The 143,247-nt window shown below is 51.9% G+C and overlaps 1 protein-coding gene across 1 annotated transcript; it reads right to left on the bottom strand.

The window, feature by feature from the left end:
• Positions 1 to 46,824: 46,824 nt before the first annotated feature.
• On the bottom strand, positions 46,825 to 136,637 carry BMP7 (bone morphogenetic protein 7). Its single transcript, XM_068566084.1, has 7 exons — positions 136,220 to 136,637; positions 104,305 to 104,497; positions 74,916 to 75,064; positions 56,746 to 56,943; positions 51,884 to 51,960; positions 50,343 to 50,453; positions 46,825 to 47,309 (listed from the first exon to the last, which is right to left on the bottom strand). The coding sequence occupies exons 1-7, from the start codon at positions 136,635 to 136,637 to the stop codon at positions 47,160 to 47,162; spliced, it is 1,296 nt and encodes a 431-aa protein (XP_068422185.1). The 3' UTR covers positions 46,825 to 47,159.
• Between the last annotated feature and the right edge of the window lie 6,610 nt (positions 136,638 to 143,247).

Genomic DNA, 143,247 nt, shown 5'->3' with positions numbered 1-143,247 from the left:
TAGATGGTGCTGTCTCACGCCGCTGTTTGTGGCCATTTGTTATGCGGCACTGAAAGCTGATACAAAAGCGGGTCCTTTCACATATCCACTGGGCTGGGAGGAAGCTCAATGAAGCCCCAGCTTCTCCCACTGTCCTCGGGGTCCCTTCGCCCAGCACATCCCAAGACCCCTCCAACCTCCCCTCCTCTTCTTCCTGCCACTGTCCTAATTCCCCTGTTACCCCCTTCAATACCTGCTGGACAAATGTGTCATGTGACTTGGGGCTCTCCTCGCAAGGGGTGAAAAAAAAAAAAAACTTAAGCTCTCAAATGCAGGCTCCCAGTCAGAGCTGGACATACCAGGCCGACTTGGCACAAGGAATGCCAGCTCCTTGCCAACGTAGTTGAAAGAGGTTTTTTAGTCTCAAACAAAGCTCTGCCCTTGAGGATTAACTGCCAACAGGGAGTTCTTTGTTTTGAGTAGAATTTAAGATGATTGCTGAGATAGGAAAGGGGAGAAAGGTGACACCGCCAAGATTGCAGCGTGTAAATCCTGGATTATACAAAACATCATTTTTTTTTAACTTGTTGGCAAATATGGACGCATATCACGCCGACACTCTGAAACATCCATTTGATTTGGGGCCCTGTCCCTGGTCTCACGTTTCACGGCAGGTGATCCCTTCAAAGATATGCACGGACATATGTGGGTCCTCGCAGAGAGGAAAGGCCTCTTCTCACTTGTCAGCTTTTTATGTTGTTAGAAAAAAAGGAAAGCCATCCTCAAGATACAGCCCCGGTGTTGTTTCCCAAGGTGGAAAACTTTGCAGATGGGAAGGAGGGATGTGTAACTCTGACACGGGGCTAAAAGCCTTTGTTTAGAAACAATCCCTGGCCTGGTGTTCACGGACGTTCAGAACACGCTGCCCTGCGCTTTCTGCTCTCTGAATGGAGCCTGCTGGGGTGAAGGGCCCTGCCTCCGCACGGCACTCTCACACCTCAAGGCTTGGCCCCCATCTTGCTCTGCATAAACTTCAACGTCCTACTCTGGGGCCAATGTCCTCATGACCTGGCTTTCCTGCTGCATCTCTGACCTGTCTCCCGGCTCTCTGTTCCACCCAGCCATCGCTGTGCCTGGAACACTGCCAGCACATTCCTGCCCCAGGGCCTTTGCACAGCTGCTCACTCCACCTGGGCTTTTGTTTTCCCAAATATCCACCTGACTGACTCCGTCTCTTCTAGTTTGTGCTCAAGAATGTCATCTCCCTGGAGAGGCCTCCCTGGCGCCCCCATCTCTCTTCTCTACTCACCGGCTTCAGATCACAGGTTTCATTTTTAATTGTCTCTCCACCCCCTCCAGAGTGTGAGCTCCATGCTTTGATTCACACCGCGCCTGGCTTCATTGTAGGATGTGGGCCAGAAGAGGGACAATTACAATACACTGTGGACACAGCCAGAGTCTCTGTCCTCCAGGGGCTCCTGCTCTGGGACACGTCCTGGACCCTGGGCTTTGGGAGAGGGTGTGAGTGTCACAGGCGAGGATGGGGAGCTGGCCGTTTTCCCCACCTCCAGTTTGCATTTGCCAAGAGCCCCAGACCCTGCTGACACCCCTCTGTTAATGATTTGAGGGCCGCTCCATTTGTCAGCTGTGCGTTTTGAAGCTTGCGGGCATGGGCTCCAAGCTGTGGTCGCCCCTCCGTGATCTCAGGTCAGGGAAGAAAGTCAGGACACAGATAATCCGAAGCAGCTGAAAACCCCAGCGGCAACGCTGGTAACACTGGCTCGTGCAGGCAACTGTGCTGGGTCCCACCACGGGGCGCCGTCCCAGCCTGGACAGCCGCGGCAGAGCATTGGACACCTGCTCTATCCTCATATCTAAACGAACTTTTTGTTTTACTGAATGAATCCATCTTTCATTGTATGTAAAGCTTTTCTCCTTTACTTGCAAAATAAGCCTAACTACTATAGTGGGAAGAAAAGATGTTCTCTATTTTTTTTTTTATGAAATTGCATATCGTTTATTTACTAAGCTAGAACTTACATTTAGTAAATGTGGTTCTGTGAGTTCTGACAAACATCTACAGCCATGTAACCACTCCCACAATTAAGATGCAGAGTTCCACCCCCGCAGAAACTCCCTCTGTTGTGTGTCGTCTTCATTTAATCCTACATCAACCCTGAGAGGCCGCCGGGCTGTGAGGACAGGGCAGGGGTTCTGCCCTCTTGCACACCCTGAATTCCACTGCTCAAAACAATGCCTGGCATATAGTAGCTGCTCGATACACGTTAGCCGAATGACTCAGTGAATGACTTTGGTGTTATTGTTATGATCAGTTCACAAAAGAGGAAAGGAGGATTAGAAAGCGTAAGCACCGTGACAAATAAGAGACAGATCCAGGATGTAACCACAGGTCTATTGTTGTTTACATCTCCAGCCCCAGTCAGTGGCTCTCAGAACCAGAATCCCCTTGGGTGGGACTCCAAGGCCCACCTGGGCCAGACCTCTCGGCACGGCCTCATGCGAATCCAGCCTAATTACTTTGAAACACTGACTTCTGTCTCCTTTTGCTTCTCAGGTTCACGGGCATTCATGTAAAGAATGCTTGGGAGTGGGAAGGAGGCCAATTGACCCTCCTCACCACAGGGAAGAGAAAGGAGTCCTAAACTGGCATTCTGCATCCTCAGGTCCAGCCCTGACTCTGGCACAACTTGCTATGTGACCTCATGCAAGTATCTTGGCCTCTCTGGGCCAATGACAAAAAACTCTGCTCACGCTGGGTTAGGGAAGGAAAAGGGAGATGTTTCCCTGGCTAATCGAGGTGTCGGGGAGAATACTGATTTAGATATAGCTTGACCCAGGGGCTCTGACTATGTCATCCAGACTCAAGCCCCCCACCCTTCCCCTGGATGGGTGGCTTGGGTAAGGGGGGTGCCGGGGGCCCCGCGTCTCTCATCCTCCAGCTTGGCCTTGTTTACCAGCAGAGGCAGGGGCCCAAGAGCCGGAGTGGAAGTGTGCAAGGCCTCTCATGGCCTAGGGCTGGAACCGCATGCAGACTTGTCCAAAGCGAGTCACAGGTCAGCCCAGATTCCAGGAGGTGGGACAGACCTCACCTGTTAGCGGGAGGTACCACACAGTCCCCAGTCGCAGTGCAAGCAGTGAGGCTACAGGGAGTGATGGGGAATGTGGCCGCTTACAAAGTCTACTGCAAGGAGGAGGGATGCGAGAACCCGCGCAGGGATTCCTATTTCTCTCAGCGCCCCTGAGGGCAGGAGAACCTCCAACGTCACTCATGTTCCAGGTCCAGCTGCAGTGGGAGCTTCTCCCTCTGGCGACGTCTCCCTGCCCCTGCCTCTGCTGCATCCCCTCATTTCTTTGCTGGGCAAACCTGCCTTCGTGCAGCTGAGGAAAGACCCACAGGGGCCCTGCCGGGCTCGTGCAATCCCAGCGCCTGAGGTTTCTGGCCGCAGGTGCCAGCACGCTGCCGACTCACGGGTAGCCAGAGTATCCCTCAGCTTGGCTCTTACTCTCTCAGCCACCAAGTTGTAAAAGCTTCCGTGGCAACGGCCAGGAGAGCCCTCTTGCCCTTTCACAGAGCTGGTGTCTGGGTTGGCCTGGCCAGCGAGGATCCTTCTGGATGTGCAGTAAATTCTGACCTTTGGTTCAACCCAGCTTAACGAGCGTGTGAGGCTGACAAAGGCCTGGCCGGGTCCCCAGAGCTGCTTTGGGGTGAGGCCTCTGGTCGCGGGGCCAGCACTTCCCCGTGATCTCAGCGCCCCTCCCACTCCCCACAGAGCAGGGGGCGGGCGCAGCTGTGGGGCGGCAGTTTGGGAAAGAGACTGCAGCTCTTCTGGAAGTGGGAGTGGAAATGCCGAGGGCTGGGGAGCCCGTGTGAGGTCAGCCAGCGTCTGGGGGTCCTGCAGAGGCCTCGGCGGGGCTGGGCGTCTCGGAGCCACTCCCACGGGTGCATACACTGCGGCTGTTCACGGGGCAGCTCTAGGTCACCTGGCTTCCCCACCTGCCACTCACCTGTTCCGTGACGTGAGCAGGATGGCTTAACCTCTCTGAGCGCACAGGGGTCATCGGCAGGAAGGGGTTAAGACCACTCACTGCCCGGGTCACTGTGGGGAGGAAGAAGAGGCACGTAGAAGCACTCAATAAATATTACATCTAATTGTTCTTGGGGCTTCCACCTTGGGAGCTTGGAAGGTGCACACGCCCAGCCCAGCAATGAGGGAGCTGTATTCTCGCTCCACTTGGATGCCGAGAGGCTCCGAAGACAAGCCTGGAAAGGAGGACGTAGCCCCTTTATCAACAAGGAGAGCGGCCAAGTGAAGGCAGGGCCGTGCCCAGGGCCACCCAGCTAGAGGGTGGGGCTCGATCTCACGACACAAACAGCACCCACCGACCGACTGCCCACCCGCCCACCACTCCAGGACATGGGCTGGAACTTCACCCCGTCCTCCCAGCTCATTGTCACCACGCCGTTCCCCTCTCATAGATGAGGAGCTGCGGTCCCACAAGGCACAGCCCCGACCCGGCTTCTAAAAGTCTGTAAGTACGTGACTAGGTGTGGAGCACTTGCTTAGATGAGGCTGCAGATGGGGGCAGGGCTTTGGGGGTCAAGACTGCTCTGCTCCTGCAAACGGGCTCTGTCCTCCCCCCACCACCCCGATCTAGAAAAAGTCTTCAGAAAAGGGCAGCTCCCACTTAGGGGACCCAAGGCGGCTCCTGAAGACAGCTTTCAGCTGACCCCCATTTCATCTTCCATGCCCGCGTAATGATAGTGATAATAATAACAACAGAAACAACAAAAACAGCTATGATTTGCTGAGACTTGACAGTGTGTGCCAGGCATTAAGTATTCTAGCTGCACCAGCCCAGTTTCTCCCCACCTCAGCCATAGCAATGAGGTACTGCCTTTAACTCCCATTTCACAGAAGGGAACACTGAGGCCGAGACAATAGGTCGCTGGCTCCAGGTCCTCAGCCAGGAAGTAGCAGAGCCGGACTCACACCTAAGCCGCCCCCGCCAAGGCCCTCCCACCCCTCCCACTGCGAGGAGGTGCTGATGAGAACGCCTTCCAAGGTGCAGTGCTGCAGTTCACTTGGCTCCTCTCTCGGAGCTGGAGATGTAGCTGTAGAGAGTCACGGGTGGGCTCTAAGGTGGGGTGGTGCCGTGGCTGGGAGCACAGGTTCTGGAGCCAGGCTGCCTGGGTTCCCATCAGCTGCACTCAGGAGCCACTCTGATCCTCTGTTTTCTGAAACAGGCAGCAGAGATGATGGAGACGTTCTGGGGATTTGACGAGATGATAAATGTAAAGTGCTTAGAATTGTGCTTGGCACAGGGTAAATGCTCAACAAATGATTATTACCTGGTCTGGTCTGTACTCCTCGCACAGGGACAGTGTGTGGAAAATCCTGGAGGCAAAACAGAACACAACATCCTCGGGGCAGGACAAGCAGCTGGAGACGGGGTAGCCAGATTGCGGACAGCCTCAGGCTGTGCCATGGACACTATCTCAGGGCAAAGATGAGCCCTCGGGGGGTTTGTGCAGAGCCTTGATGGGGGCACCTGTGTATCTTTAAAAGTCCATCTGGCAAGGCTGGGGGCAGGGAGAGGAGGGGAGGGAGGGGAGACTGCTGGGTCATCCAGGAGAGGAAGGATGGTGGCCGGGACCAGACTAGTACAGGGGACTTGGAGATGGGTGGCCAAGATGTATGTTAGACGGGGAGTCAAGAGCCCTCGTTGATCATACTTTGCTTATTGTTTAATAACCTGCATTTTCACTCTATTAGGGTTGACCTCTATATAAATACAGACCTACTTTTGAACTGCATGACGTCACCAGTATTCAGCTGTTCTGATCTACAAAAACAGGAATGCCATATTGTTTGAGCAAACACATCACTGGTTTCCAAGGACTGGCTAGTATTCCATTTCGTGACTGTGCTTTTTTTTTAATGTCCCGTCTTGCTGAACATCTCTGGTATTTTCAGTTTGGACCTATTCTGAGCCCCACTACACTGAATGGTATTTTTTATACTACCTTTGTGTGCCGGTCCTGTTATTTCCAGAGCTTTCTTTACCATGTGTGCTTCGCTGGGCCTGCTGAAAGCCAAGGAAGAGCAGAGGGGCACACGTTGATTCTAGCACTTACCGAGCTGCTTGCTCCTGGCAAGGAGAGTTTGGCGTTTCTGACCCCTTCACTCCCAGCCAGGAATCCCACCCTGCCTGACCCGGGGGCTTCAGGAAGCTGAATGCTCATCCCAGCCTGGGAAGGGACCGTCCCACATGGGAAGGGGAAAGGCAGGCGCTGGCAGCCCTGAAGGTTAAATTCCAAGTCTCCCGGGTTGATGGCTCCCTCCCAGGCCTCCTCCCTTTGCTGAGTGTAAATTGGGGCTCTCTTCAGGCGGAACCTCCCCGACCTCTGCCCTTACGCTGCCCGCTCCTGCTTTGCTTCCCTGAACCCCCAGCACCTGCAGTCACGGTGTAGATGTGATCTGGCCTGGAGGAGGGGCCTGAGGATGCAGCGAGGCACAGCTGTCAGGATGGAGGATGCTGGTGGAAAGGTGGCCCAGCAGCCCGCGGTCCCTGCCTTCGGTCCAGCTGGGCTCCATCACCGCCTGGGGGCGAGAGGTTCCCACACACATACACGTCTTTCACCCTGAGTTATGGGGAACTGGGAGGGCAATTTGGTTGGGAACTAAACAAAAGGGGGCGGACGCAGGGCAGCCAGCGGAGCAGCGGGTAGTCGCTGAGCACCTGCTCTGTGGGAGGCTCGGCTTGCTGCCTCAGGGGAAGTCTTTATAATTCCAGAGGCTTCTGAGAGGGGACTCCTGTTAAATGGAGGGCTTTCGGTTCTGAGTGCCTTAGGGGCTTTGGGCGAGAGATTATAGGGACTCGGGGAGAGCCCTGCAGAATTTATGGAGAAGAATTTGGAGCTGTGAGTTGGGGGGTGACAGGGCAGGAATGGGGAGGCTGAGAAGGGAGGGGATGGGGGGGAGGAGGAGCTGACAGTCAAACTGCAGTACCTGACATCCTCTGCAGCTGAAGCCCAAAGGTGGGCCAGACCCTGCAATTGCTGGGCAGTACCTGGAGGGGGGCATCCTGGGAATCCCAAATGGGCTTTTATTAGAGACATGTGTGTATATTCAAAATGAATGAAATTGACATTCTCATAGAAACTCATGCACACCTCTTAACCATCCTGGACGAGCCCCACCCTGAGTCAGGCACAAACGTCACACCCCAGAAGGAAGTGCCACGCTCCTTTTCCAAGGAAGGCAGGAATTTACTCTCCATCGGTCCAGGGGCTCCCCGTCCACCCTGGGTGCTCGTGTTGAGGTCAAGCCTGCAATTCTGGAGGCCCCCGCACGCTGCAGTGCTGGAGATGGGGGCAGGTGGGTTGCTGGTCATCGTCTCTGCAGGTCAGTATCTGCTTACTTCACAGGACCCTACCTGCCTCAAAATAAGAAACAAGAGGCTACATCATCCCTAGAGGCCCTCTCAGTGCAAAACTGGAAGCATTCCTAAGAAAACTGCTTTTTCCGAGATTCAGAGATTATTCTGGTGCCTATCACCTGCCAAGGAATACTGCTTTCCAGCAAAGGTGCCTGTAATTTCAGCCTTTAAAGAATGTCTCCTGATAAGCAGGAGACAAAAACAGTGACCATGACAAAGAGCTAAAATATTTGTCCCCAAACCATCCCATACATCTACCCAATAGGAAAACGATTCTCTTGGAACCTGCTTCTGAAATGATTGTCTCGCATATATTAGAGCTGTACTAAAAGCTACCTTAAACCAGCAACAGCTTCCCCTTCCAAAGGGATGCCAGAGGACTTCCCTGGTGGCGCAGTGGTTAAGAATCCACCTGCCAATGCAGGGGACACGGGTTCAAGCCCTGGTCCGGGAAGATCCCACGTGCCGCGGAGCCACTAAGCCCGTGCACTACAACTACGGAGCCTGTGCTCTAGAGCCCGAGAGCCACAACTACTGAGCCCGTGTGCCACAACTACTGAGCCCGTGAGCCACAACTACTGAAGCCCCCGCGCCTAGAGCCCGTGCTCCACAACAAGAGAAGCGACCGCAATGAGAAGCCCGCGCACCACAAGGAAGAGTAGCCGCCGCTCGCCGCCACTAGAGAAAGCCCGTGCACAGCAACAAAGACCCAACACAGCCAAAAATAAATAAATAAATAAAAATTTGAAAACCAAAGGGATGCCAGAATATGGTCAGGATTTGGGGGAGGGTTTTTTTTGTTGTGTTGTTTGTTTGTTTGGGGTTCCATGGTGCAGTGTAGCCAAAGAGAGAAAGAAAGATGGGGTACTTAAAGGCTTAACAGGCAGGGCAGAAGAATCACCTGCAAATTCATAATCCCAGGGGTTTCGTTTGTTTCTTAGAGACGCATAGAGTGGGGTGGACTTTAGGGTTTGGCACACCTGGGTTTCTATACGGTTATTCTCTGCAAATCAGGGATTTGACAAGAAGACTAAATGGAAAATACTTAGGTCAGTGCCTGACACATAGTATTTGCTCAAGAAATGAATTTTTTTTTAAAAATCATCCCTGTGATGAGAGTAAGATTTATTGATCTGGAAATGTTTCTGCCCCAGCTGCACCCTGACCTCCCCAAATTGATTCAAAGTGATGTATTTGCCAGATGTTTTAGAATGAAAAATTGAAGAATGGAGCAAGAGACAGGATCAAAAGGTGGGACAAAAGTGGCTATAATCTACCTAGAAAAGCCATCAATTTATATAATGAAGAGCCACCAACGAGGAAGGTGGGGGAGATGTATGATCCTGGCACGTTTGGAAGCGGGGAGGTGAGAGGCTCCGGAACAGCTGGCTGGGGGGCCGGCAGGCTGGGAGGGGAGAAACGAGAATCTGAGAAATGAGGCGGAGGGCTGTGAACTGGATCCTTATGGATGTACTTTTTGAGATGCCGATGAATGGCAATTCCCTTTTAATAACTTCTGGCCCCTGGACTGTGCTTCTTCGTATGAGACTCTGTTCTGAGACTGGGCCATGGGGGGGCCCAGCTGTTATTAGGGCTACATGGCTGATTCCTTTTAGGGTACAGAGGTCACCGCAGATGATAGGGGTCTGTTTTCTGGGTACTCACGGAAGGGAGAAGGGAAGAGAACAGTCTTAAGAGCCCAGTATCACAGAGTAAGAAGCTTATTAGGGATTCCAGGTAACTCTAGGGTCCTAGTTATACTGGTTCCCACATAGAAACGGGCTTGTTGCGTCCTCACCCTAAGTAGTCACCATTGTGAGTCAGCCACAGACTCCTTTTTTGAAGGCTCCTTGTTTGAACTCCCTGAAATGACCTGGTTTTTTGGCCATCACCAACAGCACTGCATGTCCCTGGAGGGCGTAGCTGTCCTGCCACCGACAGCTTCTGTTGAGATAATTGTCTAGGCCTGTAGTGGATGCCAGGATGTGCCACTGAGAGCCTCCCTTTAGGGCTGTTGGGGGTATCGCTGGCTGATTATTCTTAGCTGAGTCCCAATCCAGGAACTGCTTTCAGCCTCTGACAGCCACAGACCCCCAAGGTCAGGCCCCTTCTTGGGTTGCCTGCATCCAATGACTGGCCGAAGAGAAAGAATGAAATTCCAGACCCCTTGTCCATGTCCTTGACCATTCTATAGGGCATCCCAACTCCAGAGCTCCCCGGGGGGTCAGTGGGGCCTTCGTTGTGACCACACCACCACCGAACTTCTCCCACACAAGTGTCCATCCCCAAAGCTCCCCCAGCGAACTTCCTGCACATGAATGCTGTTTCAGGGTCTGCTCCTTGGGACCCCGACCTGTAACAATCCCTACTCGGGCTACCGAGAGAGGATTGGGCTCTAAGGTTGCCAGATTTAGTAAATAAAAATTCAGGATTCCCAGTTAAATGTGAATTTCAGATCAACAGCGAGTAATGTTTTAGTATAAATATGTCCCATGTGACATTTGGGACGTTATTTGTTGTTGATCTGAAGTTCAAATCTAACTGGGAGTTCTGCATTTTATCTGGCAACCCTAGCAGGATCATGGAGTATAGAATATGGGGTCAAGGTCCGAATGGGTTGGGGGCCACGGCACATTAAGAGCATCACACACTCACATCCTACATGCAGATCAGCTTGGGTTTCTCTTGTAAGAAATGTAACAACTCATATGTGACCCTGTTTTTGCTTAAAAGAATAATAAGAGTAGTAACTACCATATATTGAGGGCTAACTTTGTCCTGGACCATGTACTATGCATTTTAAAGCTATTAACCCATCTCTTAACCTATTTAATTTCCCAAACAACCTTTTGAGGTAAATGTATTTGTTAAGATCAAGTCCAATATAAGTGACAGAAAATCCAAACTATCAGTGGTTTGAAGTAAATTCAAAAATTCAGAAGTAAGCAAGGCAAGGCTGGGATTGGCGGACCCCTCACCCCTTCCCTCTTGTTCTACCTTGTGTGACCTCCATTCCTCAGGTCACCCCCACCATGGTCCAAGATGGCTGCTGGAGATCCAGCCATTACATAAAATTCCAGCCAGCAAAGAGGAAGAAGCCACAAAGAAGGGCACACTCCCTCCATAAGAACACTTTCTAGAAGTTGCACAAACGTATCAGTTTATGCCCCTTTTAGCCTAACTCAGTCACGTGACTTTGGTGTAAGAAAAGATGCAATAGATAGTTTTTATTCCAGCTGGTTACAGGACCAGGTAATAATCAGGGTTTTTCTTGCTAAGGGAGAAGGGGAGAAGCATAGTGAGAAATAATTAGCAGATTTTGCCACAAATAAATACTATTATTATCCTCATTTTTGGATGAAATTGAGGCTCAGGAAGATTAAGTAACTTACCCAAGATTAAGTAACTTACCCAAGGTCACTCAACTTACAGCCTGCCCCTGAGCCTGTGTCTGTAATAACCACTATCATGTAATTCAACTTAATTAGGCTTCATAAATGCCAAATTATGTAAGTAGGATCTGATGATTGTCAAACCCTGTTTTTAAAAAATATAACATTCAGACAAATCACGGACATTCAAATATCAGCACTTCATAAAACACTAATGATTATAGCAAATACAGAAAAACTTAGGCAAAAAAAAAAAATGTTTAAATGACACACACAGAGATATGAAAGAGAAAAGACCAGTTTTCACACAGATCAGCAGTCCTGCCAGGGAAGAGAGGCCCATCCCATGTCCCAGAAGTCAGTTTAACTGGTATCATCCAAAAGAAGAAACAAATGTATAAAGCGTAAAGTGTCTGTGGGGGAGGGGAGGGAATGCTTGAAATCAGCGAGGATACAAGTTTGAGCACGTGGGTGTGAATGAATATGCAGTGGGCTCTGTGGGTTTAAGAAATGCAGCTGAACAACACCCTGCAATGTCTTTGAACTCCTGGAGCCCAGCAAAATGGCCATGGAAATGAGAAAATTCTCCAAGAGAAATATTATTTGTATTCCATGGTTGAAAAGTGAATAGCCCTCCCCCACCCGAAACCAGAGGAAGGGAAATTTGAAACATGAAATTGAGAAGCTGGGCTGGGAGCTGCGCGGCCTGTCTCCCAGGTAAAGTTGCCTGGGGCCTTCTTCAGGCGGGTCTAGAGGCTGAGCCACTCTACCTGTTGGGAGAAACTTTCTGCTATTGCACAGCTTGGTTGACCTCCTTCCTGCTAAGATTAGTTCCTCTCAAAATCATGGTTTCATAGAAAGCAAAAAATAAAATAGAGCTTCAAGGCCATCTAGGCCTCTGAATTCAGCTGGGTCTCACCTTGGGGGCCGATATGGCTGCCTGGAGCGCTGCTCTGAGCAAGTGTGTGAGCTGAACTGAATTCAATGAGATGGAGTGCTTTGCTGTGATTGACTGGTTATGTCTGCTGTAGGCACAGAAGGGTACAGGGGAAGTCCGTGTGCCATGTTTTCTGACTCTGAACTTGGGGAAGCCCTTCATCTTATAGAGGAGGTAAATGAGGCTCTCTGAGGGAAAGTAAATTGCTCTGAGCCTTTTGGTAGCTGAGTGGGAATAGGAGGTCAGTCCCCCTGAATTTTAGTCCTGTCTTCCTTTTACCATTAACATCGAGGTTGGCAACTGGAATTTCTCCAGAGCAATTCCTAATGGGCATCCTCATTCCACTCAAAGAGGAATCTCTGTCCTTCCAAGGAAATCCATTTCACTTTTCCTTGCTTTGCGTTCAGGTCTGAGCATGGCACAATTGGAAGATGGAGATGTTTGATGTTGGTAGTCAGCCTTCCCTCCTGGGCAATAGTGAGAGTAACCCTGTGTGCTGCTGTAACAAACAATCCCTAAACCACGGTGGCTTAACAAAGAGTGGCAGGCTGAATGAGGGCCCCTCAAAGATCACCATGCCCTAATTTCCAGAACCTGTGAGTAAAGATACTTTACATGGCAAAAGGGACCTTATAGATGTGATAAAATTAAAGATCTTGAGATGGGGAGATTACCCTAGATTATCTAGGTGCGTCCGAGGGTCCTTATAAGAGGGAGGCAGCAAGGTCAGAGTCAATAAAGAGGTGTGACGATGAAAGACATGAGAGAGATTTGAAGATGTTACGTTCCTGGCTTTGCAAACGGAGGAAGGAGCCAAGCAATCCAGGCACCTCTAGAAGCTGGCAAGAGAAGGAAAAAGATTCTCCTCTAGAGCCTCTAGGAGGCATGCAGGCCAAAAAGCACCGTGCTATTCAGACTTGTGACCTCCAGAACTGTAGCATAGTGAATTTGTGTTAACTGGGGCCCTTGAGGTTTGGGTAGTTTGTTGCTGCAGCCATCGGAATCTAATACACACAGGGAAAGTTTACTTCTTGTTCTTATCTCGGTCTATGAGGGGAGGCTTTCCTCCAAGCCGTGATCAGGACTTTCCTATCGTGAGGCTCCGTGGCCCCTGGGTCTCCAGCCGGCCATGCACCAGCCAAGAGAGAGGGTGAGGGCAGGCGACCTACAGGAGGTCAAGGCTTCCCATTTTCATAGCCTCTTCACCCTGCAGTTCAAGGCTTCCCATCACCTGGCTTTTGCCCACCATTTGGCCTCATTTCTTGTCATTCTTCTCCTTGCCCACAATCTTACAGCCTTATTGGTCTTCTCAGTCCTCAGATATGCTGAGCGCACCCAGCACCTGAAGGGCATCGAGTGTGTAATCCCCCAGCTTCTCGCAGGAAGGCTCCTTCCCCAACGAACCACCCCCCTAAGATAAAACCTGTCCCCCTCCTGGTTACTCCTGCCGCCACCGCTCTATTTACTTGCTGCATGGCCCTTCCTACCCTGCAGAAGTCCCTTCTTTGCTTGTTTGCTTATTCTGTTTGTTCTCTGTCTCATCCCCGGGGGAGTCACCACCACGATGCAGAGTTTGTCTCTGCTTCATTCTGAGCCCCCAGCTTGCCAGAGGTCAGCACACAGTAGATACTCCATCAATAATAGTCTGTGGATCCAATGAATAAATGGGCCAGCAGGACAGCTTCTACACTGGACTTGGGATGCCCAGGACCACCGGTGAACTTGACATCACAGAAGTTCAAGACTAATGGAAGGAAGGAAGGATCTGCCTGCTGGACGCCATTGGTAACAAGAGCTCGTGTAGGTAATCTTGTGGGGGGCTCATCCGCACATCCTCTGGAGCTGTAAGGGGAGCCGGCCCCTCTGAGCTGTGCAGAGGGGTGGAAAGAGGGAAGGCGGGAAGACAGAGGTAGGACCGGGATTTTGCCCAGGAAGGTTCAAGGCGGAGTACATGCAGGCTGTGTTTTCGCAGCGAGATGTCAGCTCCACCTCCCCCCTCCACCCCCCTCCCCAACCCCGTGTCAAAGGCCTCTTGATTCCATGGCCAAAAACAAGGCTCCTGCTAGCCTGTGACCCCAAAGGCGTTTATACTTCCCTCAAACACTCTCTTTTGATCATCCCCCTAGGGTCACAGGTCTTCCAAGGCCTGAAGATAAACTGTTAGTTTTATGGGGTCAGTTTTACTCCCACCAGAAAACAAAACAAATGCATGACACTGTGCTTTGGGAAATCTGCTTGCATTTCTCATAGATGTGCCTCCCTTCTGCCTGGAGCTGAGGCGCCCCGTGAGGATCTGCCCGCCACTTCCTCCCGGAGCAGAGGCTTCCACTCCCACCCGCACGAGCCGCCTGAGCTGCCTTGCTCGCCGCTGCACTGCTTCTCCTCCAGGATTCACTCGGGGGCCAGAAGAAGCAGGGCGGGACGTGTGTGCACACGCACCCCCACCCGCGCGCGTGCCGGGCAGAGAACACTGCTTTTTGAACTGACGTGGAACTTTCAGAAATCTGTAAGACACGGCTCTCAAAAAAGCTATTACTGGGAATCTCTTCATCACAGAGAGAAAACTGAGTCAGTCAAATGTTGAACGGCGTGGGACTGCAGCCTTCCTGAGGCCACTCTCTGCAGCCCTGAAATAGATGTTAATTATATTCACTGACCTGGAAAGACATGTGTTTTGTGTCCATAGGGAGGTGGTAGAGGGATTAATGACGACCCTCGCAAATGCTGCCGTGGCCCCGCCCATATGCCCTTGGCTTTCATGCTTCCTGGGCAGGTGACCCCTACAGCTTCTGACGCCAGCACCTGCAGGCACCCCCCTGATGTGCCAGGGTGACACCCCGGGGGCGACCCTCAGGCAGCGATTGAGGGGAGCAGCTGGGTGAAGAGTTGGGCTCCCTCGCTGCAGGACCCTAAGGCATGTCTGACGCTGCCTCCTGGGGGCCCCCAGCGGGAAGGACCCCCCACGTGCCCACCGCAGGAACCTACTCTCTTCCGTCTACCCAGCTGCTCTGGCCTGGGATCGACTCCCAAGTCAGTCACTTGCCAGGCCGGGCCCAGCAGCTGGAGAAAGCAGGGTTTGCAGCTGAAAGCTGAGGGGTCCGCTGGCACGGGGGGAGAGCCCAGAGGGGCAGTGGGACACGTGCCTGTCTGCTGTGGGCACATGTCGGAAGGCAGGACCCTGTGCCCAGGAATCTGAATTTCAGCGCTTCATCCCTGCCTCCGGGGGATTCAGAGCTCAGCTGCGGTGGAGCCCCCGCCTACCAAGGCCGCGGGGCTCGGCTGCAGTCGGCCCCAGAGTCTGGGGAGCTGGAGGCTTGCACACGGCCCCACCCGGAGAGTTGGGCTGGCAGGTGTGCGGTGGGCCCAGAAGTGAGCACGTCACACGATCATCCCAAGCGGCTCTGAGTTAAGGGTGCAGAGACCACATCCTGAAAAATGCTGGGCCACAGAGCAGACAGAGCCACTGGACAGAGGCCACTCTCTAAAGAGAACGTGAGCTGCGTCCCTCCTCACAGTGGCCCTGGGTCACACCTGTACTCTCCCCTTGGCCGCCCTGGACGTGGGAAGGAGACATGCCATTTGTATTCTTTTGCTACGGCTCCCCAAACAAATCTACACGAACGGAACGGCTACAGCAACAATCACTTGTTGCTGGCAAGCTGCTCCTCCAGCAGGTCGGGGTCAGGCAGGCGCCGCTCCTCCACTCAGGTCTCAAAAGGCTGAAATCCAGGTGTCAGCTGGGCCGGGCTGCGCTCCGTCCTAGAGGCTCTGGGGAAGCATCTGCGTCCAGCCCATCAGGCTGCGGCCCGGATTCAGCTTCTGGTGGCCGTCAGGCTGAAGTCCCCGTTCCCTCATGGCTGACAGTGGGGGGCAGGTGTCTGCTCCTCAAGGCTGCCCACGTTCCTTCTCTTGCTTTCCCGGTGGCCCCTCCAGCGACGGTGGGTCAAGTTCCTCTCCTGCTTCAAATCTCTGGCTTCCCACCTGCCACGCCTCTGACTCCAGCCAGAGAAAGTTCTCTGCTTTTAAGGGCTCATGGGATTAGAGTGAGCCTACCAGAGAAGCCAGGATAATCCCTCTGTCTTAACGTCCGTAACCTTAAGCAGGTCTGCAGAGTGCCGTTTGCCACGGAGCATACCAACTCACAGGTTCTGGGGACTGGGTGTTGGCATCAACAATGCTGTGTGACAAACAAAAGCTGATGCCATTCCTGGTCTCCTTTCTCATCTCAAATGATTCTCTACTCAGAGACTCTGTAATTGCAGACCTGAGACAAAGGCATCAGGAGGCAGGGGAGTCGGGACTGCATGGAATTGAGAGCAAAGGTTTTCCTCCCTGACAAGAGCAAGGTGTGAGGGAGAAGAGCTTGCCTTGTTTTCCTGCTCGGAGTGCCATCCTGTAAGGATACTTGACTCGGAAGCTTGGCAGCCACCTTGCCACCATGAGACAGCACCAAGCACAGGGACGGCAGGCCCAGGCGGAGGCTACTGCTAATGTTAAGGCATCAAACCGATCCTGGAAACTTCTATCTCCAGACGACTGGTGGGATTACTAAATCTATTATTTAAGCTACGTTGAGATGTGTTCTGTGCTTTGCTGATGAAGACATTTCTAGCAGATATGCACGATGGCTGTGATCATTTGGATTATTGTTCAGCCTCAATCACTCCCCTCTCCTTCACACTATGGGCAGAGCATCCCTCCCCACCCAGCTGACCGTGGACTTCACCACGTGACTTGCTTTAGCCAGTGAACGTTAGCGGATGTGTCACAAGCAACAGCCTTCAAAGCGCGTGCATGCTTTGGCTTGGCTCTTGTGTCCCAGTGACCCACCAGAAGACCATCCCCAGGATCGGCTGCCGCCCCTTCAGTCTGGGCCCCAGAGCAAACACACGTGGAGCTTAGTGAGCCCGGCCTGAGTCCTGTAACCCAGCCCAGCAGACCCTCAGCCTGAAGCAGACCCCAGCAGATCCCAGCCAAGGTCAGCTGAGCCGCATTCAACCAGCTATGAGCCACTGAGTTTAGGGATGGTGTGTTATGTGGTGTTCTTGTGTCAGTAGCTGACTGACACAAAGACGAGTGTGTGACACACAGGTCTGCACCCTCCCCTTCCCCAGGACTCCTGAAGTTAGGTAGAGGTGAGCGATAGAACCTTCCGTTACTTTGAGGGTCCAAGAGCACAGGAAACCTCTGCCACCCATTTGCAGAAGAGGATCCAGGGAACGGGCCAGCTTCTGGCGTTCACCTGAGACACACAAAGGGGCAGCTGCACAGGCAACATCCGTCGGCGTGCTTGGCAGCCTCAGAGAGTCTCCTCAGCTCCGAACCCCGCAGCATCCGAAGAAAGCTTGCTGTGGGCCCTCGGGCCGCCCTGCTAGACGTGGCCCAGGGACCCAGGACCCTTGGAGAGGCTTCACTCTCAAGATGCAGAGGGCACAGGTGCAGCTGGTGAGAACTGAGGAAGGGGGCTGGCTCAGCAGGTGCCCAGGGCACTTGGGACAGCCCGCGCCAGATACCACTCACTCACCTGGGGCTAGACAGGCCCCGTAAGCTATGCTGCAGGGAAAGGAGGACCCCATATCCCTCGAATTAAGTTTCTGCCCCCGGCACAAGGGGCTTGAGAGAGAAATTAAGTTAGACTTACAGTCCTTGCACATCATAGACTGTAGACTCAAATTCACGTTCATTATAGACAGAGAATTTATTTAGTCTCTGGGTGAAGCAGTCAGCTTGCTTCAATTTTATGCATCTCACTTCTCATGGGGCTAAACCACGCTTGACAAACTAGGGCTTGTGGGCCGAATCCAACCCACCACCTGCTTTTTTAAATAAAGTTTCATTGGAACAGCCTTACCCATTTGTTTACATAGTTTCCAGGGCTGCAAAGGCAGGTTGAGTAGATGCAAGAGGGTCTGGCCTGCAAAGCTGAAAATGTTTATTATCTGGCCCTTTGCAGAAAAAGCTTATCAACCCCCACACCAAACTGTCGCTGACTTTCTTACCAGCTCCAAATTCTAAATCCCCACCTACTGAACTCTGCTTCCATTAAAGGAATTCAACAAACGCTTGAGAACAGTGCATTAGCAGGAATAAAATTGGCTTTATAAAAGCATTTATTGACAGCATTAACAGGAATAAAATTGGCTTTATAAAAGGAAACCAAACCCTTGAGTGCGCCAGGGAGCTATTTCCCACATACCACAAAATTCTTCAGACTTCCCCCTCCAATTAGCCAACGGGATGTGTCAGGGACCTGCCTGGATCACATGGCTTTGGTACCCACTCCTGTCCAAGAAAAATGACTTTTGCTCTTAGAGTTCGCATCCCCTGCTGCCCAGCACTTCTTACGATCCTCCCTCAGCCCTGGGGTTTGCAGGAGAGGCAGCAATGAGAAGGGAAATCTGCTCCGGCCAGACTCCACCCAGCACCGCGGATGCCAGCAGAAATCCGATGTTTGTGTCTATTAATCACAGGCGGAATCTGCAACTCGAGCCCGTGTACCAGAAATGAATGGAAAAAGTGCAACCTGACCACAAAAGTATTATTTTATAAATAAGGGCCTTCAATAGTCGTTAATTGGATACACATTTTGCAAGATTTGGGGAACATTAAAACTATCATACTCAAATTGACAGGCTAGGTTCGTGTTACCGCAGTGGCCATTTTCTAGACCTTGTCAGGCCCCAGGTTGCAAATCCTAGCTCCGAGACTTTACTTTTCCCTGAAAGATGTCACTTCTCCACCTCTACCCTTAAAAAAAAGATCAAGATTAATTTAGTGTATGTTTAACAGCTCCATAAATCACTCAACATACTCGAATCTCAGCAAAATTCTGCCAGAAATGATTTTCACTAAAGCAGATGGCCTGATTGGGAAACTAATTTGGCATATGCTTTACTTTCCACCAAATCTCAGTGAGTTCCTACTGTGTGTCAGCCCACACCGAGCATTGGACACAACCAAGGGAAGTTGTGTCTAATACCTGGCTCTGCAGCCAAGAGAAAGAGAAAATTGCAGGAGCTGGAAGTAGGAGGGGCTGTTCAGGTATACGGGAAACCTGTTACGAAGATCGTGAGATGCGGTCGTGCCCCTGTTTGTTCTGAGGCGGTTTAAAATTCACAAATTTCTCACGGAGACAGAAGATCAAATCCAAGGTAAGCTTCGAGTGCCGTCTCCTGCTCTGCTTGTCCTCTGTGGTTGCTGTGGGGACAGTGAAGGGACTCAGTCACGCCTAGAGGGACAGCTAGAAGGTAGGTGACAACTTGGGAGGCCAGAAGCTTCATATGCTTTATTGCTGATTCCTCAACGTGACCCCAAAAGGCAGGTCCAGTTATCAGACCCAGCCCTCAGATGAGCCAACCAAGCTTCTTGAGTTTCTCCATGTTTCCATCAAAATGCTCCTGACAGTAGAAGAAAATAGCATGTAAGGTGGGGACTCGGAGGGGCTTCCCAAATCTACCTGCCGCAAAAGCAAAATTTCTTTGACGTTCTGGTTTTTAATGTTGAGTTGTTTTTTTATATTCTACTCTATAACATTTCTCAGTCTGTTCTCATATAAAAATAATGTTCCTAATTGTCTATCAGTAATTCCACAAATCGCCCCCCCCAAAAAAAAAAACTTCTAATAAAATTCAGTTTGCCAGAGGATGTACCTCATTTCTCTGGGGGCTTTTCCAAATCCTTCACCACTGACTTGTACCTGGAGAGCAAACACGCTCACGCCTAAGAAGTTTGGTCAGAGAGTGAGCAGGGCTTGTAAACTGGTGGCCTTTGGCCCTCTGGTTTTGTTTGGCCTGTGTAGTATTTTTAAGTTTTCACACACACACACACACACACACACACACACACACGCAAATCCAGATTTCCAGGTTCTCTTAAAAAACGGTCTCAAAATAGCCCTTGTGTGTCTCTGAGTAGTGGCAGCCCCTTCAGGCTGGGCGTGGGATCTGCACTTTTCCCCAGTCCCCACCACTCCCTAGTGTCTTATACCTAGACAATGTCACTGACTTATATACTCATTTGGACTCTGGGGGCATTGAGTATGGGTTCTTGTCTTGAAACTATTGGTATTTGGAGTTCAAAGCGCTGAAAAGCCACGGGTCCTCCTTGGGAAGACAGAGGGCCACAAGAGAAAGAAAGAAAAGTCCATTCACGAAAGAGCCCTGCAGGGCCTTGTCAACATGGAGGGGGGGAAAAAAGCCTCAATGATGCTCAAAGAAGCTGTTTTATTTTCCACTCTACCTCTGATGCTGCTCAGGGTGATGGATTAAAGAAGCTCATTTCCTTTGGTTGGAAAAGCAAAAAAAAAAAAAAAAAGAAAAACAGAACGCAAAAGAAAAAGCCAGTGTTCAATAAAATGTGGAGGAATGACGCAATGGTGCTTGGAACCCGCGGAATGGAGCTGTTAATTGCTTCCTTCCCCGGGGCCAGGACGCTGGTTCCCCCTCTCCTGCGGACTGGGATGTGTTTGTCAAAGAAAGTATCGACCTCCCATAACTCTCGGAAATGATACAATACATCACTTGAAAGTAAGCTAGGATCAACACGTTGTTAACCGTTTGATCTCACAAGTCAGAATTAATGACAGGTATTTTGCACAAAGAGAAAAAAATGAATGTTAAAAGCCTATTTACGTTAACGAAAGACATCCCTGCAGCATCAGGGTTGAGTTGGAGGCGATTTCCTGCGGCACAGCTGTTCCACGTTTGTTAGTCTGCGGGTGGGTGGCAGCAACCGGTAATCAGAGCCAGACAGAGGGTGCGGGAGCTGGAATGATGCGGGGGACACGAATCTTCAAATGGAAAATCCCAGGGACTCCCTGGAAAAAGGGGGTCCCAGGTTAGAGCTCAGAGCAAACTCCTTCAGAGCTCTGGGGAGAGTCAGGAATCAGTTTCTTCATCCGAAAAATGGACTCCATTCATTCGTTCTGAAAATACTCAAAGAGGTTGGGCTGGGCACAAGGGATACAGTGGGGAACAGACCAGGTCCCTGCCTTTGTGGATCTTACATTCTGGACAAATCTACTTTAACCAATAAGGAAACAAGTAGATTTAGAAATAATAATAATAATAAAACCTCTAGGGGGCAGGAAGGATAAATTGGGTGATTGGGATTGACATATACACACTACTATATATAAAATAGGTAACTAATAAGGACCTACTGTGTAGCACAGGGAATTCTACTCAGTACTCTGTAATGACCTATATGGGAATAGAATTTAAAAAAGAGTGGCTATATGTACATGTATAACTGATACACTTTGCTGTTCAGACAAAACGAACACAACACTGTAAATCAACTCTACGCCAATAAAAATTAATTATTTAAAACAACCCTCTAGGTCATGCCGATACTATGAGAGAACAAGCAGGGTGAGATGAGCCCTAAAGGGATCAAGATTGATGGGCAGGGAAGGCCGCTCTGAGGAGCTGATACTGGAGCTGAGCCCTGAATGATGTGAGGATGGAATGAGCCAAGCAAACACTCAGGGGCGGAATGTTCCAGCAGAGGCCGAAGCCCGTGCAAAGGCCCTGAGGCCGGACTAGGCTTGGGGGTCTGTTCAAGCTACAGCAAGACGCTGGAAGGTGCTGGAAGCAAGCGAGGGAGCAGGGTGGTGGAAGAAGAGGCTGCAGAAACAAGGACAGCAATGTGGAAGGCTCTGGAGGCCAAGAGCCCGGCTGCGGTTCTGGAGTGTGGAATGTGGAGGCTCCATTAGAGGAGTCTAAATGGAGAGTAGTGAGATTTGATTTTCGTTTCGAAAAGCTCTCCGGCTCTGGTTGGAGACGAGATTGTGGGCCCCAGTGGGGGCAGTGGAATCGGGGAGACCAGGTCCAGGCCATTGGAGGGGCACTCCCCATGTCTGCTTTGTACGACAGCATTCCCTGCTTCTGGGGAGTTGGAGGTTAGGATTTAGGGAAGGCTGGGGAAGTTTAGAAAAAGCCGTAGCTGTGGGGCGGAGGAGGATGCAGAGAGGCTCTGAGCACACACGGAGCTGCCTTGCTGGACAAGGATGCAGAGAGGCTCTGAGCACACACGGAGCTGCCTTGCTGGACAAGCAAGCCCGCTTCTCGTGCTCCTTCCTCCCTCCGAGCACGAGGGAGCTTGCTTGGAGACCCTTTAATTTCTCGGATTCATCAAATTTGCTGTCCTCGTCCAGACAAATGAGAGGTTTTCTGGAGAGGATCAGGGACCGTCAGAGAGGGTTTCAAAGCTGGCTCAGCTCCCCTGTGTGGGGTGAGTCTCTTGTCCACCGGATAGCTTCTGGGGTGTGAAGCCTGGGAAAGGTGGGTCACGGCGGTCCCAGCGCCGGACAGACACCCTATCAGAGCTCCACGTCCTGGTGGGAGCTAGGAATGGCCGCAAAGCAGAACAGGAAGCAACCAGTCTCATTTCAAATGTTCCAAGTCAATTCTGTTAGCAAATATTGGTTTGAATTAAGTCATACCTTCCATTTAAAATAATATTTTTATTATTTTTATTTATTTATTTATTTTTAAAAGTCTTTATTGAGTTTGTTACAATATCGCTTCTGTTTTATGTTTTGGTTTTTTGGCCAGGAGGCATGTGGGATCTTAGCTCCCCGACCAGGGATCGAACCCGCACCCCCCTGCACTGGAAGGCGAAGTCTTAACCACTGGACCACCAGGGAAGTCCCATAAAATAATATTTTTATATTGCAAAGAATTTTCACCTGTACAAGTTTATGTCCAGGTTTCACAAAGGTTGTTCTGAACACCCCTGGTGGTGAGATGGTTTTCGGTAGGACAAAGACTTTTAAAATTTTACGTATTTGCTTTTAACTGTATTGGAAAAAATATAACAAGTACATCAAATCCGTGAATTGCTTAAGTCAAGACTAAAGTGGGTACTTAAATGATAAAAATAAAAGAGAGGGTGCAGTTGATTTATATAAAATGCTGAATAATAATTTGGTTATTTTATGGGTACAGGTAAAAATCGTGACGTGACTGAGTTTGGGGAGCACTTGCTCACGGATGGCTACAAATCCAGAGAAAGCACTTGACGTGTGCTATTGTCTCCAGGTGACAGGTGACGAAACAGAGGGAGGGCAGTAAGACATACACACCTCAAGTCACACACCTGGTGATGAGGAGCCAGGACCCAGATGCTGGATTTTTTAACTCTCGGTTCAACAGTCTGTCACCTCCACTGGGCTAAGAAGTCTCTATCGCTAAAATGTGATTTTTGCAAACTTGCCCCAATATAGCGCTTCTCAAGACTTCTCTAGAAGCAGAGAAAACATGATAAAATGTGATCATCATCACTTTGTTCTTATTTTTCCTTCTCTAGCAGTGGTTCTCAACCAGGGTGACTTGGCCCCCAGGGGACACGTGGCAATGTCTGGAGACATTTTGGGTGTCACGGATGGGGGTGGGGGGGGTGGGCGTGCAGGGGGTGGAGGCCAGGGGTGCTGCTTAGCACTCTGCCAGGCACAGTCAGCCCCACAGCAAAGAACGATTCAGCCCCAAACGTCAATAGTGCCCGGGCCGAGAACCCTGCTCGATCCTAGTGATACCCCATTTCACGTCGCGAAATCAAGTCTCAGACTGAAGGATTGGAAAACTGTCTCTCTCTTGTATTCCTGAAGATTCCCCAGAAATTAACACTTTGTTGGCTGAAACATGGGGACTGTTTTCTCATGAAGAGCCAGCGTATCATAACATCGTTAATAAGAACAAACGTTTATACAGCCTTCATGTCGTGCCAGACATAGGCCTGACGACTTCGCCTGTAATCCTCACCACCACCTGATCAGGTAGGTACAGAAGAGGACTCTGAGGCACAGAGAGGTTAAGCCACTCGCCTGAGGCTTCACAGCCTCTGCCTTGGAGGCAGGATTTGACCCCAGGCATTCTGGTTCCCGAGCCTGTGCTCTTGACTACAATGTTGTTCAAAACAGTATATAGCCCAAGTTGTCAGAGTATATATTTTCCATGGGACACAGTTTAACGATGTTGATTATTAGATGGGGGAAAATGCCACGCACGAGACTTTTATTTTCCCTGAGCTGGTCTTCATGAAGAAAAGGACGCACCACTGGTCCAGGTTGTCCGCCTTTATTGCGGTTACTTCCCCTGCAGTTGCCCTGTTTGGCCTTAATTTCCTTTTAGTCCTCGGGTGCCATGTGAACTGGATTGGAGGGGTTCACGGAGTGGGCTTTTGTTCCGCTTCCCAGGACAGATCGTTGGCTTGTTTGAGCAGGATTTTCAGGCTGGGTGGTGAGAATGGAAGGTTCTAGAACTGTACGAGTCTTACCATTTACTTCCAGCGAGCTAAGTTCAGCTAGTTCTGGATATATGGCAGGCACTGTGCAAATGCTTCAGGGGTGCTATTTCATGCCAGTTCCAGCCCTTTGGGGGTAGATATTGTTTGTTTTTTTTTTTATTGAGGTAAAGTTCATTTAACAAAATTCAGCAGTTTAACCATTTTAAAATGTGTAATTCAGTGGCTTTTCATGATTCACGATTTTGTGCAACCCTCACCACTATCTAATGCCAGACATCTTCATCTCTCCAAAAAGAGACCTCATACCCATTAACAAGTTATTCCTCATTTCCCCTCCCCCAGCCCCTGACAACCACTAATCTACTTTCTGTCTCTATGGATTCGCCGGTTTTGGACAATTCCTATAAATGGGATCATACAATATGTGGCCTTTTGTGTCTAGCTTCTTTCACTTAGCATCTTAGCTTCAAGGTTCACCCATGTTGTAGCAGGTGTCAATACTTCCCTCATTTTTACAACTGAATAATATTCCACTGTACGGATATACCACATTTTGTTTATCCATTCATCAGTTGACGGGTGCTTGGGTTGTTTCTCCTTTTTGGCTCTTGTGAATAATGCTGCTATGAACACTCATATACATGCTTTTGTTTGAACACCTGCTTTCAATTCTCTTGGTTATATTATCTAGGAGTGGAATTTCTGGGTCGTATGGTAACACTATGTTAGATACAGTTTTTTTTTTTTTTTAATAAATTTACCTATTTTATTTATTTATTTTTGGCTGCATTGGGTCTTCGTTGCTGCTCACGGGCTTTCTCTAGTTGCAGCGAGGGGGGGACTACTATTCATTGCGGCGCGCGAGCTTCTCATTGCGGTGGCTTCTCTCGTTGCGGAGCACAGGCTCTAGGCACGCGGGCTTCAGTAGTTGCGGCTTGTGGGCTCAGTAGTGGCGCATGGGCTTAGCTGCTCCGTGGCATGTGGGATTTTCCCGGACCAGGGCTCGAACCCGTGTCCCCTGCATTGACAGGCGGATTCTTAATCACTGCGCCACCAGGGAAGCCCTGTTAGATACAGTTTTAAGCTCACTTGACAAATGAGGAATCTGAGTCACGGTGTAAACTTGCCCAAGATCACTCAGTAGTAAGTGTTAGGGCTGGGATTTGAATCCAGGCCACGAGGCCATAACCACTGGTGTCCCCTGCTGGTCATAAAGGAGGCTTGGGAGAAATTGCAGACAGATCATATGACACAAACCCTCATTTATTTATGTTTACTTTTATATTCTCTTTGTTTAATTTTATTTCATTATAAAAGTAATGTGTGTTCTTTGTGACATGCCAAATGATTTTTAAAAGCAAGTATATTTTAAAAAACCCACACGATTAATGGTTCACATGCTTTAAGCAGCTCTTACTTTCCAGGTTATTTTTAACATCAGTGAACACAGTGATGGCATGACACCCCAACAGAGCAGCGCTCAGCTTTAATCAGTTTAACCCTGGGGGCAGGGGCTGAGCCTCGGCGGCCAAGGGCTGTGCCGTCCCAGGGACCCGGAGTGATGCGGACTCTGAGGGCCTCAGCTGAGCCATCCTGGGAAGCTTTCATGCCCTCCGCAGCCCCTGAGGTCTGGCCGACAGTGACAGTGACCCTCAGCCAACAGCATCAGCTACCAGGTTAGCACGACATCATCTGGCCTACGTTTGATTCTCAGGAAAACCGCTGTTTTCCCTCGCATTTTTTAGGTAAGGGAACTGAGGCTTGGACAGGTGGGCTGACTTGGTAAGTAGCAAGGAAGAGGCTGGTCTGGGAGCCAATCCAGCTCTTTGTGACCTTAAAGCCAGAGAGGTTTATTTACTCTCTGCCTTTATATCCATTATTGCATTTGATTCACAGGTTCATAGGTTTATGAGTAGATACTTTCATTATCTCCATCTTGTAGAGAGGGAAGTTGAGGCTCAGAGAAAGGGCATGATTTTTTTTTTTTTAATTTTATTGAAGGGCATGATTTAACTGAGATCATTTGGCTAAAGGTAGAGCCAGGCTTGAACTCAGATGCCAAGTCTGACGCTCTTTCTATAACAAGAAACCATTTTCTTGCAATTCAGGTGTCTATGCACTGTGTTTGGCTTTCCTTCCCAGTGTTAAAAGCGTCTAGGCTTCCACCTTGATTAGCTCGATGGGCTTTGGTATCATAAGACAGGTCTTGGTTTCAAATCCCAGCTCTGGGCAAGTTGCTTAATGAGAAGTCAAACTAAATACATGAAAGGCATATCTGTTCCATGGAGAAATAATTTTAAAAAATCCAACTGGTCCAAAGAGCTGATTTCATGCCAGAAACTGGGCAAAGCATTTTCTATGTATTAATTTAATTCTCACAACAATCCTTTGATCTGGGTGGTGTTTTTATTCCCATTTCAATAGAATTCATAGATGTGGAAACTGAGGCACAGAGAGGTTAAGTGACTTGTCCAAGGTCACCCAGCTCCCATCTGCCAAGGCTGGAATTTGCAATCACACAGCTTGGTCGCGCAGCCTGTGCTCTCAGCCACCACGGCTTAAAATCATGCTGTGGAACTACATCCACTAGCATGGAAAACTCCATGAGCTCAGTTTACAAAGTAGGTTACAAATCAGCACAGATGTCCCTATTTATCTGAAGTTCGTATGTAACGCTACAGTTTTTGAGTGCTGACTATATGCTGGGCGCTACTGGAGTATACTGTTTAACTTAATCTTTCGAGCAGCCCTGCTAGGAGAGCGCTACCATGAACAGATTTAGATGCATAATTGAAGACTCAGAGGGGTTCTGTCACCGGCTATGGTCACAGAGCCCTGAGAGTAGGAACTGGATTCAAACCCAGACACTCAGCCCCAGAATGCATCCACGTGGAGGCCACCACTGACTGACGGCCACAGAGCTCCGAGCTCCTTCACCATGGCCCGTGGCTGATGGCTGTGGTCTGTGGGTGCACGGTGCGGCTCTGTATTGTCCCTAGACTCATGCCCCCCCCACCCTGCTCCCACTTTTGCAAAATGCTTTTCAAAATATTTAGCAACACACAGTAGGAAGATGGTGCTGGCCGCCCCACTGGGCTGATGTTGCCACTTTAGATGCCGGGCTGGGGGCAGCGAGGGAGGATCTGGGGCAACGGGAGGGATGCTCGGAGGGTTCAAAGCAACGCTTTTTGCCCACCTGCAGCTTTTCACGGCAGCCATAGTTCTTCTCCCCTGAAAGCAGGCAGGTGCCAGGGTTTCCTGTATCTCCCCAGGAGCTGCCTCCAAGCTCTGATTCCCAAGCCCCTCCAGATGCAAAGCCCCAGGTGGGAAGACAGAATCTGGAAGATGCTGGGATCATGAACAGCTTCGGAGAAGCAGCAGAGGGGACATGGGGTGGGGGGCGTGGGCCGGCTCAGATGCCCGGCCCTCCATGTGCAGGCCAGATGCAGGACGGGAAACAGGAACCACATCAAAGTGGCAGGAGCCCCAGCCAGAGTGGGAGGGGGCCAAGGAAGTGTACAGCACGGCGATAAAAACCCAGGCCCTACAGAGCCACCACCGTCTGCGGGCACGGAGCCCAGGCCAGCAACAGGACAGCAGTGATGTTGGCAGGTCCAGGACGGCACTGAGAACCCGGGCTCGTTGGTCAGCGGGTTCACCACTGCAGCAAAGGGGCCTGAGGGGCCATGCCCTGCAGAGGTTAGGAGCACGGGCTCTGGACCCAGAGGGCCTGGATGCAAATCACAGGTTGACCAGTCTCTAGGATTGTGGTGGCGATTGCACAACTCTGTGAATATATCAATACTAAAAATATTAAATTGTGTACTTTAAGTGGGTGAGTTGTATGGACGTTATATTTAAAAGCTGCTTCATAAATTCCAAAGGGCTGGACAATGGCTGTTACGATGACGATCACAGCACAGTGTGCACACGCATGTGCACACACACTCACACCCACACGGACACACGGGTCCTGGCTGCCTGTGTGCCAGACCTGCACTACTCCCCTGCTGGATTCTCCCTATTTATCCTTCACCTTTAGGAAAACACATTTGCTGCCAGGTCCTCCAGGGAGAGGTCCCGAATAAATACACCAACCAGGAGGAATCCCTCCTTCCCACTGAGGCTCCCGTGGGTCATGTGATGTGGACTCTCTGGACCCTCCCCAGGGCAGGGGTGGCTTTCCGACCTTATCAGGAGGTGAACAGCTTTCTCGCCTTGGTTCAGGCTGCAGACGACAGAGGGCTGAGGACAGTGGTGCCCAGATGGGGGGCTCCCCAGAGCAGTCAACATTCAAATAACATTGTGGTGACTTAGGTGGGGCCATCTCCTCCTCTCTCTCTCTTTCTCCCTCTTTCTTCCCCAGTTTTTGTGTATGTCCATCTCTGACCCTCTGATTCTCTCCCTATCTCTCCCCGGTTCTCCCTTCATTAGCATGTTGATCGCCTCATAGCTGTAAGATGGCAGCTGTGCATCCAGACATCACATCCACATTCCAGGCAGGAAGGAAAGGCAGAAGGAACATTAAGCAATGCCTCAAAATATTTTCCAGGTGTTTGTGACAGAGGCACAAATCAATAAATATTTGAGCGCTCCTTCTTTTACCAAAGAATCCCAGAACCACCACAACTAAAGAGGATTATATATTTTGCTTGCTCAATTTTCTCCTTTTTTTCCTGCTCTAAATGGAGCCCAGCCTGTTCCTGGGCTTCTGTGAAATAGAAGTGGGAGAATAGATAGAGGCAGAGGGACTGGTGAGGCACAGGAAGGGGAGAGGGAGGGACTAATTCAACTTGGGAAGTCTTGGCAGTTGTGACACAGTTCTGGTCCTTCAGCCCTGCGTGTTTCCACCAAACCTGCACTTATGCCACCCACAACTAGCGTTTTAGTTCATTCATTCATTCATTCTCTCACTCCCCCATTGATTCCCTCCATCATTTCAGCAAGAGCTAAGGGGCTCCTCAGATGGTGATGTGACTGCCTTGGACTTGTCAGCCTCCCTGTGAGACTGTGGGCTCTTTGAGTTTCTTTAAGACTGGGGGGGTCCAGGGGACTTCCCTGGCGGTCCGGTGGTTAAGACTCCGCGCTTCCAATGCAGGGGGCACGGGTTCGACTCCTGGTCAGGGAACTAAGATCCCACGTGCTGCACGGTGTGGCCTAAAAAAAAAACCAAAACTGGGAGTCTAGCGTGCTGCCTGTTCGTTAGACAAATGAAAGAATGCAGGGATGTGCCATGATGCTTTCCAGAGAAGGATCCTGGGTAAGAAAAGCTCAAATAATCAGAAATCTCTGGGCCAGAGGAGATGGAGATAATGAACATTGCTTTCTCCATGACCCCTTGATGTTGGAATCTTGCTGCGATACCCTGGTCTGGTTCTCCTCCACGGTCAGGACCCATGAAGCCTGACTGGACCCCCCCCCATAACACCTGTGCTGTTACAGAGTCTGGAGCCTCACCTTGAGTGATGGAGGCTGGTGGGCATGCTTCCACATTGGCCGGGCTCTGCCCTCCCCCAGGATCTGCTGAGCAAGTCCTTGCTTGTTCCCCATTTGTTAATTCCCACCTTCAGAGTCAGGTCGGTCCCTCGAGAATGGCAAAATAAGCCTGATAATTACAATAACAGCAATAATAACACCAGTCATTATGCACTTATCATGTTCCATACCATCATAACGTGCTAAGCACATGGTATTTATTTTTCTTTTTAATCTTCACACCAGCGCTATGCAGTACATGCTATAATTATACCCATTTTGCAGATAAGGAAACCGAGGCTCAGGGAGGCCAGATAATACAGCCAATAAGTGGGTGGCACTGGGACTTAGCCACAGTGGTATCCACCATCAAGACACACACCTTGGTCCGCACTCTCCACCAGCCACCCTCCTGCCTGCCCTCTAGCGTCTGCCTTGTGCTGGGCTTCCCTCCCTCTTTGTGTAAATTAACTTACTCTAATGTGTGGATGACTGCTAAGCTCAACTCATCATAAAAATATTTGCCTTTTAATTTTAAATGCTAGTTCATCCAAATGCTTAGTTGGTGGAGTATAGCGTAGCACCGACCAAACAAAAAGGCACCTCCCGTATGCCTGTTCCCAGGGGACAGACTGGGGGTGCTGAGGAAGATCCGCCGACTCCCCTTCCATCTACAACCCCTGTTGCTGTAGAGACAGTGAGAACATCACCTCCAGCCCTGCCCTGTGTTGTAAGCCCTTCCAGGCTCTTCCATGGAGACTGCTCCTCTCCAGCCCTAACGACCAGCCTGCTCTCTGCATTTCCAGGTCTTGTTTGGACTGGAACAATTTAAAATGCTCTCTCATAATTACAGAGGTTGCGCAGGCGGGGGCTGCACCTCCGGGCGGCCACCAGACCTGCACGTCTCCACTGCAGCCGGCAATTTCAGTAATGATAGTCATGCCTGCCGTTTATCTTTGGGGTTTCCAGAAATACAGGGACTTTTCCAGACACTTGTGAGTGTCTGTAACATGAGTGATTCGGTCCGTGTCATTCTCTGAGGCTGTGAGGACCACCGCCTGGATGAGCCAGGGCACTTTCAGTGGCTGTTCAGGGAATACCAAACTCAGATGGGTTCAGACAATCGATGGGGTAAAGGAGACTCAGAAGTTACAGCTGGAGAAATTAGTTTTCCCAGGACTCAGGAATTTCCTGAGATGCAGGACTTTCAGTTTTATTTATTGATATTTATTTTTAAATTTTTATTATTGAAGTATGGTTGATTTACAATGTTGATTCACAATCTCTGCTGTACAGCAAGGTGACTCAGTAGGACTTTCAGTTTTAAAACCAAGAAATTCCTGGACAAACCAGGATAAGTTGGTTACCCTATTCCTGGTGAACCCAGGGAATTGAACATGTGTGTTTGTCTTTGCTCCACCCAGAGACCATGCTAAAAAGGTTAACAAATGAAGTTTTTAAAAAAGTTTTTATTTATTTATTTTTGGCTGCATTGGGTCTTCGTTGCTGCACGTAGGCTTTCTCTAGTTGTGGTGAGCGGGGGCTACTCTACATTACGGTGCGCAGGCTTCTCTTGCTGCGGAGCACGGGCTCTAGGCACGCGGGCTTCAGTAGTTGTGGCTCTCGGGCTCTAGAGCGCAGGCTCAGTAGTTGTGGCACGTGGGCTGCTTAGTTGCTCTGCAGCATGTGGGATCTTCCCGGACCAGGGCTTGAACCCATGTCCCCTGCATTGGCAGGTGGATTCTAAACCACTGTGCCACCAGGGAAGCCCACAGGTGAAGTTTTAAATAAAGGCATAAACCTAATAAAGGACAATATGAATAGACGAGAGGACAACAGCAGTTGAAGGACACCCACAAGATATTTGAAAGTGGAAGTCAAATGCATGGGGACGACCCACATAGGCCAGCAGAAAAGCTGAACTCTAAGAAGCATGGCCCAGAAAATTAGGCTCCCTAATTCTAGCCCCTCTCTGGAAGGAGATGGGAGATCAACCCTACAGAGATTAAACCTGAGACTCCAAAACCAGGGATGCCAACACAGAGAAAGACGGGCAACCCTGTGGTGAAAACGGTAAACTTAAGTGCAAGTCAGTGTGGGAAATGGTGAGCCTCACCTTCCTCCCATCACGGGGCCCACCTCCACATCAAAACCAGAAACCGAAACACACAAGCAGAAAACAGCAGAACATAAGGATACAAAGACAATGCAGAGAGAAGAAACATGCCTAAGAAAAAAACAAAACACATGGCTAATATTATCACAGAGATAAAAGACTGAATGGGTGAAGCAAGAGGAAAATGCTATCTAAAGATTTTTTTTCAGAGAAGCAAGAATGTACTCTTGTAAAGCTGTTAAAAAGAGCGTCAATAGAATAATTGAGAAATAAAGGTGAAGAAATACCCCCAAAACTTGGCATAAAAATATGGAAATGGAAAACTAGAAGTAAGAGATAAGAAAATTAGAGGTTCCATCCTGGGACCCAAATTCCAACTATACTTCAATAAAAGGAAATTATCATAGCATGAAAATTTTTCAGAAAATTGGAGATTAAAAAAGACACTTCAAGTTTTCAAAAATAAAGAAGGGGGAAAATGTCATATACAAATGAACAGGAATCAGAATAGCCCTGAACTTCTTAACAGTAACACTGGAAGTATTGCAACTATGAAGTGCGTGGAGCCAAGCCTTATTAGCCTTCAAATACCGGGAGGAAAATTATTCTCAAACTAGAATTTTATATTGGGTTAAACAATCAAAGTGTGAGTTAGAATGATGATGTTTTCAGATATTAGATGTTTCAAAAAGTTGCCTCCCTTGTATCTCATACCAGGCAGCTCCTAGAGAACCTGTTCCAATCACACAGTAGTGTAAACCATGAAGGAGGAAAGCACAGGATCCAGGAACTGGCGGCCCATCGCAGAAGGGAGGTGAGGGCAAGTCCCAGGATGGTGTGAGGGGAAGTCCCAGTGCTGCAGCAGGCCTGGAAGCCATTGACTGGGAACCAGGAGGAATCACTGAAAAATAACGAACAAACAAAAATCACCCAATAGGGGCTTTCCTGGTGGCGCAGTGGTTGAGAATCTACCTGCCAATGCAGGGGACACGGGTTCGAGCCCTGGTCTGGGAAGATCCCACATGCCGCGGAGCAACTGGGCCCGTGAGCCAGAACTACTGAGCCTGCGCGTCTGGAGCCTGTGCTCCGCAAGGGGAGAGGCCGCAACAGTGAGAGGCCCGCGCACCGCGATGAAGAGTGGCCCCCGCTCGCCGCAACTAGAGAAAGCCCTCGCACGAAACAAAGACCCAACACAGCTAAATAAATAAATAAATAAATAAATAAATAAAGTAGCTATTAATTAAAAAAAAAAAAATCACTCAATAGATTACCTGATATGTTTGTGCTGAGAAAAGTTTTAGAATTCTTTTGGAGGTTTGGAGAAAGACACATGATGCATGCAAAGAAAACTAAGCAGATTATTTTCTTAAGGCAATTATAAACTCCAGGAAAAACAAAAGGTTGTGTCAGAAAGGAAATGATGTCATAAGACTACACTGGGTAGAGGTAAACAGTATTTACAAGGCCAGAATTACATAAACACTAAATGTTCATTTTGCCAAACATTTGGATCAACAGATCAAGAGGATGTGGGAAGTCTATATATGGAAGTGGTGTTAGGTTTTCAATTCTCATTTTCCATATGAGAGGTCAATGGTTAATGTCTAAAATAGGAAATCAAGAAAGAACAGGGTGAGCATATTATTGAGAAAGACAGAGGTTTATATGAGAAGAAAGAGCTAAAAGAGTAGAAAGAAAAGGTGGTTTCTTCTAGAAGGCACTAATGTTCAGATTTAAGGTGCCCATCAAGTACCCAGGACAATAAATTTCAAAATGATGAATATTGATCTGAATCCCCCTGGGAGTAGGAGCCAGTGCTGAAGAGGGGGGTAGAGCACAGCTGCTCTTTATTATAAACCTTGTATTAGAGTTTAACTTTTTATTGACCTCTGCACAAATAGAAATTAAACTTAATGAGTAACAAAAGGATAGTTTTCTATGGGTAAAAAGAGGAATAAGAGGAATTGACTGGTATATACATCGGCAAAGCAAGGGGTGGTGGTGGGGTGGTCTGCTTTCAAGCACAGCTGGATTTAGCAGCTCAAGTGACGTCACCAAGGGTTAGAGCAGACAACTCAACCCACTTTGGGGCGATCTCAGTTTTAGCACAGGGATGTCCACACTCCAGGGAAAGCTGTCTGTCCCAGGCACACCAGCACGGTTGGTCACCTTAGCAAGAGCCCAGTTTTTCTGTCTCTCTGCTCTGCCTTCCTCGGGGTCAGCATCTCGCTCAGATTTCCCAAGGTGGCCCCTTGAACATTTGTGTGGTCGTCCCATGCCAGATGCCCACCACTGTTAACTTCATTGTTTTTTTTAAAAAAAAAAACCTCTGACTCCAATTTTATTTTAAATCTTCCTATTTTTTCATGTGTTTAAGTTTTTTGTTAAGCCTCCCACAAAACCTTTTTGGGAAGCAGTGCATCTATAAATCCTAAATAAATAAATACATCACTCTCCTTCCCACAGCTGTTCTGGCAAGGGCAGCGTTCCCGGCAGAGCTGCCAGGCTTCCCGATGGGTCAGGACCGATGGAGCAAGTGAATTCTTTAGCCTGAATGATCGGGTTTGTTCCTCTAGACTGGTCAGCGAGCAGGACATTGCCAAGTCCCCTCTTCCTGCTGTGCCTGGTAAATGACCAAGGAGGTCACTTGTTTTGGTTTTAATTCACCCACATACAGGTTTGGGCAATAAGCTGTCTCCCCGGATTCTGGTTCAAGTTCTCACATGGTGGCCCCCACATTTGTGATGTTCAAGGCTTGGGGCAGACGCCAAAAGGAACAAGAAACAATCTGGTCTGTGGGAGTGGAATCATCTTGGTCTCCCCTTACTTGGGCAGGGCGAGCGCCTTCACGGGTGAAATAGTGCCGGGGATGGGAGCAGGGTTTGGAGCAGGACGAGCCTGAGTTCAAATCTCCGCCCTTAGCTGTGTGACAGTGGCAAGTCACTTAGTGTCTCTGGGCCAAAATCCTTTTCTCTGGTCCCCAAAGTGCAGGGGCCGTCACAGCACCTCCCTTACAGCATGGACTGGAGCAGTGGGTGCAATTGCCCAGACCAGCTCCTGGCTCACAGGGGGTTTGCAGGGCACGAAGCAGCAGCTAGCAGAGACCTTTTCTCTTTCCCATCCCTGGTCTTGCCCCTGCCCTTAAATACTTTTGAGTGACTGTGAATCCCCCTCAAAAAATTAATTCAAACTAGCAAATTCAAAATTCAATTGAATAGCTCACCAGCATCCGTAAAGTGAAAAACAAAAACAAAAACAAAAACAGATATATCAAATGTAGGCGAGGATGGGGACTTCCCTGGTGGTGCAGTGGTTAAGAATCCACCTGCCAATGCAGGGGACATGGGTTTGAGCCCTGGTCCGGGAAGATCCCACATGCCACGGAGCAACTAAGCCCCTGTGCCACAACTACTGAGCCCCCGTGCCACAACTGCTGAAGCCCACGCGCCTAGGGCCCGTGCTCCGCAACAAGAGAAGCCACCGCAATGAGAAGCCCGCGCGCCGCAATGAAGAGTAGCCCCTGCTCGCCGCAACTAGAGAAAGCCCGCGCGTAGCAACGAAGACCCAATGCAGCCAAAAAAAAAAAAAATGTTGGCGAGGACGTATAGCAAATGGGACTCTCACCTGCTGGTGGTGAGGATGTAGCTTCAATCACCTTGGAAAGCAGTCTGGCAGAATCAGCTAGAACAGACATTTCACAGATCCCGTGACCTAGCTCCGCTAGTCCTTTCCTAGGAGGAGACCCAGCAGAGACATGCATGGACATATGCAAGAGTGTTCACAGCAGCATTTTCTTATTAGACAGAAACTACCAAACGCCCATCAACAGTAGAATGAAGAAACAAATTTGCTATGTTCACATAATGGAATATTATACAGCAACGAAAAGGAAACAAACTACAACTAAACACAGCAAGATGGGTAAGTCATGACATTGAGGAAAAGAGGCCAGGTGCAGTGGAACAAGTATTATACTGTTTTGTTTGTATAACCTGCTAAAATAGGCAAAACCAACCTACGGAGTGAGACTTGCATGCAGTGGTTACTCTGGGGGGCCGGGGCGATGACTAGAAGGGCAACTCTGGGGACCATGATGCTATTTTTTGATTTATTCCAGGTGCAGAAACTGTCACTCTGTGTTCACATTTTGCACATCCTGCATGGATATCATACTTCAGTAGAAAACTGAAAGTAACTACAATCACACAATCTTGATCGTGTTTCCCTCATCTAAGGGCTGTGGGGGCCAGGCTGACGGTGGCTCCCCATCATCCTGTCTCAGCTGAAATGTCGCCTTCTCAGAGGAGCCTCCTCTGAAAACCTGTCCCAAAGCGGCCATCGGCACCACCACAGCCCTGTGAATTCTCTACTGACCCTGTCACTGTCTCTCTCAGGGCTGCTTTCTCCGGCTGGTGGATTGTCACTTGCCGGTCTGGTGCCGACGGTTGATTGTGTCGTGCCTGCCTCGCCTCCCAGCCTGTGAGCGCAGGAGAGCAGGATCCTGTCCATCTCCCTCCTGGTCTATGTCGTTTCCGTAACAGCGGTTGGCACAGAGGCAGAGCTGAAGGAGTCTTTGTGAGTGCCAGATGTTGAATGGACTAGTCAGATATCCGTCCACAGAACAGAGGAGTGGAAATGTGCGTCACGTTTACATCCAGTGAGGGGGAGAACATTGGATCGATGGGTCATTTTTTACCTTTTCCCGTGTGCTGTTCTTTATTTCCAAATCTCTGATCAGGAGTGATCAATGTTAGCCAAAGGAGCATTTTGAGGATAAGCCATAGGCGGCCAGAGAAAGGCTTAAGGAATGACGCTGAAGGCAAGCACCCCACAGCCGATGGCGGGGACGGAAGGTCACGGCTGGGCAAAGGCTGGGAAGAAATGCTGCCCAGATGAGTCTGCCCCGCACCCCCGCTGCTCACAGGCCCCGCCTGGCTGAGGACACACGGGCAGGAGCAGTGGCACGTCTCCGTACACATGTGACTCTCGGCGGGTGTCATGAACCAGGCGTGCCAGGCTCTGCCGCCGCCGTCACGCCCGCGCACGCCAGCCTCCAGCCTGCCGGACTATTTATACCCCTGGAATGTCACCAGGCCGCCGGGAAGCAAAGACCCTTGTAATGCATCAAGGCCACGGCCGCCGCCCGGTCTCAGCCCAGGGCATCCGAGAAGCCCCACTTGGTGTTATCAGCAGACCCCTCTGAAGATAAGGCGCCTCCGCTTGGCCCACTAATGGTGTTATTTTAGGGACCACTCAGAAGGACAGGATGAGATGGAGGCCCGGGTCATCTGTCATCCTTCCCTTCATCAGCACTCGAAACAAGAATGGAACAAAGACCAGTGCTTGTTTGGAGGGCTGGAGAGGCCACCGAGCCAGAAAATCATCCTCCCCAAAGATACCCGGGAAGGAATTTGCTCAGAGCGACTCTCCGTCCCCCTCATAGCACCTCTGGGCGACCCACCCACCCCCAGGCCAAGTGGGTTGCCAGATGGAGGCACAAAGCTGTTGCTACCCAACTCTGGGCTGGCCAAAAAGGGTAAGATGATTCCTGCTAAGACGTCCTAAAATAGAGAGATCTGGATCTGGATTTGGTTAGGAAGGGTCAGAGCTCAGATATGCAGTTTCTCTGTTGGCTTTAGCAACTGAAACCATTTTTATTCAGCATTTCTGTAACGTGATTAAGTTCTATGTGCACCATCAAGGGTCAAGGGCAAGGATGTGGGCAAATGGTGGCCACGTCTCCCCGCCCCGCCCCGCCCGCCGGACCTCCACCTTCACCGCCACCGTCCCAGACCCCCACCCCAGCACACACGCACAAACTTTTCTTGGGAATTACTTAGTCTGCTGCTCAGCGGCTTGTTTGTGCCATTAAATAATGACACGAGTTTAGGAGAACATGGATCTCAGGCCAGAGTCACCATTCCTAAACTCCCCCAGCCCCTTCCTTTCCTAGAGCAGGAAAAGCGGAAAAGACCACAGGGTTTGGGATGAAACTCGGAGGGTCACTTCACCGCTCCATTAAAGCACACTCCTGCGTACACCTGAGAAAACGTCTCACAGATGATCCCAAAACGCTGCCCAGATGCCAAAGGGGCCCATCAGGTGGAGCCGGCAGACACCCCCGATCTAACCTTCATCTGAAAGGGCGAGGCCCAGGGGGCCAGGGTTAAAGCCCTCTCCAAGGCCCTTCAGCTACCAGGAGCAGAGCCCAAGTCTCCTGATTCCGGACTTGTTAATAGCAATACAGGCATTTATTCATCAAACTGTGTCAAGGAAGCCCTGCTGTGTGCCAAGACTTGGGTTGGGCATGGGGACACCACAGCGACCAAAACAGACAAAATCCCTTGTCTTCTGGAGACCAAGACAGACAACAGCCACATAAATAAGTAAAAACATGGAGTTTGTCAGGTGGCAATGAGCTTTACGGAGGGAGAGCAAGCAAGGAAGAGGACAGGGAGGGTTGGGGGGTGGAGACACCAGCAGGCAGCAGAGGAAGGCTCGCGGACAAGGCGATTTGGGGAAAAGATCTGAAGGAGCTTAGGGAACAGCCTGCAGCTGTCTGGAGGAATAGCATTCCTGGCTGAGGGGCGCAGCAAGTGCAAAGGCCCTGAGGCAGGAGTGCACACCTGGGATGTGGAGACCAGCAAGGGGGGTGCTGCAGCTGGAGCAGAGTGTGTGAGGGGAGGGGCGGTAGAGTGAGGAGGGAGGCTGATGATGGCCCCCCAAAGATGGCCATGTCCTAATCCCTGGAACCTGCGAATGTTACCTTATGGAAGGTGACGTACGTTGGTCTGTATCAACCATTTACATTCACAACACTTCTGACACCAAATGTTGGCGGGGGGGTTTCTCCCCACACCAACCAGTTCTCCAAATCTCTGGATACCAACTGGGTGTCCAACAATTCAATTCAATTCAATTCTGACACTATCTCCCCGGAGTTAGCACAGACCCTGAGTTTAAGGGCTCAGCCACCAATTGCAAATCCCAGGTTGTCACCTGCACTTTTGACCGACTGGCTATAAGTCAGGGGTTTCCACACCCCCCTCCTCAGGTTTGATAACTTGCTAGAACAGCTTAGAGAACTCAAGAAGGCGCTTTACTTACTATTACCCATTTATTATAAAGGATACAACGCAGCATCGGCCACGTGAAAGAGATGCTCAGGGAAAAGTGCAGTGGGAGAAGGAGCACGCGGCCCCCGGGCCTCCCCAACTGCCACCGTCCCTCACCTCCATGCGGTCACCAACCTGGAAGCTCTCCAAACCCTCCTTCAGGTCAGGGGTGGGGCTGAAGATTTCGACCCTCCAATCACAGAGTCTCTTTGCTCAGTCAAGGGTCACCTCGTTAGCATAAACTCAGGTAGGGTTGAAAGGAGCTAGTTATGAAAAACTAGACAGTCCTAAAACTCCTATTCTTCCCAGCACTCAGGAAATTCCAAGGCGTCTAGCAGATCTGTTCCAGGAATCAGAGACCAAAGACCAAATATTTATTTTTTATTATGTCCCGCCTTGCAAAAGGGACTTTGCAGATGTGATTGAGGATGTTGAGATGGGGAGATTTTCCTGGGTTGTGTGGGTGAGCCCGAAGTAACCACAGGGTCCCTGGAAGACAGAAGGAGGAGGGCTGGACAGAGAGATGTGAAGAGACCTAAAGATGCTACCCTGTGGGCCTTAGAGATGGTGAAGGGGCCAGCCCTCTTTAGACTTCAGACCTCTAGAAGTATAAATTTGTGTTGCTTTAAGGCACTAAGTTTGTGGTACACTCAGCCGTCTGTATCCATGGGTTCAACCAACCACGGATCAAAAATAGTCAGAAAAAAATTCCAGAAAGTTCCAAAAAGCAAAACTTGAACTTGCTGCATGCGGATAGCATTTACATTGTATTAGGTACTTTAAGTAATCTAGAGATGATTTAAAGCGTACGGAGGATGTGTGTAGGTTATATGCAAATACGGAGAGGGGTCCTGGAACCAATCCCCCGTAGAAAATGAGGCACGACTGTAGTTTGTCACCACAGTCACTGGTAAGGGGAAACTTGGTCGGAGGCGAGGGTCAGATCCTGTAGGTTCTTTTTGGTTCTTTTACTCTGAGCGGGGTGGGAGCCCGTGGGGGGCTTTGAGCAGAGAACTCTTGTTTAACAGCATCACTCTGGCTGCCAAGATGTGCTCTGCTTACATCATCTCATTTAATGCTCCCAACAACCCTAAGAGGTTATTATTGTTGTGCCCACTTTATAGAAGAGAAAACTGAGGCTTGAGGAGCTATGCGATGTGCCCAAGGTCACTCAGCTCATAAGAGGCTCCAAGTTCATCCTTTAATAGGGCATACAAGGTCCTTTGTTTAGTGGCCCCACTCACTGTAGGAGTTTCCCCTCAACTGTCCCTAAAATAAATGTCCAGCTCTCTACTCTCCCCCGTCACTGTCTCCTGCAGATGCCCTTCCCAAGGGACAGACAACACCAGAGAGCAGACTCCTGAGCGCCAATCCAGGGGCTGGACATCACTGGGGGGGGTGGTTTCTAGGAGGCCGGATGGGGGTGCTCCAACCCCATTTCCTGCCCTTCCTCAGCTGTGAGTTCTTAAGTAAGTGGACCCCACCCCTCAAAATCTCCCCATAGCTCCCAGGCTTCTGTTGGCTTGATTTCAGTTTCCGTAATTCGGTGGTTCTCAACTGGGAGCGACTGTGCCTCCCAGGGGACATTTGGCAATATCTGGGGACATTAGTGGTTGTCACAACAGGGGACTGCTACTGGTGTCTAGAGGGTGGCAGTGTACAACGCACAGGACAGCCCAACAGCAGACAATGCCCGGCCCCAAACGCCGGTGGCGCCGAGGCTGAGAATCCCCTCGCTTAACCTCTTCCCATCACAGGTCTCCCGCTGGCCTTGGCTTTCTCCCCTGGGGTCTGTCCTCCGCTCCGTGGGCTCAGGGCCTTCTACCTGGGGTTTCTGCACACTTGGACCGCACACCTGGCTAACATCTCTTCAGCTGGTGCTAATCCTTCCCCCAATGCTGGCCATCGTCTGGCCTCTCCCGTGACCATTCATTTGCTCGCCTGCTCTCTTTGCCATTGCATGCGCCATCCAAGAGAGGGGGGCCTCATTCCCCCCACCCCCGTTCACAGCGTATCCTCAGTGCCCAGAACACTGCCCGCAGCCCATGTATGTCCCAAATGTCCTTGTTGAACAGTGAATGTGGCAGAGGACATATCGGACCCCGGGCCTGACACCAAAGTTCTTGTTCTGTCCACCGGGCACAGGACTGGCTTCAGGACCTGGAGCAGCATGGAAACACAGGGCCTTCTGGAGCACAGAGCCCCGGGTGACCGCCCAGGCCACACGCCCTCGTCGGGGGGGGGGGGGGGTGTGGGGGGTGGGGTGGGTAGCTGGCACCATTTTACAGCACTGGCCGCTGATGCTGGGACATGACTTGTGGCCACACTGCAGTGCTCACAGCACTAAGGTAGGGCCAGCCCAGGGCCTGCGTTCCATGGAGTGGGGGGCTTGAGACCCTGCCCCACTCGGCCACCTCCTCCGTCACCAGAGAGCCGTGGCTGGGAGAGGGCGGGTGGGAAGGACCGAGTGCCAGGGAAGGCAGCGCTGTCCTCCCGGGCCAGGTGCACTTTGTCTCTGTCCAAACGGCTGTCGCAAATCCAGAGACTTTGGAGAGTTCTGTGTTTTTCCTCTTCTATTTTTATTTCCTCAAATCTCAGATCAAGAGAGGCTGGGGCCAGAGTCTTGAAGGGGTCTGAGCCAGGAGGACCCGATCCACAGGCAGAGGGGAAGCATGTCTAGGTCACGGTGAGTATCCCTAGAAGGGGTGGACGGGCTCCAACCTGAGTGCGGGGCTGGGGCCCCGAGAAGGACTGGGTCCTGGGAGAGAGGGTAGGAAGTTGCCCAAGGTCCCACAGCTAACAAAATAAGTTAGTTAGGCTTTGAGCTGGCGCTGATCCCAGGCCCCTCTGCCCAGCATGCGCTCCCTCTGTGGCCCGAGGATTCACCTCCATCTCAAATAAGTATGTGTAAGAAGGCAGCAGAGGTCTTCTCCCAGGGGAAGCGAGCGTGCTCTCAGCTGCCTCCGTGTGTGACCTTGACCGGGTGCCACTTCCCATCCCAAACGCCAGGTAGAGGGGTTTGAGTGCTCACCCCACCTCCAGCCTCTGCAGATGGGAGACGGGAAAGGCTCAACTGGGGCAGGGAAGATTAAAATGCCACGTCCTCCTTGAAGCCCTCCCTTATTCCCTTACCCACCCCCCAGCTCTTCCCATCAAGTCCTCTTCTGCTCTTAGCATGTCCTATGACCCCACTGCCAAGTCCCTCTGGGGCCCTCAAAGCCTTTGCCTTGCTGACTTCATTCCTGCCTGACTCACTCTGCTCTGGCCACAAGGGCGGGCTTCCTTGCTCTTCCTCCAACCTGGCAAGCAAGTCCCACCTCAGGGCCTTTGCACGTGCAAATCCTTCAGGCAGAAATGCTCTTGCCCATGGGGACCCCCATCGCTCCCCACTCAGAGTCCTTCCCTGACCATGCTTTCCAAGAGCCTCTCTGCTGACACCACCCACCCTTCCCTGGCTCACTCTTTCTTCCCAGCACGCATCACTAAATGGGTCACCCCCAGCCGGCTTGTCCATCAGGCACAGCAGACACCGTGCTCGGGAGCCACGGTACTTTTAGGAGCCCACAAAAAATATTTTAATATCTTCTGAAATGAGAAGATAACATAATATGATGCAGCCTGGTTAATATTCATCTCTATACCAACACAATCGTGAAGGAAAATCTGTATTATTTTATACGGAGGAAGAAGCCCGCGCAGCCGTGGTGTGGTACCAGATACTATTTGTTTCCTGTGCCCTCGAACATGTGCTTCCCTGAGCGGATGCTTTGCTCCTGTATCTCCAGCGCCCGCAGCCTGGCACACAGAGGACGCACAAGGAACTAGTGAATGAGCGAATGAATGAATGAAGGCTTCTGGCCAAAGAGGAAGCCTGTGCAGCCCTCAGAGACACCTTTGCACCTGTGAAGGGCACTGTGGTTCAGCCATCCTTGTTTATGGTCTGCCCACTCCTCCAGAGCTGACACGGCCCGGCGCTTTGTGCTGCACCTGGCTGCAGCGTTGACTGGGTGAAGGCTCAGAGTTGGGGGGAAGTTGGGCTGGGCTCCCAAGCCCCTTTCTAGTCGTGGGACGAGACAAGGAGCTGCAGTGCTCACACAGCAGCACGGACGGCAGCCAGGGGCATTGTGAGGACCACGGTGCTCTACGAGGTCCCAAAACTCTGCAGCAGGAAAGCGGGGGCAAGGCCTCAGGGGCGGCACGTGTAGCTTCATGATAGTGGACCGAACGGCGGTACCCCAAAAGATACGTCCACATCCTAATCCCTAGTACCCGGGAATGTGACCTTATTTGGAAAAAAGGTCTTTGCAGATGTAATTAAGGATCTCAAGGCGAGGAGATCATCCTGGATTATCTGGGTGAACCCTAAATCCAGTGACAAGTGTCCTTTTAAGAGACATGCAGAGGAAGGACATAGAAAAATGGAGAAGCCATGTGAAGACAGTGGCAGAGATTGGAGAGATGCAGCCACAAGCCAAGGATGCCGGCAGCCACCAAAGGATGGAAGAGACACGGAAGGTTCCTCCCCTGAAGCATCTGTAGGGAGTATGGCCCCAAGGACACCTTGAGTTTGGACTTACAGCCTCCAGAACTGTGAGGATAAATTTCTAGTTTTTTAAATCACTAGTCTGTACTTTGTGATGGCAGCCTCAGGAAATTGATACACTCAGCTTCTCCAAAAGATCTGGACAGAGGGAAGGACTCAAAATGTACACGTGAGAATTTTCCGAGCAGATGGCCCCAGTGACCGCTGCTGACCCTCCCAGGCTCCCAGCGAGGTCCACACACTACCGTCACCAGGCAACGAAGCAGAAATCAGAGGTCAGGCAAGCTATACTGTACAGCAGGCAGGGGTGGGGGGCCCAGCCAGGGGGGAAGCTAGAAGTTCGGCAACACGCTCACAGATGAAGGCCCTCGAGCTGCTTGGAAGCAGGAGGGAGACCAAGAGCCTGAGCCTGTGGTCCAGGAACCTGGCATGGGTTCAGGGATGGACGTAGGGAATTGGGGAAGGTCGTTTGGAGAGTAAGGGCTGGGGGCCGGGAATCCCCACATTTCATGAGCAGACCCAGGAGACTCTAACTCAGGGAAGCATGGGATTGAGCCCAGGCTTTGGGTCCCAATTCCGGTTCCAGCAATTATTAGCCGGTGAGTAAATTCCTTCACTTTTTCAGGCCCTCTCAGCACGGCCAGCGACGATGTCAGGCCAAGTGGTGGGAGCCATGGTCCCTGACAGAGGTGCTCTGTGAGCGGGACAGGGAGAAGAGGCGCCAACGCAAAATGCTCCAACGTAACAATGAGCAAGAGAGGTGGGAACCAGGCGAGGGCAAGGTGAAGGCCAAAGACGAGGCCACCTGCGGTGCTGCAGCCACAGACACACCTGCCTACAGGGGTCCAGCTGGAAAGGGGAAAGTGAGCCAGAAGTGAACAAAAGGCTTCTCCTCTTCCCCCAGAGTGTGTGGCTCTTTCAGTCCAGCCTTTACTTTCCAACTCTTAATAGAGACATGGGGACAAATCAATAAATACCTACAATTTTTAAAACAGCAACTGACATTCGCACCTTCATGAGATAGACAACAGGGAGCAGTGGAGACTGTGGCAACAACTGCTCTTTGGCTCCAGCCGGGAGCTGCCACGCAGGAACGGGGCCCAGGGTGGCCAGATCTGCAGACTGCTCAAGGGAAGGCAGAATCTGAGGGTTTTTTTCACCCCAATCTTCTGAGTTTCAAAAATGTGTTGGCAACGAATTCAACCATGCAGGAGGAATAAGATACGTCTGCAGGCTGCATCTGGCCCTCCGGTTTGCAGCTCTGGTCTTCAGCCTGGAAACAGAACAAAAGCTAGATCACGCATCAGGACAGTGACAGGAGGGTTTGGAAATCACAGGGGCTGCAACTTGTTAGGAGCGGCTGCTTCATTTGAGGCAACAGGGCAAGAGCAAGCAGCCGGCCAGGGAATGGGCCCAGATTCTAACCATCAGGTGACCTCAGCGTGCACTTCAAAGCGGAAAGGGGCCCAAGACGTTGTTCCAAGCTGCACGGCTGCATGCTGCTGCATGCACAGCGGGCCCCTGGCCACCTTCACCAGGCCCGCTGTGGGCCATCTCCGGCTCAAGCCGGGAGCCAGCAGCAGCCCCCAAGCCGCTGAAATAATTTGCACTGGACAGTGCTGGCTCCGGGGTCTGCGCCGCTTTAAAGTTTTGGGTGTACACTCCCCCTACCCCCACTACTATTTCTTTTTCTTTCTTGTGCCTCTATTTTATTGGGATGACTAAATCTTTCAACTATGTTAGCAGTAAACACAGCTAATTTACCCCCTGCCTCTTTGAAACAGCTGCTGACAGCTGCACTGTAATTCAATCAAGGATCTTTGTAGTTGAGCCTACCAAATTCACATTTGTTGTTTGGTTCCATCTCTCCTGCCCGGAGCCCCACACAGCTGCATCAAATATTGACGAGCGTCCCTCTCTCCCCAGGGCCTGAATGATAAACAGCGTGTTAATGGTGGAGGCCAAGGCAAAGAGTTCTCAGCACACCAAGAGAACTCCAATATCCAGGCGCTGAGAGAAAAAACAACACAGACATACACAGGCCCAAAACCAGAACCCTTTTTATTTTGTCTATTTATACAGCATTTTCTCTGAGGACTGCTCTGTGTAACGGCTGAAGGTACATTGGTCTGACCATTAATAAATAGTCTTAAATAAGAAAATAAACAGGTTGGAGGGAAGCGAGTAAGCTCATCGTCCTGAACAAGGGATTGGAGAGGGTCTAAAATGAGCTTCAGACGGACATAAATAATTTCTTTGTTTAGTAACAACTATTTACATGCTTCAGTGTACAAATGATGCTAGCCAGATGTCGGCCGGGGTATACGTGGTGACAAAACTTGCACCAGGAGGGAATCACAGCAAAATCCCCAGATCTGTCAACAGACAAAACAAAATGTAACAACAACACCGACTCTTCCCCATTGACCAGGCAGAGTGAAGGCTGCAGCCCAAGCTACTGAAGAAGAAAACATAAAAGAAAATGAAAACAGGGTCCCTGTGTTTCCAGGAACCAACTTAATCCACATGGAGAAGCAGTTTCCCACTAGACCAGATCCCAGGGGCCACAGGCCTCGCCGGGATAATCCTGTTCTTTGTTCACAGAGAGCCTGGTCGTCTCCAAGGCTGTACTGCAGCTGGAGGCGGGGTGCACACCATTTAGGGGACCCACCAGCTAAGGCAAGGGAGGCTCATGGCAAGAGCCACGTCAGAAATGGCACCTTTGAGTCAGGACACTCTCACGACAGCTTCAGGAGCCTTCTGTTTGAGATTCACATCTGCACACCCTGCATCCAGCAGACCTCCCACCGTGTCACCTTTCCCTTACTTCAAGGGGCCGATTCTTGCACAGAGACTTCTAAAAGCGGTCTGCAAATGAAAAGAGGTGACCACGGAGGCCCTCATCAGAGCCCAGACTCCAGGACGCTGCTATCGATGACCAACTTGGGAGACTGACGGTCCCCCTGCCCACCCACCCCTGCTGAAGGCTAGCGTGCTTCTGAAAATAGGGCTATGGTGGCCGGAACTCAGGATCAAGCTGCAAGTTCTGTCCTGAGCTGTCCTCCTCCATCTGCCAACCCTCACTGACTTCCTACCACGGGGAGTGTTGGAAAACCAATTCCAGGCGTCTGCCGGTGCGTCACATGCCTATTTTAATTTCTGCCACCACGCACTCGGCTGAATGATGGAACCTATTTATTCTTCAAGGTCAACTCCAAGCAGAAAATTTCCGTCTCCCCTGCTGGCCAAATCTTGGCTTTTGGGTGAGCTTACGTAAACAGTGGGCTTCGGCAAGCCTCAGAATGAAACCGGAATGGCACGGAGAGGGGGCCTCCCCTCCCTCCACCGGCCACAGCTTCTGTTTATGGAAATCAGAGTAAACCAAGAAATGGGGATAAATTGTTTAGGAAAATATATCTCTACCATCCTAACCATTTTCATTCATTCGTTTTATTGTGACATTTATTACAGGGACTTCCGCGTTAGTCTTCCTCTCGCACAGAGACGGACGTGCCCACCCCTGGCCGCGCCCCCTTCCTCCCGCTGCTGGTGGCCGGGCTGAAGGGTGTCATCATTACCCCTGGGAACGAGTCGGTGCACAGCTGAGACTTCACAGCCAGCGATCGGGGCCCGGCAATTTTTCTTGATATATATTTTCCCTGTTAGGTTTTGCCTGCAGCAGCTTGCAGGATCTTGTCTGTAGGATGCCGACGAAAAACGGATCAAAAGCCATCTGCCTCTCAAATTCCTTAACACTCCTACAGCGCTGCAGTTGGGGAGGGGGACGGGAAGGCCTGGCGAAAGGCAGTTGGTCTGCGGGCTCCTCGCCGAGGTGGTGGGAGAGACCCAGGACCTGGAAAAACGTGGCCCCGAAGCGTCTGACTTCCAGGAGGGGCTAGTGGCAACCACAGGCCCGGACAACCATGTTTCTGTATTTCTTCAGGATGACGTTGGAACTGTCATCGAAGTAGAGCACGGAAATGGCATTGAGCTGAGTCGGAGCACAGCAAGGCTTGGGCACCGTTTCCGGGTTGATGAAGTGCACCTGGAACACACACCAAAACGGTGGCAGTGGTGAGACCCGGTGAGTCACGCCTCCCTGGCCTCAGTACTTCTAAAAGGAACAGGTACTGCTTGGACAAAAATCCCCCCAGGTGACACTTACCGCTCACTCCCAGTTCTAAGCGCTTGATGGGTAACTAACTCAGTTCTGGGGTTATTCTTGATTCACAGATGAGAGAACCAAAGCATAGAGGGTCACACAGCACACGGCTAGGAAGACACTTGGGGCCAGGAATGTGGGGCTGTCCTGTGCACTGCGGGATGTTTAACAGCATCCCTGGGCTGCACCCACTAGAGGTCGGAGGCACGCCACCCCCCCCCCCCCCCAAAACCGTGACAACTAAAAATGTCTCCAGACATTGTCAAATATCCCCTGGGAGGCAAAACTGCCCCAACTGGAGAACCACTGGGCTAGACGAGGGTCGGCCTGCAGGCCGATCCCTGCTCCACCACCTGTTTTTACGAATAAAGTTTTATTGGCACACGGCCACGCCCATTCGTCTACACAGCATCTGTGGCTGCTTCTGCTTCTGCATTACACAGCATCTGTGGTGAAAAGGTGCAGCATAGACTTTCAACTCTCGAAGTTGAAAATATTTACTATCTGGCCCTTTCCAGAAAAAGGTTGACTGACCTCTGGGCCAGACCTGTCCTGTCCAAGAAAAATATCATGCAAACCACATGTGTAATTTAAAATGTTCTAGTAGCCACATTTTAAAAGGTGCAAAAGAAAGAGGTGAAATTAATTTAAACAGTATATTTACTCTAGCCCCAGATTTCAAAAAATTATCATTTCAACATATACTTAGCATAAGAAATCATTAATGAGCTATTTTACATTTTTTTTTATACTAAGTCTTCAAAACCCAGTGTGTATTTTGTAGTTGTAAAACATCTCGATTCAGACTGGCCACGTTTCAAGTACTCAAGAGCCACACTTAAAAGTGGTTACTGTATTGGATGGTGTGAGTCTAGACTATATTAGACTATTCTGCATCTTGAGCACTAACAATGAGAGGAAAAGAATTTGGGCAAACACTTGGGTGGACGTCAATAAGCAAGGAGAAGGTCCAGAAGGTAAGAGTGAAGAAAGAAGTCAGCCAGTTGCCCAGGTTTATTGTTCCTTCTGGCTCGTGGGCTCCTACGCACCTTACAGGTGGTGGGGCTCGGGGACAAACAAATTCAAACGTCGGCAGGGGCCACGCAAGTGCCACGGATGACCAAACCGGGCCAGGAGTCAGACCATAGGGTCCAGTGAGGACTGGGGCAAACCAAAGGGAGACGGACACGAGCTGCCCAAAGCCAGTGCGATCAGATGTACCGAGTGCTCAGGACGGGCCAGCTGTCAGTCCTGTTTTGCTTTTATGAGAAACTTCCAGGTTTCTAACACACCACGTGGGCCAACCGAAAACCCTGTGGATGACCCTCTGCCCCCAAGCCCCAGTCTATGACCCTCCCACGTAGGTCAGCGCGCTTTTTAAACTGGTTTTCATGGATCATCTCAAACCTTACAAATCTAAACCTTCCCCCATCTCCTCCATCCTTGAATAATGTTAAAGCGAATCCCAGATGTTAGCTCACTTCCTCTGCATTTCACTAGGACTCTCTAGAAAGCAAGGATTCACCCCCTTTCCAAACATGACCCTCGTTTCAGAATAATCAAGTTCGTTTCAGAATAATCACTCTGGTCCTCGGAGCAGGACAGAACAGGGGGACACTGGCACGGGGGACAAGTTCAGGCCAAGGAATAGGCTGGGGTGACTATTCATTTCCAGCCTGAAGACCTTCAGTCCTGAATAGGGCTTCGGAGTTTACTGCTGTGAGAGCGGGGGTCCTGGCAAAGCAATGCTTAAAAAAGAGGCCTTCCCTCAAAGGGCAGAGCCTGATCCAAATAAACGGAGTGAGAAGTAACACACGGGGCAGGGACAGGGAAGAGGGAGGCAGGTTACTAAGCAAAAGAAGCGCAAAGCTCTGCAACAAACAGACCCGCGGTACAGAGGAGATGGGCCTGGGTAAGGAGCTCTCTATCACTAGAAGCATTCAAGCCAGAGAGGATGACCAGTTGTCAGGGAAGGCCCAGATAACGTTCACAGCAAGGAGGAAGATAACCGACGTCTCTGAACCTCAGATTCTAAGCTAAAGAACAAAGTCTCTAACTCGTATCACTCTTGTTGTTGGTAAAGTAGTAAAAATAACATCTATTGAGTGTCCTCCGCGCTGGATACCCCGTTAAGAGCTTTAATTGCATCATCACACTGAATCCTCCAATGACCCCGTGAAAGTTCAAAGAGCCCCACGGCTACCCCCCATCTCTCTATCCTATTATCCTGTGTGCCATCTTCCTGTCGTTCCCCTCTCCCTGAAGTTCCCGCATTTGTTTACTTGACTGTTTCCTTGCCTGGAAAATGAGGCTCTGAGTGCAGGGACCACGTCTGTGATGTTCCCTGTATGCTGTTCCCTGCAGCGCCCCCAGCTGCCAGCGCAGGGTCCACATGTAGTAGATGCTCAATAAACACCCTTGAATGGCCGAACCACAAAGTTCAAGGCTAGGAGGCAAAGCCACGAGCTCTGGGAGGGGATGAGCCCTCAAGCCTACCCAACCTGGAGGAAGCCCAGACGTTGCAGGGCCTGTGGATGTGGATGCTGACAACCAGGGACAACGGTCGCCTGACAGAGGCAGGGCCAGGGCGACTGCCGTTAGGCACAGGACCTTTACCCACGATACCTCTAGAAGCCCATGAAACTGTTCTCACTGCTTTTAAAATTAGGAGAAATAAATGCACTCTGGGGTTGAAGACATACACGAAGATTATGATGCATGCTATTAAATATAATTTTTAATCTTGTTTTATGGAGGTAGGGCCCACGAAAGCAAAAGTGCCCTGGGCTCCTGAAAGTCATGATGTGGCCTTGGCCAGAGACCTGCTGTGGCCCCAGCTCGGAGGAGCACGAGGCGGGATCTGGTGGCCCTGCCCCCCCAGCTGCCCACACCCCGGCCGGCGCTCAGGCCACTCACCAGCGTCTGCACGATGGCATGGTTGGTGGCGTTCATGTAGGAGTTCAGAGGGAAGGCACACTCCCCCTCGCAGTAGTAGGCGGCATAGCCTTCGGGCGCTATGATCCAGTCCTGCGGGAGAGAGCGGAGGACGAGGCGGGGCGCGGGTTCAGAACCACGTGGAACGTGGGAGCCGCAGGGTCCTGCCCTCTAGGCCGAAACATTCCTCCTGTGGGCCGGACCCCGAAGCTCCCAGAGGTCAAAGGCATGGCCCACCTCCTCCTGGGCAGCTGGGGCTCCTACAGAGGCAGCCTTTCATGGTCCCAACAGACTGCAGAGTGAGGGAAAGACCACCGGGGGCTGGGCTGAGCCCGGAAGGAACACTTGCTCTTCTTCATCGGAAGGTGGCACAGAGAGGGGTGATTAGGGTGGCATCACCCTTACCCCTACTAGGTGGTAACCCGTGGGCGGTTTGCTTTAAACAAAGCCTCCAGGCCTCACTTCACCCACCCAGGAGAGAGATGACAGTATAGCCGAGCCAGCACAGTGCCCGGTAGACGTGTGCGACTCAGTAAAGGATGCACGTGGTCGGGTTAGCACAGAGATGTTGTGGTAGCAATACATATACCCCTCAGGGACCCAAGTGCATCTGGGGGCTCTGTTCCAGCACTAGAACGTAAGCGCGGCCTGGCACCTCTTAGACCATGGATGTTGTCATAAGAGTGAGGACACAGTCACAGGAGGACTCCAAGCCGGCTGTGTGCACAAGTGCCCTGGGGGTGTATCTGAGGACATGATGCCCTGGGAAGAATCTGGACCCTCCCACTGAACTACAAGCTCGCTGAAGGGAGAACAACAAAACCAGTGGCCCTGATGACCTTATGACGGCACCCGGTCCGGGGATATTTGGGCTCCATGAGGGCAGGCACATTGCTATGCCCAGGGCTGCACCTCTAGTGCCTAGAAAAGGGCCCAGAATGTCATAGATACTCATAAATAGTGGAGATAACTCTTTTTCTAGGATTCAACCCCTGCCCTTTGCCCTGCTCCAGTCAAATGATTCCAGAGGGGCAGCCATGGTCCTAGGACATGATCCCAGCCCTAAAACAGCTGATTGGTTCAGAAACAAGCACCTGACCCGAGCTGGGCCAATCAGCACCTTCTCTGGGAATTGGAATCACAGACGGGGGAAGGAGGAGGAGACAGGGCAGAGGGTGGAAGCCCGTCCCCCAGGCAGCTGGATTCCAGCACACGGACTCGGCCATGTCTGAGAGAAGCAGCCAGTGCAGGATGGAAATGGGGTTCACATGGAGAATGAGGTTCAGAGTCCACATTGTTTGGGTTTCTGGTTCTAGCTTGAGTCTCAACCATGTTTCTGCTCTTGGGTTTCATGGGGCGTCCCTGGAGCCTCCAGCTAGGACGCGACACCGGAGTCTCAGGAGATGAGAAACACGGCTCACTGCACACGTGGGGCCCAGCCCCACCACCGGGGGAGCACGGGGGAGCCCACACTAGAGGCCTCACACATCCGGGGCCGATCCAGCCACCCCCCGCCCCCTTACCTGCCAGCCCAGGTCCCGGAAGCTGACGTACAGCTCGTGCTTCTTACAGGCCTGCCTCTGGTCGCTGCTGCTGTTTTCTGAGGAGCAGCACCGGGCAGAGGAAAAGGAGACACACACAGATTAGAGTTTCCTCAATCTAAGACAGTGGTGTGATCCCAAGCAAACTCTGAAAGCTGGAGGGTGACCTTCCTGACACAGAAGCCATTCAAGCCCCTGTAGCCTCCAAACTCATTTCCATCCCCAGCAAACGGCCTCTGTTAGGGAGGTACCAATGCCCCCGTCTCCCTTACGCAGTCTTGGCTCACAGCTCTCTCTGGACCCTTCTGTGGACGCTGTTTTCTCTTGTTTGGATGCTGACATCTGCGTGGGTTCCATCTCCATCCACCTCCCACACGCTGGCTGCAAGAGCCTGCCCAGAGGGGCTGCTTCCACTCAACCTCGCTTTGTGAGGCCCGCCCGCCTCACCACGCTCAGCCCCGTGGAGCGGGCAGGAGGAGACACGGACAGGGCCTGGGACAAAGCCCCACCATCGAGAAGAAATGAGAGGGCAAAAGTCAAGTCCCACTGACCTTCCAGAAAGACACAATACTGAGGTTTCTCTGAGGAACGAAAATGATGCACTGGGGTTTTCCAGAAGTATGTAAAGTTTGTAGGAACTTTGGGTTAGGAATTGAGCCCTTGTAAACATGTAGAAATCTGTTTCTCTATCTCTCTCTTTGTGTCTATGTCTCTCTCTGTCTCTATCTCTCTCTGACACACACACACACACACACACACACACACACACACACACACACACAGCTGCCACTGCACAACCTTCCTGAACCCAGAAGCTAGAGGGATTCATTTTTTTTCTTAACCACGACCTGTCTCTCCTCCACCTAAAACTTCCCAGGGGCTTCCTATCAGCTTTTTTGGAATATCCCCAATTGTTCACGTATCTTTATATCTAGAGTTCAGAAAAGCAATTTTTTTAAATGTACAAACCAACGAGGAAAGGACACAATTGATTACGACAGAATTGCGTGTGTCTTTCTAGGAGGGATCCTGGCTCCTAGGAGACACTCAGAACCAGTGAGAGGATCTCAGTGAGGGGGGCATAGACTGGGGGGGAGGGAGCACCCACCTTCGGGTATCTCGGGCCCTCATGACCTTGGTGCCTGGTATGTCATTCATTCATTCATTCATACAAATTGTTAATGTCTACAGGTTTGCAGATGCTGTTTTGGGCAGTGGAGCTACAAGTGTGAACAAAACAAAGCCCTGCCACTGAGGGGCTTATCTTCCAGCGAGAGAGGCAGATAGTAACCAAATGAGGAAACACCAACTACGTTCCATCTAGATGAGCACCGCGGAGGAACTAAGGGAGGAGAGGAGGACAGGAAGGGCGGCTGAGGGGTCCGTGCCACGGGCGCTAACCAAGGCCTCCCGAGGAAGTGATGCTCGTGTGACAACCAAAGGAAGTGAGAGGGCGGGCCAGGGAGGAATCCAAGGGAGGCGATTCCAGGATGAGGACGGAGCAGGATGGAGAGGAGGGTTAGGAGGTCGGCAAGAACCAGGACAGGAGTGGCGGTTGGCAGAGGGACGGGCAGCAGGCACTAGAGCCTTCCAGGAATGAGGAGGCAGCGCCGGGGTCAGCAGCCGGCAGCGCGGAGGGGGGAGGTCTGCTTCGCTGGATTGAGCTCCACGGCTCGGGGGTGGGGAGGTTAGGGAGGATGAAGCAGGAATGGGGAGTCCTGGGCCCCTCTTCCCCACTTTGGGACCTAGCCTGAGGGACTTGAGAGAGAGAAAACCAGCTGCAGGGGTAGTAGGGCTGCTGGAGGGCCAGGTGGTCATCGATATACAAAGGTCAAGGTCAAGGGAACCATCAGAGGCGAGCCCAGGAACCTCCTGGCCCATTCACTGTGCCATATGGAAGGCACAGACACTGAGCGGAAATCCAGGAAGGCCTCCATTGCTGTGGCCGTGCCTGTGGCCCCAGGCGGCAACCCCACAAGCCTTCTTCCCCTCCTTCCCTGTAGGGAGGCAGAAGGTAGAGGGGAGAGGGGGGAGCAGCCTCAGCCCAGTGATGTTGTGTGAAGCAACCTGAACAAGACAAAGGTCTGAGCACGTTAGCCTAGGCCAGGGATGTGGCAAAGAAGCTGTGCGTGGAGGGCCAACACTGCTGGCTGTTTGTTGCCCTGAGTAAAGAAGGATCCGAAGCTTTGTGTGGGCTCAGTGAGAAGAATGTGCCAGGATTGATTAGCAATGTCTGCCATGAGCAGAGGCAGGGCGAGTAGGGACCTTACTGCCACTTTTCCCAACCCTGTCTGAAAACAAAGCAATGATATGTGGCTTCATGTTGAAGCCCAAGGCCCAACAGACCAAGGACAAGAGCAGCTCATGAAGCTAGCTGTGGGCATATCAGTATGGGGTGGGCCCTGGCCCTGTCATCAGGGACCTCAGACACCTGGGTCCTTCAGGCCTCCTTGGAACGTGGCTGCTCCAGGAAGAAGTGGTTGGAACTCCTATTTCACTCTGACCTCTTATTAGCAGAAAGACGAGGAAAGGGAAGAAAAGAGATGCTCAAGAAGTAGAACCCCAGTTCCCCCGTCCCTCCTGCCCTGCCCACCCATCCCAGGCCGCAGCAGGCGGGCAGCAGGAGTGGAGGGGCTGCTGCTCACGCACCTCCGCGAGCCCGGCCTGAGCAGCTGCCAAGTTACAACCGGTGCTGGGACTCGGCGCCCACCCCCGTGGGTCATCTGGTGAAAACGCCTAACGACTAGGGAGTGGGGTCCAGTCGTGGGTGAGAAGCAAGTGCAAGGGAGGCGAGGGACCCACTTTCTCACCCCAAACCACACGGTCTGAAGAGCAGTTGAAGGCCTTTGCGGGGTGGGGCTGGCCTGCGGGACGTGTCTCTCCAGCACACAAGGGCTGCCGTGGGAAAGAGGACTCTACTCGTGTGGCCCTGCAGCAGGATTCCCAGCTCATCACAGGGGGCAAAGCACTTCAACCGGGCACGTGTGCACAAACTCACACTCAGAGATTCTGGTTTACTAGGCCTGCAGCGGGGCCCAGGCTTCGGTGTTCTTTTAAAATTAAACTTCCAGGCAGGGTTTAGGTGAACTTCAAACAGGGCCAGGAAGTAGAAATCCAGAGCAAGGAAGTAGACCCCAGGCAAGGTGGAACAGCTGCCACGTGAGATAGTGAGAGCTCCGTCCTGTGGGGTTATGTAAGTGGAGACCTGATGGGGGTCTGGTGAGGATGCAGTGGGGGAAGCTGAGTGTCCAATTTTAAGATTTTGAGACCCGTCCCTCCCCTTTCATTACCTCGGTTAGACCGTTACACCTGACAGATCTCCGAACCACGGGAGTCTCTGCGGGGATGACATTTGCTAGCCCTTCCTGCCTGATTGATATAGAAGAGCCTCTCACAAATCTTCCTATTCCAACCCTCCCTGAGTGCCCCGCCCTGCTCCCCACCATTCTCAGAGCAGCCAGAATGAGCTTCTTATCAACCCCACCCTGCATCATAGCTGGAAACTCTGCAAAGGCTTCCAAATTTGCTTTGGATGAAATTCAAACTCAAGATGTGGCTCCCGAGAGGACACTTGACTATGTTCACTCCCCAGCCCAGCCACATGGCCTGCCCCGCTCCACCCTCCCTCCCAGAGCTGCCACGAAAACTCCCTCCACCTGCAGGTCCCACTGCCTGCAGCGCTGGCCTCCAGCCCACCCGGCCTGGCCCCTGGGGCACCAGCTCGCCTCGGAGCTCTCAGCTGGAAAGTCTTCTCTGAACCACCCCCTAAAGAGTCCCTCGTCACCACATTCCAACTCCCCGGCCTGGTGTCAGTGTGGCTGCGAAGGACGGCAGCCTCCTGCCCATCCTGAACCATCTCTGCACCACGGCTGGGCTTTCACTGTTGAATCCCAGCCCCCCAGAGCCCAGCGCAGAGGAGGCTTCTAATACAAATGAAGAGATTCAGTTGGGTTTTAATTTGCGGGATCACAGATTCCCTTTGAGCAGCCTAAAAAAGAATGGATGCACCTGCCAGAAAAGAATCTAAAGATTCTTTTAGATTCAAAATCTCTCCACACAAACTCTGGAGCCACACGTACCCACTAGGATCCACCCAGCAGGATGCCCTGCTCTTAAAAATATCACCAACCACAGTAACTGTAATTTTCTTTTTCCCTCGGAAAGGAAAATGAACAGAAATTTCCAAATTGTCCAGGTAAGGCAGAAGAAGCTATTGACAATATAAGTGAATTTGAGGGCGGCGGCTCCTTTCCCACCTCACCATCACCCTTCTAAACACCCCCATGTCCCCCTTCCACACTTCCTCCGACCAGCCCCAGGCCTCTCCCAGCTCACGATGAACCCAGAGCCGGGACGGCTCCACAAGAAAATCGTACCAGCCATATTCAACAAGTGTTAAAATTTGCCATGAGTTTCAAATGTTTTTCACTTGAAGAAATAAAATTAAAGATACGGCAAACTCTCCCCTTTTCCTCCTCCCCACTCCCCGGGCAGCAGCCTCCGTCCCTCCGGAGGCTGGTGTGAAGTCTTCCCTCCATTTATTTGTAGCTATTGTTTTGTCCGCTTAGAAATTTACATGATTGGCATCTTGTTATACTCATGTTTTGCTACTTGCATTTCGAAATGAATTTATGGCACAATTTATACCCTGAAGATGGTGAGCTCTGGGGTGGAAGGGATTCTGTGGGTTGTGCTTCCTGCTGCATTGGTTCCAGAACCATCTGTCAAGCACATGCATGGATTTTGAGTCCCACCCCAACTGGGGTCCCACAGGGGGCCCCCTGTGGGCTCCTCGTGGGGGGGGGGTGGTGTCCATGTGTTAACCCTCCAGCCCCCAGGCGTACCTGCGACGTTGGCCACCCGCAGGGCTTCCTGGTTCTTGGGTGTCTTGGAGCGGTTCTGGCTGCGCTGCTTGCCCCCCGTGGAACGGGTGCTGCGGAGGTGGACCTCGGTGGCCTTGAAGAAGGCCACCATGAAGGGCTGCTTGTTCTGGGGCCCCTGCCGCCCGATCAGGCCTGCCAACTTGGGGTTGATGCTCTGCCCTAGACGGGAAGGAGTCAAAGGCACAGAGGAGCGGTTACAGGAGAGGCGGTTAGCGGGAAGGGCTGCACAGACGCCGGTTCATCCGAGGTTCACGATCCATCCGCGTGCCCACCACCCGTCCATCGCAAGTGTGGCCTCAGCTCTGACCCTACGCCAGGTTGCTCTAGGAGCTTGGAACACGGTGGGAACCACAGAGAGGAAACTCCCTGGCCCCTGGGTGCGCCCACTGGTGGGGAAGGTGGCCAGGAAACACGCAGGGCAGGGAGCCCGTGGTGATACGTGTGTGGAGACAAATGGAGCAGGGGAGGGGTAGGATGCTGAGGTTTGCAGAAGGACTCCAGCTGGTGCAAGTTCCACTCACATCTCATTGGCCAAATCAGGTCATGTGATCCACCTAAATTCAAAGGGTGGGGTCAGTCCCGCTTGGTGCCCAGGGGGGTGGGAATAGTCACAAGCAGCTCCAGTGACTGCCACCTTCTGCGCGGAGGGACCTCTTGAGCAGAGAGGTGGGTAACAGCGAGGGAGGGAGCCACATGGATGTCAGGGACGGGGGCACTGCAAAGGCAAAGGCCCGGAGGTGGCGGGGGGCAGTGAGCAAACTGGCCTCCTCTTGGAGCAGAGACTAAGGGCGAGAGGGCCGGGGGAGTTCAGGGGAAAAGTGGTGGGCACAGCAGGGGGCAGAAGCAACGCAGGGTCCTGGGGGCATCAGCAAGCCCTTTACCTTCATTCCGTTTACTCCCGCGAGTTCACGTCCACCCAGAACCTCAGAATGCGACCTTATTTGAAAATAGCATCTTTGTAGATGTAATTAGTTAAGATCATACTGGATTAGGGTGGGTCCTAATCCAATGACTGGTGTCCTTAGAAGAAGGTCACGTGAAGACAGGGAGATGCATACACACAGACACACACACACACGGCAGCCGTGTGAAGACAGAGCCCAAGGAACACCGACGGCCACCAGAAGCTGGAAGAGGCCAGGAAGGACTCTTCCCTGGTGCCTTTGGAAGGAGTGTGGCCCAGGACACCTTGGTTTTGGACTTGCAGCCTCCTGACTGTGACAGAATAAAGCTCTGCTGCTTTAAGTCCCAGGACACACACCTTGTCTGCATGAAGTGGAAACCACGGGGTGTTCGGCTGAGGAGTGGGCAGCTGGTGTTGTTTGTAAAAGACCAACCCAGGCCACTGCTGGAGACTGAACTGCAGGGGGCGAGGCTGGAAGTGCGCGTCCAGGCAGAGGCGACGGAATAGCGCAGGAAGATGTGACAGGGACAGGACGGGGGGCAGTGAGGGCAGAGGCGGCCGCAAACCCTCAGATCCTCGATGGTTCATTTTTAAATCCATCTTTAGAATTTATTTTATTTTCAATGTCTTGTTTTGGAATAATTACAGATTCACAGGAAATTGTGATAAAAATGTACAGGGAGGCCCCATGTACCCTTCAGGAGGTGGGGAAACCAAGGCGGGGGTAGTAGGGGTGGGGAGAAGACCTGGGAAGTGGAGGGCAGAGGACAAAACGGTGTGACTGAGCGGCTCCTGTCTGAAATCCCCACCGGACACACGAGGAAAACGGGCAGGGGACAGCAGAACATCCCAGCCCGGGCCTGGCTCCTGATCCAGGAGGAGAGACAGCCTTGGAGACAAGACGCGCTCTGGCCCAGGGCCCGCCTTCCCGGGTTCACGTCCCACCTCTGCCACTCACCACACAAATGCTCCTCCCAGCAGAGCTCTGCACACCGGAAGTGCTCACTAACCACCAGCTAAGGGCAGCGGTCCAGGCCGGAGCAGAGACTGGACGCGTGCACCCCGGGGAGAGTGTGTAGCTAGACAAGCAACGTGAGGACTGAGCCCAGATGCCCTGTCTCCACCTGAGAGATCCGGGGAATGCAGCAGAGGCTGTGCACGAGTGCCTGGCGGGGAAGGATCTGGAAGAAGCTTGAACAGGAGGAAGGGGGATGCCAGGAGGATATGGGGCTCTGGATTCTGGGGGAGAAGGCGGATGAAGCAGTCATAGTGTCCTGTGCTCTGCGGGCGGGTCGAGTGTGACGGGGGCCTAGAACAGGCTACCAGCTCCGGCAACCATGAGACCATTGGCCAGTATATACTTAACATCACATCTGGTGGTGATAAGTATTCCAAAGGAAGGTAAAGCAAGAGGACAAAGAAAGCCCATCTCACTCATGACAAAACAGCTCAGAGAGGCTGAATCACTTGCCCAAGGACACCCAGCTTGGAAGCAAGGCAGCTGAATCTGAACCCAGGTGAGGCGGCTTAACCACAACAAATATGGTGCCTGCAAGCTGGGTGAGAAGAGTCAGAGGTCAGCGAAAGCAGTGCTTCTGAAGGCCCTCGGCCCATCCACATCTGGAATCAGCTTCACCTGGAGCCCTCCAGACGGGCCAGATGTCCCGAAACCCAGCCTCCCAAGGACCAGATCAGCAGCAGGGGGTTCACTCTGGTTGTTTACCAACAAAAGTTTAAAAGAGCGAGCTCCTCCACCCACCACTACTTCACCTTAGTCCCTTTTAACACCGGCTTTCCTGCATTCTTTAGCGGGGTTTCCTCGAGTTCACCCATCTATAATTTGAATGATTCTATAAAAGAAACCATTAAAGACGAGCCCTTCGGAATTGTGTCCCCCCTGGAAGGCTTTTAGGGCAAAATAAAAATGCCTCCCTGAAAACCTGACGCTGTTCCAGATCCAGTGAATCCAACAAGCACTGCTGGCAGTCGCCGTGCGCCCGAGGGAGGGTGTCTGGCTCGCTCTGGCCACTGTCCGGACAGCCACGTCCAGGGACTCACAGCCTCAGCTGAGACATGGGCAGACAGAGAGGAAAGAAGAGGGTCTCCAGGGGGTTGAAACCCACATCTGCCGCTGACCAGCCTGTGTGGGCTGAGAGAGGGGAAGTCACGTGCTGGGGCCTCCATTTCCTCATCTGTGAAATAGGGATGATGCCATTTGTCTCACCCATGCCCTCTTTTTCTTCCTACCCCACCCAATTGTTATTGAGGCAGCTGTGCCTTAGAGTGACTCCAGCCTGGCCATAGAGGGCAGGACCTGCGGTCTTATACGTGGCAACCAACCCTCCAGCTACAGCGACTGGTTCAGGAACGGGCACATGACCCAATTTAGTCAATGAATGGAGCACAGGTATCCTGGAAGTTTCCAAGTCCAGAGCAGCCCTCTCTTTCCCTGGACAGCATTGAGGGAGGAGGGATGGAGAGAGTCCCAGAAACAGCTACCATCTCGCAACCACGAGTAGACCACATTTCCAAATGGGGCTGACCTGGTGGAAGGAAGAGCAGAGAGACAAACAGACACGTGATCTCTGGTGGTATCACCGAGCCACTGGATCACACCATTCCTGAAGCTGAATTCTTGCCCCAGCCAGCCAAACGAATAAACCCCTTTGATTGTTCAGTCCAAGTTGCCATTTTAGGGTTGTCCTTGCCCCTTTTTTAGAGGCTGGAGAACTAGGGAACAGGGCAGCAAGCCATCTTGGGCCTGGTAGAGAGCAGGCACTCACAGGGCAGGTGTGGACCATTCCCCTTCTATCACCAAGTATGAGAAAAGATGAAAGCTTTCGAGGTAAAACTGACTGTCACCACAACAGACATTCACCTTCAACAAAAAACAGGGATATGGAAAACTACAGTGAAATATCACTTCGCTCCCACTAAAATGGCTAAAATAAAGGCAGACAAAAGACAAGTATTGGTGAGGATGTGGAGAGAGTGGAACCCTCTTACACTGCTGATGGGGTTATAAAAATGCCGCAGATATTTTGGAAAACAGTTTGGCAATTCCTCAAAGAGTTAAACGGAGAGCTCTCATTTGACCCAGCAATTCCATCCTTAAGTACCTACCCAAGAGAACTAAAAACATAGGTTCACAAGTGTTCACAGCAGCATTATTCATAATAGCCAGAACGTGGAAACAACCCAAGTGTCCATTAACTAATGAGTAGATAAACAAAACATGGTGCATCTATACAATGGAATATTATTCTCCATAAAAAGAAATGAAGGGCTTCCCTGGTGGCGCAGTGGTTGAGAGTCCACCTGCCAATGCAGGGGACGCGGGTTCGAGCCCTGGTCTGGGAAGATCCCACATGCCGCGGAGCAACTAAGCCCGTGTGCCACAACTGCTGAGCCTGTGCATCTGGAGCCTGTGCTCCACAACAAGAGAGGCCGCGATAGTGAGAGGCCCGCGCACCGCGATGAAGAGTGGCCCCGCTTGCCACAACTAGAGAAAGCCCACGCACAGAAACGAAGACCCAACACAGCCAAAAATAAATAAATAAATAAATAAATAAATAAATAAATAAATAAATTTATAAACACCAAACTCTTAAAAAAAAAAAAAAAAGAAAAGAAATGAAGTACGGATCCATGTTACAACATGTATGAACTTTGAAAACATTATGCTACGTGAAAGAAACCAGTCACAAAACATCCCATGTTGTATGATTTCCACAATAGGTAAATCCATAGAAACAGAAAGTAGATTAGTGATTGCCAGGGCCCAGGAGAAGGAAGGGAATGGGGTGAGTGCTAATGGATAGGAAGTGTCTTCTGGGGATGACGGAAATATTCTGGAATTGGACAGTGGGATGGCTGCACAACAAGGCGAATGTACTAAAAAGCACTAGACGGTAAACTTTAAGATGGTGAATTCCATGTATGTGAATTATATCTTAACTTTTGAAGCACATAAATTACAAAAAAAAACAGGAGTAGGAATGACCCATCAACCAAACCCCGGGGGACAGTTTTCGTTAATAAACAGTATAAGGATGTCCGTCATAGTGCCCGGCACTCGTGGGCTCCTGATGACCGTTTACTAAATGAACAAACGTCTCCTGTGCCAACAGTGGACCGAGAGCTCACAGCCCAGCCAACCCTCTACACGGCCCCATGGGGCAGACATCGTGATGTCACTTTTCAAAGAGGAACAAGGCTCCCGCGATAAAGGCCTTGCAGCGGGTCAGTGGTGGAGCCAGTATTCGAACCCTGTTCTGCTGGAAGCCAAAGTCTGAGTTCTCAGCTTCACACCAGTGTGTCCTGGGCTGCCCCATGTGCTAAAAAGGGGTCAAGGTTCCCCAACACAGGGTGGGAGCTGCATGTGAGCTCGGAGGCTCCCCTGGCCCAGGACCACATCTCAAAGAGCCACCTGGAGGTGGAGAGGAGACGGCTTTCTCCCAGGCTGGTCTTCACCTCCCTGGTATTCCTTGAAACGTCAACTATGCGACCACGGTCATTTGGAAGAATGTGGAATGAAGGACCCTGAACTGAGTGCATCCCCCTGGCTTCCTCTTGGGGTGGGAGGGTTATAAAAACTCTACCTGGTGTCTGCAACCAGAGCAAAGTGCAGAGAAGAAAGTGGGTCCTCCTGTTCACAGCCCATTTGGGGTTCTAGAAGATGGACTGATCTCCCAGCCGTCCCCGGGCACCAGGACTGGCTACAGAATCTGCGGGTCCCAGTGCAAAGTGCAAATGCAGGACCTCTTGACCTAATGTTATTAAAAATCGCAAGACGGAGACAGCAGAGCATCAAACCAAGCATGGGATCCTAGTACAGGGTCCTGTGCGGGTCACACACCCGTGAAGCCATTCCCATCATGCACGTATAGACACACGGAAACACGTGTGTGCAATTCCTCATAACTGGGATGTGTGTCCCTGCTGATTCACATAAACCTGGGTTGGGGGCAATGTACTGTGGACATCTTTCCTCGTCAATGAAACACATGCTGATCTCGTCTCTTGCGGCTGCAGAGGGGCCTCGCATCTGGAAATCCCTTTGCCTCATCCTCTTCCATCCCAGGCTTGAACAAACAACTTGTTTATTCATTTAGCAGCTCAGTCAACAACGATTCATGAAGCCCCCTCTGAGTGCCAGGTACCGTGCCAGGTGCGGGTACAGCAGCGAACAGGGTGACAGCCCCCAGGAGCTGACCAGAGAGGGAGATGCGCTCAGGGACAAAGGGGGGACCGGTCAGGGGCCGGGTCATGCGGGGCCTCGGGTCACGTTCTAGGTCTGGCAGGGGGACGTGGCCAGAGTTCTGTGATGAGAGGCCCCCTGGGGCTGGTGTGTGGCGAACAGATAGGGTGGGGAGAGAGGAAGCCGCGTGGAGGTCCAGAAACCAGCCCCCTCCCACCACGCCCTCCTCTGGACCCCCGTAACGCTCAGGGCGGCCTCTCGGGGCCCTGCACACACGTTGTCTTCCTCCAGAAGCTCAGTAACTCAGGGCAGGGATGGTCCCCTTCACCCACCGTCCCTGCACAGGTGAGAGCTCTAAGATGGGGCCCAAAGCACGTTCACCAAGCAGGCGATCGCAAACACAGCCGGCCTCTCCACCTGGCACCGGGCGTTTGGGCCGATGGTCCTCTGGGGTGCTGTCGTGGGCACTGCAGGAGGTGCTGCAGCACCCCTGGCTGCTCCCAAAAATGCATCCCCAAAATGTTTCCCGACCTTGCCAAGTGTCCCTGGGAGGCAAAACGTCCCAGGTCGAGAGCCAGGTGCTACATACACCCTTCCTAAAGTAAGCCAGGCAGCACAGACATGCAAAGATAAGTTACTACAGTCAAGTTTTTCGCTGCGAAACCCACAGACAATGTGGTGCTTTATTAAGACAGGATAATTAAGTGAGGGGGCACGGGCATGAACTACCAACCAGCCACCTAAACAATTCACTCATCTATTTACAAATATTCCTGGCTCACATGCCCCGAGCCCAGCAAAGCTCTGCGCCCTGGGGGTTACCACGGGGACAAGACAGGTCCAGGCTCTCGTGGGACCGACAGAAGGAAGGGCTGCCAAGTGAGGGGCAGAACATGATACAGTGTGATTCCACATGGGAGAAAAGAAATTTGAAGCATATACCAACATATGTGGATATATATATACATAAAGTGTATTTCTGTTTTAATGCTGCCACAAAGGGCAGAGAAAGGTTACACTGGGGGAGAGGACGCCTGGGTTAGCTGAGAGAGGAATTCCTTTTCGTTTTATGCTGTTACAATATAAAGGCTTCACTTAGCACTTGCAAGTATTTGTTTTGATTATTTGTATTTAAACCTCCAGAGCAAGCCACACTGAATAGGGAGCCAGGCCAAACGTATTAGGCAGAGGGACTGAGGTGGGTGAATTCATTAAGCTAGGCAGGAAGAAAAGATACACGTAATATTTTAACATAGGTCTGTATCTTCGGGAAAGTTGAAAAAGATTTATATTCTAGACAAGGATTAATAGGTTAAAAAAAACCTGAAGATTTGCCCAAGGATGGGGTTATCCGATTTTGCAAATAAAAATACAGGATGCCCAGTTAAGTTTGAATTTCAGATAAATGAATAATGTTTGCAATACGTGGGACAAACTTATATTAAGCAATTATTTGTTGTTTATCTGAAATTCCAATTTAAGCGTGCATCTGTATTTTATCTGCCAAGAGGTGCTCCTTAAGTCAGGAAAGAAAGCCTTTCTTGGCCTATGATGGTAACTGACCCTGCTATACTGTAGCAACCATGATGGGGTCTCCGGCCCACCCAACAAGCAGGTAACAACTCTGCCGATTTCTTCATCCTTAGGATTCATGGCTTGCCTCTAGCAGAGTGAGTGTTTTGTTTCTGTTCCTGTTTTTTGGCTTTTCTTAAATTTTAGTTTTCAGATTAACATCTAGTAAAATTGACTTTTATTTGGTATCCAGATCTGTCAGTTTTAACGCGTGTATAGGTTCACGTTAGCACCACTTCTCTCAGGATACAGAGCAGCTCCTGCATCCCAAAGAACTCCCTTGTGCTGCTTTACCGCAAAGCTTTACCTTGGTGCATCCAATCAGGGGTGAGCCCGCCCCCCGCAGGGGACATTGGCAACGTCTGGAGACAGTTTTGGTTTTCGCAGCTTGGGGCAGGGGTGCTACTGGCATCAAGCGGGTGGAGGCCAGAGCTGCCGCTGAACATCCTACAGCACACAGGACGCACCCCGTCCCAACGCACACACAGAGCACGCCAGCGGTGCCGAGGGGGAGAAGCCCTGCTTTCGCAGTCACCCCGTCCCCGACTCCCAGACTCCCAGCGACTGACCTGTTCTAATCCCTGCAGCTTTGCATTTCCTAGACATTTCACATACGTGGACGCACAGTCTTTTTCGTCGGCTTATTTCTACCCGCGTGTCTTTGAGATCCACTCGCGGTGCTGCATGTTTCACGGTCCACGGTGTGGATGCACGAGGTTTGGTGACCCAGTCACCTGCTGAAGGACACCCGGGCTGCTTCCAGCGTGCGTAAGCAGGAACATCATGACAGACGTTCCCGTACAGGTTTCTGTGTGGACCTACTCTTTCATTTCTGTGACGTGAAGCGGAGGTGAAATCCTTGTTGTGGCCTATTCCCCACGGTCTTCGCACACTCGAGGTGTCCGTCGGTGCTGGAATCAACCCGCCTGCCATCTGGAGAGGCCGGGGTGGGGTGGGGCTGCTGAGCGGCTCTGCTCCCCCTGCAGAGCTGAGCCGAGAAGGTCCGATCCCAGGAGTGTGCCCGCCACCACGCCCAGCCCCCTCCTGCCTGGCCCTCCTCCGCCGAAGGGGGCTGCAGAGGAGACCCTTCCCAGCCTCGTGTGCCGCTCCTTCTAGGATGGGTGCTGCAGGCTCCTCCTAGAGAGGCAGAGAACAGCCTTCCTCCGGCCCCTGCTCCCCTCCTCCAGGCTTGGGCACGTGGAGACAGCCATCTGCCAGTGGCACTAAGGTGAGTCTCAGGACACGCAGCCGACACACGCAAGACGGGGGCCGGGGGAGAAGCCCTGCGTGCTGTTCATACTCTAACCAGGGGTTGGTAACAACAGCCCGCGGGCCAAATCCAGCCCACCGCCTGCTTTTTTTTTTAAGGAATTCCTTTATTTTTATTATCATTTTTTATTTATTTATTTTATTTTATTTTTGGCTGTGTTGGGTCTTCGTTTCTGTGCGAGGGCTTTCTCTAGTTGCGGCGAGCGGGGGCCACTCTTCATCGTGGTGCGCGGGCCTCTCACTATCGCGGCCTCTCTTGTTGCGGAGCACAGGCTCCAGACGCGCAGGCTCAGTAGTTGTGGCTCACGGGCCTAGTTGCTCCGCGGCATGTGGGATCTTCCCAGACCAGGGCTCGAACCCGTGTCCCCTGCACCGGCAGGCAGATTCTCAACCACTGCGCCACCAGGGAAGCCCCCACCGTCTGCTTTTGCAAATAAAGTTTTATTGGACATTTCTCTTTCTCTCCAGATAAAGAGAAATATGCGGAATCAAAAAAAAAAAAAGAGAAGAAGATACAAATGAACTTATTTACAAAACAGAAACAGACTCACAGACTTAGAGAAGGAACTTACAGTTACGGGGTGGGGCGGGGGAAGGATAGTTAGGGAGTTTGGGATTGACATGTACACAGTGCTATATTTAAAATAGATAACCAACAAGGACCTACTGCGTAACACGGGGAACTCTGCTCAATATTATGTAATAACCTAAACGGGAAAAGAATTTGAAAAAGAAGAGACACATGTATGTGTATAACTGAATCACTCTGCTGTACACCTGAAACCAACACAACATTGTTAATCAACTCTACTCCAATATAAAAAAAAAAGTTAAGAGAGAAGCTTTACTGCAACAGAGCTTTGAACCCCCGTGCACATATTTACTGTCCGCTTTAACGCACGTGTGTACTGCCGCTGTCACGGTTGAGTTGAGGAACCTGGACGGAGGGTGTCTGACCCGCGAAGCTACAACGTTTACTATCTGGCACTTTAGAGAAAGAGTTTGCTGACCTCTGCTCTAACCAACCCCAGATCCACTTAATTCTAGACTTGTAAAGAAAACCATAAAATGTCCCAATGAGATAAGATGCCTTTACTGTCTATTATTTGCCAGTGAAAGTATTCCTTGCAGAGAGGGTTCTGCCCGTTGTTGGTTCACAGCAAAGATCATTGAGTGTGTGCTCTGTACCAGGCAGTGTGCAGAGCCCACCCCCTGCACTGCTCTCGGGCAGGACTACTGACCCAGACGGGGAAAGCTGGCTCGGGGCTACGAACTTGACCACCAAACCTTTGCCAAGTGAAGGTGGATGGAAATGCAGAAAGGAGAGGTTGCCCAGGCACGGATGTGGGCAGCCTACGGGGGCCTCCAGGGGAAGGAAGGATCCACCGAGGCTCTGAGGGGAGGTCCCTCCCAGAGGCGAACCAGGTGGGCAGGGGTGTGGATGCAGGACTCTGGGAAGTTGAGTTGAGGACAGGGACGAGCCAGCGCATCAGGCCACCACTGGCAGGCCTGGGTGGCCTGGGCAGAAAGAGTATGCCCAGTCCAGAAGAGCCCCGGAGCAGGCAGGGAGCACAAATGGGGCCTCTTAGGGAAGGAGGGGATGTAACTCGCCCACAGAGAGGGTGGCATCTTGGTTTTCTTGTGGTTTCTCTGTTTTCCAGGGCTAGAGCCATCGGGTGCCCCTCGGAGGCCCACAGCATAAGAATGTTCCTCCTTAACTGTGCAAAACGCATTAATTCCAGCCACTTCTCCTGATGGACCAAGGCCTGAGCGACAAGTGAGAACGAAGTTAATACTTGTGACATCTGCCTGGCCCAGTTACCCAAGGCCTCCCCAGCCGCCACTGCCCACCGGCCCTGGAAGGTCCCATCCCAGCCTCTGGGTCACCGAGGCCTCTTCTTCGCTCTCTCGCTTCGGCTTCTGGACAAACAGGATGTGAAGCAATCGCAAGGGCGAAGGCACCTGGAAGCCAGCTGCGCCGTGGGCGGGATCGCTCACCAACCTCGGCTTTGCGGGGCTTCGTCTCCGCAGCCTCCGTGGGCGAAGGCTCACTCCCGGGTCCCGTCTTCAGCTGCCGCGGCCGGCATCACACTTGCACGGCATACGCCCTCAATCCTTTAAGTGCCTCACAGTCCCATTTGATCCCATCTGGGATGGTCAAGAGCAGGGATACGTGCTCTCGCGGGCCCCGGAGAGAAGCTCGAGGCCCTCTTTGCATGCAGACGTCCAGGATGTGCCTGCGTCTGCCCTCCTGGAGGCAGAAGAAGGGGCCCTCCTGGTCTTGGAGCTCCGGGGATGTCGAGCAGCAGCTGGAGGCCCCCAGCGAGGGAGCGTGGGGGGCGGGGAATGAGGCCCCCAGGTCGTCTTCTTGGATCAGAGAGCCAGGGCCGATCGACACCACGGGCCTCCTGAGCCGTCAAGTGATCTCTTCTGTGGACAAGGGAGAGGAGGAAGACCCTGTCAACGAGGACAAGACGTTGGAGGCCTCGCCTTGTGAACAAAGGACGAGGTGCTTCTGTATCTGCAAAGACGATGGAGTCTCCAGCCCAAAGCAGTCTTCACCTCCCCGCCGCTTTGGGATGGACAGCGGCACCAGGAACACCGTGTGCAGGAAGCCCTCCGGAGCCGTCCTCGGAACCTCAGAACTTGTCTTCAGGGCCTCATCCCTGACCTTCAGCATATGGTCCCTTCACCGTCTGCCTCTTCCTATGAGAATGTGAGCAAAAGCCTTGTCCTATCCAAGCCGTAGCCCCGGTGCCTGCCACAGTCCCGGGTCCATCATAGCTCCACACAAATGTTTGTTGAGTGAATAAATGTGCTTTCAACACGGGCAAAAGGCTCTTGACTGTAGGAAGCCGGTTCTGACCACCAGGTGCCGGGGCTGGGAGGGTTCAGCATTGCTCTACAGGCTGGGATCCGTCAGGCACCGTGGCCAGGCCCACAGCACTTTTAGGGGCCTGGGAAAACGTTGTAACATCTCTTAAAATCAGAAGAAAAAACATGAACTTTTTAGGGTTGGAGAAAATGTTTTCATTTTTAATCCAGCCAGGATTATATTCATTGTTATGCCAAGATGGTCATAAACCAAGTTGTAACATTTCTGAACGCAGGGAGGACCCCCTGGCCACTTCTGTGACGCTGCCTCCTCCACTTAGTCCTGTGGGAAGCCCACTGTCTTCCAGGTCCTTTTTCAAACTCTCTTCCCAGGAAAGAGGATGTGGAGAGAAGAGCCAGGCAGAAACCAGGATGCTATAGGGTCCCAGGTTCTCTGTCTGGGTGGCCCAGCCGTGCACCCAGCAGGGGCCTGTTAATTACACACTGCCCCTCAAGGTGTGGCCACTGGTGACCACATTCCTCGAAAGGCTTTCCAGCAACGAGCAAGTCTGGAGTCAGTCAATCTGCAGCAAAGCCCAGGTCTACCCTGGGAGCAGAGTAACTTTAGTCAAGTTGCTTGGCCTTCTCGGCCTCTGTCTCCTCACCTGTAAGATGCTGGCCATAACAAACGTGCTACCTGGGCAGGGTCATTGTGAGAATTAAACACATCGATAACAGCAATAATAATATCTAACACTCACGCGCGTGGACAGGGTGCCGGCCCAGGGCTCAGCATTTTTACATGAATTCACTCTTTTCTTCCTCCCAGCCATAATTATGCCCGAGGAACAGATGAAGGGACAAGGCATCAGGAGGTTGGACCAGCCGTCCAAGATCACACGAGGCCGCCCCGCGGAGCGTCAGGCTATCGGGCACTGGAGTCGGTGCAGGAGCCGCCAGAATGTCCCCACTCCGGTCCTGTACCAGAACTGGGCACGGGGCCTGGCCGGCAGCGAGGGCACAGCTCTCACCGGCACCGCCTAGACAGCCCCCTTGCCAGCTGGCGAGCCCTCCACACTGGTGTCAGGTCCCCTCTGCTCAGGGAGCCTCTTCTCCCCTCTTCCCACTGCCCTGGGGGTTCAGGGGGGCGCAGCCTGTGTGGCTTGGGAGGTGGAGGGGCTGCCTCTCCTCTTGTCCTCTGTACAAGGAAAGACAGCAGACGCCAGCCCTCCTTCCCGCAGCGTCCTGTCCTCAGAGATGAGACGAGGCTCCCTGCTGGGCTCCTGATGAGCCCCAGGTGCCCAGGGGGTTTACGGGCTTCTCCCCACACAGGCTCGCTGGCTGGCGGAGGCCTCAGCTGTGCCGCTCCGCTCTACTCCGAGGGGTGACTAACAGGAGGGCCGCAGCTGGAGGAAGGGGGAACAGACGCACGCTTCCCGGGTGGTCTCAGGCCGCATTTGGAGACCCGGTGAGCCGGGGCTCACCTCACGTCGCACCAAACATCAGGAAAGAGGGTCTGTGACGTCTGTGCCTCACTAAGCAAGCTGGCCCGAATTACTATCATCAACGTGCCCATTGTATGGGTGAGGAAACTGAGGCCCCGGAGGTGACCTGGCTGCATATTCTGGCAGGTGCCCAGTGGCTGCAGGATGCTGTACCCCGACTCAGTGCCCCATCTCCTCCCCTCCCAGACGGGGCACTGGGAGCTGGGCACGGGTGCCACGCCCTGAAACCCCGTCTTCTCCAGGTGCTGTCGGAGTTTATGTTAATGCTAGTAGGTGGTCCCAGGGCAGGGGCCAGGCTGTCCCTACAGGCAACACAGGGCTGGCACACAGTATGTGTGCATCGGCCTGCCCATCAAATGCACCCCAGAATCCACGGACTCCCCAGCAGCCCCTGCTGGTCTTTCACCTGTGTAGGCATCCAACATGAAAAGGTTCTGACCCAGGTTTAGACCTGAATGGAGTTGGCCAGCCCAGGCACCATCTTATAAACAGGGTACCCCAAAACACGGGGCAGAGTGTTATCACTGGGCCAGACCCCAAGTTACAAGGAGCCTGTGAGAAAAGGCAGACTCCTGGGCCCATCCTTGGGGAATCGCCATCAGTGGGTCTGGGGGTGGAGCCCGGTAATCCGTATGCTCAATGTGCCACCCAGGGGGATTGTGATGGACGACACGTGGGAGAAACACCATGGAGGGAAATGATGTCCCAGCCAGGAGCCTGTGGTCTCAGAAATGCTGGGCTCACTTGCTTCTTATCTCATCCCCCAAAAGATGCAAAACCTCGTACGCCCAGTTGGCCATTGAATACTTTCCTCCTCCCCGACGGTCTGGGTGGGCGGTCCTTCCCTGACCCAGGCAACCAGACTAAACTTGCCGCGTCGGCGTGCACAGCACCTGGACAAGCCGGGTCCCAGGGCGGCAGCATCCATGCCCGGCCCCCAGGGCCCCATTTAGGAGGGGAGGAGATGTGGCATCAAGTCAGGGGCATGGCGTCTGATCCTTACCCTGGCTCTAGGCAGCATCTTGCGGCCACTAGGCTACGCTCCCCCTGGATGGAGAGGGGTCCCCAGGCCTCAGCACCTCTCAGGGGCCCCAGTTTCGTCACCTGTCCCTCGGGGATGTTAATGATAGCATCTGCCCCGCTGGTAATGGTGAGGATCACAGGAGACAATGGCAGAAAGCACTTACTTTGTGCTTAGCAGCTACCACATGTTAAGCAATTAAGCTCTTCACTTGCATGAGCTCATCTAATCCTTTGCAACCACCCTGGGAGGTGGAAACTATTATTAACCCCATTTTCCAGATGAGGGACATTAAGTGACTCACTCTGGGTCATGTGGCTAGAAACAGCAGAGCTGGGACTTGAACCTGGGGAGTCTGGCCAGCTCCTGAGCCCGAGCCCATGTCACCATCAGGCTGTGCCACGTCAATAAACACTGAGCCTCAGCCACAGGTTGGGGGGAGCAGACGCTGGAGGCAAAAGGGGGACAAAGTCCCTGACTGTGGGGGAGAAAGGGGATGGCAGGCCTGGGCTGAGTGTCACTTAAGAGAAAAACCAAACCTGTGCCACCCTGAGCCAGAAAGGCAGGCAGGATAAAGGAGCACATGACCCACTGGATCAAGTTGGCAGGTCAAGCCAATACCCACAAGTTCAGGGAAACAGTCACTCTGAAGAGGTCAATCAAGTCTCCCTTAGCCTCATTTGTGCCTCATCTCCACTATGTTCCACTTTTTTTTAAAAAAGGGGCTTTTAAGGACAAACAAGAGTTGAATGATTCTATCGCCAAATAAGTTTGGAATTCTTCTACGCTGTATACCCTATCAGGAGATTCACAATGGACATCAGCAAAATAAAGGCTCTGATAAGTCCTGCAGTGAAACCTGTTTAGTTTATCCAACCTAGCATTTCTTGCACTTAACTGATCATGACTCTTCACGGAACACAGTTTGAGAAATTCTGGTATAGAGCAGGGGTTGCAAACTCCTTCTGTAAATAGTATTTCTGAAAATAATATTTTCAGCTTTGTGGGCCATAGCGTCTCTGTTACAACTACTCAACTCTGCTGCTGCAGCACAAAAGCAGGCCCAGGTGATATACATAAACCAGTAAGTGTGACTGTGTACTAATAAAACTTTATTTATGGACATCAAAACGTGAATTTCCTATAATTCTATGTGTCACAAAATATTCTTCTTTTTAAAATTTTTCTTAGCCATTTAAAATTTTGAAAACTACTCTTAGCGCACAGGCACCCAAAAACAGGCTGGAGGCTGAATTTGGTCCACCGTGCATAGTTTGCCAACCCACTATAGAGCAATGGGAAACTCCAGCATCTTCTAGGACCCCACTATAAAGTGTCAGGGGCATGAAAAGGGGAAGGTTTGGAGGGGTGGGGAGCCTGGGGGAGACCATCAGTAGAAAGAAGACCAGACTGGAAAGAAGACAAGTGTGGTCCTAAACTCTGTGGCCCCCTCCCACATAGCATGTGACCTTAGGCGGATAATTCTGGGGAAAACATTATAAAATTTATCTTTATTTTCCAAATCCACTTGGCCAAACCCAGCATTAACCACAGTAAAAAGAAGAACTAAAAGCTGGAACAATATTTGCAGCTCAAATCGCAAAGGGCAAAATGTCCCTAAAATATAAAGCAGAAAAAGACCGACACCCTATGCGAGCAATGGGCAGAGGAGACAGAGGTTCGCAGGGAGGAAACTGCAAACGGCGTATTCGAGAAAGGGCTCAGCCTTGCACAGAGGAGAGAAAAGCAAAGCAAAACTACAAGATCCCACGCATCATCTATCGGATTAGCAAAGACAGGTACATTTGAGAGGTTGTCCCGACAAAGAAGGGGACACGGGTGCCCTCGTGCATTGCCGGTGGCGGGTGCAAATGGAAAGACCTCTCCGGAGGGTAAATTGGCAATACCGATCAAAACTACAAACAGGGACTTCCCTGGGGGTCCAGTGCGTAAGACTCCGCGCTCGCAATGCAGGGGGCCCGGGTTCGATCCCTGCTCGGGGAACTAGATCCCACATGCGTGCCACAACGAAGAGCCTGCATGCCGCAACTAAAAGATCCTGTGTGCCGCCTAAACAAATAAATAAAATATTGCAAAAAAACCCCCAAAACTACAGACATGCCACTTTCAGGAATTGTTCCTAGACCTACACCTACTCAAGTGTCCAAGGACACGTGCGCTGAGGTTCTCCACTGCAGCCCTGTTTATGGGAGCGGAAGATGGGAAAACCCTAGACGTCCATCCCGGGTGGATTGGATGTGTTACTCTTGGTGGTAGTAACACAACGAAAACAACGACAACAACAACTCCTTTCATTTAGGGCGTGTGTATTACGAGCCGGGCCCTGTTCTCAGCCCTCACTACTCAAAGCACTGTCCAGGGACCGGCAGCCTCTGCATCACTTGGGGGCTGTTTGGACCACAGCCTCCCATCCGTCCCAGACCTGCTGAAACAGAATCTGCATTTTCGCAAGAGTCCCAGGGAATTCCTTTGTACCTTCGGGCGTTATTTTTAAAACTCTTCCTGTATTAACTCACTCATTCTCAGAACAACCCGATAACCCAGGCTCTCTTATTACCCAAGGGTTGGAGATGAGGAGCCAAGGCTCTGGGACGTTAGCGAAGTTGTCCAAAAAGTCACACAGTGAGTGAGCGGCAGAGCTGCGTCCACTCCACACGTACACAAAGACACAACAGCCTCTAAAGACTAAGGAAGCTCTTTAACAGCGGAGAAAAGACCAACCTCCGAGATACGTTGTCTGGTGAAAAAAGCAAAGCGAACAACACTGTATATACTATGATAGTATTTGTGGGAGGAAAAAAAAAAGGAAAGCGGAATCTATATGTAATTGCTTAGATACCCAGAAGGCATCTCTGAACAGAAAGACACCCAATAACGTGGAGATAGCTGCCGCTGGGAGGTGGAACTCAGCAGCTGGGGGAAGGAGGTCAGAGGGAAACTACTCACTGTTGCACAGGGCTGTAACTTTTGAATTTTGAGCCAGGAACATGTATTACCTATTCTAAAATAATTCTTTTGTAAACTGGTATAAGGAAGAAGTTACCCACCCTAAAGGCATCCCCACTTAATAAGAAATACGCTTTGGGGAAGGAGAGATCGGCACAGCCGGGCCCACCCAGGCCCCGCACGTGCTTTCCTGTCTGCCCTTCTCAGAAAAGATGGGTGTGGGGCGCGGGGGAGGTGGTGGGGGAGGGCGGGCGGACAGCGCATTCTCCAAGTATCTGGGACTCAGCACCACATTCAGTCTCTTGGAAGAAGGTTAATGCCTCGAATCAGTGCGGTGGTCCTTAACCGGGGCAACTGTGCCCCGCATGGGACACTTGGCAACGTCTGGAGACATTTTTTGGGTGTCACAAGTGGAAGATGCTATCTATCTATCTAGTGGGTAGAGGCCGGGGGTACTGTTAAACATCCAACAATGCCCAGGACACCCCAGGATGTCCTGTGTCCTGAGTTTGAGGAGCCTGCATCAGCACGTTCTATGTTCGGGCATCACCGGAGGCTCAGCTAAAGTGCAGGTTCTGATGCAGCAGGCCTGGGACGGGCCAGAGAGTCTGCATTTCGAAGAGGGGGAGGCCACCCATGCTGCTGTGAGCAACTAGGCCTCACCCAACCCAGCTCTGGCCAACTGTGTAATCATCTTATGCAAAAGGGGTAGGGACTGCTTTCGTTTTGGATCAAAAAGCTGGACAGTAAGTACTGATGGGGGAGGGGGCAGGGGAAGCCTGGTCCTGATGGAGACGAGCACGTGGACCGCCGAGATCCTCCTCGAGGCCACGGCTGCGGGCCGCACCGGCACGAGCTGGCGTGGCGGTGGGGACTTACCATCCAGAGTCTCCACTGAGAGCTGCAGGCCCAGGTTGTGCCGTGGGTTGACCACCCAGTGGTTGCTGGTGGCCGTGATGTCGAACACCAGCCAGCCCTCCTCCGAGGCCCAGAGGGTGCGGCTGTCGAGCAGGAACAGGTCCGACTCCCTGCAAGAGAGGAGAGAGACGCAGGCTCCGGGTCAGCAGGTCATGGCTCGGTCCCCCCATCAGCCAGCCAGCCACTGACGGACAGGAGGACCTTGTGAGGCGGGGGAGCTGGCAGGAGGTCTGTCAGTCCCCCCAAAGTGGGTTCATCAGACCAAGAGCCAGCCATGGAGATCCCCAGGTAGCAGCCGTGGTGGGGAGACGGAGTGCAGAAGAGGTGTAAAGAGATACGTGCAGGAGACAGGGAGCTGCTACGGGACAGATGCGCCCTTCAGATTCGTTAGGGGGGATGCCAGTGAGACAGAGCACAGGAAGGCAGCAATTTCACAGCCTCCGTGAGGCCGGAAGTCTCAGGGAACAGCAGTCCCCTTTCGTTGGCTTATTCACCACTTGCCAGGCGCTGTCCCCAGTGTGGTACACACATTCTCATTCAGTTCTCACAACCCTAAGCTGTGGGAGTACTATCATCTCCCATGAATCCATGGTAAAACCATGACATGCCCAAGGTCATGTAGCCAGGAAGTTGCTAGACTGGGGGTTTGAGCCCAGGCAGCTGAGCACCAGTGCAGACGCTCCTCATTTCCACACTGTGCAACTTCCTCATGAGCCCACCAAGTGTTAGGAGGTGGACCCCCATGCAGACTGACATCATTAATAGAGGGAGTCCTTTAATTCTCTCTTCCTCAGATTTGTAGTAGCCAAATGGGTAAAACCACAATTGACCTTGTAGTGGATGGAGGATGGATGGATGGATGGATGGAAGATGGATGGATGGATGGATGGATGGATGGATGGATGGATGGATAGATGGAAGATGGATGGATAGATGGATGGATGGATGGATGGAAGATGGATGGATGGATGGATGGATGGATGGATGGATAGATGGATGGATAGATGGAAGATGGATGGATGGATGGATGGATGGAAGATGGATGGATGGATAGATGGAAGATGGATGGATAGATGGATGGATGTATGGATGAATGGATGAACAGATGGATGGATGGATGGATTTTTACATTCCTAGGTAGTAGAATTCTAGTATGTAAAATATCTTAATGTCTCTTTTGCACTTTTAATTATAAGGATTCAAAGTTTAAATATTTTGAGCCCTTCGATAGTCAATTAGGATATTTGAGCTCCTACACTGTACCAGGCTGTGGGTCCAATGATGAACAGCACCCAACCAGCTCCTGCCCCAGGGTACTGACAGTCTCTATCATACCTGGAGGGATCTAATTTTCCTGGGAATTCAGGTGAATTTTCTCTGCTCACACCTTATCAGATGTACCAACTACTGATTGAGCACTTACCACCTGCCAAGCCCTGGGTTGAACTGCCTGCCCAGATCATGTCACTGAGTTCCTACAATAACTCTCTGAGGTGGGTAATATTAACTGTACCACTGTGCAGGTCTCAGAACAGAGGCTCAGAAAGGCAAAGCTGTTTGCACAGGGTTACACTGCTAGCACACAGCTGAGGCAGGCCTGGAACCGAACCGGGCCCCCTGTGAGGCTTGCAACCATACAAGAAGAGAAGGTCTTCCGGAAGCTGCCTTTGCTCAAGTGTCGTTGTCATCATTTAAGAGCCTTTGGCGAATTAAACCCATTGTATATAACTCACTAAGCCATCGGCCGAAGCGAGCAGCAGATACCCCCTCCTTGAGATGAGGCACAATCTCCCTAATGACCCCATCCCCTGCTCTCCCTCCTAAAACTAGTGCTGACCACCCCCTTCATCTTTCCTGTGTGGTCTGGAGACCTCCAAGTTTGTGAGATCTCTGTTGCATCATAACACATTAGACATTTACCAAGCATATTAAAATGTACAAGACTCAGAGAAGGCATGCATGCAGAAAACAAATTGGTAATGTTACCCAGCGTCTCAAATTTACTTTCACTCGGAACCCAGCGGAAATGTACTGGGAGATTAACGGGTCACTCAGAGAAGTCTACACAGGGTGGAGAGCCAGGCTCAGAAGCAGACAGGAGCCAAGACAGCTGAGAGGGTGCAGGGCTGTCTCATCAAGGCACAGTTTTTGGGAGTGACGGAATGAATTTGAGCTGTATTTCCCTCTTTGACTCTCTCCATCCAAAAGTCTGAGGGCAGAGGATCTAGTTGGCCTCGTCAAGTCCCTGCCCCACCCTTGGCCACGGGAGGGCTGGGCACCCCACTCCACGGTGATGGACAACATCACCAGGACCACAAGATGGAAACAGGAGTTATCCCCACCTCACGCCCCGCAAAATCCCACTTTTTAAGTGATACTCAGTAATCGCCAGATCCCAATTCAGAAAATGCTGAATTACATTATGCCACGCACGTGAACGAGATACGACTTCTGATCTTACGGCCAGCAGAATGGAGCCACACTACAGGACAGTGCATTGTCTCTTGACCAGCCAAACCGAAGTCCCTGGTGACTGTAGGACACTTGCTGCCTCTGTAATACAGAGAGAGCGGGGGGGGCAAGGACGTCTTTTTAGAGCCACAGAATATTTTGAGGACACTTTGACTTTCATGGCCAAACTGAATTAAAATAACGAGACAATCTTTCATGATCCGTTTACTTCTACTTCTTCCCAGTGCCTTTTCAGAGGTAGTTTCAGAACTGACTTGGGGGGACGTCCACACAGATTTTAAACTTCCAAACAAGAATTTCCACTGTCTTCATCTCCAATCTGCCTTGATGGCTTTCCTGGCTATGGAGATTACCAAGACTGTCAACGAACCAGTTCGCTGCTCTCGATAATTAACAGATGAGAGAAGAAACACCAGTCCGAGTCAAAACAATTCCCTCACTCGCTCAGGCTCCCAGGGCCCCGGTAGGAAGCCTCTATACCACAGCACAGAAGTCACAGACCTGGGTGGCGACTTCGCTGGAAAATTATTTGCCGGAAAATGTGACCAGATATCTGGATAGGCCCTGATGGACAGTAAAACAATGAATAGCAACTTAGGGAATGGAATTGGGCCTTTGAACAGTGAACGCCTTGCCAAACGGTACTAAACGTTCTCTTATTACAGCCGGGACACCGAGGGCCAGATGTTACAGGCGAGCGTTGACTCATCGTGAATCAACATGCGTGCGTGTGCGGACTCCCTCTCCTGAGCCCTAGTTCGCAGTTCGTTCCGGGCTTGCTGGGAAGAGCCGAACCTTCGTGGAAGGCATCGGGACAGGAAAGCCCTGTCGAGGCGGGGGGAGTGAGATGCTAACACAGACTCTGCTTTGAGACAGAAAGCCCAGCCCCAGGTTGGCCGCGTGAACGGGACAAGGGAGCAATTACCCAGCAGCCGCGTCCAGACTGACGGCCGGGGAAGTGGGAATGTCTTGCTGCCACCTCCAGCACCTTATTCGAACACAATGGTTCTTACAACTGGGAGGAACCAACAAGCCCTTTGTGATGTTTTTATTTACCATGAACATACTGGCCTCCCTGAAGAGCCCAGGTGACAGCAGAGGCAGAACGGCTCAGGGTGGGAGCCCCGGGGAACCTAAATGCACTCCTTCCCCTTTCCCACTGCTAAGAATCTAGGTGCTTTCCATGCACCAGCTCCCTGATCTCCAACAGTCAGGTTACTGTTCCCATTTTATAGATGAGGGAAGTGAGGTTCAGCGAGGGGAAGCCAACTGCCCACATGGATAAACCTCCTAAGTGACAGGGGCTTCCCTGGTGGCGCAGTGGTTAAGAACTCGCCTGCCAATGCAGGGGACACGGGTTCGAGCCCTGGTCTGGGAAGATCACATGCCGCGGAGCAACTAAGCCCGTGCGCCACAACTACTGATGCCTGCGCGCCTAGAGCCTGTGCTCCACAACAAGAGAAGCCACCGCAATGAGAAGCCCGTGCACCGCAACAAAGACCCAATGCAGCCAAAAATAAATAATAAATAAATTAAAAAAAAAAAAAACCTTCTAAGTGACAGAACCAGGATACAGCGTCGGAAGTGTGACCTGAGGACTTGGTACTTAAGCCCCATCACCTCCTTAACTCACCCTCTGGCCAAGGGACAAGAGACCCAGGAGGTTGTTCAGTGCTGCACGATGCGTGTTACTGTCACAACATTGTGTGGAGCAGAGAAAATACTAGAGGGGCGATGACGTCCAGGTGGCAGGGAACAGAGAAGGCAAGCAGGGCAAGCTAGCTCATTCCGGAGCCTCACTTTCCTCCTCTGTAAAATGGAGAGAATGCCCTCTTCTTCAGCAGCTGGGGAAGCCGAGTGAAGACTAGCATAGTGACAAACTCCCACGGCTCCTAGACCATCGCTATAGTTACTACAAGTCATGTAAGTGCTGGTGTACTGTAGGAAATTGGACGGTAGGAAATTGGATGATAGGAAATTCTGTTGGACAGTAGGAAATTCTGGGATGGGAACTTTATCTATGTTGGTCCCAGTCATTACATGACTGCCCAAGATCCATGGAACAACAGACCACATATCCATTCAAACAACGTTCGCCTTGGACTCCAGCACTCATCAGACAACTGTCTCCAGATGTTCGCAGTCGGAGATTTTCTGCAAATATGGCCATCAACAATTCCTCCTCTCCCTCCCCACATGCAGCTCTCTCATAAATCGGGGAGGAGGTCTGCTCCCACCTCTGATGTCTGCACTGACCACCTGACTTGTTGTGGACTCAGTGGCAGGGAGGCCCTGCCATGTCCAGGAGGAAGACGGAAGAGGCTTAGCAGATCTGCTTCTGCTGCCCACTGCACTGTCAACTCTGACTCTTCTGTGGGAGAGATGACATGGAAGGGGAAGGGGCAGAGGCTGCGGAGGAGGGGGGGTCTATGAGGGGAGAGAGAGAAAAGCCAAGCCAGCCCTCAGCAGACATGCCATCTAGGGTGTTCCAGCCCCAGCCAAGCTCTCAGCTTCATCAGGGACTACAGCAGACGCTACCAAGAGTAGAAAAACTGCCCAGCTGAGCCCTGCCCAAATTCCTGAGCAATTAAATGATTGTTGTTTTAGCCACTGCGTTGTAGGTGGTTTGTTCACCAAAGAGATAGAACCCAAACAACAGTCACACTGTTTAGAACAGAAAAACCAAAAACAAACCATCTACTGAGAGGGACGGGTAAAAACAGAGGGTGTATCCAAGCGCTACACAGCTGTGTCAAAGGACCATATAAATCCATACTTCTTGACAAGAGGGAAACACGGTATTAAGTAAAAAGGTGTCATAAAACAGGATGTGTAGTATGCAAATTTCTGGGAAAATACAATATGCTAAGATTGGTTAAAAAAAAAAAAAAGGAAGTAGAAAATTTGAGTCACCCAATATGCACTAACAAATTGAAATAGAAGTAAAAGGCCTTTCCCCACACCCAGATGGTTTTATACTGTATTTTTACCATATTATCAAGAGATAATTCCTTCTGGACTTCCCTGGTGGCGCAGTGGTTAAGAATCCGCCTGCCAATGCAGGGGACACGGGTTCGAGCCCTGGTCTGGGAAGATCCCACATGCCGCGGAGCAACTAAGCCCGTGTGCCACAACTACTGAGCCTGCGCTCTAAAGCCCGCGAGCCACAACTACTGAGCCTGCGCTCTAAAGTCCGCGAGCCACAACTACTGAGCCTGCGTGCCACAACTACTGAAGCCCGCGCACCTAGAGCCCGTGCTCCGCAACAAGAGAAGCCACCGCAGTGAGAAGCCCGCGCACCGCACCAAAGAGTAGCCCTTGCTCGCCGCAACTAGAGAAAGCCTGTGCGCAGCAATGAAGACCCAACGCAGCCAAAAATAAAATATATACATAAATAAATAAATTTTTTAAAAAAAGAGATAATTCCTTCTTATACAAATTGGTCAAGAAAATGGAAGAGGGCAAAGTAAGAACCTGTATTGTAAAGCTAACATGTTATTGATTCCAAAGATGGATAAGGCCAATTTGAACAGACATTTCTTTAAAGATATACAAATGGCCAGTGAACATATGAACAGAGGGTCAACATGATTAGCCATTAGGGAAATGCAAATCAGAACTACAGTAAGTTAGTACTTCACAGCCAGCAGGATAGCTAAAACCAGAAACACAGACAATAGTAAGTGTTGGCCAGGATGTGGAGGAATTGGAACCTTCAGACACTGCTGGTGGGAATGTGAAATAGTGCAGTGAATTTGGAAAATAGAACGGCAGTTTTTTAAGAGGTAAAACATAGAGTTACCATATGACCCAATAATTTTACTACCCAAGAGAAATGAAAATCCTATACATGAATGTTCATAGCAGCATTACTCATAAGAGCCAAAAAAAATGGAAACAACTCATATATCCATCACATGATGAACAGATTAAACAAAACATGCTAAGCCCATACCATGGAATACTATTTGGCAGTAAAAAGGAACGAAGCACTGACACATGCTACGACATGGGTGAACTTTGAAATCATTATGTTAAGTAAAAGAAGTCAGACACAGAGGACCACATATTGTATGATTCTATTTATATGAAATGTCCAGAAGAGGCAAATCCACAGAGACTGAAAAGATTAGTAGTTGCCAATAGCTGAGGATGGGGAAAAATGAGCGGAGGCCGGCTGCTAATGCGTATGGAGTTTCCTTTGGGGTGGTGAATATCATCTAAGATTAAATAGGGTAACCTTAAATAGCACAGCTCTGAATATACTAAAAACCAATGAATAACATACTTTACAAGATTGAAATGGATGGTATGTGAAATATATATCCCAATAAAGCTATATTTTAACGAGTGAATAAGCCCAAAATATAGAGCACAGTGGCATGATGCTAAGAATTTTTTTAAGGTTAACACACCTATGCGTGGAAAGCCTAGATGCACATACTCGGGAGCTGCAGCGACAATTCCCCCTGGGGCTGTTTCTCGCCTCTACACACACACACATCGATGTTGTCGCAAGTCAGCAAGCACAGTCTATTTCTGAAAGAAGTGAGATAGTACGAGGTCCACGTTGTTTCCATGTTCTACTGCGTCTGTGGAACAAACACAGGCAAGGTGGCTGGCCTGGCTTCACCCCCTCTTCTGGGTGGGGACAGTTCTGCCCGTTCCTCCAGGCTCACAGAGGCAGCCGGGCTGGGGAACAAACCTGGTCTTCCTCCTACTCATGCTGCTTCCGATGAAAGGAACAGCAGGAGACCCAGAAGGCAGACTTCACCCCTCCTGAAACCCAGCCTCCCCCAAAGCCCTGCTCTCCGCGAGGCGTGAACCGCCAGTGACCCCAACTCCGTGGCAGAAGGGGTGTTAATATTTAACCACCGGCCTGGGGACACAGTGCTGCTGGGGCTTGCGGGCTCCTCCTCCCAGGGACACCATGAGAGTGGCCGAAATCTAACCCATGGGGGAAGCAGGAGGAAGCCCACACCATCACCTGACCTAGTTTCCAGCATCTCAGCCCACCTTCCCCTGGAAAGTCCGAGCACAACGGAAAAGTGGGTATTTTTAAATCTCCAACGTGGGAAGGTGGAAAGTCCTTTTGTTTTTTTTTTGCCCTCTGGCTCCTTAGAGACTATTTAGAGACTGTGATCTCAAGGGCCTTCGCCCACGAGCTTCTCCCGGAGTAGTAAGAGCCCCACGCAGAATGCAAGACGCCACCCGCTCCGACCAGGGCCTCAGAGACATTGTTAATGCTTTGCATACACTCGGCTCCCAGGGAAACAGCCCCGGGACTGAGAATGGAAGCCTGGGGATTCCTCTGGCCCCTGGGGTTTTCCAGGCAGGAGCAGGACCCATGGGAACCGGATTCCCACGGGGCCACCCAGTGCCCATTGCCTGGTCACCTGGGACCGTCCCTGTCCAGTCTCAGGACCCAGTTTCACTCTCCTTCCCCCCGACCCTAGAGCGCTGTAGGAAGGACACCGCCTTCCACCTGCCAGTGGGGCCCAGCAGTGCAGGGTCTTCACAGCCAAAAAGGACCTTGGAAATCTACTCCGGATGCTTTAATTTCCAGCCCGGAAGACCAGAGTCTGGTGCACAGACCGCTGGTGGCTGCGTGGGAATCAGAACCCAGCCCTGGGCCTCAGTCTAGGCCAGTGTGATGGAGGCCGAGACCCAGCTTGACTCCCTCTGGGATCCCTCAGACACAGCCCATCACCGACAGGGAGCAGACGCAGGCTGGGGTTTGGAAGGGCCACATTCGGAGTCACCCAAGGTCTCTCCAGGAGGCCTCACTGGTGGCAGGGGGCATCAGCACCCCAGCTCCGCATCCTGGGCACCTACTGTGCGCCAAGCCCTTGAGTGACATTCTTTCACCTAATCATTCCTCTTCCAACCAGGTAGACATAATCACAGCCCCTACTTTATAGATGAGGCAACTGAGCTGCAGGGGAGTTAAGACAGCATCCTCAGCTAGTGACCGGCCGGCCCCCTGACCGGAAGTGACATGAAGCACATGGGCCCATTCTTCACATCGGTGCCCCCAGCCAAGAATCCCTCCCTGAGGTTAGAGGAGGTGGAGAGGATCCAAGAGAGAATGTGGCTGGCCCAGTGCCAAGGCTCCCCCCAACACCATCAGAAAAAGGGAAAAGAACTTGACATTACGTGGTGTGCGGAATGATACCCCCTCAAAGACATCCACATCTAACCCCCAGAACCTGTGGATTACACGGCAAAAGGGATTAAATCAAGGATTTCTGAGATGGGAGATTACCCTGATTATCCAGGTGGGCCCCGTGTAATTACAAGGGTCCTTATAAGTGAAAGAAGATGACGGAAGGGTCAGAGAAGGCGACGTCGGACAGAGCAGAGGACCGAGTGATGTGACTGCTGGCGGGGGCCACCAGCCGAGGGGTTCAGGTGCCTCTAGAAGCTGGAAAAGTCAAGGAAACAGATTCTCCCTAGAGCCTGCAGAAGGAAGGTAGCCCTGGAGACATCTCCCTCTTAGCCTAGCGAGACCCATTTCAGACTTCTGACCTCCAGAACTAAAAGATAACAAATTTGTGTTACGCCACTAAGTTCGCGGTAATTTGTTACAGCAGCCAGAAGAACTTAAGAATTTCCCTCCTGAAACACACTCTGAACACCTCCTACGTCTCAGGAGTTCTGCTGGGAACCAGAGGCACAAAGGCAGCCACAGACGGAGCTCTGGGTCCATGGGCCATGGATGCATCCCATCGTGAGGGCAAGTCAACCCTGACTAAGTGGAATGGAGGAGAGGAAGTGCCCTCTGGGTGAGCAAGACAAAGGAAAGCACTGGATTTGGGGGGGTGAGGCTGTCCAGGGAGGACATTCCTTGGGAAGTGTCTCCTGAGGGAGGCCAGAGGGGTGAGCAAGGCCGGTGCAGCCAAGAGGGCAGGAAGGGCATTCCAGCAGAGGGAACAGAATACACAAAGCCTCATGAGAGAGGCTACCGTGGAGGGGGTGCAGGTACTTGGTGAGCACAGAGGCGTGCGGTGGCACGGAGCTGCAGGGCGGCCTGGCCACGGGAAGGTTCAGATGCTGGGAGAACTGGGAGGCTGGCAAGAGTTTTAACCAGGGAGTGGAAATAACTGGCTTTGGGCAAACTCTCCCTCACCCCTGCTCTGACCCTCACCCTGTGGCTCTTTGGGAAACTGCATGGCTGGACATTTTATTTCAAAACGCTGCACGTTGTAAACCGCTTCTGGGTCTCGAGAACGTTCCTCAGAAGGCAGCGAGTGATGGAGAAGCCAGAGCTTTCCCAGGCTAACATGATGTCACGGAGCGGGGCAGTCATGGCGCTGCTGAGGCTGAGTCAGGCTGGGAAGCCAGCAGCCCGCTGTGCACCTGGAGACAGCCCAGCCTGCAAACACCAGCCCTGCAGGGAAGCCGGGAAGGAGATCAAAGGAGCCGGCAGAGGAAATGGGGCGTGGCTGTCATTTGCCTCCCGGGTCAGGCAGGACCCAGCCCAGGTCCTGGCACCCCACCTGGGGCTTCAGGGAATGCCCCACCTTCTTCCAAATCACCCAGACAGTCCCTGGTGTCCCCGGGACGGGAAGATGAAGTCAGAGAGGTCCAAGGCTTTTTTTAAACACTTTTTTTTTTTTTTTAAGGCTGCACCTATCCAGGAAGACTAAAATTAAGTCATTTGGGGAGAAAGGTGGAAAAATACACAAAGAAGCACAATATTCTCCTCCCGCAGCCAGAGCACGAGTCACCAGCCCACAGCTTCCCTGCCCCAGGACCATCTGCCTGTCTGTCTGTCTCTCCCTCCTCTCTTCCCTTTCCCATCCTCCACCTGGGCATTCACAGAAGGGTCAAGAACACCCCTGTCCAGGGTCCAAGAGGCCTGTGTCACTGGAGTCAGGGAGCAAATCAGCAGCTGTTAAGGCCTGGGTCTCAATCTGTCCGTCTGCAAGAGGAAGGATTTGGAGTTTATCAAGGTCTCAAAAACTGCTTCCCGGGCTTCCCTGGTGGCGCAGTGGTTAAGAATCCGCCTGCCAATGCAGGGGACACGGGTTCGAGCCCTGGTCCAGGGAGATGCCACATGCCGCGGAGCAACAAAGCCCATGTGTCACAACTACTGAGCCTGCAGTCTAGAACCCACGAGCCACAACTACTGAGCCCGCATGCCACAACTACTGAGCCCGCACAGCACAACTACAGAAGCCCGCGCGCCTAGAGCCCGTGCTCCACAACAAGAGAAGCCACCGCAATGAGAAGCCCGCGCACCGCAACGAAGAGTAGCCCCCGCTCTCCGCAACTAGAGAAAGCCCGCGTGCAGCAACAAAGACCCAACACAGGCAAAAATAAATAAATAAATAAATTAATTAATTAATTTAAAAAAAAAACTGCCTCCCATGAATAAGACGTCCAAGGGGGGAAAATGACAGGGCTGAAAATCACAAAGGCTCTGTATTCAAGTAAGATCAGGAAGCACCACGTCATCACTGCTTCTTAAGAGATTTCATAATGCACATGTGCTCTTTAAAGGTTCTGAGAAATCCTGCTGCAAAGAAATGTCTCCTCCATCCATGGAGTGTGCTTGCAGAGGCTCTCATACTTGTGTGTGAGAGCAGATCACGGGGGCAGGAGGGGAGAGGGATGAAGTCTGGACCTAAAAATGGGATGCAGCTACCAGCAGGAGGAAACAACCAGGAGGTCTAAGTGGAGCCCAGGATCCTCTTTGTGATGAAGTCGCCGGGGTGGTCCTTGGGTTACACTTTGGGGGGTCAGGGATGTATGCATTACGACACATGGCTTTGGGTCCTAGGAAAGCTGAAATCAAATCCCTGTGGAGTGACCCAGGGCAAGCCAACCTCTGTCCTTCAGGTTCTCTTGTTTGTCATGTGGGGATAACAATGAGGATTGTTCTAAGGATGCATCAGCTGGGATGGTACAGTCGAGGTGCCGGCACAGAGCTGAAGACTCAAGGCTGAAGGCTCCGGGGAGCAGCAGATTCCCTCACAACCACATCGTTCTGACTCTCATTCGAGATGCAATGATCATAGAACAGGTCTGGCGTGGAGACGGCCCACCGAGCCCTACGATACCTGAGAGGCAGGCAGGTGTTCTTGTCCCCTTGCACAGGCGGGAGACTGAGGCTCAGGGAAGCTTACAAATGCTCCCGGGGTGGAGGGAGAGCGGCCACCTGGAGGAACCTCAGAGCCTTCCTTCCACCCTCCTCCTCCCCCACTCCCTCTGTCCCCAGCAGCCGGCTAGGCTGTCAGAACCCCGATTCTGAACAGCTAACTGCCCTGCCCTAAACCCTTTATTAGGTCTTAGGATAAGAAAGCCAAAATTCACTAATGCGTTCCATGATAAGCTAGATGATGTAACTGCCGGTCCAAACTGGGAAACTCTGGGGAGAGGAAGGAGGCACTATTAATTCCAGGTGGGCACATGGGGGCATTTACTCACCCTCCCTATAGGCTCTGGGTGGTCTGGCCCCCCTCCCTCCCCGACACCTCCTCTCACTCCACTGTCCTTCCACCTGCCCCCCAGGGCCAGCCACTCCAGCCTCCTTTTAGGCTGCCATCTATACCAGACTCTGGCCCACTCCAGGCCTTGGTACATGCTGTTCCCACTGCCTGGAAGACTGTTCCCTATCCTTTCGCCTCTGTCGTACCTGGGCATCCTGCAGCTCCTCAGGGAAGCTTCCACTGACACCCTGATGGGGACATCCTCATTATACATCCTCGCAGCCTCTCCTTTCCAGCACTCAGGCTAGAATTTAAATGTGTTCATATGGTTCTTTGGGTTTTCCTCTTTCCCCAACACATTTTAAGCTCCTTATCGGCCAGAACCAGTCCTACTTTGCTCACCTCCGTCGGAGCCCCAGCACCTAGCAAACAACATAGCACATAGTAGGTCTCAAATAGAACACCGCTGAATGAATGTGCTGTTATCTTTGGAGTTTCTATCAGCCAAGGAGGTTTTCTGATGTCACTCTCTGTAGTTTGTGTTATTAAAAAGGAAGAGTGAATGTTTTTTCTAAGGACTCAGGTGCTTCCAGAGATGGATTTGCCTCCAGTGCCCTGGGCCTCAGCCCACCATCCACCCTGTACCCACCGGGAGCCCCCTCCCAGGTCATGGGCACTAGGCTGCCTGGTCACACACACTGGTCCGTCCCCAGGCACCTCCACGCTCCCCACCTTCCACAGGTCCTGGCTAGGTAATCACAGGGTAGCCAAACCTCCCCCAGCCAACCCCCAGCCGGAGGCTGCCCGGCTGCCTGGGCTTCACCTCCTCCATTTCTGTGCCCTCAGCACTCTGTCAAGGTCAGCTCCTTGGTCTGCACCTGTCAGGAGAAACCAAGAGGACGCAGACAGGCAGGGGGCTGCGGCTGGGAAGAAAGTCAATCTCAAATTTACTTTGGGACCCAACTGTTGTTCCTCCTTACTTAAGATCCCAAGGTTTGGGCCCCGGAATTTCCAGAACCCTGGAGACCTGGCATTCTGTTCACCCTGGGTGGGATCCAGACAGAAACCAAACGATGAGACGTGAGCCGCGCTGGGGATTTCAGTGCTCGGAGGTGAAACATAAAGGCCCCCGGGGTCGCCCCAGAACAACCAGGCCTTGTGGGGAGCGCCACGGAACTCTGAGATGGGAAATCCCACGTGGCTGGGCAGCTGCCTGCATCTGGCATCGTGGAGGTGGGCGGGCGAGACGCCGAGGATGGGAGACTCTTCTTTCGAGACTTTCCCCGGTTGCCCCATTTCCTCCAGCCTCCAGCTCCAGACCAAAATAGCACAAGGTAAATGCAGCCTCTTTCACGCACACTCAAGGAATAAACACACCAACACAAACCCAGTTTTTGTGCTGTGTCATCTTTCCTACTTTTTTTTTTAAACAACCACAGGCTGTTTTAAGATTCCAAACCCAGACGAAGAAAAGTTAAGTGAACCAGGCAGACAAGGGAGAAAGGAAATGAACTCAGCAGTGCAGTCTGCAGACAGAAGCAAGTGTCGTGAGCACCATAGTCAAGGTTTTCGAAAACAAAGGCCAGATCCAACTCGATGCAGAGGAGGGAGGGGGTGTCTGAGACTGTGGCTCCTTAAACCGAAGAGTGGCGGCAGGAAGAGGCGAGGCTGAGGACACACCTGCTGTGCCAGGTGCCATAGGTGCCTTACGCTGCTGAACCCCTGACAGCCTACCAGGTGCATACTCTCTCGTCCTCTGTCATATTCTGAGGCCCCCCCAGGAGCAGATCCTGAGTCAAGGACTTGAATGCAAGTGGTTCGTCTGAGAAGTGACCCCAGGAACCACCTGGAGCGGGGCGGGAAGTGAGGCAGGGATGGAAAGAGGCCAAAACACGGAGCTGTGGGCATCTGGGGCTCACACCCGCTGGGCCCCTGGGGCGCTGCGTGAACACAGGTCAGCGTGGTGCTTCCTGGGTGCGAGGAGGCTGGGGTATATACCCACCTGCGATGGAAGGTGAGGGGCTTTGACTCTGCAGTGGGCTGCACACACTCCTGGGGCAGAGAAAGCCCTGGGCAGGAGAGGCCGGTGCTGAGCGGAAGCATCTGGCGTGCAGCGCCAGTCAGCCATTGCAGTGAGGAAGGACGGAGGCCCTGTCCCAGGTCACAGCTGGCGAGGCCAACACGGCAGGAGTTGCCCACCCTTGGAGGCCAGACATGGGCTGCAGGAGAAATTGCAGGGACCCCCCCCCCCACCTCCCACGATGGCCGGTAGGGGTGGGACCTGGGAGAGAAGACCCAGCGCTGAAGGGGAAGCCGGTGGGCGGTCCCTATTCCAGCCCAGGAATCAAGACTATGGGCCTCACAGATTCTTCTCCTAGGAATTCAGGGTCACGGGGAGGCACCTCGATCCGCTGCACATGTAATGCCTGACAAAGCAGGGCTCTAATGGAAAGCGCTGTCCAAGGAGAATTCCCATTTCCTTTCCTTGGACAATGACCGATTCCTTTGGAGGCTGCTCGTTCTAACTCTTAGGCCCACTCGAAAACCTGGCTCACAAACCACCCCACTCCTCCACTTCCCCAGCCTACAGGCCCAACCCTGGAGCCAAAGGTTGAGCCCAAATCCCTAACCTCACGACATCAAGGGGAAATAAGAAGTCTGCTTTTGGACCCAAGTGTCATCTTTAAAGAGTCCCTAACTAGGTTCTGAGGAAGAGCCAAAAAAATTTAAAATCCTCCCCCCTAAAAGGCCCTGATAATCTAGTTTCCGTTCAAGAAGCGAAACCACAGGCTTTGTGCCAGGCACCGGAAGGGGGTGGTGTGCAATGGTCGAAAACCCCAGAGGCCACAGGGTGCTCCAAGCTGAGGACCTAGCAATCCTGATCACCTGCGTCCAGGTTCAGAGGATGCGGGATTCGAGTTGGAGTTTGAAAGAGGTAAGGTTGAGACAGACGAAGCAACAGTGGGAGAGGATTATGTATAAACACTCTGTCAAAAGCTGGTTGAGGGGCTTCCCTGGTGGCGCAGTGGTTAAGAATCCGCCTGCCAATGCAGGGTACCCAGGTTCGAGCCCTGGTCGAGGAAGATCCCACATGCTGCGGAGCAACTAAGTCCGTGCGCCACAACTACTGAAGCCCAAGAGCCACAACTACTGAAGCCCTCACACCACAGCTACTGATGCCTGAGACCCACAACTACTGAAGCCCACGCGCCTAGAGCCCGTGCTCTGCAACAAGAGAAGCCACCGCAATGAGAAGCCCGTGTACCGCAACAAAGAGTAGCCCCCGCTCGCCACAACTAGAGAAAACTTGCACGCAGCAACGAAGACCCAACGCAGCTGAAAATAAATAAATAAATTTATTAAAAAAAAAAAAAAAGCGGGTTGACTGTCAAGGTCATCAGAAACAAGCAGAGCCTAAGAAACCCACAGGCAAGATGTGCCCAAGGAGAAGTGATGACTAAATGTCGTGTGATGTCCTGGATGGGGTCCTGGAGCAGAAGAAAGACACTGGGTACAAACCAAGAAAATCTGGGTCAATTATTGCCTTCAGTTCATAATAATAATGTATCAACATGGGTTCCTTAACTATAGCAAATGCACCAAACTAATGTAAGAGGTTAACAGGGGAGCCCGGGTACAGCGCGTACGGGAGCTCTGTGTGCCATCTAGTCAATGTTTCTGTGAATCTAAACCCATTCTAAAAAGTAAGATCTAGTAATAAAAAGTAAATTATATTTTTCTAAAATCTGGTTTCCAGGGGGGTGGAGGGATTAAACTAGAGTGACAGGACTGAAGAGACAGGGAAAGGAGACCAGCTGGGGGAAAGCAGAGGCCAGAAAACAAGGTATCTCTGGAGAAAAGGGGGGTGTGCGAGAGCCAAGCTGGCTGGACCGTAGGTCGGGTGTGTGTGTGTGTGTGTCCCCATCTGTGTGTGTTGTGTGCCTGTGTGTCTCTGTGTGTGTATACATCTGTATGTGTATCTGTGTATGTTGTGTGCCTGTGTGTCTCTGTGTGTGTATACGTCTGTATGTGTATCTGTGTGTGTTGTGTGCCTGTGTATCTCTCTGTGTGTGTATATGTCTGTATGTGTATCTCTGTGTGTTGCGTGCCTGTGTGTCTCTGTGTGTGTTGTGTGCCTGTGTGTCTCTGTGTGTGTATACGTCTGTATGTGTATCTGTGTGTGTCGTGTGCCTGTGTTTCTGCGTGTGCATACGTCTGTATGTGTATCTCTGTGTGTTGTGTGCCTGTGTGTCTCTGCGTGTGCATACGTCTGTATGTGTATCTGTGTGTGTTGTGTGCCTGTGTTTCTGTGTGTGTATAGTCTGTATGTGTATCTGTGTGTGTTGTGTGCCTGTGTGTCTCTCTGTGTGTGTATATGTCTGTATGTGTATCTCTGTGTGTTGCGTGCCTGTGTGTCTCTGTGTGTGTTGTGTGCCTGTGTGTCTCTGTGTGTGTATACGTCTGTATGTGTATCTGTGTGTGTCGTGTGCCTGTGTGTCTCTGTGTATGTATACGTCTGTGTATCTGTGTGTGTTGTGTGCCTGTGTGCCTCTGTGTGTGTATACGTCTGTATGTGTATCTCTGTGTGTTGTGTGCCTGTGTCTCTGCGTGTGCATACGTCTGTATGTGTATCTGTGTGTGTTGTGTGCCTGTGTTTCTGTGTGTGTATAGTCTGTATGTGTATCTGTGTGTGTTGTGTGCCTGTGTGTCTCTGTGTGTGCTGTGTGCCTGTGTGTCTCTGCGTGTGCATACGTCTGTATGTGTATCTGTGTGTGTTGTGTGCCTGTGTGTCTCTGTGTGTGCTGTGTGCCTGTGTGTCTCTGTGTGTGCATACGTCTGTATGTGTATCTGTGTGTCTCTGTGTGTGTGTGTATACAGGCGGCAGCTGGAGGTGAGGCTGGAGCTGGACTGTGGAAGGTGTGCACCCCTGGACTAAAGCACTGGACTTTCAAGGTACAGATGAGAAGCATTCATATGTGTATAGACAGCAACAGATATCTACACCCAGGTCGCTTGCAGGGCCAGCCTCATGGGCATGTGACCTGGGCAATCACCCAGGGTCCCACACATACAAGGACTCCGTGCTTGGTTTAATGCTCGGCAGTAACTGCGTTGAAATCCTTAATGCATTTTTTTTTTGGCCACGCTGCACGGCATATGGGATCTTACTCTGACCAGGGATCGAACCCGGGGCCCCCTGCAGTGGGAGCGCAGAGTCTTAACCACTGGACCACCAGGGAAGTCCCCCTTAATGCATTTTTCACAAGTAGTCCCACGTTTCCGTTTTGCACTGGGTCTCACAAAGTATGTGACCAGTCCTGGGAGCTTCTTTTTAACAATTAATAATAATAATTACATACTGTATGATTCTAACTGTATGACATTCTGCAAAAAGCCAATTTATGGAGACGGTAAGAAGATCAGTGGTTGCCAGGAGTTGAGGGGAGGGGAAGGATGAACAGGCAGAGCACAGAGGATTTTTAGGGCAGTGAAAATACTCCACATAAAGATACCGTGATGATGGATACATGTCATACACATCTGTCCAAAGCCATAAACTGTACACCAGGAGTCAATCCTGATGTAAACGAGGGACCCTGGGTGATAATGATGTGTCGATGGAGGTTCCTCAGTTGTAACAAATGTACCATCTTGTGTGGGATGTGGATAATGGGGAGGCTGTGCACGTGTGGGGAAGGGGGGCTATAGGGGAAGTCTCTGTACCTTCCCTTCAATTTTGCTGTGAACCTGAAACTGCTCTAAAAAGAATCTTTTTAAAAAAGAAAAATACTAACAAAGACTTCCGGTCCTTACACCAGACTGGCTGGGGTTAAATACACGAATCTGAGTTTTTCTCTTTAAACGTGGTCCCGGGGGTCCCGACAACAGCTCAGCTTGGGCCCTCCCATCCCAGACCATGGGGCCGATGGACGCGTGTGAGCAGGTACGTGGCTGGAGCTCAGTGGGGCTTTAGGGGGAGGATAGCAGTGAGCCAGATGAATGGGAGGCAGGAAGGAGACAGGGTGGGGAGGGGCTCCCCACTCAAGCCTGGGTCAGGGCCAGCAGCACCCCCTCCGGCTCATCCACAAGCGCAGCATCTCAGATGCTTCTGCCTGGGCTCCCCGGCTCCCGGGGGCTTTCCCTCCCAGGCGCCAGCACCCCTTCACCTGTGAACATCCAGGGTGGAAGTGCCCCTCCTCCTCCCCAGGGGTCCCGCAGGGGACATGTGACAACGTCTGGAGACATTTTGGGTTGTCGCACCCTGGCAGTGCCATCTCACGAGCGGAGGCCCGGGAGGACGCTAAACATCCTATAGCGCACAGGGCAGCCCCAAATGTCCATGATGCCAGGTTGAGAAACCTGCCTCAAACAGCGCTGGCGGATGAGGAGGTAGAAGCACTTCAGCTCCTTGACCCGTGAGTGGGGGGAGGGGTACGACTCACCTCCAGAAGTCCCTACAGGACGAGGGAGCCAAAGTCACCTTCCGTGGGACTCTGCCCGGCACCACCCCCTTGCCTGGCTGCCTGTCTTTCCAGGCCCACTTCCCCATGCACCTGCTTTTTCTGGAAACATTTTCTAATCGTGCAGTTTCACACAGTCTTCATCTCAGGGTCTGACTTCAGGGAAGCCTGATCTGAGACCGGTGGCCGGCAGGCTTCACTCGATGGCAGCTTCACTCAACTAGCAGCAGCTGCCTCAGCTAGCGGAGCTGTACTGAGGATTCAGGCCAAGGCCCGGGTAGGCAGGAAGGAGCTCTGTGATCCATTAGCGATGCCTGCCCTGGGTCCCTGAGGGGGTGTGGTGGCATGTTCGCTGGACTGCAGGCCAGGTGTCAGCTTTCCTTCCTCCATTTTCGGAGTGACAAAAGGCAAAGCCTTGGACATTGTGGAGAAAAGAAGAAAATGGTGCTGCTGGGGGCTGGCAACAGGAAGACAAAGGAAGGGCCAGTGTCTGGAAGAGCCTTGAGCATTTACCCAGATGCTGACCTCCAGCCTGAACTTGAAATAACCAAGGGCTTCCTTAACCATGGTTGACTCCTTTAAAACGTCCCTTTCCCGGTGAGCCTGCATTTCCCATCCTTACTGAGTTCACATCTGAGCAGGCACTTTTCTTCCCAGCTACAGATGACCGACTGCTCATGACCAAACTGAAAAATATTAATTCTCTCTGTCTCCTGCCAAAAAGGCTAAAGCAATTACAGGCCCTGATATGAAACACAGATGTTAATACATTTGGAAAAATAGACTCCTATGGACGAGCAGAGGTCCAAGTATGAAGTGCTTTTGGAATTAAAGCTCCGGGATCAAGTTATACAGCCAGCCCCCAATACTGAAGCTCATTCTTCCAAAATTCATTCCAGTGTAGGGAATCCAGGGCCATGGCACACACGCTGACATGTCCCCTACTTGCAGACGAGAACCAATCCACCCTTGGGTACCCACTGGCACACAAGCTCAAAATAGTATAATTATAATCATCACAGGGAAACTTCCCTGGGATTGAAAAGTATTATAATTATGGGCAATTTTCACTTTTTGGAAATTGGGCTCAGATGCTGAGGAAAGGCTGCGAACGAGGCGTTCTCGGGTTTCAGCTCTGGAAGAGAGAACGCATTGGAAGGCTTGCTGGGACTGACGGGCCCAAGGTGGGAGGTGTGGGAAGTGTGAGAGGAGGGCCGGCGCTCCCCCGGCCAGCAGGGACCTGTTTCACACGGCCTCGTACCAGCCCCCATGCTTGGTGCTGAAACTCCTCTGTGCAAGACGCAGCCACAGTTTGTCAAGTCAGGAAGCCCACAGCTAGAAGGGCAGATCCTTCATGTACATGTGTTTTGCTGAGCACCTACTATACGCCAGGTTCCAGGTACTAAGGATACGACAGTGAGCAAAACACACCAGACGCCTGCCCTCATGGAGAGCTCGTCTCTGGCCCTGCTGCTGGGCCACCATCACGGTCACCACAGCTCCCGCTCAGATCTTTGCTGAAGCCCGATGAGGCTTCTGGGGGGCCACGACCCACCCAAGTTCACGCAGCTTCCAAGTGGTGGATTGGGAGGCAAATCCAATTGCCTCCAAAGCCCCTGGTCTTTACCAGCTGTCCACACAGCATCACTGGGGCAAGCGGGGCAGGTCTTCCATCTTCTCAGCCTCAGTTTCCTTGTGCAGAAAATACGTTTCCCTCCTATTACCCGATTCCTAGGATTGCCGTGAAGGGAAAAGGAAATGTGTATCCACCAGCCAAGGAGGAAAACCAGAAGTGACTGGGGACAGATGCAAACTTCCTTTCCTTAACCCTAACCTGCTATGGTGCCTCAGTTTCCTTGTCTGTAAAATGGGGTGGGTGATGGTACCTCCCTCAGGGGGTCGTGATGGGAAGGACAGAGTGCTGCATACCGAGTGCTCTGAACAGTCAGCTTTGTCATCGTCACCGTCAGCAAAGGCAGCCAACTCTCCTCTCAGTTCAGAGAACTGTGATCCAAATGGGAGCGTGTCTATTACCGCGTGAATTCGAAGGCATCTGCCGAATGGACAAGACGTAAAGGAGCGGCCCTTTCTACAAGGCGGGTCTGCAAGGGGACTGACTCACGGGACATTTGGTCTCCTTGACCTTCACGGTCATTAAGCATTAAATCCATATGGAATGATGGGAACAGGGCAGACACAGAAGAAGCTCCTCATAAAGGCCCCTCATGGTCATCATCTGTAATCTCCTCTCCCGAAGAGGCACCTAGGCTGCCATCCGCGCACCTAGGCTGCCATCCGCTCACCTCGGGGAATCCCACACTGGCACTCGCCAGCATCATCCACATCTCACGCACTCCCGGGAGGGGACGCAGGGCAGGAGTCTCCACCCGCACTCAACGGATGACGTGACTCCTGCAAGGTCCCGCAGATCCTCAAAGGAGCAGGAAAGAACAGGGATCAAGTCCACTCTGGGGACTTAAAAAAAACTCAGTGTCAAGGCGATACAGGGACCCGTTACATCAGAATTCTGGGGGTGGGACCCCAGCACCCGAAATTTTACTTAGTGCCTGGTTTTGAACTGCAGGCAGGGTGGGACCTTGGGAGGGTCATTTGACCTCTCTGTGCCCCAACGACCACATCCACGGAACGGGAGAATATAGACGTCTCAAGGTCGTCGTGAGGACTTAGCGTGCATGCAACTTGCAAGCACTTGACGCACAGAGTTTGTCACCACTGACTCCCTGACCACCGCTCGTATCTTCCCTGTGAAGCCAGTTTGGGGATGAATTACGGAAGGAAACAAAAGGCACCAAGATTTTAAAAGCACCAAGGCCCACGATGGCCTTAGTCCGCAGGACAGGAAACCAACGGATATGTGGACATTTGGTCCCGGGCTGCCGAGCAGGGCAGTCCAACTGCGATTTGACTGGCACGACGCGGGCGGGACACAGCAGCTTGCCATCTGGTCAGCCGGGGGGGCCACTGGATGCAGGCTTTTTCCAGAGTGAGCCCGTTGGACACCTGAGTGGATCCCAAGGGGCCCTGGGTCCTGCTGAAGCCGCCCTGTGCTGGGATTTGGAGGGGGCCTGGGGGAAGGCAGCCAGAAGTGCCTGGGTGCCCTGGACCAAGCCGCTCTCCCTGGACCTTCCAGGACATTCCGGCCGTGCCTGGGCAGCCAGTGCTGCCTCCCTGCCCTCTGCGGAGCTGAACCAGAAACTCCCGAGAAAGCAGCTCAAAACCAGAGCTCACGCCCTGGGGCGGAGGTGTAGTGATGCGAGGTGAAAGCCAGGAGACGTGGAACCAGGCACGTAGGCCTTCCGTGGCAGCAGGAAGGCTCCAGGAGATTCCGGAAGCCTTCAGAACCAGAGCCCGCAGGACCTCCACCCTCAGCCTGCCCCTTCCCTGTGCCACTGAGACTCTTAATCAGGGCCTGGACCACACTTGGGGCTCAGTCCGATGGGAGAGAAACAGTGTTCTTGGAGAGACCAAGGCAAGAGGAACCTGGGGGCCTGGGCTAGAAGAAGTCTCTCCCCTTCTGTCTCCTGGGCGCATAAGACGGCCCGCAGAGGAGGGAGGAGAGAGGGCTCAGCCACCTGTTCTCAGCCCTGGCTACACAGAGAACCACCTGGGAGTTCAGAAAATACTGAGGACCAGCCACACCCGAGACCCTGATGTAGCCAGAGTCAGAAAAGCCCCCCCCAGGTGATTCTAATGCACAGCCAAGGCTGAGGACCACAGCTAGGGACTCACAGTCGCCCTGTTTGAGCCTGTTTTCTCCAGGGAAGGAAATCCGTACAAGCAAGAAGCACCAGGGTGCTGCCGTGGCCAGGAACACGAGCCCTGGAGTCAAAGAGACCTGAGGCTGAGTCCCGCCTCTGCCCCATTTGAGCTGTGGGATCTCAGGTAAGTTACTTCCCCTCTGAGCCGGTCTCCACACCTGTAAAATGGGCATATCAAGCCTTCGCAGGATCATTTCCAAGGTCCTCAAGGAAGGTGAAGTGTCCTGGGGTGCAACCACGTCCCTCTGTCCAGACATGCTCACGGTGACTGAAGTCAGATAAAAAGCAGTCTCGTGGGCTTCCCTGGCGGCACGGTGGTTAGGAATCCGCCTGCCAATGCAGGGGACACAGGTTCGAGCCCTGGTCCGGGAAGATCCCACATGCCGCGGAGCAACTAAGCCCGTGCGCCACAACTACTGAGCCTGCGCTCTGGAGCCCACGAGCCACAACTACTGAGTCCGCGTGCTGCAACTACTGAAGCCCGCGCGCCTAGAGCCCGTGCTCCACAACAAGAGAAGCCACCGCAATGAGAAGCTCGCGCACCGCAACAAGGAGGGGCCCCCGCTCGCCGCAGCTAGAGAAAGCCCGCGCGCAGCAACGAAGACCCAACGCAGCCAAAAATAAATAAATTAAATAAATAAATTAAAAAAAAAAAAAAAAAGCAGTCTCGTTACCAAGTCCTTCACCTTTATCTGATGCGACAAAGACCTAGGAAGGGTCCGATGACCCGCCGCCCTGAGGCCGCCCTGGGGCCACCCTGGGGCGTGGGGACCACAATGTCCCCACAGTGGGAGGCCCTGTCCACCCGGCGCCTTCCCACTCGCTTCTGTGCATCGCATCCCCTGGGAGCTTGTCAGAAACACAGAAGCTCAGGCTGCACCCCGGCCACCTGACTTGGAACCTGCGTTTTCTCCTGATGCCGGAGGAGCCATGTCACTGAGCTGAGCTTTTAAAGGGCGAGGATGGCCCTGGGCTCGGGTCAGGGAAGCTCTGGATGAAGCTTGCTTCTCGAGGGAAGGCAGGAGCTGCAGCAGGCGTGCGAGTTCCTGGAGGGTGGGGACACCGGCTGAGGAGAGCCGTGGCATCTCCTCTGTGCGGGGAGCTGGGAGCCCTGAGGCGGGGCTGCTGGCGGGGCTGCAGGTTACAAGGTCCCCACGTGGGCAGCACAGGCACAGCGCTGGCCTCCACCCTCCTCAATGCCCGCGGCTGCCTTGGGGTGAAGGGAACTGGCGAGCAGCCCCTTGGCCCCCCACCCCCTCCGGCCCGTCACGGGGACAGTTCCCTCTTCCTCAGAGTGACTCAGGCTACGGCTGAGCCAATCTTGGCCCCAGAGACCACTGTGAGGTCACCCTCCTGGCAGCCAAGGTCCCTGAGACAGACCAAGGGACAGTTTTTATCCAGCTGTCAACTTCATCTCGACCTTGGCAGTGACTGACTCCCTGCAAGCGGGTTCTGCTGGCCCGCGGGCCCCAGGGTGTCTCACTGACCAGCTGGACCCCCTACCGGTGGGGCAGCGCTGCGGGGGGAAAGCGTGGACCTGCGAGGAGAGGGCCGGGGCGGGGTGAGGCTGGAAAATGCCCAGCCTGAGCTCCACGAATGAAGCCCGTTAGCTTGCAGGATGCCCACCTCAAACTGCCTCATCTGGAGCTGGAACCAGAGTTAGAGCCAAGGGGGACAGAAGTGGGAGCAGCTCCTGGAAGCCGAGCCTCGACTGGCCAGCCCCTGACCCAAGGTTCCGAAAAGGAGGGCAAGACTCCAATCCCTTCGCCGCCCCCCACCCTCCCCAGCAAGGCCACTGGAGCCAAGGCCACCATCCCAGACCTGCCTCTCGGCCCCCGCTCACCCCACAGCCGGCCAAGGGCGGCCTCTCCAGCTGCAAGTGGAGCCCAAAGGCTGTGGAAGGCCTCCAGCTCGGCTCATTATCGGAATTTAATCTGGATTCCAAGAGATCAAGAGGAATCTGTGGCAAGTGGCTGCCACAGGGGGAGTGATGCTGAGGCCGACCCGAAGCCAGCTAAGCCCCGGCACGCCCAGGGCTTTCCTGGGGCTCAGGCAGAGGCTCGCCAGATGTCCCAGCTCCGAGCTCTGCGCAGCTGGGCGGTCGGTGTCGGGGAGGCCGCGGCTCCCTTAGCAGAGGGAGCAGGGGGCCACACAGCAGGGCGGCGGGCGCGGGATCAGGACTCGTCTCGGGGTCAGACGAGCCAAAGGCCTTCTGCTTGAAGAGGATGCGTGGCTCAGGCTGTGGAAATGCAAACAAGCACTCCCCCTCCAAGCCAGCTTAGGCCTCCATCCCCATCAGAAACTGCGAGATTAAGGGATTTAGCATAGAGGGCAAAGGCAGTACCACCACCCAGACCTGGAGCCCTTCCTTTTCCTAAGCAGGTCTCTGCATTCCCAGTGATGGTGGTGGTGATGGTGAGGACGGTGGTGATGGTGAGGATGGTGGTGATGGTGAGGGTGGTGGTGGTGATGGTGAGGGTGGTGGTGGTGATGGTGAGGATGGTGGTGGTGATGGTGAGGGTGGTGGTGGTGATGGTGAGGATGGTGGTGGTGATGGTGAGGACGGTGGTGATGGTGAGGATGGTGGTGATGGTGAGGGTGGTGGTGGTGATGGTGAGGATGGTGGTGGTGATGGTGAGGAGGGTGGTGATGGTGAGGATGGTGGTGATGGTGAGGACGGTGGTGATGGTGAGGATGGTGGTGATGGTGAGGGTGGTGGTGGTGGTGGTGAGGACGGTGGTGATGGTGAGGGTGGTGATGGTGATGGTGGCAGTGATGGTGATGATTCCAATATCTGGTAAACCTTTACTGAGCACTTACTATGTTCTAAGTAAGTATGTTAATTCCCTTTATCCTCACCACAGCCCTGGGAGGTAGATTCAGTTATTATCCCCATTGTATAGAGGAGGAAACTGAGGCTCTGAGGGGTTACTACTTCCCAAGGTCACACTGGTACATAGTGTCGGGATGCGAATCTACACTCTTAAAAGCTGGGTTATCCCATCTGGGGAATAACATAATAGGATCATTTTGCTTCTGGATTCAAAAACAGAACCTACCCAGAAAAAAAATCAGTAATTTTTTGTAAAAAATGTTAACCTTTTAACTCTTGGAGAATGAGGGCCTTGCTTCCTTCTTTCAAGTATAGATAGGGGACTTCCCTGGTGGCGCAGTGGTTAAGAATCCGCCTGCCAAGGCAGGGGACACGGGTTCGGGCCCCGGTCCGGGAAGATCCCACATGCTGTGGTAGCAACGAAGCCCATGCACCACAACTACCGAGCCTGCGCTCTAGAGCCCACGAGACACAACTACTGAAGCCTGTGCGCCTAGAGCCTGTGCTCCGCAAGAGAAGCCGCCGCAATGAGAAGCCCACGCACCGCAACAAAGAGTAGCCCCCGCTCGCCGCAACTAGAGAAAGCACGCGCGCAGCAACGAAGACCCAGCGCAGCCAAAAATAAATAAATAAATAAATTAATTAATTAATTAATTAAAAAAAAAAAGTATAGATAGGAAGTTTAGAAATCTAAAGCAAACAGCCCCTTCCTGCCCGCCTGCTGCCTCTCGGTCCACTCTCTGCTCTGCCTTATGCTTTGCACCTGCCATGTCCTCCTGCGTCTCCTCCTCTGTTTGAAATGTGACCTCCTTGAGGGCTCGGACTGGGGTCTGGTCATGTCCACCATCGCCCAGCACGGCAGGTACTCAAACATCTGCTGAGGGGGGACTCGGTCTCCCAGCAAAGCCCAAAGCCCCCTGAGGCAGGAATTCCCAACGCTGGCCTGAGCGTCCCCAGAGATGGCCTGTGGCCAAGCTGCTCTTCGGGGCACCCTGCCACGCCAGCCACAGAGCCACTGACAGCTGTCCTGTCCCTCTTCCAACCACAGTGACTCAGGCCTTCTCCCCTCCCAGGGCCTCTGGATCCACCCCATGGAGCTAAGGCAGGGCCGAGGAGGCAGCCACTTCAAACCGCTACGGGACCAGTGCCCACGAAGTCAGCAGGTTGACATAGGCAGGAGGATGAGGAGCTGCCGGCAGGCGCCAGGGAAGCCGAAGGCTTGTGTTTCTTCTAAGTGAGGACCCAGTGGCTCACACCCACCCCAACATCATCACCTCCCTTCTGTCCTTCTAACAAACATGCCTGTCTCCACCTTAGGACGGTGGCCCTTGCGGTTCCCCTGAGATACTCTCCCCGCGCCCCATTTCAGATCTCTCTAGCCCTTCAAATACCCCCAGCTCAACAGGCCGTCAAGGACCACCAGTCACCTTATCTGGCCAGTGGGCCTATTTATTTGCTTATTTGTTGACTGCCCGTCTTCACTCCCCGTTATGGATGGAATTGTATCTCCTACAAAGATGCGCTCAAGTCTACCACCGGTGTCTCTGAATGTGACCTTATTTGGAATTAGGGTCTTTATGAATACAATTAGTTAAGTAATGAAAAGTCATGCTGGAGCAGGGCGGCCCCTAAGCCAAGATGACTGGTCTCCTTATCAGAAGAGGAGAGAGGCAGACAGAGAGGATGCCAGAGCCGTGTGACAACGGAGGTGGAGATCCGAGCGCCGCAGCTGAGCGCCAGGAACGCAATCGACGGCCAGCGCCAGAAGCTGGAAGAGGCAGGAAGGATCCTCCCCTGCAAATTTCAGAAGGGACACAGCCCTGCTGACACCCTGATTTCAGACTTCCGGCCCCCAGCACTGTGAGAGAGCACATTTCTGTTGTTTCAAGCCACCCAGTGTGTGGTGCTTCGTGAGGGCAGGAAACCAGTACACCCCTCACACAGAGTTGAGACGAGGTCCCTGCCCCCGCGACCCGGGCTGGTTTATGCCAGCGGTTTAGCAGCAGTGGTTGAATAAGCAGATGGCTGGGCTCCCACGGGTCTCTCCAAATGCAGTGGCCTCTGCGCAGCCCACCCGCACCGCCAGGGAGGCACGTGCACGCCAGGCCCGTCTCGCCCGTTGCCGGGTCTCCGCCGCTCTTCCCAGCGCGCGGAGTGGAGCGGGCGCGCACGGCAGGCGTGGGGCCGAGGGGTGGGGTGCCCCTCGCGTCAAGGGCGGGGCCTGAGGATGCTCTAGTCACGAAGCAAGCGCCCACGCACGTGAGGGCGGGGCCCACATCAGCCGCATCCCAGCTGACCCCAGAGACCACCGGCCAGGCAGGGCGAATGCCTTCCTGCGTGGAGAACTTGGGGGAAGAGCTGCACAGGTGACACCAGGCCACCCTCCCTGTCCTGCTCAGCCAAAGCCCATCGGGGCAGCTACATTCCTGAGGTTAAACCTCTGGATGGAGGTTTCTGAGGCAGGTTTGGGGAGCCTGCCAGGAGGCCCTGGGGTGTGAGCAGGGCTTGGCTTTTGCACAAGTGGACCGATGGAGTGCTACTGACAAATAGCCTCTGGGTACCTGCCTCGCCCCCAGTTAGTCAGCCTTCACGAGAAAAAAGTCAAACATGTGCTCTTGTTCAAGAGTCCCGGGGGATCTGTCAGAGTACAGAGCAAACATATGTTACCCTGGGGGACTGAACTCAATGCTTCTTATTGAAATTGGGTGTGGGGGCCAGGGTCCAGCCCACCAGGGTGAAGTGGGGCACCTGAGTTCCTTTAGTAAGATTTGGAGGTGATTGCCAAGGCTGCCTGCTGCCCGCCCCCCCCCCCCCGAGCCACACCCACATTCTAGAAAGGTACCATCCCCTCAGGGAGGGTCTGCCATCGTCTCTAGCAGGGGAGCAGTACAGGGCAGTGCCTTCAAGCGGGGGCTCTAAAATGCAAATTGAATCCACACTGAGATGCCATGTGTCACCCATCAGACAGACTAAGATCAAAACAGTTCGATAAGAGCCCATGCTGGGGAACACATGGGGCCACAGGCCGCCTCTGTGTGGCTGGCAGAAGTATAAATTGACATAAGCTCCAAAGGGAGCAGTTCAGCAAAATCTATCAGAGTCACCAATGTATGTGCCCCCGGACCCCACAATTCTATTTCTAGAACTATATCCGACTGATAGACAAGCACATGTGTTATCCGCCCCACCCACACCGTCTATGATTCGGAAAAATTGAGAATCCACATTGTGCACGCAGGAAACTGGCTAAATACCTTCGAGCACAACCCACACGATTGGAGACGTGTGGTGATGAAAGGAACAAGGATGCCCCCTGGGAAGGGACATGGAAAGATGGTCAAGGTTTACCGTCAAGATTGTCAAGGTTTAGTGATAGAAGTAGGTGCAGGAGAGACCCTATGACGAGATACCATTTGGAAAAGATTTAAATGCACACATATATTTGCTGATTTGAGACAACGCAAGAAACTGGGGGCAGAGGCAGCTGACGAAGGCAAAACACTGGAAACGCTCAAGAAAAGCTTGGTTTTCTTAGTATTTAAGATGACCTTCCAAATGACAGTGCTGGCCAACCCAGGTGCTGAGAGTCGCTATGTCCCCAAATGTGCTACGAGGTCCCCTTTGCCGCTGAAGACGCTAGGACAGCCCAGCAGAAGGGGGCGTCCACACCACCTTTCTTCCGTTATGAGGAGTGGCAGGTGGTGCGGGTGGGAGTAAAAGTCCAACAGCCCGCGATGTCCAAAAACCCAGCCACCAGGCGGCACCACCTCGGGACTGCAGGATGTCCCTGTTAGAAGTTCCAGCCCATTCTCTTAGCCTTCTCACCTCTCAGAGGACTTTGAAACGAAACGGAAGGGTCTCAAGAAATTAAAGTCCTTCAACACAAGCTTTTGGTTCCTGACCTCAAGATTCCTGGAAGGCTGAGAGTTCTCTACCTGTTTATTTTTGATTTGGGGATTTTTATCCCCTAGCATTTTATTACAAATGGCCACTTTCATTGGTGGCCTGACATCACATGCTGGGTTTCAGTGATGAATGGGAGAGAGGCAGACCGTCAAAAACGCTTCTTCCTCTTCCTCGTCCCCCTAAACACAGGCTGACCCAGGCTACCCATCATTACCCACGGGGGCCACCCCATCCCAGGCTCACCTGGCTGTCCCCTATTCCTAACTCGATCTGCTGACGGTGATAGTTTTAAGAGGTGGAGACATACACCATCTCTAAAAAAAGATTCTCCATCCAGGGCCTGGCACGTGGCCGGTGCTCCACGGGGGGAGCAGTCATGACCAGTCCGGTCGCATCCTCTAGCCACCAGCTCCTCTGTAGCTGAAGAAGCTCAGGACCTCTCCCAGGCACCAGTACAGCACCCACCTGCCCAAGTGCTCCTGCAGCACCTGGTAAACGCTGATCCGGAATGTCTCGTTAGCGAAGTGTTCCCGGATGTGGTCCTTGTAGATCCGGAATTCGGCTGCAGTCACCGCTTCCCCTTCTGGGATCTTGGAAAGATCAAACCGGAACTCCCGGTGGTGGTAGCGTGGGTGGAAGAACTCTTTGTCGTGTTCCACTGGAAAGGGGAGAAAACACACATCGGCACCAAAAGCTCATTAGTGACCGGGTTTCACTCTCCCAGCTCAGCGTCCAAGCATCTTGCCTAAGCTCGTTAGAGACCTGCCCAGAGCCGGTGACCCCTGGTGATGACTGCCCGTTCCAGGCTGATCTGCAGCAGACTACAGGTCACAGGCTCAGACCCTTGGTCACCCAGGTGGGTCCAGGTGGTCACCTTGGACAGCAAGAACAAGGAACTCTGCATCAACTTGCTGGGGAGAGTGGGGTACCGACCAAGTCATCCCAGAGGCCCTGGACAGGCTTGGGTTCCGGGGACTCAGGCCTGGGCTCAAATCCGGACTCAGCCACTACCTAGCTGGGTGGGCTTGGACAAGTGCCAGGTAAGCTATCCGGACCTCAATTTCCTTATCTGAAAAATGGGAATAATAATCCTCCTTCACGGGTTGTTGTGAGAGTTAAGTGATCTAATTCACATAAATAGTTTAACCACTGGAAGGGCTGGATAGCTGTGAGCTACAGTGTAAACATCAACCTTACTATGCCTGTCATGGGTTACCTTAGGCCAGTGGTACTCAGCCCTGGCTGCCTGTGAGAATCACCATGGGAACGTGGAGAAAACATTGATGCCCTAGCACGGTGGGGGCTGGTAAATGTTTAATAACTGGCTCTCTAGGACCCGATCTGTAGTGTTGGCCAATTTTCATCTTGGAAGATTTCAAGCTACCAAAGTGAAGTCACGGAGGACAGAGATGGCAGACTGGCACAAAGTGGGCTCCAGCACCCTGCCCCTCTCGGAACCAAATGAATCATTATCTTTGGGGAAGGGGCCCAGAAACCTGCACTTTTTAAAGCACCCCAGATGTCTCTAATAGCAGCCAGGGTTTACAAGCACAGCCTTAGACAAAAAGCAGAAAAAGAGGTGAATGGCAGCGTCTTGGCAGGGAGAGTGGGGGGGTTCGGGAAAGGACTTCAGGACAAAATAAAGGGACCAAGCTCTTCTCCCTTATACTGGCAGTGATACTAGACTAAGCCATTATGTCCACTTCGTAGACGGCGAACACCAAGATGGATAAAAGTCCAAGAACAATGCTTCTGGGAGTGGGCCCCTGGTTCGCAAGGATCATGCATCCTTTGGACTAACACGGAGCAGCAGTGAAGGTGAGCCTCATCGATGTTGCAAAGATGCAGGGCGGCCAAGCCCAGGTGGGCCTGCAGCATCTGCAGATACCCTTCATTTCCTGGGAGCCACAGCCCAATCTCCACTTCCTGCCTCGGGGGTGGGGAACCAGAGAGACAGGGAGGGAGAGTGGAACCAGCTTGGCCGGAAGGGAGGAGAAACATGACCAGCGAGCTTCAGCTTTCCGAGCTTGAAAGCCCTCAGGCTGGGTGGGTTAGGGCCGCCACAGGTACAAGCAGGACGTGAATGCGTGAGTGCCTTTGAGGAAGGAGGTTCACAGCACCGGCAGCCCAAAGGCCCTTTAAAAACCAAAAATCTGTTTTAAACCTTAATAATATGACTGGCCCAGGGCACTTCCACTTTGATTTATGGAGAAGATGAGGATGCAGGGTCTACTGTGGCAGCCTCTACGAAGTGCCACCCACTGGGGATCAAGTGAGCCTCGGGAGGGGACCCCAGGGTAAGGGGGCCTCTGTCACTAGGGAGATGCCCCGGGCCGGTCTTGGTCACCCTTCCGGCTCATTCAGCCCTCACGTCACCCTAGGAGGAGAGCACAATGCCGCGCTGGTAGGGGTAGGGGTGCACCTGAGACCCAAGAGGCGTGGTGTGGCCTCCCAGGGTCGGGGAGCTGGGACTCAAACCGGGGTACCACCCAACCCGAGGCCTTAACCACACATCTCAGTGGCAGTGCTGACGGCTCAGCAAGGGGAGTTCCTTGGCTTGTCTGTCAGAACGTTTTCACTGCATTACAACGTACGTGTTGTACGTGCACAACCACAGGGGTGCAGTTCAGTGAACTGTCACAGTGAACCCACCGTGGAACCTTCTCCCAGATCAGGAAACAGAACATCAGCAGCGCCCCCTTCCTCTCCCCCAACTTCTCAAACCAGAGGTCAGTTTTGCTTGTTTCTGAACATTATAAACAGGGGATGATACAGTATCTATTCTTCTGTGTCAGGCTTCTTTCACTCAACAGCGTTTGTGCGATTCATCCATGTTGCTGTGGACGTCCATTCCTCTTCGTTGCTGTATGATATTCCACACTTCGGTTACAGCCCTGTTCACGGATCCTCCCTACAGGACACGGGCGTTTGCGTAGTTTCCAGTGCGGGGCTCTGAGAGCAGTGCCGCTGGGCACACGCGGGCACCCGTGTTTCCGGGGGGCGGGCACACCCAGAAGTGGAGTTGGGCGTGTTCGCTGTCGCGCCCGAGCACTTCTATGTGCGGGGGGCGGGGGTGACGGAAGAAGGCAAGTCTGTCCTGCCAAAGACGTGGGCACAGTCTGGGGGTGACTCCTGTTCTCCTCAGGCAGTTTTCTGCAGGGGACTCTGGGTGGGGGGCTGAGGGGAGGCGACGACTCCTGGAGAGAATCCCTGCGCCCCAGCGAGCAGCCGGAGGGTGCACCCCCCTGCCCCCCCAAGCTCGCTCGCAGTGAACTCAGCCGCGTCGCCCCCAGCCCCAGCCCCCCACCCAAGCCAAGGTCACCAGAGACCTCCCACAACCAAATGGAAAGGACACCCTATGGTCACCATTTTGCTGGACCTCCAGGTAGCAGCAGTCAACATGTGGCTCTTCCAGCCTCGGCAAACCTTGCCTTCCTGCAGTTCCCTTCACTGTGAACATTTAGCTGTCTCCCGCCCACCCCACCCCATCCTTCTGGCCACTCCTTGAAACATCCCCTTCGATATTTCCATTTACAGGAGTTGACATGCAGCTAGGGAACATCAGGAGTGGCCCCCCATGCTGACAGACTACACAGACACAGTCTCCATTTCCAACCGTCTTCCCTTCTCCCCCAGCGGAGCCAAACCCCCAAAGGCCAGAAAGAACCCCTGAGGTGTGCGATGCTTCAATATTCAGCGAGCAAGCCTGCTTCGTGCCATTGTGCACAGGAGCCTCGGGCACAGTGCCTGGGACTCAGCGATACCCCGACAGACCCCGGTCCCCCTGCTCCCAGCGCGGGGACAGACCACGCCTCACCACAGCTCCTCCTGGCAAACACAGCCATCAACCCAAGCAGAGAATGGGGCAGTGGACCCCCCAATTTACAAATGAAGATGGCTGAAGAACCCAGAAGTGCCAAAAAGGCACGTGCTCCGTGACGGTTCTCGCATTGAGCACTCTTGGCCGTCACGTGATGGATCCAGGAGAGGCAGGATTGAGCCCCATTTGACAGATGAGGAAACTGAAGCTCAGGGAGGAAAGGTAACTTGCCCAAGGTCACAAGTTAGGTGAGTGCCTGAGCTCCGAAACCCCACTCCTGACCCTTACACTACCTGGAGCCGGGTGGCCTGAGTTCAGATCTCAGCTGTGTGCTGCTTGTGGTCTTGGCCCAGTTACTTAACCTCTGTGCGTGTCCCCTTCCTCCAGGGATGTAACACTGGTCCTTTCTCATAGGGAAGATCACAGGAGGCGGCACTTACAACAGTGCCTGGCAAATGGGAAGTAATTTGTATTGGTCATTTTTACAGGGCCTCTCAAACAATGAGCTGTAAGAGTGACAATCAGTACAGAAAAAATAATATGTGCATGTGGGTATTTACATAGTTCAGCTATGATAACTTTATTTGAAAAAAATTACAATAGATCAAACAGAAAAGAAATGTTTGGATAAGCATGACATTAACACAGGTACAATCACTAAAGTCACAGGCAATGAAGAAAGAAAACACTGATATATAATCACAAATACAGTTTGCTGCAGCAGGTGTAACTTTTTTTAACGTGTAAGATAAAACATATCTTAACTGCTAAGACAGTTAAGATATCAGGGTTATAAGGTTTCTTTTTTAAAAAAAGATAAATGGATAAAGTGTCCCACTAAATTTCTTGCAAACATTTACAGGCTCTTTGGCATGGCTTCCTAAGTGAATTTCTTTCATTAATCATTTTAAGACAATGAGAGGCATGAACCATGTCATTATTCTGTTCTTCCCGAAACCTACATAATCTTGTGATTTATCAAAGAAAAAACAGTCATTTTTTAAAAGAAGAGCAGCGACTAATTCAAAGTTCAAAGCAAATCCCAAATCTCCTCTTCCCAAGGTTTCCATTTTATATGGAAACCGCTCCACCGTGTGGAATCTACAACATTCCAGTCTCAGGGATCAAGATGGCTTAACAGTCACCACTAAAGCAGATGGAAACATGCATGTATTTTAGGGAGAAAACTGTCTTCACACTTTGTTGTTAAATTACTGTAGTTGATTACCCAAGACCCGAGTTTTAAAATAAATGCCTAGAGTTGATCTCTCCCTGAGCCCATTAAGAAAAGCAACCTAAGGAAACCCAGAACCTAGGAAACCAGCTTTTTCTCCCACTGCCCTTTATATTCTAGAACACCGCTGACTGAGAGAACGCACAGGAATGAACAAAGGACTTCCATCTTCAAAAGATTAAAGAAGTCCCAACCCCTGAGACCAAAAGCTAAGTCCAAAGAAAATAGATTCCAGAAAAACCATCCTGACAGCAACCAGCTTCACGACTGTCCCCAAAGCCGATTCTGGTGTCCTTCTTTTACAAAAGCCTGAAATAATAACCCCAAAGCTGGCCCTGGGAGGGCAAATTTTGGGCTGGAGGGTGCCAGTAAAGCGTAGAGGCAGGTGGAACAGGAGGCCACTGACCTGGGTATCCCCTCTCATGACCCTCTGACATGTCAGGCAAGACCTCTGCCCCACATACAGGTCAAGCCTGATCCCCAAGCATCACCCAAGAGCGTTTGCCTCCTCTAAGCACCTAGGGTTTCTCTTCCCATTTACAGTCACACGATATGTACAAGTGTGCCCCTCACTAAGTTAGGGTCCTCTGCACAAGTGGATTACGATAACCAAAGGCAGCTTGCCATGCAGACTTGCAGAGGGCAGCAGGCATTTAAAGGGTATCTAAGTGGGGCTTCCCTGGTGGCGCAGTGGTTAAGAATCCGCCTGCCAGTGCAGGGGGCACGGGTTCGAGCCCTGGTCCGGGAAGACCCCACATGCCGCGGAGCAACTAAGCCTGTGAGCCACAACGACTGAGCCCACGTGCTGCAACTACTGAAGCCCGCGCGCCTAGAGCCTGTGCTCCGCAGCAATGAGAAGCCCGCACACCGCAACAAAGAGTAGCCCCTGCTCTCCACAACTAGAGAAAGCCCGCGAGCGGCAACGAAGACCCAACGCGGCCAAAAATAAATAAAATTTAAAAATAAATAAATAAAGGGTACCTAAGTGGAGGTTTCCAGAGCCATGCTTTACAGAACTGTATTTAACACCCTAAAAATTAGGGGTATGCCCCCCCCCCGATATACACATACTGATGGGCATACGTAATAATACACAAAGATAAATGAATACAATGAATTCTTATACACGTGAGAAAAGAGACATAGAAGATGCAATATTTCTCCTGCTCCCTAAGGGTTCATTTCGTGCTGAGACACAGCTCACTGTGATGGCACCAGTAGGTGCCACGTTCACGCCACTCCTTCTCTTGGAGAGCTTCATCGTGGCTCTTGCAATCAAGCCAAATGGTCCCAAGGGAGCCACCATCTTGTCCCATGACCTACTTCTCCAGAGTTGAGGGATGGGAGGGAAAAAGCCCCAAGCTGGGCCAAACACAAGGTATCTTTTATTTTTACTGGTACCTGGTGGGAAAGAGCCCCGTTGGTTTTCTCTGCCTTAAACCCTAAGGATGTAATGTGGCACTCTGGGCAGCCACATACCACCACCGTGCAGAGAAAGCTGGTCGGTGAGAAAGAAGATTCCAGGCAAGGAGGACAGAGCTCAGAATTAAGGGGGAAGCCTTCCAGGCTCGATCCCCTGGCCTGGTGGTCCCCGTCCTTCCTGAAGTTTGAGGTTTCAGTTCTTCTAATTTGTGATTCACGTGGAGACCCTTCAGACAAGTCCCGTGTAAGCTATTTAGAGTCAGGTCGCTGTCCTTTGCAACCAAGGCAGTTCTGAGCAAAACAACTGAGCCCAATTATATACACACCCAGAAATGGATGGGCAGGAAACACACCCAGGTAATAGTGGGGATGTCCAGGTGACCATTTGCCGTGAAAGCTGCTTTCTTCGGACGTGGATAATTTCCAAGTATAAGATGACCCCTTGACCGAGCTCTGGGAACGGGGGCAGTGACGTCTCGATCATGAGCCTCCAGTGCCCCGCACAGCCTGATGCTTAGTAGGGCTCCATTAGTCTACTGGATTCAATATATTACTTCGTGTAATCCTCTTCTAGTCTTTAAGTCAACTATTTTATTGATAACATACATGCAGTAAAGCACACAGATCCTACGTGTTCATGAAGTTTGGTGAAATTTCTCAATGCAAACGCACCCAGAGCAGGACACGGCACATTCGCTACTAGCACCAAAGACACCCCCCCGGGCCCCTCCCAAACACCAGGCCCTTGCTCATCCCCAAAGGTGACCACCATCCGGACACCCGACACCACAGACTCACTCTGCCTGCCTGGGGCTTCCCCTTCTGCCTCTGCTTCCTTCACTTAACTGTGTCCGCGCGCACCCTCTGTGGCTCTGCGGAGTAGTAATTCACTCATTTCCACTGCTGTATTGGACCCCATTGTATGAATAGGCCACTGCTGATTTTTCTATGGGCATTTGGGGAGTTTCCAGTTTGGGACTATTACAAATCGGGCTACAATGAACATCCTTCCTTTTGGTGAACACAATTCTATTGGGTAAACACCCTGAAGCAGGATTGGGAATGGACGGAAGTCAAAGATTGGTCAAGGGCAAGCATTTTGAAGAGAGGGAAATCGAGAAGGGCTACCCAGTGCCGGCTAGGAATGCCTCATGGGCAATAATGCCAGTGGTGGATAAAAGCACAGGAGCAAGAACTCCACAGGTGAAGTAGGAGGGAAGAAAACACGTGTAGATGCAGAAAGCTAAACTTGAGGTGACCTGTGGGAAATCCAAGTGGGAAATTTGACTGGGCAGTTGAATGTCCAATTGGGGGCTGTTGAATTGCACTTACGCATCTAGTTTTGTGGGAAAAATGCACATCCAATGAGAAAGATGAGCACCGCCTCGGACCACTACTTGGGGGGCTGTGTGGGAGATGGAAAACACGGCCACCGCAAGACCTCGGTCCAGGGGAAGGAGCAGGCCCAGAGACAGGCAAGATAAGATGACCAGATGGTAGCCAGACTCAGATAACAGGGATAGGGAGACCACGCACGGGATTTGATCGTCGGCTGCTTACAGACCCCAGGAAGTGGTAACGGTGGAGACAGCCGTGCAGAAAAGGCAAAGAGAGCAAGACCATGGCCAGCTGCAGAGGACAGAACATTTGCATCGTGGAGGGGGGACTGTCAGCCCGTACAAAGCTGCCTTCATTCCCTCCTTGAGCCGGTCTCCCGGCCAGGGCTAGGAAGACCTGATAAATAGTAGTAAGCAAGTTAATGGCCCAGCTGTTCCTTCCAAAATTTCATGGTTTTTAGAAAAAGCTTAGTTAACTTTCCAGACTATGCGGTCCTCTCACTGTCCCCAAAAGACGCCGCCAAACTATGAGAGAGGACTAAATATTTTATAAGCAAAGTGACGCTTTCCAAGTAAAAACTGCAAGTCCAGCATTAGAAGTCTGCTCTTTACGCAGCGTCCGGTTTCCCTGAGCTCAGACTGGACCACGAGCGCCAGTTACGGGCTGGGGGCAGACCCCTGAACGCCTTTCACGAGGCTCCGAGAACCAACCAAAGTCCAAAATATAACCAGAAACTAGAGCTGAGTTTTCAAAGACCCTTGACTTCTTAGGATCCTGTGGCCCAGCATCCCCCCACCCTGATTTCACTCTGAAACTTTCACCCCAGGCTCCTTCCTGTCCTACGGGGATACAATTCATCCAGAAGGTTCTGGCACACGCCAGAATGCACTGGAGCTGATGTTACCAAGGCTGCTGTCACTCGGCGATTTATGGCTCTGCAGCTTCAGGGATGTGAAATTTGATGATGGCTCTTCATTCATTCCAAGATTTACACGGCAAGATTAAGGAGCTTGAAAAAGCCGCCAGAGGCATGCCATAAATTGGGAGTCCTAGAGAACTGAAGAGACATACCAACGACCCTAACAGGAAAATGTTCTCTTAATAACATGAGCGTTGATACACTGTGCTGCTCTTACAGAAGAAGGGAGACGGTCCTAAATATAGAGAAGAGGAAAACTGCATCAAAGTCTAACATGATAAACACTGCCAAGAAAATATTTCGGTGTCTCCTCACCCCCACTGTATTCATTCTACAAGTACTTCTTGACCGCCCGCTCTGGGGGAAAGAGCCCTCTCTTGACCTGCTAGAGGCGAGAGGTGGATAAAAGCTCACTTGGATTGCAGCTCTGTCACCTACCCAACCCCTGAGCTAGGTAACAGCCACCATTTTTTAATTTTTATTTTTAATTGTGGTAAAAATACACACAACATAAAATCTGCCATCTTAACCATTTTAAAGTGTACAGTTCAGTCGCGTTAAGTCCATTCACAAGGCTGTGCAAGCAATACGCAGAACTCTTTTACTCTTGCAAAACTGAAACTCTGGCCCCATTACACACCTCCCCATTCTGCACCCACCCCATCCCCTGGCATCCAGCAGTCTACTTTCGGTCTCTATGACTTTGACAGCTCTCTGTACCTCGTACAGTGGAATCACACAGTATTTATCCTTTTGTGGCTGGCTTATTTCACTGTGCCCAATGTCTTCCAGGTTCATCTATGTTGTAGCATGCTTCAGAATTTGTTTCATTTTCAAGGCTGAATAATATTCCATTGTGTGGATACACTACGTTTTGTTTATCCAGTCATCTGTCAGGGAACACTTGGCTTGCTTCCACCTTTTGGCTCTTGTGAATAATGCAGCTACAGATATGGGTGTGCAAATCTCTCTTTGAAACCCTGCTTTCCATCCTTTTGGATATATGCCCAGAAATAGAATTCCTGGATCATATGGTACTTCTATTTTTAATTTTTTGAGGACTTATCCTACTGTTTTCCATAGAGGCTGTACCATTTTACATTCCCACCAACAGCACACAGAAGTTCCAGTTCGTCCACATTCTCTCACCAACACTTGTTATTTTCTGACGATTTGTTTTGTTTTGATAGCAGCCATCCTAACGATATGAGGAAGACGGGTACCATTATCAAAGCCCTCCCACTGGCCTGGATACCACATCACATGTGTCACACACACATCATTTCCTCGAATCCTTATAAAACCCCCACTCAGAAGTAAGCACGTGCATCGTGCCCATTCTACAGACGAGGACACTGAGGCTCAGAGAGGTAAAGTCACTTGCCCACGGCCACACAGCTGGTCTGAACGCTTCACCACTTGGCCACACTCTCTCCCTCATGCCGGGAGCCACCGCCAACCTCTTAGCCGTGGAGACGATTAAATAAAGACATCCCTGAAGTACACACCAAGCTCTCAGCACACATGACGCGGTCACAACATTAATCTCCTTAAAAGCTAAACTCAGAGAGCGAGGACCCTGCATCCCACTCAGGTCCCTCTCTGGTTTGTGAATGTTGCTCCTGCTGGTGGTAGAGTCACCCCGCTTGAAGGTGGTGTAGCCTTAACCCGTCTCCCCATCCTCCTTCCCCAGCCCCCCAAATCAGGGGGCGGGGCCCCGCCCGGCAGAGGGCACACAAGCGGCATTGTCTCCCCTGAACTGCCGCTTCAACTCTCGAACTTTCCACCAAATGCTTTGGCTGCCAGCAAGACCACCTGGAGCCCCAGCGCCGGGCGCTCCGAGAGGGTCTTCGGAGACACTGCCTCCTTGTTAGACGCAGGGGGCCGCGTCCCGAGCCGCGGGTGCGGAGGCGAGCCCGCTGGCGGCCAGGCGCTTTGTCATAAGCGTGGCAGCCGCGCAGATGTGGAGGGGGTGGAGCAGAGAATTGCTGCCCCGCGAGATTAAACAGCGAGATTAAACACCCCGGCGTCAACATGTGTGCGCTGTTGCCTGAACAATGTTATCATTGTGAATTGAATGGACCAAAGGGTTTAGGGGATGGGGCGGGGAGACGGAGAAAAGATGGGTTTAATTATCTCTAGGGCCAAAGCCAGTTGTTTGCCTAAAAAGCCCCAGACACTGGTAGAGCTGAAAAGAAAAACAGGCTGTGAGCTTACATCAACCTTTCCGCCATAAATCGAGGCAGCCATCCTTCGCCCAGGGGTACCCCGTCTCCCCAGAGTCGGGGGGGGGGGGAACCCAGCCCTCAGGGACCTCTGGGTCCCCACCCCATCCTTAGCTAATTGAAAATGAGGGGAAAGAATGGAAACTAGTTACTATTTCAGCTAAACTAGTGATTCTTAGCCAGGGGCAATTTTGTCCTCCCCTCCCCTCCCCAGGGGCTCTTGGGCAATGCCTGCATTCCTTTTTGTTTGTCACAGCTTAGGGAACGTGTGCTACTGGCGTCTGGTGGGTAATGGCCAGGACACTGCTAAACATCCTACAGTGCCCAGGACAGCCCCCACTACAGGGGGTGGTCCAGCCTCAACTGTCAACCACGCTGAGCTGAGAATCCGGGAGCTAACAGACACACAAGCCTCATGAGAGCCAGGCGGTTTCGGTCCCACCTGGGCTCTCAATCGGCTGGGTGGGACCCCGAGCTCCATGGGCCTCAGTTCTTCCCTCAGTAACAAAGGAATGGATTTAATTGGTCTGAAGTCCCCTTTCACTTCTGTTAGGTTGTACCATAAAAAGTTGTGAAATTTCCACCAGTTTTGACCTATGTGTAGTTCAACCTAAACTTGAATTCTACATCTGCACGGTCCGGTATGGCAGCCACTAACCGCATGTGTCTACTGAGCACTTGAAATGTGGCCGGTGTGGCAGTGTTTACATTTATTTCAGTGTCATCAGTTTAAATGTGCCTGGGGCGCCTGTACTGGACGGCAGATACGGAACATTTCCATCATCGGGGAACGTGCTATAGGACAGCGCTGTTCTGTAGCATCAGTGCACTGGTTTCTGACAGCAGCATGACGACATAAAGAGCTTATCACAAACCAGGGTCCAAATCCGTGTTCTCAGAGAGACGGGGAGGTTCTTCCTCAAAAACAGGTTCCCAGTGTGAGAAATTCCATGGAAGTAGGGAGAACTTAATCCCGGAGCTGTGGGAGAGGCCTGGGACGGACCCTGGTGGCCCCTGGGCTCTCGGTTCCGTCTGTAAAACAGGAATGACGACCCCTGCCCCGGTCACAGGGCCACCTGGGAGTTTGTCACTTGCTGAGTGACGGTCAGGCTGGGTAATCATCAGACCCAGCAAGTTCAGGGGCTCTGCTTCAGGCCCACCCGGCGCCGAGACCCCTTCCCCTCGGCTGAGCCGGGCCGTTCACTCCCTCCCAGCCGCCCCTCCCCGTTCATTTCCTTCCTGGGGCTTAAGGAAGTGACTGATTGGCCCGTTGACCTGTTTATTAACCATCTTCTTTTCTAGGTTTTAACTCCCAGAGTAAGACCTGAGAGAAGGCAGGTACAGAACGTAAGAGGCTTGAACGTGGAGCCAGGCTCGGGGTGGGGGGGAGTCCCGGCCCTGCCACCCACGGGGCGCTTGGGCAAGTTACTCCTCATCTGTCAAATGGGGGATGATGAGAATAACATTGACTTCCCTGGGTCGGTGTAGGATTAAAACAGACCAGGGATCCTCAAGCTTCGGCGTGTTCCAGAATCACCGGGCAGCCTGTTAAAACACAGACCACTGGACCGACTCCCAGTATTTGTAACATGGGAGATCTGGGGTGGGGCCCAAGAACTTGCACTTCTAACAGGTTGTCAGGAGGTGCCGATGCCGCCGGTCCAGGGACCCCACTTTGAGAACCGCCAGAACAGAGCCCGGCCGTGGAGTCCTTGGTGCGCAGAAAAGTCTTGAACGATGTCAGCTCTGATTATTTTGTTGTTCTCCACTGTTCCATCCACCATACTCACTTGCCTGGCACTTGGCAGGTTCTCAAGTATCTCAGTGAACAATCTTTGGAAACTTTGCCCACGGGTTCCCTTAGGAGGGCAGAAAAGCCCCTCTCGGTCTCACTCAGCTCTAGAAGCAGCAGAGAATTGGGGTTGAGATGGGGCCCTACGGCCTGGGTTCAGACTCGGACTCTGCCAATCACCAGCAGTGACTCAGGACAAGTTAACCCATCTCTGGGAGGCTTAGCTTCCCCTTCAATAAAATGGGGACATGAAGAGGTCCCCAGTTATGGGGCCGTCATGAGAATTCAAGAAGACAGAGGCCAGCGATCATGGGACATGACAAGGACAAGCGCCGGACCAGAGCAGGCCCCGGGAGCAGCCGGGGGTGGGAGAGGCTGTGCGGCAGCCCACGCGCCCCTCCCCAGGACAGAAGGGTGCCTGCTCAGACCTTCCCCCAAAGCAGCCAGAGACTCCTGGGTCAGCTGGGCAGGCACAGCTGGTTTAAGGTATTTTAGAAGCAAATCAAATCAAATGAGAATTTATAATCCTTCCTGAGGTCTGGGTTCCATCAACCTCAACTCATTAGGCCAGAGCAGTGCAGGTGCAGCTAAGGAAGAGATTGTTCTGCGTTTCCTTCATGCTGGACTCCCGTCTCCCTTTCACAATAAGAGTCTTCTCTAAACCCCATACTTGGAGCAAAACACACATCACACAGGCATCAGCGTCCACTTCTGCAAATAGGACTGTAAAGAGATGTGCAGAAGCCGCCCCGGAGGCTTGCAGGGGGAGTCTGGTGGAAACCAGCAAACTTCAAGACCCTCATTCATTTCACGCTCACGTTGCAACACACTGAACTTGACTTCCCAAGCTGAACTATCAAAACACCCTTAAAACTGCATTTTTGTCCCTTGAACCTATTTCTGGTAAGTGAAGGAGAATCCGAGGTCAAACCAAACAATGGTTCTGAAATTACAGTTTGGATTCTCTGTTGAATGTAACCGGCAGAGCGGCAAACAGATTTCCAAAGTGAGTCTCCTCTGGTTTACGTGAAACAGGTCTAAATGGGGTCATCCTTCCAAATAATTGGAAATGATTGGTAGTGATTTAAGGGAACACTTGTACAATTAAATGGATAAAGTTTTAAAACAGGCAGCACTAGACTATGGCATTAGAAGACAGGATGGCAGTCGCCCTTGAGTGAGGCTGTGAGGGGGCTTCTGGCAGCTGGTCACGTTCTGTTTCTTGATCTGGGCACTGGTACCTGGGTGTGTTCACTTTGTGGAAATTCCTAACTGTTCTAGATTCATGCACTGTTCTGTACACAAGTTAAACTTCAATAAACAGTTTTATTAACAATACGTATCGGCTGGCTTTATCCATCTCCAGTTGTACTCAAGAAGTATCTGTCACCATGGTCCCCCTATGATAAGAGGTACAATTTCATACCAGCTGTTTGGGGAAAAGATCCTAACACCTTTATCAATTTTAAGACATCTTGGTTTCAGAAGCATCAATAATCAAAGAAATGGGATATTATGCCTAAAGCACCTAATTGGGAAACGTGAATGTGGCATCCTACTGCCCTGACCTATGACCCTCCCGTTAGCAAGGCTATTTATCCACCTGCTCCAAACCCATCCTTGAAGCCTGAGGAGCAGCTCGGGATCAAGTTTAAGAGGGAGGGCTCAGTAACTGGACCTCCAAATTCAAATACCCTTTCTGGGCCAGCTACTTACTTCTCTGTGCTCAGTTTTCCCGTCTCTAAAATAAGGAGGATAGTAATAGCTCCCACCTGAAACAGCTGTTATGAGAATTAAATTAGTAATACAGGTAAAGAGGATAAAGGGTACTTAGCACATAGTAAGCCCTTCACAAATGTTAGCTACAAAGATTATTATTATTTTTATGGCTAGCTTAGTGATAATTAGATCGTATACACACCCCCAACTCCCCAACCCAGCCATAAGGGGCCAAAGGCTGACTCTCAGAAACCTTATTTATGTAGCACAATCTACCTTCTAGACCCAACCGATTCACGAGTGAACATGTAATTCAAGCTATGAGTCCCTCCCGAGGAATCTTATTTGGGTGCAGTAGCTCAATCAAGTCATCAAGAACTCAAGTTTCTTCCGTCTTTTTGCTCTGCCATCGCCTGCACATTGATGTTCAGTCCTTAAGCTTGTTACCTAATGGTCACAATATGGCTGCCATGGCTCCAAACATCACATCTTCACAGAACCACATTCAAGGTAAGAAAAGGGAGAAAAGGATAGACTGTTCTGTTTGTTCATCTGTCACTCATCAGGAAGCAAAATATTTTTCAGAACCATCTCCCACCCCTTTCTACTCCCAGCAGATTTCCTCTGGTGCCTCACTGGTTAGAACACCATCCCATGTCCATTCCATCCTGCTAGGGAAGCTGGTAAGGCAAGTATGTGGCTAGCCAGAGAGCTGTGACTACAAGCTGCTGTGGGTGGCCATCTTTCTCCCAATTGGCAGGGTAGCAGAGAAATCCAGTGGGGCAGAGAGGTCAGAGGGAAACTATTCAGTGAGGGACATGGAGAGAATAACCCCTGGACTCTCTAAGGACATTCTAGTTGCTGTTATGTCCTTTCCCAGGTCTTGGGGATGCATCAATTTCCTATTTTTTCTCCTTAAACTAGTTTGAATATATTTTCTTGCCTGCAACCAAAAAATTCTGTTACATATAATTTTGTTCACACCAAACACACACTGCACAGAAACAACACCTGAAAACACCTTCTACCTCCTTTTCCACTGATCATCTCTTCCAACCAGTGGGCCTAGGGATATACCCAGACCCTCTCACATCGGTCTCTCTTGGAAACAAGCAGAAGTAACCCATGTGCCCAGAAACCACTTACTGGAAAAAGTTCTTACAGGCTTTCAGGGTACAAACAAGGTTCTACCAGGACAGCAGGGCTTCCGTCCAAGTAGCTCTCCACCCTCGGCTCACCAACAATGACACAGATTAACATGCCTTGAGTATCTTGATCTGTTCATCCTCTACCCAGAGGGAAACAGGAGCCACCTGTCCCACAAGCAGAACTCAGACCAAGCCCCACCTGGCCTCTGTTTTCTTCCAGGGGACAATGATTCTGACCTTTTCAGATCATTTTCAAGAAGTTTTGCCACTTGTCTAAGGAGATGGTGATAAAATAAATATAGTTTTCAGCACGCAACTGGCTGTTGGCCAGAATCCCACGCAGTCTTCAAAGTCAGGGTGAGAGGTGTACCTACTCACAGGTTCGAGATTAAAGAGAAACTGAAGTCTCTCCATGGGCTGCAGAGGGTCTGGTTGAACTAATGCCAACATGCAACCCAACTTCTGCATATATTCACTGCGGCACGTTATTATTTGGAGACTTTGGAAACCAGCTTAGGGTCCCCATTTATCTGGGCACAGTGAAGAGTTGAGTCAAATCACATGTGCAGATAACTTCTGTAAATCCAACTATACACCACATAGGCAACAACGACAAAGAGGGAGAGAGAAACAACTTAGATTATTTGAATGTGGCTACGTAACGAACACTTCCAATGCACTTTCCTTCCCCACGCTTTCCCTCCTACTGTGTGGGCCAGAAGCCAGTTTCATTCCTTTCCATCCTTCCTTATAGCAAGATCTGGCCTTGTGAACCGGTTTGGGCCAGGGGACCTACAGAGAAGTCTTCTAGGGAATGTCTAGGAAGCCAGGAGACAGATAAGCAAGGAGAGCTCTTTGGACCCTTTCCCTTTCTCTTGCCTTGAACGTGAGGTTATATGAAGATGTGATGTCTGGGGCTGTAGCAGCCATCCTGTAACCGTGAGGTAACAGACATAATAAGGCATTTGAGGATGGTGAAGGCAAGGGGGAAAGTTCGTGGATACCTGGATGATATTACTGAGCTGCTACCTCAAACTTGGAATCACTTCATAGAAGACGTGCTGTTATGGGAGATACTGACATGTTTCTAATGCTGAAGCCACTGTTAGGCAGGTATACTGTGACTTAGAACAAGTCCTAAATGAGACATCATTCCTCTCCACAGAAACAAGGAGCAGGCTTTGGGAGGTGTATATCTTATAGCACTTCCTGTTGATGAGAGTGGTGCTAGTGTTTAAAAATAAGTATTTTGGGGGACTTCCTGGCGATCCAGTGGTTAAGAATCCGCCTTCCAATACAGGGGACGCGGGTTCGATCCCTGGTCGGGGAACTAAGAGCCCGCATGCCGCGGGGCAACTAAGCCCGCGAGCCACAACTAGAGAGAAGCCCGCGAGCCCCAACGAAAGATCTCGTGTGCTGCAACCAAGACTCGATGCAGCCAAAAAATAAATAAATAAATAAATATATATATATATATATATATATATTTTTTAAGAAAGATATTTTGGTGTAATATGGCACTAAACTTAAGCCAACTGTTTCATCTCATGGGCCATGGAAGAAGTGGCAAACTACCCCAATGCTGGAAGAAAAACCAGAAGCAGGGACTTATACAGAGTGTGTCTATCTCCAACATGGCAGCTTCCTAAGGGATTCCAAGGGTAATTTTCACTCCGCCCAATTTCTGTCTGACCCACTGCCTTCAGCCTAACCCCCACAAAGGGGTAAATGCAGCATCACACTGTTCTTAAAATATCCAGGCCTCGTCAAAATCTATAATGGGAGTTGAATAAATAACATAAATACGATTTTTCAAATGTGAAGCAACTTAGGAAAATGCAGGGTCTTAAATGTGAGGACCCAAGTTGGACCTGGAGAGGAACTTACAGGCGTCCCCAGTGAGGACGAATCAGGACATCAGGCCATAGCCATGTTTACAGAAGGACCTAAAAGAGACTCTGCAGCCAGACTGGGCTCCAAAGGCAGTACCAGGAGCAGCCCCTGTTTACTGAGAGATGGCTGCCATCATCCCATTTAATCCCAGCTGCCCTGGGCCCTAAGCCACACCATATGAGAGGGGAACTGCTATGAACTAAATTGGGTCCCCCAAATTCATGTGTTGAACCCCAACCTCCAACAGGATGGTATTAGGAGGCGGGGTCTTTGGGAGGTGGTCAGGTGTAGATGAGGTCATGAAGGGATGGGATTAGTGCCCTTATAAAAAGAGGAAGAGACTTGAGCCCTCGCCCCATCATGTGAGGACACAGCAAGAGGGCAGCCGTCTGCAAGCCAGAGAGAACAGAACCCAGCCACGCACGCACCCTGATCTCGGACTTCCAGCCTCCAAAACTACGAGAAATAAACGTCTGATGTTTCAGCTACCCAGGAAATGGTATTTTGTTATGGGAGCCCAAGCTGACTAAGACAGAAGCTGGGTCCCAGAGCACTTGAATGCCTTCAGTCACCTGCATGAGGTCACACACCAGTGACCTGGGACTCAAAGCCAGACAGACCTGCTGTCCCCAAAGCTGGGTAAGTGACTCGTCACCCCTGAGTCCCAGTTTCCTCACACATAAGAATAAATGTGGAAATCGTGCTATTTGAAGAATGACCGGCCTGGGTGGGTCCTCACTTCAGGTGGAGGTCAGTTGCTCATGTCAAAACATGTCGGAGGCTTCCCTGGTGGCGCAGTGGTTGAGAATCTGCCTGCTAATGCAGGGGACACGGGTTCGAGCCCTGGTCTGGGAAGATCCCACATGCCGCGGAGCAACTAGGCCCGTGAGCCACAACTACTGAGCCTGCGCGTCTGGAGCCTGTGCTCCGCAACAAGAGAGGCCACAATGGTGACAGGCCCGCACACCGCGATGAAGAGTGGCCCCCGCTTGCTGCAACTGGAGAAAGCCCTCGCACAGAAACGAAGACCCAACACAGCCAAAAATAAATAAATAAATAAGAATGATTAATATAGCTATATACTACTATGGAATATTCTCTAGAATATATTGTTAAGTAAAAATAGCAAAGTGAAAAAAAAAAATGTCGGACACAGGAAATGCTACTAAGTCTGACATAAACAGAATTCAGAAAAAAAAAAAAGAGAGAGAAAAGGGTACAATTTTACTGTGAAATTTTTATTATTCATTTTTTTAAAGAGTAGGCCAGCCCATAGACAAGTGTCTAAATCTGAGGGGTTGTCTGTGCCCTAAGCTGGCGGACATACGGAGGGCTAGTCCTGATGATCTGGTGTTTCCTTAAACCTCTGCATCGATAAACACAGATTATAATCAGCAAGAGGTAACTTTCTAGTCTAACAGGACTTGTAATAACAAAAGCAGCTTCCTGGTTTGCCTCGTGCCCAGTCAACTGAGGCCAGCTTCCAGCCTCATCATGGGCCATCCCGGCTAAGGGAGGACCACCCCGACACAAATCCCGCAGCGCTCAGTTGGTGGGACACGTGCCCACGCCGCTCCCATCCCCAGAAGGTGCCGGGCGGTGCATCCCACTGCCCTACATGCCAGGGGGAGCTGCACGGAGGACCTGCACAGGCAGGCCACCCCCAGAGTGGTCCGAGTTTTGGCCAGGCAAGTGACAGCATTGCTGCCGGCCACTAACGTTACGTATGGGGCACCAGCTGCCATGGGGGCACCATGCTCAGCTCTCCTCCCGCCACCGCGGAGGGGACGGATCCTCACAGCAGCCCAGGTGGCAGGCGCCAACACGAACCCAGAGGAGGAAATGGGGACCCAGAGTTTCATGACCTGCCCAAGGTCACAGAGCTAACAAGTAGCAGAGGTGGGATTTAGGCTCAGGTCCGACCCCAGAGCCAGTCTTAACTACCACCTGAGACGTTTTAGGACAATTTTTTTAAAAAGAGAACATGGGATGGGGCTGCTGGGATGAAGCGAATTTAGGAAAAGCTGTGCAGTCTACCTGATCACTTTGGTGGGAATTTGTGACACACGACCCACATGAAAGATGCCAGGAAGTCTTCAGAGGAGCAATCTGTTTAACTAAGAGTTTGTTCAAACTCAGAGGAGGCCCTCCGACATCCGGGAAGGGAGAGGGTTGTCTATGTGTCACTGGACGTCTGCAGAGGACAGAGGGGTCAGATAAACCTCAGACTTTTTTACTATTTACCCTTCCCCAGGTAGAGGGTATAGGCAGTCTAAAGCAGGAGTCAGCAAACTTCCACAGCAGGCCAGATAATAAATATTCTAGGCTTTGGAGACCCCACCGTCTCTGTTGCAACCACTCAACTCTGTGGATGGAGCATGAAAGCGGCCACGGACAAGGCGCAAACAAAACGAGTTCCGATAAAGCTTTATAGACACTGGAGTCTGAATTTCATCTCATTTTCACATCATGGAATATGCTTCTTTTATCACCCTTTTTGAAAAATGTAAAAGCCATTCCGGCTCACAGTCTGCACAAAAATCAGCGGGTCTCCCTGCTTTATTTATTGTAGCTCTGAGCCGCAGTGAGAAATGGAAAATGCAGCTTCCTTGCTCACCGCCCCTCCCCCCAGCAAGTTACCTGCTGGAGCGGAACAAGGTAAGAGAGAGGTTTGCCCTATTTCCTCCTGAGAAGCTGGCGGAGGGAAATAAAGAGAGGCCAGTTCTAAGTGTGTGTTTAATAAGTTTTTAGTATCATCGGGCAAAAGGTGCTGTAAAAATATTTTGGTTCCCGGGAGACGATGCCTGCCCTTGAGAGATTTGACCTCCGTTTCATCTCCAGGCTGTTTCAAATCCAGGCAGAGCTGGGTCCCCAGGAGAGGGCTCACGTTTTGATTGCACTCTGTCTTCCTTTCAACCGGAAAACGATCCATCCATCCGAAAATGCCGCTTTCCCCGCTCACGGCCATGGGCCAATGGGTTTGAAGCAAAGGCTCCCAAGTCAATTTCCAAGTTGGAGGAAAGTTGCCCTAAACCAGTGGTTCTCCACCGGGGGGCTCCTTTGCCCCTCAGGGCACATCTGGCTATGTCTGGAGACACTGTGGTTGTCAAACTGGAGGCCACTCCTGGCCGCGCATGCGTGGAGCTCAGGAATGCTCCTTAACATTCTGCAGCGCACAGGATGCCCCCCAGCGCACAGGATGCCCCCCAGCGGAGAAGAGTCGGGCTGAAAATGTCACCAGCGCTGCGGCTGGGAAACCCTGCTCTACACCGACCTGAAGAGGCCACTTCCAAGTTCCTAGGGTGTTTGAGGCACATGAGACCCAGAGGTTTCTGGATCTCCTCTCCCATCCCCCCCGCACCCTCCCCCCACACCCCCCCCCCCCAGTATATTAAGACAATTAGGAGCTCCGGGTCTGAGTAGGTATAAGGCAAGTGGCTTCATTTACTGTTTCCTCCTAAAGGAAATGACCAACCAGCGCCTCCACCCTATAAACGTTTACTAGCCCTGGAAGGTTCTGAGGCCCCACTGCCATTTTTAAGGGCTTCTCCCTCAACAAATGTTAGGTCAAGTGAGTCAGAAAATGGAACCTGAGAAGGGGGAAGAGGGTGGGGGGACATTTCACAAAGTTCAAGACCAAGAGGAAAACTGAAAGACCTAAAACGACCCCCTACCCTCTCTTTCTTGCTTATAAACGGAGGACTGCTTTACACGGGGTATCTCGTGAACCGAGGCAGAGAGAGTTTTAAAGGTCTCGGGACACTGCCACGTGGGGTTTTCATTTGCTGGCTGAGGCCCCGTCATGTTAATGGGTCTGTGGATTGATGAGTTATTGGCCTTTGGGGCGTGATACCCTGAATACACTCTAAGACGGGCTCCCTGGGGCCACACCACCAAGAGCCACCTCAGGGCTGAGCTTCCGGCCAAGACTCTCTTGTCTCCAGGAGGAGAGATTTCTGATTCGTTGGTGCTCAGAAAAATGAAATCACAAAGAAGAATGCAGAGGAAAATGTAACTAATATCCAGGTACCCACAACTAAGAATTTGCAGGAGTTAATATCACGGTTGCTTCCTGTTTTTCCCATAAACTTTTTATTTTAGAATAACTTTATAGAAAAGTTGCAAAGACAGTATAAAGTTCCCGTGGACCCTCACCCAGCTTCCCCCAAGGTTCACATCTTCCATAACCGTGGGACACTTGTCAAAAATAAGAATTTAATATCGATGGGTTACTGTTAACCAGACTCCTGATTTTTTTCAGATTGCGCCAGTTTTTCCACTATTGTCCTTGTTCTGTTCCAAGATCCAGTCCAGGATACCACACTGCACTTCCGAATGGTTTCTTAGTATTAAAATAAAGGAAACTTGACCAGAAGAGTTGGAATTTATTTAAAATTTCTCCCCAATCCCATCCCCTTGCCTGCCTCCCCAAAGGCGGTTGGTGTGAGTCGTACCGCCGTGTTTCCATAGTGTTACCACACATATATGAGCCCACAAATGATACACAGTATTATCTGGTGCTCTTGTGTGTGTCTGTTTTGACACAACGACAAACGCTTACACCCTAAACATCTTCCTACAACTGGCTTTCTCCCTCTTGACATTCTGTTTGAGTCTAAGGTGATACATAAAAAAGAAATTCCTGCATTCCCTTCTGGTTTATTAAACATTTATAAATAAATTTATTACAAATTTATTTCTCCAATCCCCTGCTCATGGACATTTAGGCTGGTGGTGACTTGATGCTATTACAAACAATATGCAATATTTATTCCAGTACATATGGTAAAAACCACCTCCATGATCTTTTCAGTACAGCGTCTTGAGGTATCGCTATTAAAATACCAGTCCCTAGCTGCCTCTGGAATTTTCCCATCAAGTGGGTGCGGGGTGCATGCAGGAGCCCCAGTACATGGGCACTCGGGGCCCTTTGCCCTGTCGATAATTCTTAAGCCATAGAGACAGAGCAGAGGGGAGTTTCCACAAGCAGGATGGATAACGAAGGGGAAGGCGTGAGCTGCTTATCTTTATCTTCCTCTTCAGAGCACAGAACCACAAAGTCAAGGTCAAGGGCTTGGAGGCTGTTCTGGTGGTCTCATCACCACTGCCCTTGTGCCCCGTCTCCCCCATTCACACACCTCCACGGGGCCAGGAGGAAGAGTGAATGGGTTTACATTCAGCAAGAGCTGGTTTCAAACGCCAACCCCACCGCTTCCGAGCTCTGCAAGTTCGGGGCCCTTCAGTCCCTTCCTCCTTAAAATGGGAATGATACGACTTGCTTTGCAGAACCTGAGAGAATTAAATAAGGAGCCTGATAAGGGAGGCTGTTATAAATCCATTAGTGCTACAGAAAGATCACAACCCTCCCACGTTATCACTATGATTTACTTCAGCGATGCATTTAGATAATGAAGGAGTCTCTGAATTCAGTTTCTAGGTTCAGCCTTGCAAGATCCTGCCTGGACGAGGAAGTGCCTCTGAAGCCCAGGAAGAAAAAGCAAGACTTCATGACAAGACCGTCACCCGCACAGCCCGGACAAACACCGGCTAGGGCAAGAGCCTCTTGAGCTGGGACCAGAGTCAGGCTCCTTAATTCTCTGGGTAGTGAACCCGAGTGCAGCTGAAGCGTGCTTTTGCTGAAAGACAAGTCCTAAAGAGGCGAGTCATTTTACAAGTGGGAATGGAGAGAAGTTTTTATTCTTGTTGAACCACGTGAATACCTCAGTGATCAGGAAGATTCTAGAAACACTGGTCTCCAAAATGGGGTGCAAGCACTTAGGGGAGGCAAGAGGGATCCACTGGGACATGGGGCGGGAAATATTATAATCGCAACTAAGTAAATTTCAAGAACTGATGGACGTCAGGGAAGATGGGAATTTACTGGCTGAGCTTCAACAAACATCTCTGCATAACTGATGGATGAGACTGAAAAACACAGACCTTGTTTTCAGTAACGCAGCCAACAATTCGCCTGTTCTATTTCCATCGTTTTACCCCGTGAGAGAGCCTTCGCCTACGACAGTGTGGTCGTCATGAGTGCCACTTCCCAGGCTCTATCTGATGCTCCCCTTTCCAAGCTTGGGGTGGGACTGTCATCTCCTGCCACCTTGGGTCAGGTCTGACCATGTGACAGGCTGTGACCAATGAAATGCAGGCAGAAGCGCCCGTGTAGCTTCCTGCTGGAAAGATGAAAAGCCCGTGCACAAGCCGCACTGTCTTTCCCTTTGGGACCATAACTGGCGACATTCAAGAGGGCGGCAGCTCCATCGGCCTGGAGATCTGAACACCCTCCCGCCCGGCCAATGTGCAGAGGCCCCTGCCAACCCACGATGCAGCCATAACAAAAGAACAACAAAGCTCTGTGGTTTCAAGCTACCGAGATTGTGGGGTTCTTTGTGAACTCTTGATGCTGACGAGACGAAGGAAAAAATAATCAAAAGTTAGGGCCAGACCTTTCGCTCGCTGACCCCAGACTGTTGAACCATGAGCTGTGAAAGATCAGATTCCATCACACTGAAAATCTTAGGGATAGCAAAATTACATTTGTCTTGCTAATGAATTAAACTTGTAATCTTTGCATTAATTACTAATGATGCATGAGTTAAAAGGCGTATTAATGAACATCAGAATTTTGTATTTTTTTTATCTTTAGTGCCTCCTACTTAAACTTCTATTTTAGTCTTTGTTTTATAAAGTGCACACCATCCTAAAACAGCAGTAGTTATACGATCTATTTCTGTTTAGGGTGCGTACTCGAAGATTTCCTAGCGGGGATGCAAGATCAAAAACACTTGAAGAGGGCTTCCCTGGTGGCGCAGTGGCTGAGAATCTGCCTGCCAAGGCAGGGGACACAGGTTCGAGTCCTGGTCTGGGAGGATCCCACATGCTGCGGAGCGGCTGGACCCGTGAGCCACAGTTACTGAGCCTGCGCGTCTGGAGCCTGTGCTCCGCAACAAGAGAGGTCGCGACAGTGAGAGGCCCGCACACCGCGACGAAGAGTGGCCCCCGCTCGCCGCAACTGGAGAAAGCCCTCGCACAGAAACGAAGACCCAACACAGCCATAAATAAATAAATAAATACATAAAAAAACAAACAAACACACAAAAAACACTTGAAGACACTGCCGTGTAACATCCTCACCCCCTTCACGCACGCAAGCTGCCAATGTCTGAGTACCTTCTGTGCCATGAGAATTCTGCAAGGCAGTGCTAGAGCGGGACGGGGAGAATGTGTGAGAAAACAGTCAAGAAGAAAGTCCTTTATCAAAGGCCAAAACACAAGCCATCGAAACCCCAGAATAACCCGCCTGCCTTTGAGTGCGCTGTTAAATTGCTGGGCGGATGAGCGCTGGGACCATTCTAGGTGGATGGTCATGCTGACTGCTTGGATTCTTTTTTTTTCTTCAAACTACATGAAGGCAAGAGAGAGGCTGGCATTACAAGACGGTACAGGTCTAACTCCAATGTTTAAAAACATGCAAGTCCGCAGTTTTGGAAACAGTGCAAGTTTTTATTCACAGCCAAATTTAATTAAGCCAGACAACAGAAGAGTGAAACTTGAAAGCTACTCTGGGGAGATAAAGATGTGAAAGAATAACACGTGACCTCAAAGACGTGGGAACCTTAATAGTCGCTAAGTCAGAGTTTTCTAACGGTACAGAAAGAGCTGAAGAGAATTTATGGGAAACCTTGTGTGAGAAAGCCCACCCCGAGACTCAGGCCCCGGAGACCTTCACCATCCTCTGGTCTCCAGAGGCTTCTAAAGGCACTGAATCCACTTGGGACTTTGTTATCCCAACCCCAGCTGGGAGAGCAGGGGTGGGGGGGGGGCAGTCTTGCACCTGCTCCCATAAAAAGTGGGGAAGTTGTGCTGGTCTGTTAATGAATGCTTTGAGCTTGTCACTCCCTTGAAGGAAAAGACAATTTGTACTTTGACCACCTTCCAGGAAGGGGTGGGAAGAAATATGTCAGTAATGTGAGTTTTTGAAATTAAAAGTTTTTATTTTGGAATAATTTTCGATTCAGAGAAAAGTTGCAAGGATGGTACAGAGAGTTCCTGTACACCCCTCACACAAGTTTTAGGTTCCCTAGTAGGAAAGTTTTTAAATAGCCATAGATGCTTAAAATCGAGAGAAAGTCAGCATTAGACTCTACTTATCCTCAAATAAGTTTGGTGTGCTCAAATTTCACTGATCTCTGAAGAGGAGGAAAATGCATGTGTCGGGGCGGTGGGGGGGATACACATATATACAAAGATATACATCTTTGGGGCCATTTTCTTCACATCTCTAAAACGACATGGGTGGCTTAATCTTGGTACTTTAAGATCAAGTACTTAAAAACGGAAATTTGGACTATTATACCAAAGTGAATAGTGATCTGGCCACCAAAATACAAACAAGGTTTACCATTTATTGTGCACCTACTTGGTGCCCAACTCTACCCACGAGAGATATGATTTTGTCTTCATGAGGGTCTGTGGAGGAGGGGATTCCTAACCAGATTTCTAAAACGAAGAAACAAACTCAGAGACGTTAAGTAACTTGCTCAAGGTCACACAGCTAATAGGCAACCGTAGTGGAAACAGACACATGGGTTGAAGCTGGGTCTAAAGAGAATCAGTGTGGATGCCATTCCGTTCTCTCTTGCCAAGTCACACCCTCTGCTGTCACCGAGAACTTCCGTTACACGGCAGTGAAGCCCCCCAACCCCCCACTCCATATATCACCCAGAATTAGCTGCAAAGTGTCAGGAAACTTGGCCAGGCAGCCCCAAGCATCAGCGAGGGCTGGAAGCCTTCACCGTGAAGCCCTTTATAGAAAGCCGCAGTTGGCAGCCCCTGCTCCTGCATGGGAACAAATTAACATTGGCATTCCAAACACAGGAAAGGAAGGAAATTGGAAACACAGTTTATACTTGGCCAGCTCTTTGAAATACTGTACCATGCTACCGACATCAATTAATGAAAAGCAGGGTTGTGCTGAGAGGCCCTGGTTTGCAAATGCATTAACACACGTTAAACATGTTTGTACAGGAACCGGATTATAAGCACCCTGGCTCCAAAACAATAAAGCAATTTACCCTAAAACTGGTGCTCTTGGAGTTGTCATTAATTCAATCCACTCCACGCGGATCAGCAAAGGCTTTTCTCGGCTCCCAGCAATGCCTCCCGACACAAATGTTGAAAGGACGGCATCGCACATGCTACTCTGAGTTTCACATAAGTAAGTGTCAAGCTTCATGCACTGCTAATATGCCCCCAAATCATAAACACTCCACTTTGGAGAGCGGGGGAATCACACAGCGGCAGCCCTGGTATTCATCGGCACTGCCATTTCACATCGGGTTAGAGCAATTTTTCCCCGCAGAAGGTTAACTGGGAAATATCTGTTCCATATTAAGAAATACCGAGTCACATTTTTTGTCAAATATTATTTGTCAAATGCCATTTGCTGCAAAACCCAGATTTCAAGTGCAGCTGAACACACAGCTAATACCGAACGGTTCACATAATAGCTGTGGTTGTACATGGGATCATTTGCAGTGAAAGCACCCCCCTTCCTCTATAAACTGTTTCAGGAATTGGAAAGAAAAGCATCTGAAGCTCTGGAATAAATAAAGTACTGTGCCTTGAGCTGCCCAGTACAAAGGACCCAGCATGCTGGGAGAACAGACGCAAAACAACCAAAAAGGCAACTGCCGCTTCGCTTCACAGTTTTGTAAGAATGCTTAAAAGGTTTTACATCATGGGGGTGAATCGCAACATATCTGGCTTGCAAAGACAGAGTCGGCTAGTTTCTCGAAAGACCAGCCTCTTCACGCACTGCACCCACCGGTACAGGCACCTGCGACCCACATCCTGGGTCCAGGCGACAAACATCACTGAGGTGGTCGCCCTGCTCCCTCGCCCGGGTGACATCACCCCACGACTCCACATTGATCCGGGATCCATCAAATCGGAGCACTTTGGGTGTGCAAAGCTAAATGTGTTATCATTTTTACCACAAATTAACAGTTTCTATGTAAATATTGGTATTTCCTCACCCCACGAAGGCGAGAGGAGGCAAAATGGCACTGGCGCATTTGATTTAAACTAATTAAAAGCAGAGGGTCATGCAATTCAGCGTATTGATTTTACCAGTGGGACTTAAATCTTTTATAATAAGTGTACACAGCTGCAGCGCTCTCCCACCGCCACGTTTTACAGGCTAATCCGTGCATTCCTTCTGACAATAACGTGACAGGTCCCACACATCCCTGCCTCTGCCCTAACCCCGGTGACACTGCCAGAGTGCATTAAAGCAGAGGCCGGCCAAAAAGCAGCCGTGCCGACAGCCCCCAGCTAGGCCTGAAGAGTGATCGCCAAAGAATGAACGTGGCCAGCCACTTGGTGCAAAGGGCTCTCCATTCAAAACAGTCAGCTGGTGAAATGGATGGGCAGGCTGGGGAAGGGTGGAGACTGGGGGAGTGTTAGGACACTCTGATTCTTGCAATGGGCCAAATATGACCTTACCCAATAGGGAAAAAAAAAAGATATTAACGCGATAGGGGTGATCAATCAACTTAGATGAGGTTCTCCCTGGAATGAAGTCATCATCGTCTCCGAGCTCAGTGGACACGTGATATTTGCTCACATCGCAGGCACGCTGGTGGTCAAGGGTTCGCGGGCCAGCTGTGTTTATCTCGGCAGAGGCTTGACAGGCTAAGACGCTACGGAAGGCCCCGACCCGAAGCTCGCAGGAGCTGCATCTCAGAAGCTGTTTCCTCTCTCTGTGCGTTCAGAGAATCCCCCCCCCCCCAACCTCGTTTCCCTAGGCCTCCTCCCTTACCCCTTCAAGGGCCACCCCACAACCAAGTGACAACTCTGGAATAAACACCAAAACCGGCCACGCGAGCTGGCATCCAGGCTTCGGCCTTAACCTGCTCTGATTCCAGAAGGGAAATAGAAAGACCCCCCCCCCCCCTCAAAGTTCAAATCTGGGTCACATATATCCTTGCGGGGAGGGGGGAGAAGATCTTTGATTTATATAAGCAGGAAAACGAGGTTTAAAAGAAGTGATGTTGAAAGGGTTACTAAAAACACAGCTGTTGGTGCACTCCTATAGCGAAGACACTCTGCAGAAAGAGAGAAAGAAAGAAAGAAGGAGGGAAGGCTGTGTGACATCTATATTAACCTCTGGCCGCTCACCAGTGAGGGCCGGCACTCCAGCGCTGGAATGTGGGGCAGCCCCTTCCAAATTTTAACACAAGCCGGGTTACAGCTGCGAGCGCCTGCAGCCCGTGCTCCCTCGGCAAGCACTCCCTGAAGGAAATTTTTAAACTGTAACAGAATCTTTTTCTAATACTCTACAGTGGTAGGGCCTGTTCTGAAGGGGCAAAAGGAGAGATCTTAATGCCAAACACTTGTCAACAAAAAGGATCGCCAGATGGTATAAAATAAAAGTAAAACTGAACGGCCTTCTCCCCACTCCTCGGCTACATTAACAAAAGCCACTTTTAGACACTGAGCCCAATAAGGATAGGTTTCCAACGTCCCCTTTTTTTAATTTAGCTTCAAAGATTAAACAAATTTGGTTCCTTCAGAACCTGGACCAGAGATAAATGTGTATCGCAACACCCCCAGTGCCAGGGGGCTTCTTGAGAAGATCCCAAAAGGAGCTGCTGGATTTCTCCAAAGAAAGAAGCGGGGGGAGGGAGGGCAGCTATCTTCGGGATTCAGTCTGCAGAACTCACATTGCCTGGGGACAGTTTAAGAGAGGGTAGCCTGTTTTGAATTCCAAACTTAAGTCTGCACAGAGGAGTTGGGGGCTTGTTAATCCAAACCAGTTTACAAATCTCGCCATTGAACTTAAGAGGCCCAGCCTGGGAAGATGTGAGTCTCCCTCCGGCAGCTCAGCTAGCATTACAGGGGCTTTATTGTACAGGCTGGTCTTTGTCACAAGGTGCGGTCTGAGGCCCTCATTCTCAGCACCTGGTTTTGTCATAAATTCTCCTCTAGTTCCCTCTCTAGTTTAGATCCCACTCAGCCTGGCAAAAAGCTTGAATTCTGAGGAGAACGACTTAGAGGAACAAAAACCAGTTTGGCTGCAGACGGAAGAATAAACGCACCAGCTCTGCAAAAGCCTTCAGACTTCAGGCCGAAGTCCCCCAGAGCACTGCAGGACAGCAGCGGTATGCAATGAGGGAGGAGGGGGTGGTGGAAGGAGGAGGGGGGCTTTGAGGGGAGGAGAGGGTGGTGGAGAAAGTCAGTCTCCCTTCAAGGTCTCCCCCAGGTCCCCTGCAAGGTAACAAGTAATGGCTGCGTATGAGCAAACGATGTTTTTCTCACTCTTAGTAAAGTGTGAGACTGAACGCACCTTTAGAAAACTTTGTACGTTACAGGTCAGTATGATCTGCAATCCAAGGAAAAATCGTGTGCTTTTTCTCAGCTTCCAAGCAGGTCTCCTACATGCCCCCTCCAACCCCACAGCCCCTCCTGTGGCAAAATCCCAGAACCCCACAAAATGGAAGGGACAGGCGGTTTATTCCCATGCTGCTGCCAAGCAGAAATTAAAGGGCAACCTTAGAAACATCTACAGGAAGAGTCTTGCCCAACTGCGGTCCAGGTCTTCACCCAACTAATTACCGGGAAAGTTTTAGGGACTGAGAAAGAAAGAAAACAAGGTCAGTGCACTCTGTTAAAGGCCACCCTGCCATCTAATTTGGAGTGATGCTTCAGAAAGCACGACCTGAGAAAGTCAGGACTGTCCCACAAAGCCCAAAGCCAGCCTGACTGATTAAGAGGCTCAGACAAGCCGGTCTTTGTCCTTTCAAGATGAAAGAAATGGGACTAACGGGTTGAAAGGTGTGTGTACAGCCAGAGGAGGAAAACCACCCAGCTGTGGTCTTCCCAAACAAGTCCCAGCTTGCTCCCGCCTACCAAGGGGCAGCAAACAGCCCTGCCCAAGTGTCCCAGAGGTGCCCGGTTGGCAACCTGGTCCTTTTCTGGCATGGGAGGAGCCCGGGGTCTGGCCACGCGGTTGGTCCGTAAGCAGCAGGGTGCTTTTTGCACTGCGTTTGCAGAGCCCTCCACAGAAGCCAGGGCTTACAAATACCTTTTTAATGACCTCGGCCAGGCTCTGAAGGCCGCCACTGGGACCTGCTGGCATTCACTGGGAGTCACAGGTATCCAACAGAACAGAAGATACCATAAATCCCCAGCCAGAGAAAGGGCCCTGGTTAACCCCTGGCTTCAGGATGGATACAGAGCTCTGCTTTAATTAATTAATTTATATGTACGTATTTGGGATTTTTCTTTAGCTTCTCGTATAGGTCACAAATAACACATTGAAAAAAGAAATCATACACAAAACTGCAGACAATGAAAAATCAGGCCCCAGCTCCCAAATCCCTAAGGCCCCAACCCCAGTTCTGCCCTGCCCCCATAAAATCTATTTCCAATCCATGGCGTCTTCCTCCAGTGGGAAAGCGTGATATACAAGCACGTATGTAACCTCACTGATCTGCACCTTGCTTTTTTCCACCCCATACATCTTGGAGATTGTTCTACATCAGGACATACGGAGCTGTCTCCTTCTAACAGGCTGCCTAGTATAATTTAAACTTTCTTGAAGTCATTTTGGCATCTAAACCTCCCACCCTTTGCTCGCTGAAACTCGTTTCACTATTTGATTTTGGGCTATTATTAAGGACAGACAATGGCGTCCCGGGAACTCCAGGGACCTTATCTGGCGCGGGAAGCATTAAGGTTGATCCGCGCTTCCCGGCGCCCTCCATCCACGCCCCAGGTGCCCCGCGGGGGGCTTCTGGATCATTATTTCCCTGTTGACAGAGCGCCGGTGGGCGTGAGTTTGCTGTCTTGACTTCGTGCGTATTTTCGCAGCAAGTGACACTTGTAGAATGAAACCGGCTCGGGAAACAGCGCTATCGGGGCGTGTTATCTCAGAAACCAAATATTTGATCATGAGCCCTATAGCGCGCAGTCGGGGGTTAGTCTGAGCAAGTCTGGTGAACGTGCACAGATGGAGCGAGAGCACCACCCCCGCCGCAGCGCCAGCCTCCGATCCCCGGGGCCGTCGCGACTCCAGTCGGAAGCCGGGTCCCCTAGCCTCCCCCGGCGGCGTCTGCTGGGAGATCCCTCGCCACCCAATCGCCAGAAGCCGCGGTTTGCGCGCCACACGTGATAAACGCTGAAAATGGATTCTGCCAGTCCGGGACCTATCATTAAATATTTAAAATAGAAAGGTCGCAATGGCAACGTTTTTCTCCCCAGCTCCAGCCAGGAGAGCTGAGAGCGAGAGGGGCGCCCAGCGGTCAGGAAAGGGGCCCCGAGGCGCTCGGGGCGCGCAGCACGCTACGGCGGGCGCACCGCGAGGGGACAGGTAGGGCTTGCCAGGGCGGGGAAGGGAGCGCAACGCCCGCGATGCCAGGGCCAGGCAGGGCAGAGAGGGGCTCAGAAAGGGCGGGAAGTCAGCTTCGCGGAGCAGGGCCCTTTAAATCCAGGTAGCGCGGGCCGAGCCGGACGGGCACAGCTCACATGACCGAGCCCCGCGCTTTGAACTGAGCCGCGGCCCGCCCGGCGCCTCCCGCCCCAGAGGTGCAGTCGCCGACTTAACCCAGAGAGGGCTTCAGACCGCTCCTTACTTCCCCTGAACTCCCACAGGCCAGATGAGCCCGGCTCGCCCTACCTGGGGCGCGCGCAGCTTGGGGTCCACTAAGGCAGGGGGGTGGGAGACCCTCGGCCAGGCACTGCCCTTCTGAAAACTACCGGGAGTGGAAAGATGGGCGGGCTGGATGTAAGACGCGGCGCCCTCCCTGTCCCAAAGCGACTCCTGGCCAAGACGCGCACCCCTCCCTCCCGCCTTCACTCACCGAGGTTGACGAAGCTCATGACCATGTCGGCGTCGGTGAGAAAGTGGCTGTCTTGCAGGCTGGCCAGAGGGGGGCCTTGGGTACTGAAGACGGCCTTGTAGGGGTAGGAGAAGCCCTGGCCGTCGGGCCCGCCGCCCTCCTCCACCGCCATGGCATTGTACAGGTCCAGCATGAACATGGGCGCCGAGTTGTGCTTGCCCTGGAGGTGGGGACGCGGGCGATGGGGCAAGCCCAAGATGGAGAGGATCTCGCGCTGCATCTCCCGCCGCTCCTGGCTGCGGAGGCGCCGGTGGATGAAGCTTGAGTGCACCTCGTTGTCCAGGCTGAAGTCGGCCAGGGCGGAGCGCAGCAGGAACAGGGGCGCCCAGAGCGCCACGAAGCTGTGGGGCGCCGCGGCGCGCAGCGAGCGCACGTGCATCGCGCCGGCTCTACGCGCGACCCGGGCTCCGGGCACCCGGCACCGGGGCCCGCGCCGCCCCAGGTGACGGAGGGGGGCAGGCGGCCGTCCACGCCGCTCGGTCACTTGCTGTAGACGGGCCCCTCTGCGCCCGCGCCGGACATGGCCCCTCCCCGGCCGTCTGCGCTCTGCCCGGACCCCCGCCCCCGGCTCGGCGCTGGCCCCGGGGCCCCTCGCCCCGCACTCGCCCGGGCGCACCGCGGGCTTGGAAGCCGGCTCGAGCGAGCGAGAGCGCGAGCAGAGAGGCGGGCGCGGGTGGGAGGAGCAGCCAGCAAACCTAGGAGCCGGGAGAGCGAGCGCCGGGGTGGCAGCGAGGCGGCGGGCGAGCGGGCGCTCCTTCCTCCGGCTCCTCTCGCGCTCTTGCTCTTGGGCGGCGGGGACCCACCCTCTTCCGAACTCCGGCGCCCAGAAGAGGGGCCCCAGGTCGCTCTCCCAGCCCTGCGCGCCCTTGATCGCACGAGAGGCCGCCTCGGGAGCCCCAGAGTGGTACGCGCTGGGGCCTGGGAGGAGGAGGAGGAGGGGGAGGAGGAGGACGGGCTTCCAAGGGCCCCTCCCGCGTCGGCGGCCTCCCACCTGCCCTCGGCCCCGCCCTCCCCCCAGCGGCGCCCAATGGGTTCATTCATTCCTTCTAGTGCGCTCTGCAAATATTTACCAAGTGCCCACAGGGTGCCCAGCGCCGGGCCGGGCGCCGCGGGGATGCGGAGAGAGGAATCCGAGCCGGCCCTGCTTTCTCCGCACTCGTAGTCCGGACAGGGAAGGAGGCCTGAGCGGGACCCGTGGGATTTGCGCTGCGGTAGAACAAGCTGGGGGAGTGTGGAGGAAGCGCGGCGAGAAGAGAAGGCTTCCTGGCGGAGGTGACACCCGAGCCCCTCTCGCCTTTTGCCCCCCCCCCCCTTACTCCAGACACGCGGATCCCTCCCCGAACTTGTCGCCAGCTTGTTCTTGCGCTTGCCAGTCCTTCTGCCTGGAACTCTCTCCCCCCCCAGTCTCCCTCCCCACCCCTGCCATCTGGCCAACCCTCCACCTCCAGGTGCCACTCAGGTGCCACTTCCTCCCAGACCATCGGAGATAAGGTCCCTTCCCCTCCTCATCCCCACGCACACCTGTTCTATTTTCTTTAACTCCTCCTCCCACCGTCTGGAATTACTGTTTGAGTTATTCGTCCCTTCTTTATTGTCTTGCCTTCCCACTAGAAACAGAGCTCCCTGGGGGCCGAGGTGGGACTCTCTCAGATGTCCTTGAGCCCAGGGCCTGGTAGCCACTGCGGCTGCACAGTCATTATTTGTTGAATGACTGAAATCGTGTGAGCTGGAGAATTCCTCCCCACCTCCTTTCCTTTGGGGCCCAACCACTCCTCAGCCTGAGACCAGATATCCCGGACCGGCACTGCCCTTTTTTTTTTTTTTTTTAATATTTATTTATTTTTTAATTTATCTATTTATTTTGGTTGCGCCGGGTCTTAGTTGCAGCATGCAGGATCTTTAGTTGTGGCGTGCGGACTTTAGTTGCGGCATGCAAGCGGATGCAGAATCTAGTTCCCCGACCAGGGATCAAACCCGGGCCCCCTGCATTGGGAGCGTGGAGTCTTACCCACTGGACCACTAGGGAAGTCCCCCGGTCACTGTCTGACCTTCTCCACCAGCCCCTGCCTGGCCACACCTGAGGAGCACACAGCTGGCCTTGCATCCAGTTCACCTCTGAGTGTCTGTGCCTGAGACCTCACCAGATGCTCCTGGCCTCCTTTCTTCCCTCCCCTCATTCATTCATCCCACGAATGACACTGAGCTGCCCACTTGGGGCCCAGCTCACACTGGGCATGGCACACAGGCGCCCCAGACAACTCAGAACCCGCTGTGGGACCTTGAGTGAACTACAGCTCTTCAGAGCCTCAGTTCCACTGTAAAACTGGGAGCAAAATAACACTTGACTCAGAGTGGCAGTGAGGACCATGACCAAGTTCAGTCTTGCCTCCTCCCTTTCCTGCCCCGAGGAGGCAAACTCGCAAACCAGGGGTTGACAGATGATGGGCTAGATGAAGGGTGACCAGAGGGAGTTTGGGATGAAAGGTGAAGGGCTGAGTTTGGGGACAGGGGTGTCCTTTGGGGGGAGGGGTCTGGCTAAGCCTCACTTGGGGGAGGCAGAAGCTCCAGGGCTGGTAAAGAGGAACCTGATCTTCTGGAGTTTTCTGCAGCATAGGTGGTTCTGCCATACAGCCTTTTGGGGGCTTCTGGACAAGATGGCAGCCTGAGGGTCCACAAGGGTAGAGACAGGAGAGGCCAGGGGCCAGGTGAGAAGAGAAATGCAAGGCTGTGGGTCCTAGCCATTCCAATCACATCCTGGCCCCGTTACACAGGCTCCAGGCTGTGAGGTGGAGCAGGTCCTGGGCGCCCTGGCCCAGGGCTGGGCCTCTGCCCACCTGTCAATCAAGGCACTGTGAAAGCCCCCTCCACCTGCCTTCTTCCACTGACGCCTTCCTTCAACAAAGGTGTGTTGAGCACTTCCTGGGTGTCACGCAGGGTGGGCTCCACGGGCATGTGACCCGGTAGGTGCCCAGGCCCCCACGCTCACACCTGGCTTAATGCTCTGCTATTGCCACATTGCAGCTCTTCGTGATCTACGAATAAAGGGTCCCCGCTTTCATTTTGCATTGGGCCCATCCCAGTGCCAGCACAGTGCTGGGCTGGAGGGGACAGGAGAGAGTGAGCTCACCCAGCGGCCTCCACCACGAAGCTGGCTTTCAGGCCGGGGGAGACAAACCTGGAAGCTGATACATGGTTTAGGGGTGGGAGGGGAGGCCGTGCTCAGCCATCGGTGCTCTCAGGCCGGATGCAGTGCGCTCATCTGCTGGAGCCCGGCCAAGCGGGGCACGCAGGAGGGTCGAGGGGGAGAGCCCTGGGTGGGCACCGTGGCGGGTGAGAACCAACACAGGGACCTGCTGAGGCAGTCAGAGGGGCACCGTCTGGTCCAGTGTCCACCAGCGCGTATGCAACCCAGATCATGTCAGCCTGTGATAGAGTGAAGGAGTGGATAAACAGGGAGAGGTGGGGGGAGGTGGGAAGGGGATCTCCTGGAGGACATGCCATTGACCTGAGTCCTGGAAGGATGAGAAAGACACGGCTTTGCCAGGGAGAGGCATCCCAGGCAGGGAGAGCAGCAAGTGCAACACAGGCCCTGCAGCGCGAGGAACGGCCATCAGGCTCCATCTCCCCAGAGCTGCCTGTGCCCCCGGGGTTGGCCTTCCAGGGGCAAAGCCACTGCAACTGCTATGCCACCTCCAATGCCAGCTGAGATGAAGGCGGTTACTTTCTTCCAGTCTGAAATGCTACACCTCTGCAGCAGCCTTCTCTGCTTTTTAATCCACTGTCAAATCTCTTGGGGGGGATTTTAACAAGCAAGTGAGGCTGGCGGTGGAGGCCGCAGGTATTGGTGCTACCAGTCTACATCTGAAAACAACTGATCGGCCGGCGTCTGCGCTGTTCCCCCCTGGCCAGGGGAAGGCCCTGAAGCAAGGGTTATGGTTTACCCTCTGTGCATCTCACCTGAGCCTGGCACACAGCAGGCACTCAATAAGTACCTGTTGAATGAAGAGCAGTAAGCACAGCCAACATCTAAAGAGCACAGTGGATTGAGGGCTGACTGCGCAGGCTCCAGGCTAAGGCATCTCGTGGAGCCCTCACCCCGCCCCCCTTGCTCTGGGATGCCATCTTTTCCCCTGCGAGATGGAGACGATACGCTTTCCATATCTGAGACCCGGAAGAGACCAGGTTCCCTCTGAACCCCCACCACTCCCTATTTAACCTTATTTTTCCTGTGGTTCATGCCGGGGGTAGGGGGGGCTCTTTATTTTCCCTGCTTCCTCCCTTAAAGGAGTCCCCCAGACTGCACCAGGCCCCCACTGAATGCGTGCTTGATTGCTGAATGAATGAATGCACTCGTGCAAACAAGAATATCTGCCTGGAAGCACATCAGATGCTGGTTTGAGAGCGGAGGCCACCAGCAAAGGCTTCGAGATTGTTTAGAGAAAGTCTTGGGTGGGAGCTGGCAGCCTGGATTCACACCTCAGCCCTGCCACTTGCAGCCATGTACCAGGGATTTAACCTCTCTGTGCCTCAGTTCCCCCATCTGTATAATGGGGGGGGGGCAAATAGCACCTGTTTCCTAGGGTTGCTGGGAGGATTCAGAAGTTAATTCAACTCATGTAAAGGACTTCGCAAGGTGCCTGGGGCACAGAGAAAGCATTTGATAGATGTTAGTTACCATCTGGATGAAAAGGAAAATATGTTAACAGGAAAGCCTCCTAAGCTTAAAAATAACAACGCAACTTTTCATGATGGTCTGCTTTTTGGCCAAACAGAGGAAAGCAAATGTATCCTGACTAGGAGAGATCCAGGGCAGGGGCAAGAGCGTGAGAGCAGGAGAGAGCAGGGCAGAGAGGGAGAAGGGATCAGAAATGAAAGGGGGATCCCCGCATTCCGATCCCTCTCATTGTCCCCCAGCCCCACCCTCCCCCACCCCCCACCCCATGCCATCCGGGGCCCAGGAACTTCCCTGGGGCCTATCTCATTTCCGCAGCAGACAGCCCCCAGCCACCCGCCCCCAGCTGTGGTTCCCCAAGCCAGGGCACCCAGCACTGGACTCCTGGGCCGTAACCCGATCTCCCCAATCTGCTCCACCCCAGGGCCAGCTTCTCCCAGATGAAAGATGGCCTGGAGATGTGAGGGGTGTTATTGTGTCTGGCCGGCCCCGGCCGAGTGTCCACAGCCCTCACTCGCCGGCCTCCCAGCACTGGGTAAGCAGTTTTCATTTCATACACCATCAGTCACATCTTGCTGAAGCGATTTTGACCAAGTCAGCATATGTCTCCAAAGCAATAAAAAGAAGAAAAGAATTCTGCTGACACGCACATTCAGCGGGAGATACGGACCTCATCTTCACGGGCAGAACTCTTATACCATCTGCCCTGGAGGAAGCGCAGCAGGCCTGAGGGCTCCCTGGGGGCGCCCTAAGCAGCCAAGGGAGCCTGAGGGCTGCTCCCTCCGTCCACCCACCTGGCCAAGGCCTGATGATCTGGGCCTCAGGCCCCAGTAGGGAATAGGGGGCCGAGAGCCTCCTCACGCACAGGCTTTAAAATCCTTGTGTGCAAAGAGATCTACCCTAGAGAGGAAATGATTTTAGCACACCTATAATTCAGTGTTGCTTTCCATGCAAATCTCTCATTGCACTGGAGATAAACTCATGCTTGCTCACGCTGGGACTTTCTCTGCACAATTTTTTAAACAGAGGAGTAAGATACTAAACAGTTTTTATCAGTCTTAAATACACGTGGCAGTAGCCACCGCTCCAAATGGGAAACACAGACAACAAAGACACACACACACACACACACACACACACCCCTCCAGAGAAAGCTGATGCCCAAGGAGGGATTTCCAGGGTCTCCCAAACAGCTAGTGGGAAGCTGCGGTTTTGTTTATTACTAGCATGGCTGATATTTCTTCCTTGATTGGAGGAAATCTGATTTGGTTTTGAGAACTTAACGATTCTCAATTCGGCTTTAGAGGGAGCCCTTTCCTCCCTCCCAGACATGAATAAGAGCTGCTGACAAGTCCAGGGCTTTCCCTTCTGCCAGGCACCTGCTAAGCCCCGCGCTGCCTTAGCTCGTGTCACCCTCCGGCACAGAGGGGCCTATCCTGCTTCTCAGACCGCAGGAAGGAGATGGAGACTCCGAGAGCGCCTTGCCCAAAGTCACACAGCTCATCTACGACGGAACCCTTATCCAAAGCCACATCCGTCTACACAGCCCAGGCTCCTCACCGTCTGGTGGTTTTGTGATCTTTTCCCCCCTGCTTGATCCTAAAGCAACACTTCTCCATCCGGACTGCACACACACCCCTGGGGGACTGTCAAAATGCAGATTCCCACATGGCCAGTCCCAGTGGTGCCTGAGATTCTGCACTTTCCCCCAGTCCCCCGGGTGGGCCGCTGCTGCTGGTCTCAGGATTCTACACTGAGCAGCAAGGCTGTACATGTCCGAAGTTACCACTAACTTTCCTCTAAAGGGGACCATGAGCACAGACACACCGACAGGTGGCGAGGGACCCGGGACCTAGATACCACAGGGGAGGGGTGGGGACCAAGGTGAACTGGAAACCACATTACCACGGGTGATGCCGTCCAGGAATTTGATCCCAATGTTACCAAATAGCCCTAATTTTCAAGAGAAGCTGGAAATTTGGGTTTGTATGTGAAAACTCTCAATGTGCATTTGTTGGCAACTAATTCCATTTGTTTTTGAACTGTTAGACCAAAGAAAACCCATCTACCAGTCTGATTCAGGAACCCAGTTTGCTTCTGGCCTTATAAAGGGCTCTGCTGGATTTGAAGGACTAACCCAGCCTTCCCCTTGCCCCAAGCCAAAGGACCACCAAGGCTGGGGCATTTCTAAGCAGCTCCATTTAATTCACTCTTCCAGGAACACTGAGTGAGCGGTGGAAAAGACAGAACTTGCCACTCCCTCGCCTCCAGGCAAAGTCAGACCCTCACCCTCTCCAGAGTCCGCTTCCTGCTGGCA

The sequence above is a fragment of the Eschrichtius robustus genome, chromosome 16, assembly GCF_028021215.1.
Source record: "Eschrichtius robustus isolate mEscRob2 chromosome 16, mEscRob2.pri, whole genome shotgun sequence".
Lineage (NCBI taxonomy): Eukaryota > Metazoa > Chordata > Mammalia > Artiodactyla > Eschrichtiidae > Eschrichtius > Eschrichtius robustus.
Note: the sequence above shows the minus strand (reverse complement) of the source record. Positions and strands in the feature narration are given on the sequence as shown.

Bases quoted from the DNA above. Each gene is read 5' to 3' on its own strand.
- BMP7 (XM_068566084.1), bottom strand. From the start codon at position 136,637: ATGCACGTGCGCTCGCTGCGCGCCGCGGCGCCCCACAGCTTCGTGGCG. The intron at 104,498-136,219 runs GTGAGTGAAGGC...TCCCCTTTCCAG, and splicing joins CATGAGCTTCGTCAACCTCG to TGGAACACGACAAAGAGTTC. The intron at 50,454-51,883 runs GTAAGGGGGCGG...TCTCTCCCGCAG, and splicing joins TCCGGGACCTGGGCTGGCAG to GACTGGATCATAGCGCCCGA.